Below are 144,179 nucleotides of genomic sequence, written 5' to 3' on the forward strand. Positions count from 1 at the left end.
TGGGATGTGGAACCAGTTGAAAAAAAAAATGGAGTTCCTACAAAGGATCTTCTAGAAAAGTCATAAAACTCTGCTGATAGTAGAATCCTCAAACTCACAGCTCAACAACCAAGTCAAATTTTCCGATTTTGACCGAGTGGAGATACAATGTCTCCACAATTACCACCTCATGATTTGTCCAAATATAATGCCACATGGGGCATGAGTTGGATGGAAGCCGATGACTCTCTTCCTAAGCTTTGTGCCCATCCCTTATTAATGTTGATACTTGAATTTGATTTATATTGTCTCAAGTCAATTAATGCTAAGTTGGTATGATTCACTGTTTGGGGATAGGTAAGTCAAAGAATATCCCTCATTCCTTAGATTTGATAAGTACTCGTAGATAATACATTAAATGGTGAGATCTGGCACATGAGAGAGTTTATATCACATTTAATGTCTTGTCTTATTGTAATGTGCATTTTAAGCCCGATCTGCTGTTTTTACCGACATGATAAACTATTTGTGTTTATTTGTGCACGAATTTGAAATCTAACTTACACCCTTATTCTAATTTCCTCAATTTTAGCCTAAATACCTTTGTTCGTGTTCTTTGGATAATACCGAACTAACTAGTTAAAAGTGATATCATCATACTTATTGTTCCTCACTTGGTTTAAGATGTTGAGTTGTACGTCACTAAAAGCCTTTTCCGAGAAGTGTTACCTTTGCATCCCCATTGATTTCAGATTGGTATTTTCATCTAATGCTGATTTTCAAAGACCAGATCTATCTAAACTTAGGGTCCAACTGGCACTAAAGGACATGTGTCTTCATCTCAATAATGTGGCTGAAATGGTCTCCACAGTTACATTTCACCAGAAATTGATAGACATAATGACACAACAAGCAAATAAAACACAAATTTCACAAAAGAATTCCTAGAACAGCAAACATACCGAGATTGAACAACAGATCGAAATGTTAATAAAGTAAAGTAGTCCAAACAAGTAATCATGAAAAACACTAAGATTCAAACTCTTGTCTGAGGTACCCAAATCGACCCACTTGAACTCATGTACATAGAAACAAAACACTAAGCATGGAAACACATTTAAAAGAAGAAAGAATGAAATCAAACATACCGAGATGGAGAAACGTCTTGTATGTCTGTTTGAGAAAGGTATGGTGCAAATTCTTCTGTGAGAGAAGCTGGATTTCGATGAATTCTTGGAATTTTTTAACAAAAAACTGGTGGATTTGCAATTGGGCTTAATGGGTATATTTTGATGATGAGAAGTGGTGCTGCAATGGGGAAGAACTATAGTTGAAATTCGAAGGGAAGAAGAAGAAGGAGAGTAGATTGAGAGTTCCATGGGAACGCTGAGACGAGAGTAACAGAAATTATTTCAGACTTTCATCTTCGTTTCTTCTCATCGCACCACTCGTGGTTGCAGTGGATGATAAGTATAATTCTGTACTCCAAGGAGGAAAATAGCTATCTGACTCTCGGTCTTTGCACCAACCAGGTAGCTTACTCTTTCTGAGACTCGATGGTTTTGTTTTGTCTCTCACTCTCTCACCTATGATATATGTATGGACTTGAACATCGTTATAAACTAATCTAAAACTGTCCCGTATGGTGTACTGTAGCTACCCAACTCCTAGAAGTATATGATCCAAAGTCAATTTCGGTCTAACGTCCTATCTTCATGGGTCCCAACACTCTCGTGGTAACAACTAAGAAAATGAATTGGGCTCTCGTCTCGCTCCATGGTTTCAAAACTCGGTTTGGTTTCGCTCACTATAACGAATTATCTCGAACGAGTCAACTCGCCATTAACGAGATATAGCATTTAACTCAGTTTACAATTAGTTATTCATATATTTATCTATATTAGAATTTGTCTATCTCCACGGCATGGACATTAAAAGCGAAAAAATAAAAATAAAAAAATTTGAGAGATATTATTAAAAAAATAAGTTTAAGAAGTAAAAAATGAAAAATAGTAAAGTGCGTTAAAGATGAGATATAAGTAAATTAGAGAGAGTGATAAGGAAAGATAAAAAAGTGTGGTGTAGGTCGATATGACATTTGTCCAATCACAAAATTATAGTTGAGGGAAGGTTTATTCCCAGTTCAAAAAACACAAAATTAGAGCACTCAGTTATATTTTATTATATATACTAGAATTCACGCGTGCCTATGACACATGCATCCTCTCTCGGGTTAAGGGGGGTAAAAGCAAAAAAAAAAAAAGTTAGAATAGGTGGCCGCAATTTTAACACAACCTGTGAACGCAACTCGAAAATGTGGGTTTGGGTCAAGCTTAATTGAGTTTGGGGCACTATTGAAAATTTTTAAGACTAAAAGGTAAAAGACGAAATATAATAAAGTTATAAGGGGTGAAGTATAAAAGAAATAAAATAGGTCCCACAAAACTATAATTTGATGGGGAGTCATGTTGAAGTAACATTGAAATGTACATCTATTTTGACATTCTGATGTAGTGGTGCACACATAACCGCAAATTTTTTTCATATATGATTATGTGTGCACCACATTAAAATGTACAATCGATGTACATTTTAATGTTATTTCAGCATTATCCTTTGATGGGAGGGTTAAGGGCATAAAAGTGAAAGAAAAAAAAATTGGAAGGGCATTGTTAAAGAATTTTGAGGTTAAATAGAAAAAAATAATAAAATATGTTAAAAGGGTAAAAGAAAAAATATAACAAAATTAGAAAAATGAAAATAAAGTTGATGGAATAAAAAGAAAAAATATAAAGTAACTAAAGTGGGTCCCACACAAAGGCATAAAGATTTGTGTTTTACAACTGTATCAACTTAGTTGTGTTTTATTATTATTATTATTATATATATATACGAAAATAATTATATTTTTTTTGTAAAATGAGATAGATTAGAAGATGTTTAATCATAAAATCATATTTTATTTAGTTAATAAATATTTAAATTTTAAAAAAATTAATTATTTTAATTAAATATACCAAATCCTAGTGGACTCAAACGAGTTTTATTAACTTGGTCATTATTTTCAAAAAATTGTCCGATTCATCTTGTTTGTCTCGCAAGATTTTGCACATATGAGACACCTTATCTATCTATCTCGTTCATGGACAACATTCAAAACCCTATCTCGCTCCCCCCACTCCCCCCAAATACGGTAGATTAGTCATAAGACCATATTTTTATTTAAATAATATAAGTATTAAAATTATTATTTTTTAATAATACAAAAATCGGTTACCTCGACCAAATTTCATAGACTTGGACAAGATTTTCAAAACATTGCGCAAATCATCTTAGTTATGAACAGGACAACATTAGGGACGATTCACATTGAATATCCTACTCATTCTTGAACGATTCACATCGAACGTTCAGACAAGATTTGAAACCATGGCTTAGTTACTTGACAACTCAACCCATTGATCAACATCAATTACAATAAATAATAAGGCTAATCAACTTAAAAAGACAAAATTAAATCCAAAATAGGATTAGAAAAAATCTTTCTTTCAAGATTAAAAAATAAACTACAAATAAATAAATATTAAATTAGTTAATTGATTATATATGAGATTTAAATGAGAATAAATATATTAAAAAATAATGATGAAGAGAAAAAGTTCAATTGAATTTTTTTAATTAATTAAAACGTTAAATCTACCTTAATAAGAACGTTATCCTTATGCCTCCATGCTCCCAGTTAAGTTGAATCTCTAACTAGTTTTTTAGGGTGTTTATAAAAAGAGATTATGTGTGTGTACATGAGTGGGAGAGAAGATGAAGGTCATAGAGTGAGAGAGGTGAGTTGAAAACTTGAGAAAGAAGAAATTAGACGAAAATAACAAAATTTATTTTATTATTATTTTTTTTTCCGTAGATTTTCAACATGAGTGAGGTTTCAGAGTTGTTTTTTAACTTTATTTTTATCTTTTAATGTACAAAGGTGTTGAAGTTTCAACATGGATGTCGATAGGAGATCTAAAGAATTTGATTTTTGGAAACTACCAATTGTTTATGAGATTTAATAAATCTAAAATATATTATTTTATTTTTTTAATTTTTGAAAAACTTTCAAATAAGAGGGGATGGTCATGTAAGAACCTCAATTTTTTTTAGGGTGCCTTCGCTCAACTTAGGGACTTATTAAACAATTGCCTCATAGTCACAAAGTCGGAATACATGTTTAAAACCGCAAGGAAAAAACTTCAAAAAAAAAAAAAAAAAAATCCTAATAAAAACAAGAAAAAAACGATAACATATAAGAATAAAAAAAATATTAAAGATTATCAATATTTATCATACATTATATATTTATTTTACATCATCTTTATCATTCAAGAGATTGAAGATAATTGATTTTAGAGGGAGAAAATTAAGGGGTTTTTGTTTTTCATGTAGAAATTTTTGATTAATCTATAAGACAAGATCAAAGTTGGACTCTAATCAATTTTTTTTTTTAAATGTGAAGGGGGCATTTCATAAAAAATAAAAATAAAAAGCTGATGTGGACGTTTTTTTTTTATAAGGTGATTCAAAGGTACTTCAAGTATTTTATTAAAATAGTAAAAGTTGATGTTGTCCAAATTTTTTGTAATGGTAATTTTTAATAAATATTTAAAAAAAATAAGCCTTCATGGTCATTGTCTTGTCCCTAAAAGAAACCACAAACAGAATCGTACTTTTTGTGTTATGCGTGTGGGTGTGAAAGTAGAAAAGAAAAGAAAAAAACATAAAACGTGTGGGTGTGAAAGTAAAAAAGAAAAGAAAAAAAACATAAAAAGACATTTTGAAGAAAATTTAAAAAAATCAAGATTTTCGCGATTTAAATGTTAAAATTGTGTTTTTTTTTTTTAAATGTTTTGTGACTTTTTCAAAAGTCATGTTTTTTTGACGTTTTAAACAATTACCTTATTAAACGAGTTTAAAACGCAACTTTTTCCAAGAGTCGTCGACTTTTGTTACTATGAATTGCCTAAGTAAACTTATGGTTGAGTCTACCAAAGCCAAAGTTTCATCCTTTCATATTTAAAAAAATCATAGGTTGTTTGAGATTTGAAAGTTTAAGATGAGGACTAAAATATTTACCTAAAGAGGTTGATGATGATTGGTTTTGTCGAAAAACATAAGAGATGAAAAAAGAGGTGATAGTCTTTGATTAAGATGACTTGCCTGAGACAACTCGATTTCATCCATGGACGAAATGAGATGTCAAACCAAGTTTTGAAACCATGAAACAGAATCATAAATATTCTTCAAGACCGACTGCACATGAACCTTAAAATATAACCTCTAATTTAACTTAACTACTTGCATTTCATTATCAGTAACGTTAAGATTTAGGGTTTATTTACACTCTCGAGATTTCGTTTTCTCTATTCCTGTAAATTGTAAGCATGTTTGTCGTACAATCAAGCATTTCTCAGGTTGAAGAAGAACAATAAAAAAATCAAAGGAGTGCAATATTTTTATTTTTATTTTGAGGGTAATCATCCTAATGGAGTGCAAAAGGAAATCTTTAAGTGATGGAGTGCAATTACTAGTGGGTGGTCCCTATTTTTCGCTCACTCGATAAGCATCCATGGTTTTGTACACACGTACACATCAGCTCAGTGTCCAACAGCAAGTGCAGTGGTAGAGCAATCCTAGCCCTCCGATACATGGACTTTTCTTTATAGCCGTTGGAATCTTACCAACCGTTTAAAACCACCCAATCTTTGATTCAAATTCAGATATAGCAAACCCAATGGCGGCCTTGTTTCTCTCCCCAACCCCTCACGTCCTTCAAAGCCAACATAGATTCTCTAATCTTCTCTCCAACCACTCTCAACACCAACGGCTACCTGTGTCTCTAACAGCAACGGCACCCCTTCACCAAAAAACTGACCAACGGTCACAAATCCAACACGTGGCAGCAAATGATTGGTCATTCGAACAAAGAATGCAAGAGGCTCTCAATGTCTTGGAACTCATGGAAGCTCAAGGCATGGAGCCTGAACCGAGTTTGATCTGTATTCTCCTCAAGAGCTGTGCCGAAGCGGAGAATCTCGAATTTGGTAAAATAATTCACTCTAAAATAATCGGAACCCAATTAGAAAAAGATATTTTTGTTGCCAATAATCTTATAAATGTTTATGCCAAATGTCGATGCTTTGAAACTGCTCGTCAATTGTTCGATAAAATGCCTTATAGAAATGCCGTCTCTTGGACTAGTATTATATCCATGTATAGTCAATCAAATTTCCCTGATAAAGCTCTTAGATTGTACAATTTGATGAAATCGGATTCGCAGATTAGGCCGAATGTCTTTACTTATACTATAGCTTTGAATTCTTGCGCGAAAACAAGGAATTTAAAGATGGGTATTGAAATTCACGAGGATATCTTGAAGGATCGGTGCGAAAGTGATGAGTTTATTGTAACAGCATTGATTGATATGTATTCAAAGTGTGGAAGTATTGACAATGCTCGTTTAGTGTTTGATAAGATCGATGCACCAACAATTGCCGCTTGCACCGCAATGATAGATGGCTATAACACTAATAATCGAGCTAAAGAAGCAATGGGTTTAATTCGGAGAATCTTGGGATGGGGTTTAGATATGAAAGTGGTGAAAGATTTGGGTTTTACATGTTTGATTCGATCTTGTGTTATGGAAACGGCACTTAGACAAGGGCAGGAAATCCATGGTCACTTGATTAAATTTGGGTACCAGTTAGAAACACAAACAATGAGCTTATTTATAGTGTTGTATGAGAAATGTAATAGGATGGTTCTTGCTCGTCGCCTCTTCGATGAGTTGTTAGTGAAGAATGTGAGATTATGGGGAAGAATGATTTCGGGTTATGTGAGAAATGGTTTGAATCAAGAAGCATTGGAGCTTTACCTTGAAATGGTATGTGAGGATGTTCAACTAAACCCGTTTATACTTTCTTGGGTTCTTAATGCTTGTGTGGGTGTATTGGGTCTGAGAGAAGGGAAAGAGATACATTCTCGCACAATTAAAACTGGGTTTGGGCTATATGAAGATAATGTGTTAGCTAGTCTGGCCAAGTTGTACTGTGAGTGTGGACTTGATGAAGAAGTTGACAAGGTTACAAAATTCCATAGAAATAAAAAATTAGAGCTACCTACGAAGGTACTGCGAATGTAATGTGTCTTTTCATTTTTACCCATTTTTCTTTCTTTTTTAAGGTTTGGCCTTCATTTATGTTGTATGTATCTTGGTCTGTAAAAACCCATTATGAACACTAATCGTATATAAGCCATCTTTCATGTTTTGTTTGGTGGATAAAAGAGAGAAATAGTGAACTTCAGTCACTTATTTTGCAAAATCGGTTCGCAAATTATGTGTTCTAATTGTTATGTTGTAGATCACACAGGTTTGTGTAACTCTAAATCTGCTCCATTGGATCTGCTCAACTTGAGATTCCAAAAAATCCCATCTATTACTGGCTTGAAAAGCACTTCAGGTTGCATCAATTTAACACAGAAACTTATTACTACCTCATGGAGTGGCACATTCTCTCTTTAAAGCTGGTTTGATTAAGAAAGTTTTCAATCTATATATTTTCTTAGTCGTCTCATTGGTTTGGAATCCATCGATGGACCTCCAGGATAAAAGTTAGATTAATTTTAATTAAGGTAACTTATTTGGTTTGTCCATAGTAGATTGGATTCTTATTGAATCTCAACATCAATAATATTGCAAAGCTTTTGCATATTGAATTGACTCATAAGGTTCCCTTCTTCTTTGCATAATGACAATAATCCATGGAATAAAAATGTTTGAAATATTCTTATTGGTCCAATTTGAGTTAGCTCAGTAACAAACTCAGTCGAACCAACTCGACAGGCCAACTTGGAAAATCGTCTAGACTTATTAAAACGCGGCCAGAGTTTTCAGGAAGCTCAAAGGAAATATAATTCAAATTTAAAATAATTTTAGGAAATAATAAATATAATATATATTTATTTGATTGGCTCGAGTAAACATGTGAACCATCGAGTTAACTCGACTCTGTGGTGATTGAGTGTTGATGCTGACAGACACCCAATTGCATGGTGCATCCCAATACCATTATCGTAAAGGAGATTTTAGTGACCGAGTCACACTAATTCCAAGCTTTTTAAGCTTTAAAAAATAAGAAAAATTAAGAAGAGATGAAGAAAGATGACCCTTTCAATCTACATTGGACGGCAACCATGCAGATGTATTGATTCTGATCTTTCTATATAAATGGAACTTAATGCATCCATGTTTACATCCCAAAATCATTCTCATTCTCTTGAATCAGTGATCCCATTTATTTGAATTTGGACGAAAGAACGAATGAGAAACCAATTTCGATCAATTCGGAGTATTAAAATGGCAACCCACATTTTGTTTTTGGGACTCCTTGCTCTTACTTGCTCTCTTGCCTTGGCATCTGATCATAGTCCCCTTCAAGATTTCTGTGTTGCTGATCCTAATGGCCCAGGTACAATATTTCTTTTGTAGAATTTATATTGCCACGCCAAATTTTTTTTATAACATATCAAACAACAAAATTAAATAAGACTTAATTTTCTACCTTGTCTCAAATGACATTTGAGGCATACCATCAAACATGGGACTTGGTTTCCTTGCGCTTCTTTGCATTGTTTTTAGAGTTGGATAAAGATCTTCCATTACCACACCAACTTTTACTTATAACACCTGGATTTAATTTCAAAATGATTGGTGTGTTGTAAGCAAAAGTTATTGTGTCAATAGAATCTCTATATTGGATAATGAGATGTATTTGACTTGCCTCACTTGAGATAAATTCATATGTTTGATCATTCTTTTTTTTTATTGCTTTCTTCGATAGGTTCATTAATTAATTGGGTAAAACTTGAACAATTTTTTTTTTTTTTATATTCTCAATTACATCTTAGAAGAGTGATCTTTTGATAAAAGTAATTCTTCAAAATGCTTTTCTATCTGTGACCATTTCATGTCAATTAAATGATAATGAAGAATTAGAAGTAAATATTTTGACTTTCGAAGAACGAACAGTTTTAGATTTTATAGACGAATTACCTTCGGACTAAAGAAAATAATTTATCAAAAAATACCTTTAAAAGATAAAAGGAGATTTAAAAGTCGATGGCCTGCCAAATTGTTTCTTCTTCATTTCTCAATAAGTACTTTTCATTAATTGTAGAAAACTTGATCAATATTTTATTTTTATTTACACATTTAAGTATTTATCATGTTTTCGCAGTGCTAGTGAATGGTAAAGCGTGCAAGGACCCAAAGTTGGCTCACGAAAATGATTTTTTCTTCAGTGGACTACACTTAGTAGGCAACACATCTAACAAAGTTGGCTCTAGCGTCACCCCGGTCAATGTGGCTCATATACCAGGACTCAACACTCTAGGCATCTCCATGGCTCGTATAGATTATGCACCTTGGGGCATCAATCCTCCACACACCCACCCACGAGCCTCCGAGATTCTAACAGTCTTGAAAGGAACCATCCATGTTGGTTTTGTCACTTCAAACCCTGAGAATCGTCTTATCACTAAGGTCCTTCAGAAGGGAGACATGTTTGTGTTCCCTGTGGGTCTCATTCACTTTCAACGCAATGTTGGGTATGGTAACGCTATTGCAATAGCAGCTCTTAGTAGCCAAAACCCCGGTGTCATTGTAATAGGGAATGCTATTTTTGGATCGAAACCTGACATCTCCAATGATGTTCTTGCAAAGGCTTTTCAAGTGGGTAAGAACGTAACTAATAGGATCAAGTCGCGGTTCTAGACAAACTAGTGTGTTTGCAAAGAATGACTCAATGTGCGTCTGTGTCTATGTCGTTTACGTGTGCCTGTGTGTGCGCGTGTGTGGTTAGATGTTTGCCTTCTAATATTTCTTTGATTGTTTTTGTTCCACCATGCAAATTCATTGGAGATAGTTATGGATTAATATGATTTAATTGAAAGAGTTGTTGTCAATTATCTTTAAGATTGCTTAGAAAGAATCAAATCTTTCTCTAAAAACTACGGTCAAAATCATGTTGATAACTAGTGGGATTAGAATGAAAATGCCAAAATTTTAACTTAGAGGGGAAATATTTTCCACTTTTTTTTCTTTTTCAATTACAATTTTCCGAACCCTGGCCAATCCACCAAAAAAATTTAGTTAACAAATTTCTTTCCTTGCAATCCAATGGGTGGAGTTGGATTTATTTGGAGCAATTCATTAATAAGAATATAATATGTTATGTACCCATATGTTGGGAAGAGAGTAATGTATCAAGATGCTTGAGAAGTATCATATCATAGTTTTGTAATTATGGAGTAGAGAGTAGGGGTGCACATGGTTCAAATTTGTGGCAAAATCGTAATCAAACCAAACATGATTGATTCTACAAATTTGGAATTGAACTAATCTAAACCAACCTTGGTTCAAATCGGTTCTCGATTCTTATACTTATTATTTTCAATAGTAAAATTAAAATAATTAAAATTTAAAACTAAATAAAATAAATATTAAACAAAATATCACGCATAACACATAACACACATAAACAAAATATCAACATATTTCTTATTTACACATAAACAAAGTATCACACATAACACATTAAAAATGAAAATTATGAAAAAAAATTAGAAAATAGATTAAAGAAATTAAGAAAAGTGGAGAGTGAGAGTGGCGAGGTGAGGGAGACGAACGCTTAGGTTTTCTTCAAAGAATTTAAAGAAGAGAAAATAGATGAAAGAAACTAAGAAAGGGGTTTGAAACTTTGAGTATTGTTTGAATGTTCTTACCTTTTCTATTTAAGATTATATTTTATTTTTAAATATATATATATAAATTGGTTCGATTCTATTATACCCATAATCCGGAATCGAACCAAATCAATCAGATTTTTTTTACAATCTGAACCCGAATTAAACCATGTTCAATTTGAACCAATCCAATTCAAAAGGTTTCAGATTAGTTCGGTTTTCGGATTTACCCGATCCAATGTCCACCCCTAGTAGATAGTTGCACGTGAGTAGGTCTCTAGGAGTGGAGAGTGGGTAGTTTAGAGAAATAATGGTTATAGGAGAATGATATAATGGGTGGTTGGATAGTTTTATTTTATTTTGTATTTAAATTATTTTGAAGTTTAAATAAAATTATGTAGAGAATAATTATTAAAAATCCTTTTTGAGATTTGGAGATTAACCATCTCGAATTGGTTACATGAAGGTTCGATTTCTCTTAAGGAGATCAATTTTCCTATTATTCTTAATCTTTTTTTTTTAAATTTATTTTTAGTATTTCAATCTAAGTAGGTACGTAACAAAATATAAGTTAAAAAAAGAGATGCAATTCATTAAAAGGTCAGACCATTGACCTTAGAATCAAGAGAGTAGCTTTGATGCAAGACCAAGACGTGTTCAAAGCTTATTTCTAATGTATCTCCACCTTCCAAACTTATTTCTGATTTCTTAATACATCTCTAACTACTCTATGGGTGAGATTATCTATCAGGCTTGCTGGTAATCATCTTCTGACTGTGATGTCTATCATTATAGTATCTCTCTCATTTTTTAGTCTTTTGGAGACAACAATATACTAAATCAAGTCCACCATAATTTTTTCAATAACACTTCGAATACGATTGTGCAACTAGAAAAAAAAATTAAATGAAAAGAACAGATCGCGAGCGTGATTTTGTGGATAAAAGATTTTAGAGAGGTGAAGAGGAGTCAGTTTTTTATTAAAAAAATTAAGAAAATAATAAAGGAAGACGGGGTTTTGAGAAAGCAAAATCCAAAACCATGGTTGGCCTGATTGCAGGATCAAAGCCAGCTATAGTTCTGGTTAACCATCTTAATTTGTATACCTACCCATTTAATTTTTTAGAACTTTTAATTACAAAACCATGGTGGTTGTTTTTTTTAATCAATTTGAACAATAAAACAATTTGTTTCTTCTTTTTTTCCCACCAATGTTGTGTCCTTGTGTCTCTATCAATGTGTGTTGGATGTTTTGTAAATGTTTGCCAACTGAAAAATAACAGACAAGGTTTATAATATAAAAAAAAGTATGCCAACTTCTTTGATACACAATCAAAAATATGTTGGTTCTCTTAAGTTGATAGCACATCAGCACGAACCATTACACACTTGTGCATGAGCCAATATTGAATCATGAAAATTATTGGCATTAATTCCCAATCTAATTCTGTGGGTCCTACTTAAAGTATGCGTGGTGAGTCCATAGCGAGCGTATGATGCACCCATTTCCAACCACATTGTGTTATCTGAAATGTTTTTGTTCTCCCCGAGGTAAACACAAGTTCTTGAACCAAATAACTTGAGATGAAGATATTGTCCATCCTACATACATCTAAAATATGAGTCGTGGTAGAGTGACCTCAAGCTAGGATCTCATCGTACTTCTTGACATGAAAATGTTAGTTATGATTTTTAATACCTAAATAAATTGTTCAAAATTTTTATTTTACTCCATATATTTTATATCAAACACTTTGTAAAATTATTAAAAGGGTATTTCAGATATTTTTCTTAAAAAAAATCTTTAAAAGATCTTTAATAGACTTAATATTTCATTAAGTGGGACTTAGATGACCTGACTTCTTTACTAGGAGATTGTTCGGTACATATTTTCAATAAAGAGTTATTCTCCCAATATATATATATATATATGGTCCCGTTCAGCAACAAACATTTTGGCAAAACATGGGTTAGAGGTTTTAGAATGGGCTGATTTTTGGTGAGGATGATATCCTCACCGTAGAGATCATCCTCACCAAAAATCAGCCCATTCCAAAACCTTTAACCCATGTTTTAAAAAATGTTTTTTGCTGAACATTTCCCATATATATATAAATTGAATTACAAATTAATAAAAGAGGCGCCTGTAGCTCAGTGGATAGAGCGTCTGTTTCCTAAGCAGAAAGTCGTAGGTTCGACCCCTACCTGGCGCGCTTTGTGGGCATCATTTTTTTGACATTTTTCAGGAATTTACATGATGTATTTTTCCCACCACTCAAACACTCTCAACTGAAGTGAAATGTGTGAGAACCATATTTTTCCTTTAGTATCTCGAGGAAAAAAATCTATGATTCTACTGTGCACATTCCAGGTCAGTTAAGTTATTTTTTGAGTCAGTTTAGCACGGCTCTTAATAAAAATCAATAAATGGAGCAACAGTTATTGACCCAAGGCCGACCACTAAACAATACTTTCTAGCTGCAAGCATTCAATCCAACTTGAATGTAAGTCACTTGTAGGTAGGTTTTAAAATGAGTCGGATTTTATTCGAAATCCAAATTCAAGTTTTAGCGGATTTGATTTCTTGAAATATATCCGAATTAAAATATGGATTGATGTCCCTTGACCCGAGTTGGATACGAGTCGAATACAAACCTATCCTTATATATGCTTATATTCCAATGATATATTATTTTGTATGTTGTATAATATATTTTTATATTTTTAGTCTTTCATTCATTAACAAATGAATATTAGGTATAGTGGTAAATGCTTCTTTTCAAATGGGGAAAGGATTTTAGTTCAAATCACATATAAACCACATTTTTTAATAAATTACTTTGTAATGATTTAAAATTATTTGACCCATCCGAAATCAATTAATTCAATCGGATCCGGATCTGGACCCAAATTAAAAATTCAGATATGGATATGAGTAGACACATATCTGGTTCCAACCCGACTCGTTTTAAGCCCTACTTGTAGGTTCTCAACAACTCAAACTTTGAAACCCTCCCAAGGGTTTTTAGTTACAAAAAACAAACAAGCAACCTTTATGAGTTAGGGGTTGTATTCAGAAACATGAAAAGAGATGTTTTTGGAATAATGATAAATTGACTCCCCTCCCCTCTACTATACCCCCTCCCCCCCTCCTGCTATCCTGATGTGACATGTGCACAGAATCATAAAATTTTCCTCAAGATACACAAATGCACATAAATCTCCATAAATATATGGAGTTGTGTATCTTGAGAAAAAAAAAACTATGATTTTATACACATGCCAAGTCAGAAGAGTAGAGGGGGAGTCAGAAAATCACAACTCATGTTTTTATGTCAGGAATAGAAGCAAAAGCTCATAACTCTTAGAGTCTACTCTATGACTAACAATGAATGGGATCATACCTAGCATTCGATCCGTTCCCATCTAAAAACTCAATCCAGTTGGACCTGATTTTATAATTCATCAGTCAATTTTGGATCAACGATATCCCAAGTTGATAATATGTTTGAAGATATATAAATTGTAGGCAACTAGTTTTACCTCACCCCAAACTTGTATCCCATGATGATTTACTTCCTAGTCCTTATAAAAAAAAGGTCTCAATCTGGGAGGAGTTCCCAAATCAAGAATCTCCGATGATTAAGTTAGCGTCAAATCTAGAGAGATAAATTGTAAAACGGATCAAAAGTCCCTTACCTGTGCGATGAAACTAATATTTATAGACTCCAAGAGTCCACTTTAGTTTGTAACTTCTTTTTCGAAAATCTTAATCATTTACTAATTTGATATGAGAATACAATTGGTATTATAGTCTTAGGATTGTTGGAAATATTTTGTTGGGATTCACTCTAATTCTCTTGCTATTTTCATAATCATTACTTAATAAAATGATCATTCGATTACATTCAACTAAGTGCTTTGGATTCTATCACGCATCAACTAAAGCTGAATCTTTTCAAGGATACAGTTGAGTTGACATGTATACGTCTTGGCTAAACAACTCATCTGTTGAGTGGGTTTACTTATTTTAAAGACACGACACACATCTTTTTTTTACTCAGCTTTCTTTTGTCTTAGTTTGGCCACGTGGAGGCATCTTATTGATCCACTTCTAGCGTAATTATACACCCATATAAGCTATATATTGGTCTTACAAATTTTTATTTGAAATAAGACTCGAGCCGTGACCCGTAAATATTGAATTTACAGACATATCGGACTTAAAACACCAAATTTCATATGGTATCTGGATCTAACAAAATTGTTATTGAATATTGTATACCGATTTAGCACCAATCCCACTCCAACTCAGTACCTTATGAGCTCAAGGTTCTGACCTAATGCATGCATGTAGTGTTGAAGGAGAAAGGAGAAGCTCCTAAGAATTGCAGAAGAGAAGACAGATTAATTAGTCAAAGATCAAGAAAGAGGGGTTATCTACACAAAGCTCTTCTGCTTTCCCATTTCCTCTCATTTCTTTACATGGAGACTAAAGCTGGAAAATACAGACTTAAATCACAACCTTAATTGGATAGATAAAATCTCTTACTCAAACCACAAATTCTTTAGTGGGCCAATAAATAGGTTGAATTTGTTTCCTTGGAAGAGGGATATGTTGATTTTTTCGACACATCAACACCAGCAACAGCACTAGGACTACTCTTGCCTAAGCTTTTCAAACCTCTACAATACTTCATATGTGTGTACAATTTCTCTGGCTTGAATGGCTTCCTACATTGCCTGCATTTTCAAAACATTTATAACACAATATAAACCAAACTTCATAAATTTCTATTCATGCCCATATATGTAACCATCCATGCAAATTTTCCTAATCTCAAAGAACAAATTTGTACAACATCAAACAGTACGACTGAAATGGAAGGAAATTTACATGCCTCTAGGGATCCTCTTTAGGAGTGGGATCCAATATTTTGAGAGTTGAGATTAAAGGATCATCTCATAGAGCATTGGAAAGCAGGAGCAATACTCGTTACAGAAGGATTCAATCAATAAGATAAGATTCCGAGTTTGAAAACTAAGCTTCCCCATGATATCCATTTAAATTTAGAGTTTTGACAATTATACTTTCAATTTAATAGTTTACTAGAATCAATAGAAACTGTACTAACTACGAGGAAGCTTAACATACTATAAACTTACGAGCAAATTGGCTCTGGGACTCGCCTATAAGCACTAGAAACCTTCTTCTGCTTTGGAAACTCACTCGATTTCTTCGAATTCTTTTCTCCACCGCTAAAACTTTTCCTGAAAACTCATAAAAGAGATTTGATTAAACAATCCAACATTCCAAAAGGGCAAAAAAAAAAAAGGCTTATTTGTATCGAGTTTAGAATTCTTAGATTTGATTATTCATCATTCTTCAAGATCATTAAGAAGAAAGCTCAAATCCAACAGCTAGACATCAATCAATTTAATCAAACTCGGGTGAGTCAACTCTTCCAAATTGATTCAAATGGATTTTGACATCATTATATGTAAATAAATCAAAAATGTTTTTTTGATATAATCTAGATTAATATATTCTAGGACTACAAATATTATCTTATATCAATCGTAAATATTTAAAATCCTAAAAATCTATTGTGGGGGATGAACGTCATATTCCAACTATTGTGGAGTAAGGTCCACACTACCCACTTTATTGTTTTTTCTTTTCACCAATTTCAATGTTATTCTCTTATGCACCCAAGGTGAAGGATTGAAACCCTCCTCCCACACTTCAATGCATACCATGTAAGCCCCAATCAAATGAATTAATACCTAAAATTTCTCCTTTTTCAAAATTTCTTTGAATTATGGCTTATGTGGCATGCATTGAGGTGTGAGAGGTGCATACAATCTGGAATCTTTATAATTTATATATTGACATACCTAAAAGAAACACAAAATCTGATTTAAACCAATTGACTCGGTTTGAATTTTTTCAAAAAACTTGGAAGAATTGATTCATTGCAGACGAGTCAATGTCAAATTTCAATAGAAAACTCCATACGTGGCATCTAAGTCCGTTTAAACTCTCTTGAGTTGACTCGGACACATCTGAGTTTATGAGCACATTCAAGAACTTCTATTGCCACACCAACTTTTACTAAGAGCACCCACTAATTCATTGGTGATTTATGAATGATGAATTGGGATGCTTTTAGAAAAAGTTGATGTGGCAATAGAAACTCTCTTCTTCTTTTTTATTGAATGGACATGACATCTCGGTCATGTATTTTTTATTGTAATTTATGTAGTTACGATCCATGATTAATATTCTGAAACAAAATCAGGCTAACTTGTTTCTAAGTCAATTTGCCCGCAAGAACGTGCCACGTGCGCAGCGAAGAATAGCAGAAGTTAGTTTACAAACTAACTCCTGTGAATACGGGATCTATACTCTTTCTCTTTTACCTGGAATTTTGTTTCTGTTGTTGTTGGCTCCAAGCCCCACCACCAAAGATCCTCTCGGACCCACCAAACGTACCCACTTTACAAATCTCATCTCCATCACGAACACCATCTGATTTAGAACTCTTATTGATCATCATCACTGAATCCTCCGTATCCACTGCACCACAACTCAATAGGTTGCGAAACATGCTAGAACTTCCACTCGAGTAGCTCTTGCTCTTGATCATCATCACTGAATCCTCCGTATCCACTGCACGACAACTCAATAGGTTGCGAAACATCCTAGAACTTCCACTCGAGTAGCTCTTGCTCTTAGCAAACGATTTCTTCTTATTTTCCGTACAAGAAGAATCCTCGATTTCCTCACTGAATTCCTCGATCTCTGTGGTGGTGGAACTGAACACAGGATCTGTAGTTGTCTCTGAATCCAACGGTCCTGAATCTTCGTCTGTTTGAGATGATTTCGTTGAGAAATCGATCTTCATCTTTGGTTTTTCTTCAGTTTCTTTGATCGAAGTTTGCTTGAGTTTTAAATCAAGGATCGAACCTTCTTTTTCTTCACATGAACAAGAATCTGTTCGTCGGATCAAACCAAATTATAATTAAATAGGGATTTATGGACTTATTAATTAGAAAATAAATGAATTTTACCGAATCGGAGTCCTGAGAAATCTGATCCTTTGAGGACATATTCGTTGTCTGAGATTGGACTGATGAGATCATCATCCATTAAATCTTGCCAAACATAACCAGCTTTGTATCTCCTGCAAATTCAATCTCAAACTGTTACTAACATACACCATTAAGAACAACGCACGTTAGCAAAACCATGAACAACAAGCTGAGTTTTGAAGTTTTAAGTTTGAAGTTCAAACCTCTTGTAAGACCAGGAGAATGAATCTGGCATCTCTTTTCCTCTCAAATCTGATAGCCATCTCTTTACATCTTCAGATTAGAAAGAAAGAAAAAAAAAAAACAATCAAAAACTTGGAAAAAATTTATAAAAAAAAAAGAAGAAGGAGAAATTAGAGAGGAGAAGCTGTGATATAGAAAAACAGAGAAACCTCGTAAATGGACGCCATTACGAGTCAGATGATGAACTCGGATGAGGTGAGGTTGCTCGATTCGACCCATACGACTCAGAAAATAAATGACGTGGATTCGTCTCACCTCTCCTCCTCCTTTGGTTTCCATTATTCTTCTGCAACAACACCACCAAACAAGAACAAATCTTCTCTTTTAGGGCAGCATCACCATTAAATTCTCTCCACAAATTTAATTAAAAAAATAATAATTCTAATAAGAGATGTTGGCTTGCCGGCCTGTTTGGTTCAGAAAACGCCGAAAAGAAAACAAATTCTACAAAAAGTTGATTTTAATAATAAAAAGAAACGCGAGATTCGCAGAAATCGAAAGAAGAATCGAAGATCGAGAATTACCAATTTTCTTCTTTATCGATCGAGAGAATGGATTTAAGGGTGAATGGGGACAAGATTCTAAACTATTTATAGAAGAAAGTGAGAAACAGTGAAACAGAGTGGATTTTTAAAGATTACTCGAGAGTTCTTCGTTGATTTCCCGCGATATTTTGGGCATTTTCGTCACTCTATTTGACTAATTTATTTTATCAGAAAAAGTTCATTCCGTTATAGAAGAAATTTACGATAAGAGCGAGGGTATTCTGGTCATTTCAGTTTTTTTATTCATAAAGGACACATTTGACATATTTTAATATAATTATGTTACCCTGTCCCTGGCTCTATGTGGATTATTTATTTAATTGGGTGTTTCGTTTAGGGCAACTAACTAAAACCAACCAGAATTCTATAAAATACAATAATATAATTTTATTTAAATGACCAAAATACCCTAATTCAAATTATAAAAATGCACCCAAAATAAATATACAAAAATTCCCATTTAGGTTTGTTGTTGTGAGCTTCTACTTCCTGCAATCTAAAAAAATATAAGTTAAAGTGGTATTGCAAAATTGTCATTTGATGAGAGATATTTTTGAAAAATAATTTATGTAGATAAATTGATAATTATATTAGAAATTTTTATCATTGAGATGAGATAGAATATAATTGAACGAGAATGCCAATGTCCAAGACGAAAGTTAGCATTTTCAATCACATTTTTTTTCAATAATATTCTTTTCTATTTTATCTTTTAGTGAAAAAGATAAACTCATGTTAATTTTTTATATAATAAATATATTTATTATATTTTTAATAAATGTATTAATTATGTTAGTATTGATTGACAAAACATTTACCCAAAAAAAAAAAAAAAGGCATTTAAATAAATCAAAAAATCAAAATGCCCTTAACATTATTTTGTAAACAGACATTTATTATATAAAAGACCAACACACCCTTGTCTTTTAAAGTAAAAGATAAAGTGGTGAGGGGTATTATTGAAAAATTAATTTGGTAGACAATGCAAATGTCCCCATAAGGACTTGGACGTTAGCATTCTCCATGATTGAAACAAGGGATTTGGTAACATGTGCCTTTAGGGCACGTTTAAATACATTAAATGTGCCTTGAAAATTGATTTTTCTACCAAAATAACCCTAAAAAAATATTATCAAAAATACCCTCAAATTCTTATTTTCAAACTGTATTTAATGCACCTTATCGTATTCCTAAAGGGCATATGTTAATAAGACCATTGAAACAAAGCCTTAGTACAAGTTGCCTACTAACCATCAAAGCAAGTCTTGTCATCTTGAATTTTTTAATTTAGATGAATCAAATTTCCTCGAGAAAGATTCGAACTTATGATCAATTATTTGTATTGAATTGATTCCATCAATCTTGAATTCTTAATGATTGAATATGGATGGACTATTGTCGATTTGGAATAGGTCATTATACTAAAATCAATTGACACGCTGCTCTGTGATCTTGAAACAAATATTCTAAATCCAAATAACAAATTTTGAAAAGTGAAGATTGGAAAGAACTTATTGATTTTGATGTAACTGAGACCCACTCTCTTTCTCATTCACATACAAGTAAATGAGAGAGTTAAAGCATTTATTAGGTGAGCATCATTCTTGTATTTATCTTGTGAGACTAAAATTTGAAAAAATTATCTCTACAATTCTCACAAACAAGTAAGTCAAGAAAATTTTTGACTTTCAATTTATGTATAATAATAAAAATTAATTTATTTTTCAATAATTAAAGAAATCTTTACATTTTACAGTACTCAAAAAGTCTTGAATTCAAACCTTGCTCTCAATAAAACATAAGAATAAAATACATAATAAAATTATGAATATTATAATATAATATTATAAAAATATTTTAACCCTTAAATAGATTAAAGTTGATTAGGTCATTGTATTGTAAAAATATTATTTTACCTCACATATCCATCATATTTGACACAACTGATTGAATTAAAAAGTTGGTTAGAGCCACTTTCTTCTTCCAGTTGTTTTTAGGTTCCGGTACTTTGCTAGCTTTAAACTTGAAGTTTGAAAATTGCTTCAAGAAAAAGTGCGTACCATACTTTGAAGGGTAATTTTGGAATTTTGTATAACGAATTTACCCAAAGAATTATGGACAATATTCTATCCATTGGAAGACACGTGGAAGAGTGGGTCACCTAATTTATTTAGTAATTTTAGTTAATTGTTTAATTTATGGAGAAGGCTGATACTCTACTTATTGGAGTTGTTTTGTAATGCAACTCTAGTCTCTTGACATGCCACTTGGCAGACTATTAAGTGCACTACTGACCCATAATTGCATGGTCCACACCTCCATTATTATTTTTTTATTTTATTTTATTTTTAAGGATGGAACTAACCCTATGGTTGAGAGCCCTGACCTAACAAAAGTTTCCCAATATACAGCGAAATAAGTCGTAGTCCATGCCTTGCTGAGCCACAACACTTACTATTAGTTTGATTGGTGATTTCTACTTCTTTTTTTTTATGAGATTGTAATCCTAGTAAAAAAAAAATTAAATTCAAAGATACTTTTTATTTCATATAATGATTTTTTAACGCCATCCCTCTGACACACGTCCCATTACAGAATCGTAGATCAATTGCATTGAGATACACATAATCATATATATTTTTTATTTATCTCGAGACAACTGATCCACGATTCTTTGAATATGAGAGAGGGAGGGAGACATGCATCGTGTGATTATCACGACTCTTTTATTTTTTAATTTTAAATCATTGGCTAGAAATGAAAGATAGACTGATACTTATGTTTGGTTGACTGGGAGTTTTGGGACTACACTTATGGGTAAGTGGGTCCCAAGGAGTACTCTGCTTGTCCTTCCTTCAAGATAGACTGGAGTCTGATTGCAAACCTACTCCCAAAAGCACAGAAGTACCTCTCTTTTTTCCAACTGTCCAATAACTCACGATATTTAATGGGGATTAATTTATCGTGCGAGAAAAAGATGAGAAATGGAAGGCTGTGTTTTATATTTGTTGAGCAGTCCATGAGTAAAAGAGGCATAACGGCCGAAAGGGCGAATCAGAAGGAAAAAAAAAAACTGCTAGTGTTTTTGACCCTTTCATCAAATGCTTTTCTTTATATTAATGGTGGAGTGACCTCAGTAGAAGACATATGGGGACATCTCGATGCGTAAATAGGAGTAAAATGCATCTATAGACATGCACGAGCCACCACGTCAACGTGTCCTCCATTGAAGTCACTCTAACACCACTCTTTTATATATATATAAACAAACCTCATGTATTTTTGACTTTATAAAGATGAGAAATATCTTTAAATTTGAAGGGTGAAAGTTGTGATACAAAGGAAATTGAAAGTACCAATTTCTTCAAGCAAGGATTTTTATGCTTAAATTAGTAATAATTAAGCAGGAAATGAAAAATATTTCACCCAAATCAGCATTTCTTTATCTTATTTGATCTAATTTTTGTAGACAAAAAAATCAAGTTCTTTAATAAATTTTGATTCAATTATTGTTTAGTTTTAATGATTCCATGAAATTTTGGGATGATGACAAGAAATTTAAACATAGAAATCCTTATGAGTTATAAATCATTGTGTGTACACAATCACATGTGTGATACTATGTATAAATTGTTCATAACTATATTCTTAAAAGTGATTCTTGTAATATAAAAAAAAAATTGATGGGTAAGGTAGTCCTGAATCGATGACCTGAAAATTGTTTTGCAATGTGCTACTATGAAACCAAATTGAGCTGAGTCTAAGCTTGATTCTCGTAAATGTACATATTATTATATTAAAAGGGTAAATAATATGGATAACGAATTTGAACTAATTTATTTGTAATATTATATAATAAATAATATTTTTGAAAAATAATAAAATATACAACAACAAAAAAATCCAACATTTTGAAGAGTCTTTATTCCAATAGAAAAAAAAATATTATGTTTTCTAAATAAAAACAAGATTTTATCACTTAAAGTTGGGATATCCCTAGATTTTAAAAAAAAATGCAATATATAAAGAGTCCAAATCATATGCACCCAAGGTGGAGGATTGAAACACAACCATCTTGTACTCACAATTCAAGAAAATTTAAATAAAAAAAAAAAAAGATATTTTAGGCATTAATTCTTTTAATTATGATTTAAGTGACATGTATTGAGGTGTGAGAGGAGGGTTTCAATCCTCCACCTTAGGTGCATAAGATCCAAACTCTATATAAAATACTTAGAAAGCATTATTTTTCATATCATAGAGGATCCCCACACCATGGTTTAAAAACTCGGTTTCGCTTCGCATCTCGTCTCGTCCATCCCTGATATCGAATCGTCTCGGATGAGGTTTTTTGATATATTTAAGACGTCATGTCCAAAAATTTCAAAAATGAATATAAGATATTAAATCTCATTCTAAAAATTAACTTGTGCGTCCATTTCCTTCATGTCTAATATCAAGACAACTCAGACGATACATCTCGGTCTCAGACAAGTTTTGAAACCATGCCCTATATCTTTTGAGATGAGACTCATCCAACCTCACATGATATTTTCACCGTGGAATAGAGTAAGTCGGAAGACTTCCAATTTCAAACACACATCTAAAGAGAGCAAACCCGCTAGATTAATTTTACTAACCAGTCCTCAAGGTGTAACATCAACACCTAAAGGATTAACATTAATGTCCATTGTAAGGTCAATTGTGCTGTGCTGAGGTTGTCGTTTGTATCGTTACGTACGCACTTTCCACAACCTTTTGGGAAGGATAGAGAAAGAAGAAGACGTACGACTTGTGGGATAAGAAAACCTGACGGAGAATGGTATGGTTTACCCTCTTTTTTTGGTCTTTTCTATTTTATTTTATATAGAATTGCGAGTACGCCAATCTCATTAACAACCTTTAACACTTAGAAAAGCTGCTTTCTTGTTTATTACTCAAAAATAGGGTGATCTTGACGTGCCCTCCACATTTTGGTTAATATTTGAAAGAGTATTCTCCCATGTGTTTTTTTTTCCTAATTCAAGTTTAGAATCATAATTAGGCTAAAGATCACATTAAAACAGAATGTCCAAGAGGTTGAATATGACTCGTTTTGGTCAATCACTCCATGAAGACTGAGGTCAAGGGATAATATATAATTAGTTTGAGAACAAGAGGGTGTTCGAAATATTCACAAAAACATGACGAGCATGTCCAAACCAATCCTTTTGAAATATAATCATTTACGAATGAATTGGTGTGTTATAAATAAAAGTTGGTGTGCTAAGAGCAACTTCAACGTAGTACTCTTCCCTATACCCATCAGCTCCCAACTACTGAAATGGGTGATGGACAACAAAAAATTCAACCCCAATGCATGATCCTTTTTTCGAAAAAAATTGGGTCTGGGACAGTTTCGATACCAAAAATTGGTAACCCGCTCAATTTATCCATTTTTTTAAGGGAAAAAGATTCTTGCCATTGTCTTGGTAGGTGATCGAACCTTGGTATAAGAAGAGTAGATTTCCGACTGTTGAGTCCATTTTTCTTTAAATTAAAATCCTAAAAATCAGAAATATCCATTTTTATTCTCCATTGAACTCCAACTCATCAATCAAAATCATGGATTTGGATTCTCAGATCTCTCTCTCTTGACTGGGTTTTATTTGTGAAGAAGACAAAGATCGATTAAAAACCATTGAATTTTTTCATTGACACCCCAACTTTTACTTATTTACACTCTAATTTAGTGCTACTGTTGGCACACCAAGTTTGACATGTTTTTGAGTGCTGTTGGGCACCCCAACTTCTACTTATTTACATCTTAAATTAGTGTTGCTGTTGGGCATCCCAACTTTTACTTACTTACACCCTAAATTAAATAAAAAAATGTTTAAAAATTTATAGGCAGGACTTATGGGTAGCATGGTTGGAGTTACCACCCAATAAATACCCATCATTGCAATCTATTGTATCCAAAAAGCTGGTTTATGGGTATGGATATTGAGTTGGAGTTGCTCCATAGCAGCTCTCTCTTATTTTATTATCAACCACATTTAGGTTAAACTTATTCTTAATGTTGCACACGTGGCATAAAATTTTTGCAGACAACCCTCTAATGAATTTCCTCTATTTTTTATTTGTATATTAATCTTCAATTATTCCAGCAGATGATTGTGGTTTTAGTTGCATTGTAGCAAGACTCGTGCTGGAGTGACCACAAGATAGGACCTCGTGTCGCACATCTTGATGTGAAAGGGGATAAGAATCATAAATACTATTTCACCTGTATCCCGAGGAAAAAAAATTATGATTCCCCTATTTACTTTCACATCAAGGTTGATGAGGTCCAATCTTGAGGTCACTTCAACATTACTCTTGCATAATAATATCAAATAATAATAATTGTCGAATATGATAAATCAATAAAAGGTAATTTTCCCACGATTTTCCATATGCAATCAAATCCCGGCAAATGAAATCTGGGAACTCATTTGCTTGAAAATTCGTTTTCCTAAAAAATATTTCTCCTGCAATCAAACAAGGCTACTTGCATAGACGAGAAATTTACAAACATAAGATGCCTTTAGCAATTAGATCCTTTTGAAACATCCATTACCTCCACAATTAAAAACACATGAGAGAAAGCACACACAACACAACACAACACAATACGACCACACCTTCGAAAGGTGCATGAGATGGTGATGCTGAAAGGTAAGGTCAAGCCCCAAACCTAAAAAAGATACCCAGTTGGAATAAGCCCTGTAAAAACTACTCAATAATCTTCACCTTCTTCTTCTTCTTCAACACCCTCTGCACCGACTTCCTCATAGTCTTTCTCAAGGGCGGCCAGATCTTCACGAGCTTCCGAGAATTCTCCTTCTTCCATACCTTCACCAACATACCAGTGAACGAATGCCCGCTTTGCGTACATGAGATCGAACTTGTGGTCAATGCGTGAGAACACCTCTGCCACCGCAGTATTGTTGCTGATCATGCACACAGCACGTTGCACCTTGGCCAGATCACCACCAGGCACCACTGTTGGAGGCTGATAGTTGATGCCGCACTTGAAACCAGTTGGGCACCTGCAAGTCCATCCCATCCATTCCCATTAGATTAGAGTGAAAACAACAGTCTAAATTCCCCACTCCAACAAGTAGAGGCTAGCATCCATGTTTCCATGCAACATACAAGTAAAATTTAATGGGTCCCTACCCTATGAGAGAGATCTCTTCAGATCAAATATATCTCATTGGCTGTACATCTCTACAGGCTTTGTTCCTAAATTGTTCACCATTTCCTAACTTTGAAAGAATGCAATGGATTGGATGGTGAAATGGTGACAATCAGCCCATTGAGAAAACATTATTTCTTTTGATAGATAAGACTGCTTTTACTGAGATCAGTAAATCGGTGACAGCGGAAATTGAACCTGTCTGTTATTTGGGAAAATTAGATGCATGTTTGCTCACCAGTCAACAAACTGAACTGTCCGCTTGGTCTTAATGGTTGCAACAGCGGCATTAACATCCTTGGGAACAACATCTCCACGGTACATCAAACAGCAGGCCATGTATTTTCCATGCCTTGGGTCGCACTTGGCCATCATGCTCGAGGGCTCAAACACAGCACTTGTGATCTCAGGAACTGATAGCTGCTCATGGTAAGCCTTCTCAGCAGAGATGACGGGGGCATAAGATGAGAGCATGAAATGGATACGGGGATATGGTACAAGGTTGGTCTGGAATTCTGTTATATCCACATTTATGGCTCCATCGAACCTTAAGGAAGTAGTCAAAGAAGATATGATCTGAGATATTAAGCGGTTCAAGTTGGTGTAAGTTGGCCTCTCGATATCCAGTGATCTCCGGCAGATATCGTAAATTGCCTCATTATCCAGGAGCACTGCCACATCTGTGTGTTCAAGCAGGGAATGAGTGGAGAGCACACTGTTATAAGGCTCCACAACTGCAGTAGAAACCTGCGATAAAGAAAGATTTACCATGAACAAGCCAATATTAATAATTTAAGAAATAACAAGTTCCTACAAGAGCAAAAAAATAGAAAAAAAGATGAAATGGGCCTTATTTGAAAGTACCTGAGGAGAAGGATATATGGTGAACCCAAGCTTTGATTTCTTTCCGTAATCCACGGACAAGCGCTCTAAGAGTAAGGATCCCAGACCAGAACCGGTTCCACCACCAACAGCATTAAATACTAAAAACCCTTGCAAACCAGTGCAATTGTCGGCTAGTTTCCTTACTCGATCAAGGCAGAGATCTACGATTTCCTTCCCAACTGCAGCTCATAACCCTAACCCAGTGTAAGCCAATGAAACAGACAGAACAATGGATGACTTGAAAAGTTCAAGTAGAAAGGAGAAAGTTTAACCAGTGTAATGTCCTCTGGCGAAGTTATTAGCAGCATCTTCCTTGCCAGAAATAAGTTGCTCAGGATGGAAAAGTTGTCGGTAAGTCCCGGTCCTAACTTCATCAATGACGGTGGGTTCCAGATCAACAAATATAGCTCTGGGCACGTGCTTGCCGGCTCCAGTCTCACTGAAGAAGGTGTTAAAAGCATCGTGTGCAACTCCAAAACTAGTATCACTGCAAATAAGAGAAAGCTCCTAAGGATATCTCCATGATATTTTTTTTATGCAAACTGAAAGAAATGTACGTAGATCTGTAAGCACTGAAAAATCCTTCTAGAAATCTGTCAACAATTTATTTTGAAGACCAAATGATAAATAAGATGTTTATATATTTAAAATTCTTTCAAGAATAACTTAACCAAAGAAATTCTAATCGCATCAAGGATCGCCAACACAATCACAAAATTCTTTGAAAAATAAAACCATGAAAATTCTACTAAGATAAACAAGAAATCAGACAAGAGACTAATTTTCTTTTCAAGGAAAAGGGTTTCCATTTGATGAAGGAGTATCCTCAACATAAAGCATGAACAACAAAAGCACCGCATCAACAAAAGATTGTAATATATTATCAAAGTTTGGTTCAGCATTGTTATTGTGTAATAAACTAATCCAACCAGGACTGACTTAGATGCTGCCGTTGAAGAGTTTTCATCTTCCACAAAAATGACATGTATACCCTTTTACCGATGGTAGAACAATATTTTCGTGAAACCAGAAAGGGGTCTGATCTACTTCTGCATGTCAGAGTTATTGAGATAATTGACTAACATAGGTGGTGACTGCAAAATTCCTCCGTGGACATATTGTCGTGCTCCTGCAGAATCCTTGTAAAATATGGAACTTTTGGAAGAGCCCTAAATGGGTATATTTGTGGCTTATTCTCATGCTTCATCAATAATCTAGATTTTTAAATACCTTGGGAACTGAAAAAAAATAGATTTTACATGCTAATTCGGCCAATTAAGTCAAGAGGTAAAGTAAAAGTGTTCCAAATTTCAGAAAAATGAAATCTTTATTAGTAAACTTGTGCACGAAGGATCTTGGTTAAAGCTAGGGAACCCTTTCATCTGTAAAAAGAATTTATTGTTCCTTCATATGCCTTTGCTTCTATTCCTAAGCTTCTTCTTTTTTTTTTTATTAAAAAAAAAAAAATCTGCAGGCACATTACAGGGAAATTCCTCTTTTGGCAGCCTGCCACTTTGACTGGTCCTCTACGAGCTTGATGTGAGCATTTTGCATTCCTGACAGGTAACACGATCTGCCATCCTAGAATCTTTTGAGATGGTGGACCACAGGCCAAAACTATAATCACATTAGCAAAAGACGAGAACCCAATACAAAGAAGAAGAGGTAGAGCCAGGGAATGGTTGAGTGAGTTTGCCGGTTGTGATTCATGGCTTGAATAACTAATGTGTTTATCCTCTTTAAATCACACTTCAGTGAGGTGCAACAAGTGGATGGTTTGACAAATATATGAACAAAAACATAATAAGCAAGATCTGCTTCTAATTGGGTTTGGAGAGTAGCACTGCCACTAGTGATGTCCAAATCACTAGATTTTGGAAGAATTCCAAAATAGGGAAAAGAAACAACCAAATTAAAAACCAATGGCTCTTTGAGTTGGAGATGAAAATGTGCATCCATGATTTGCCACTGATGTTATAGAGGATAAGAGCAAATGCTCAAAAAATACCAAATGATCTTTTTTACTTAATTTACAAGAAAGAACAAGTAAATTATTATAAAAAGGTAGGGAAAAAACAACGAACAATATTATAAGAATGCAGCATTTCTCTGCCAATTCTCAAATTCACATCTTAATTTCAATACTTGGCAAAAAGAAAAGAATTCAAATTTGATCTTGAATCCTTAAGGAACACATGGAATCAAATAATCTTCCGAATCACAGCAAATGCCAACAAAATCGATATCCAGTACCATCCATTTCAAAGATCCGGGCCATCCAAATTTTAGATGCCAAAAAAAAAGTTTTTTTGTTTTGTTTTGTTTTGTTTGCATATACATGGTGTAAGGCTGCAATGACCTTTTACCCCTGAAATTGCAAATCATTGAAGCATGAATCCCTCCATGTCAACATCCAATCGATCCAAATTAATCATAAAAACAAGGTTGTTCCTTCAATACGATCATCAAAAAAGAAAAATGAAAGATTAACATCACAGATCTAACAACACATTTTATAATACCTCCAAATGTGCAGATCCATCGAATTACCTTTAGGTACCACAAATCAGACAACATTGATTCAAATTCAACCAATAATCCAATTCAATGCTCAAAATTAAAAAGCAAGAAACTGGAAATTCTCTGAAGAAACATACACTAGATGATAACTTAAGAATTTAAGAAAATAAAAAACATTTCCTTCAGATTCACCATAGCAGCCCAATTCATGGACCAAAACAAGATAAAAACACAAATGATCAAGCGAATATCGTAGATCAAACAGTATCATTATTAGATCTATCTAATAAGATCCAATTCAAGCACACACAAAAAAATCCAAAAAAAAAAAACCGTAAATCAAAAACAAAATTAAGAAAGAAAAATCTATGTACCTTGGCATGGTTCCATCAGGATTAATTCCATGCTCGAGGCAATAAAGCTCCCAGCATGAATTTCCAACCTGAATTCCTGCTTGTCCAATGTGGATGCTAATGATCTCCCTCATCTCTTCCGATCTCTCAAACACTTAACAAAATTAAAAACCCTACCTTCCCTCTCTCTCTCGATTTTAGAGGAAAAATGTTTCCGTTTTCTTTCACCACTCCAAGTAGTTTAACGAATGAAATAACTACAAAGCACAAGAGGGGGAGAAAAAAGACGAATGCCGATTGACCGAAAGCCTTTGGGCCGACTATTTAATTACATCTAATAAAATTTGGAGTCCGAAAAGATTCCGAAATCTCAGAGACCCACCTCATTAGCGGGTAAATGGTCCGTAGGACCCGTGGATTTATGAAAAGACGAAACTATCCTACCAGTAATTCCATTCTTCCAAAACTTTTACTGTAGATTAAAGGTAATATCTAGAAAATTGGGGCAATAGTGGAAATAAAATGATAACTCGTTTCGTCGGCAGCGAACACGTGCTTGCAAACTGCGTTACAGTTAGAGATGATACGTTGCTGAGTTGTTCCACGTTGTTCTTTCATAACTACCCGTATTACGTCCAATATTTACAATGATACCATTCTTGGGTAAAAGTAATTTTAAGGAAATTACAATAAAAACCTTTAGACAAATATCATGTGAAGCTAGAAATGAGAGCCCGCCTAAATGATTGAGTAAAAGTACAATCCAAAAATAATTTTTTTATTTTGCCACTTTAACCTGTTACCACGTGTCACCTCAAAATTAATTGCCAGGTGGATAAGATGTGATGACACTTGTCAAGTGTAGAGAATTTATTGAAAATAGAAGTAATGTTACAGATTGGTAGGTAATATTTCTCAATATATATATAGCTAGGCTGTCAACTTCTATGAACAAAACAAAAAAGAATCTTTGATAGATCATATCTTACATTATCTTAAAGTTTATATAATAGAGTGGAACATGGGTAAGTAAAAAAAAAATATTTTTGGGAAAAACAATTTGCAGATTGTCAATAGATTTGATGAGATCCGAAATATGATCTCTTCGATATGATAACTTTGGATCTAGATTGAGGATTTGGGTTCTCGATAAAATGATTTGATAATACATTTAGATCAATTCTAGATCAACCAAATGTGTAAATAATTTGTTTAAATATATGAAATTTATTCGGATAATGATTTAATCCAATTTCGATTTGATTCTTATTTGATCAATTTTGGATGTGGGAAAATGATTTATTATTGTAATTTTTTTTTCTTCCAAAATATGATTTTTATGAGAAATAAAATGCAATCATAGCCCTTCCTCTCCAAATGAGAATGAGACAAAGAGGGGTAGGGCCTAAAATAGAAGAAAAGGTAAGCTCAACTACCAATGAACTGGTATTTGTTGTTTTTGTCTCAAGTAACCTTGCCAAGTTGGCACTTGGTTAAGTATGGAATGAGTTGTTAGCTTTGTAAGGCCACATGCTCATGCTGGTGTTTATTAATGGTTATTGTCATATTGTGTGTGGAACCAAAAAACATGTGCATATGTAGTTAGAGTGTAGGCCATAGAGTATAAATTTCTAAGAATTCCAGTTAAAAATAAAATTCTCTCTTGATTTATATGATTTAATCCAACTGAATTTTGGATTGAAAGATCCCACTTGTGCTTACCATATTAAGGAAACTCTTGAAGTGACATTTACATGGACATCGTTTCATACATTGGTGTTGACAGAATCATAGATGCATTTCATTGAGTTACGATTGAGAAGCATCTATGGTTCTGTGCACACCAATGTGTGAAACAATGTCAATTTCAGCACGACTCCACCATCAAAAGCCGTATCCCACAGATTTAAGAATTAGCTAAATGAATATGTTTCTCCATTCCACGTCGTCAATGTCACTTTCGTCCATGAATGGAACAAAACATCTGATCAAGGTTCATGTGAGGAGATTACAGGATTTTTACACCAACCACCAATCTGACATAACCAGCCTTTGTTGTTGAGGGAGACATCATACCATAACAATCTTGAAGAATATCTATGGCTGTTGTCCTTGGGCACACACTATCATTTTCAACTAAAACGTGAGGGATGTTAACAAGGAGTTATTACACTAGGCATTAAATGCCAGAGGGCAGGTAGGTAACATAGCTTAAGTAGGTAAAAGCATTGCAAATTCTTGCTTTCAAGATTTTGGAGTGAATAAAATCAAATCTTTGGGACAAAGCTTTGATGATGATGATGAAGAAGAATGTGGCTTAAGGCTTTGCCATCCAGTCAGAACACCTGTAGTGCCTGCATGACCCATACTACCAAGGGCAAACCCTTCAACGGCAAGTTTGTCAAAGGGTTTATTATATGCATGATGAAGCTGACAAGAACATACTGAAGCTATAATTTCCAGTTTGGTGTAAAATACTGCTGCCATGATGAAGGTTATTGACATCATACATGAGGAACAAATAACATAAATAACCAGTTAATGGTTCATACCACCACCCTGCCTCTTCAAACTTGATTCCCTGTACCCTATAAGTGTAAAGCCACATCCATGCCTGATCATGTCTCTATGGGGAAACATCTAAGAACCACATTTCCCCCCGCAAAAAACCACTTCACTTCTGGGATAATGGTAGGATTTTTTTTTAAGGTAGTTACAATTGCACAAATTCAGTTTCACGTTTGATCCCCACACTAGTTTATTTCTACTTTACAGCTACTTTATCCAAGCTTCTAGATGTTCATGAAGTAATTTTTTTGCCCCTCTAATTATGGTTCTTCGGCCAAGAAGTCAAGAAATCAAGGCCCTGTATGGATAACAACCTCTCTGTGCAAGAGCGTGTTTTTGGAGCTTCTCACGGAAAAGCAAAAACCTCTCCGCACAGAGTCAGGTGACGTCAAACATTGGCTAGCTCCCCGCAGGAGCAGAAGTCATGAAGGAGCTCTATCCAAACGCAATGCAAGAAACTAGCCTATCTTCTAGATAAGATTCATGAAATGTGATGAAGTGAGTTTCAATAACAATAGTCCTAATAGTTTCTTTATTCCGTCATGTATATAATTCCATTTGTGATCATCACATTCATGTGGTCCATGTGATTAAAGTGCAGAGTCCAAATGATTCTTGCGATTCTTTTTCAAATGACTGAATTTTTTCCAAATACACGCTCGGGTAACCTTGAGGATAATGTAAGTGTTAACATGGCAGTGCAACTTGCCGCTAAGACTAAGACTGCAAGTTGAACAAAGGAATGAATTATTGAATACAATCAATTTTCCCCTGATCTCTCAGCAGAAAATTGAATGGCCTGTGGGATTCCACTATGGATTTAATGTCTTTAACCAACAAGAGTACAATTTTGTTGGAAAGAAGCTTATGCATGACAGATCCTCAATAGTTACAATGTAATCTATGGTTTAAATGTAGAGCATCAACCTAAGTCACAACTACCTTTTCTTGGGACATTCTACCTTCTCTTTCTGGGACATTCTACTGGTTTCTAACAACATGGGAAAATTTTAATTTTAATTTTAACTGATGAAACCAGCTCCCAATCAAATAATTAAAGGAATATGTCAAGAGATTTCATGAAAAGATAAGCAAGTCTTGAGTTGATTTACATAGAGGATTGTTTGCACCCTCCACTAACCCATATTCCTTACCAACCCCACTGTTAAGTTGTGATACTGAATACAGTAATTGCAATCTTGTTAGATGAGCTTAGTGTGTAGTAAGGAGGCTATTAGAGAACGTTCAACAAAGCACTTACAGCTTCTAAATCCTACATCATGAGAAGAAAAGGTCCACCTCATTCATTACAGAATTAAGAGGGTTACCAGGTTACCCCTAACCTCTCAGCCAGGTGTTCCTATATGATGAGTTGTCACGGAGAGAAGCGTCATGGGCCTTGTACTCCATTACATAGCTATGAGGAAGCTTTAGTTGTCGCTTGATTGCATCTCTTAGAGTCATCACAGCCTGTGTAACAAACCAATGCACATGTTTTTTATAATTAGTCAGACATTGTTGGTAGCTTTGACCCCATCATTAGCAAGTATGCCCAACCACGAGAGTGGTTTAACCCCATCACTAGCAGGTATGATTCCATCGCTAGCAGGCACTCCATTTGCTCAGTTGGTTGGCACATTGAAATGCAACTTCGAGGACTTGGGTTCAAGCCCAACTGAGAAAGAGAGGATGAATCATTACTACCAACCTGGTGGTCAGATGCATTGCGGTTCCATACGCTCAGTATGTCCTCATTGAAACGGATGCTTAGCACTGCCCCACATATGTTGTCCCCAGAATCCAGTTGGTCACCAACTAATGCTAGAACCTGTATGATCACTCCATAACAAAGTAAATAACCAATAGTTTCATGAGCTTCAGGACAAAACAGCATTTTTTGACAATTTCATGGCTATATTTTGAGGCTCGAGTTTATTAACTGAAATTTGCAGTTTCCAGTTTAGCAAATAAAATATCGTCAAAATGAAGGGGAAAGAAAGAAAGAAAAGAAAAGAAGCATTAAAACAAATTAAGAAGGAATGGAAGGAGTTCTGATCTGGCCTTGGAATACTCAAAAGTTCCTCTTCTTCCCTCCTTAATAAAGATTGCTTCAGCTAGCAAAATTTGAAGTAATTTAACAACCATTAAGCCCCTCCTTGAAAAGTAGAGACAGAAAGGGAAGGAAGATAATGTGGTCTGAGATATATGGAAAACAGAAGGAGAATTTAAAAACTTGAAACTCCTTCAGAAAGAATTAGCCGCTGGTTGCAACTTGGCTAATTCATCTAAACCTATGTGAGGATTTGCTCAGATATCACATAGAAAAAAAGGGGTTCTCTGATTCAGAACAAAATCAGGGTGTTTTTTTTTAACTAATCCCTACAGTCGCACGCCCCTACCCCATGGAAGTTTCCCGACGTGCTACAGTGTAAATCCTCACATAGGCTGTTGATAAAATCCTTGTTTCATGGAGTTAATCGCAGAACACCCCTCTTGAGGTATAGCCCTTTTCTCCAGAATGGCAGGCAGCACTGTTTTACAGTCCACTTATTTCCTAGTCCCTAATGAAATCACCTTTTTCATAGGAAACTTATAAAACACATTTCAAGAAGTAACACGAGTTCTGATCCTTGTTAGGAATTCAGAATACAGCAAAAATTCAAGTTCTATTCGATTTTGGATTGCAAAAATCCGGTCTAAAATTTGATAAATGGAAAATATGCGGCATATGCTTCATGCGTGTATTATCCGTTTCATTTCAAAAATTCGAAAACCAAAAATTCGGCCATATGATAGTGATGTTAATAGTGATGATGATGATGATGAAATTGGTGATGGTAATAATGATGGTGGTGATAATAAGGACATTGAGGTTATTGTTCCATTGATTTTTAAAAGAAGACCAAAGTCAAGGGACAAATCATTAATTTGGAAAATGAAGAGTATAATTTCAAATAAATGTAGAGGGTCGTGTCATTATTTTTTTAAAGATAAAAGGGACATTTTTCACGTAAAAATGTGGATTCCTCCAAAATTTTGAAGTATGGCCGCTTCCAAGTCAACTTGTGTTACATGTCACAACTTACAAGTTTACACTTTGCAACATACAACAAGTTATAGTAGCATTTTTTTTTCCACCGAGTTTTATAAAAATTCGTAAAAACCGCATTTTACTCTTTTCAAACTTAAAATCTGTGAATTATTCAGAATAGTTCAATAATCCGGAGAATAATACTTTCATTGAAAATAATTAAAAAAATCGTGAATTTTTCAAAAATTAAACAAGAGATTGCTAACAAGGATTCTGGTTCAATAAAGCATTGCAACTTCTTTTGAGGACTTTTTTTATTTTTATGGGTAAGCTGAACTTCTACCCACAACCCCAATGTTGTTTTGCAATTTGTCAAACCAGAGCATAGCTATGAATAAAGTGCACCTAAAAATGTAGCCCGACTGAAAAGAGCCAAAGGACTTCAATAAATAAAAGAATCATCCAAAATCTTCATTTATTTACAGTGACTTATACTTTCCACATTCCACTGATTTCATGATGAATACAACAAAGAAAACTAGGTTCATAGAATGAGATTGCAACTATGATCCACCAATGCATTGTACAGTGTCCAATATGGATCCTTTCTACCTTTCTTCCATTTTGTTTCTAGCATTCAAATTTTCATTACTCATAACCCAATCAAGTTGACTAGGAACATGGTGATTGAATTTGCATTTATAAATATATGCTAAATTGTCAAACTCAGCAAGCTCAGAGAACAACAAGAGGAAAAGAAGACAGTCGAATCAACTCGATCCTCCTAATTATCCCTTGGAATCCGACACCCAACTCGTCGAACTCTGTCAAACCAAAAGCCCCTGGATCTCTTTGACTTCTACTTTGAGATTTGCAAAATTTTAAAGTCAACTCCTTCCTTGTACGCTTGCTCTTTGAAAAAAAATAACTCCATAAGGCAATGCCTGACTCAGGACGGGAGCACGGATCTGGGATTTATGAGGAACTTCAATGATTGGGAATTGACGGAGGTTACATCTCTTCTAAATCTCCTTAACTCTATCCAAATCAGAGAAAACGAGCAGGATAGAAGGGAGTGGATCAAGGCAAAGGATAAGAAGTTCTCTGTTAAATCCTACTACTATTGCTTGTTACCGAGGGGGGATACTTCGTTTGCTCCATCTGTCGTTTGGTCCAATCTTGTTCCTTCTAAGGTGTCTTTTTTTATTTGGCTGACTTTTTTGGGTAGAATTCTCACGGGGGATAATCTGATCTATCGAGGGTGGATTACTCCAAACTTTTGCTTTCTTTGTTCTAGGGATGGGGAGTCAGTCAATCACATTCTGATTCATTGTTCGTTTTCCAGAGTTATATGGATGTTTTTCTTATCTCGGTTCCAGATGGATTGGGTTTTTCCTCTATCTTTCTTTGAGCTTCTGGAGGGGTGGAGATTCAATATCTTTTTCTCTAGAAAGAGACTTCTTTGGGCTATCCTTCCGTTTGCTATCACTTGGGGCCTTTGGAGAGAGCGCAACAACAGAGTTTTCCAAGGCAAGGAGAGCTCGTCTCAGTCAGTGATCTTAGAGATTTTAGGATTACTCTTTTTTTGGTCCAAGTTGAAGAAAGATTTTGAGGGAGTTAGTTTCGAAGATTTTGTTTTTAATTGGGAAATCATGTGTGGCGCTTAGCCCCCCGTTGGATTTGTGTTTTTTGCTTTCTTGTTTCTTCGCTTTGTTGTTTCTCCTTTCCTGTTGTTTGGGGGCTATCTCAGCCTCCCTATCTTCTTTTAATTAATACAAGTTATATTTATAAAAAAAAAAGTCAACTCCTATTACCCAAACTCTAATTTCCTATCGACAAAACAATATGTTCATCATGTGAAAGTAGGCCCAAACCTACTTACACAGTTTGGAAGGTCAATTTGATGAAGTGACAAAAATAGAACACATTCATGCCACTTACATTTACATATGGGTCGAGGGAGCAGGTGAATGCGTGGTTTGGTAGAAAAATTTCCACCCGTATCATCCCAAGCTTCTAAAGTTTTACTAGGCCAAAAAAAAAATAGGGGTTGCGGTGGTTGAATTTTGATTAATGCAGTTCCTGTCCATAAATAAGGAAGTATTTTCATCTAATAATAAGCAATCTGTAACTAAAATCTTGTGACACAGTGTGCCTCGCAATAGACTAAATTAAGCATGGGATTGATTTACCATGGTAGACTGGCTAAAATAAGAACCTACGGAATTATCAAAAAAAGAAGACAAGCAATGCACGCACACAAACCATTATCTCGAAGCTTCAAAGAAGAAACTAAAAGCATTATTACCAATAGAGAAAATAAGAAATCGCCCATTCCACTTACCAAGTCCTCCCAAAAGCGACCTGAGACGGCCTTCTTGAACCGTATTATCCACTTTCCACCATTGCAATTGGCAGAATCCTGATCAAATTACAATTTTTCTATTAAGTCGCAACATGAAAGACATACCAATAAATTTTTGGACCACAGAGCTCATGTCATTCTTGAGATCGTCTGGGTAAATTGAATAATAATAACAGATCAGCAAAGAAAACAATTGATGGCAAAATAATGGGAGAAGAATAAAGGATTCTTACAATTTTACTTGTTAAAGAACTTATGTTCTCTGCAGTAAGTACTATTTCATTACATCGCAATTTCTATATTTTGTATTGTAAGGTAAACAGAAAGTTCCATTGTCATCAATGTAGAGTATGTAATCTTTCTCACCACGAAAGTTTAAAGATCGAATTCAACTGGACAATCATTGCAACTAAAGAGAAAAATGTTGACATTGCAGTATACGAGGGGGTTTGGGATTATGGTGGAAGATAGTGTTGAAGAAAAAGGGAGATCTATGGCTTGGGAGGGTTCTTGGCCAAGGAATCATTCAACGAAGTATCAGAACAAAGAATGCTCAGTATTGGAATAGAGAAAGGGGATCACTGTCTAGAAATTTCTTTCTTCCAAGGAATCCCCCGAAACACACCAAGAATACTGCGCATTCTGGCTGGACTTGACAACAGTAGCTGGCAAGTGGTGGGAGAACAGAGAAGGAATATTAGAGTTGCTGGAACCCTACTAAGGAGTGAGGGGGTAAATCTCCACCGCAAATCAAAAGGATCGGGTGGCATGTGGGGATCTGCAGGTTGGCTACCTTCAAGAAGTGAAAGTTTCTGCCCAACATGCAAAACGAGGGATCTCATAGACTCAAGGAGGGGTGTAGACCAAATATTGACAAGTGCAGGAAGTTGTCTTGGATAGTGAGGTAAGTTCTTTTCCTACCTTGAGTTTGGGATTGGGATTACCTCTTAGAGAAGGCTATAGGCTGAAATCGATATGGCATCCCGTTATTGAAAGAATGTGGGAGAATAGGTACATGGAAAAAGACAAGGTATTTGTCAAAGAGGAAGAGAAGGGGGCATTAACTTTAATGAAGCGTTCCTTATCGAACATTACAGTCTATTTCATGTCCCTATATTCAAGGGCCTGGAGTGTTGAATTGTATCTTAGTTGTAACTTCTTAGGGTGCATTTGAAAGTCCTTAGATGTTTAATGCATTATTTTGGGGCACTACAAGGATCCATGTCAACTCTCCAAAAGCAAAGTCGATGGGGGAAGGTGTAGTGGATGCCATGACAAAACCAAGTCATTGGGTTGTGATCATAGTGAAGAGATCTTAGAGAAAATTCCCACCATGTAAGAAGGCATATCTATCTAAAGGAGGGGTCATATTAGGGGCACTTTGGAGAGTATCCCAATTTATCATTTGTCATTGTTCTCCATTCCTAGTAGCATTGAGGTGAAATTGGAAACATGATTTGGGAATTCTTGTGGAATGACAAAAGATTGAAAGAGGAAATATCATTTGGTCAAGTGGAAGGTGGTGTCCAAAAGATGAGTGGAGGTTGGGAATCAAGGGTTTCAAATTGCCCAATGCTACATTGCTAGGAAAATGGTTGTGGCGGTTAGGGAAGGAGAAGACAAGCCTGTGAAGGAAAGTAATCAGGGAAAAATCTGGGGAGAAAGTGTATGGTTGAGAGAGTGTGGAGGTGAAGAATTCATTTGGGTGTGCCTTTGAAAGGGAATTATGAAGATGTGACAAGATTTTAAGGAAATGGATTGCTTTTAGGGTGGATAGTGGCAAACGAGTTCGATTCTAGGAAGATAAGTGGTGTAGTGAGACCAGGGTTACCCAATTTGTTTGAGAGGTACCGAACCGCAAACCAGTTTGTGGTACAATTCGCTCTTGGTATGTGAAACCTAGCGAACCAAACAAATTAAGTTATTTTGCCTTAAATTTCTTCACACCTCCTCCACATGTTGATATATTAAGACATCCTCCTAAATTTTTAAAATGATAGAATACCCATTTGACCTTGGTCTTTATTAAAAAACTGATGAAAAATGACCAAATACCTTCATCTTTTTTACCCTATTCATCCCTTCAACCTTCAAATGCCCTCATCTCTGTCTAGCCATACAAATCAGGTCCGTTCTCAAGTGGCGAACAACGTACCGCGAACTTGAATTCGAACTAAATGAACCCACAAATCAAGTAACATAGGGTGAGAAATATTTATCTTTGCAATTTTCCTTGTTTTACAAGTTGTCCTCTAAAAGGAATTTTCCTGTCTTTGCCTTCGTGAATCGAAACGAAAGTGAAACCTCTTGGGATTTGGGTTTCAGAAGGGCTTTCAACAACAATTGAGAGATTCAAGAGCTAGCACGCCCATCCATCAAGTTGGACCATGTTAGCTTTCAGCTTTCCAGGAGTGACAGTTGGGAATGGACCAACAACAAGGAAAGATGTTTCTCGGTCAATTCTTTCTGATCGGCCCTAGAGCCTCAAAGGCATGTGACTTTCCCAAGGGACCTCATTTGGGGAGCAAAGCTCCCATCAAAAGTATCCTTATTTGCTGGTTAGCTGCTTTTGGTAAACTGTTAACTCTTGATCATCTTGTGACACCAAACTACAATTGTTTGTGTTGGGCTAGTGGGGAATCGCTTGATCATATTCTAATTTATTGCCCCGTTGTGGCAAAGATTTTGTCCCACTACCTTTTTCTTTTCAAAATCAATAGTCTTTCTAAAACCCCCTCAATCTATATTTCAATGTTGGGGTCAAAATGTTTTCACTGGTCACCTGGAAGGAAAAAAAACTCTTTGGGCCCTGCTCCTCTTTGTTATTTGTTGGGGTATTTGGAGGGAGAGAAATAAGAGAATTTTCTTGGGGAAGGAGAGGCCTCATCATAAGATGCTTTTGGCTATTCTAGGATTGTTGTTTTATTGGTGTAAACTGGATGGTGCTTTTAAGTGTGTATTTTTTGAGGAGTTTGTCTTTAGATGGGAGTCCTTATGCCCCTTGTAAGGTCTTTCTCTTCTTTTTTTTACTTCTTTTATTCTTGCATTTGTGGTCACCTTGATTGCCTTTTCATCAATAACTTGTTTACTTATAAAAAAAAGTTAATTAAGATGATTTTGTTTCCAGTCTCCCCATGTGTTTCTGTTACACCTAAATTGGAGAGATTGATGAAAGAATTTCTTTGGGCAATAAGGGAAGGCTCAAAGAAGTTCAACCTCAGAAAGTTGAAAAAGGTTGTGTGAGAGAAAAAATCTAAAGGTGTTTTTGAACTTGGGCAGTCCAAAACCATGAGTTTGACACTTAGTTAAATGGCATCGGAGAATTGGAATGGAAAGCAAACATTTATGGAGGTGGTTCGTGATGAGTTAACTATGGGAGTTAAGTGTTCGGTTGAACAATGATGATAGCGATGTTAACAGGGATAACAAAAAACTATCAAACTTTCGAGGGAAGATATTGCCGTAACTCTAAAGACTTTCTATAGTTTATTTTGTTTCTTACTTGAAATGAACTGCAGTTTGAGAGTGTATGAAAAGGGAAAAGGGTCACTGGAAAAATCTCATGATTGGAAACTCAATGGATTGGCCTAACTAAAGGGTTTTATTCACTCCTCCATCTCAGCTTTCCCATCAAAGATTATTTGAAGTTTTTTTCCTCTTTTTTCAATAAAAAATGACATTCTTCATATGGAAAACAGCTTTCAACAAGATTATGATAATGATCACATAATTAGATTGGGTTTCCAAATCCAGAATAGATAAACCCATTGCAAGTCTAGTGAGGAAATCAGTTGACCATTTCATAGGCAGTGGTCATTGTCTAAGGAGTCGTGGCATTCCTTCTTTATCTTCTTTGGGGTCTGTTGGATGCTTCTTATCAGAGCTACGGCCTAAAAATGCTAACAAAACCCTCACCTAGAGGTGCCAGAACAGTTTACACAAGTTGACTCAACCAGATTTGTTCCACTCATAGCTGCCACACTCCAGCCTTTATTGACAGAAAGCCCAAACCCAAAAATCACAACAAACTACCATGCATACAAGGGGGCCATCAAAGCTAGCAAGGACGATAACCACTCCCACAAACAAGCATTTCCCAACTAGGGAAGCACCTATTCAAGTGAGTTTATTGGGTAAAAGAGATACTGGATTGAGCACAATGCTTTATCTCCATTTAAATCTTGGAACAACACTGCTTTTCTAGACCACGGTAAGATTTTAAGCTACTCTCCTTTGTGGTATGTCGGAAAAAAGAAACAAGTGGGTGTGCAAGAATATTAAATCAGCCTCCAAATATATCAATTTGGGGACCAAGGCCCATTATTCCTTGGACATCTTTCCAGGAATAATTTAATTCTAGGCAAGGTTTAAATTCTCATTTTGAGGCAGTGTTTCGATCAAGAAAAAAACCAAAATGGTCTCTCAACCGAAACATTCCAAAATATTGAATGTTTTCATGTCAATGTTTCGCTCTAATTTCAGAGATGGCATGAAATTTTTAATTAATTTTAGGCTTTAGCTTCACTCTAATATGTTGCCAGTTTTTACATATTAAAAATAATAATTAATGACAAGAAAAACATTGATTAACAAGCACATTCAAAATGACATGGTTATGCTACAAAATGCTTACCTCCCATAGAGGTCGAATACCATCTTTGAAAAGGTGCAAATCAGTTGGACTTGGCAAAGAAGAAGGACGAGCCAGATGACAATAACACATCCAAAAAAATTCTACCTATAAACACATCAAACTCAAAAGTATTTATCAAATCTATGGAAATATAGACAATTCTAACATTCATGTGAGGCATCATGGGTGTTTCAACTTTCAAAAAGACACTTACAGTACTGAACTCCACGATTTTCTTTATATTGTCCTCATATGAGGTTTGTGTCCGAACTCCGGGCGTTCGACGTGTGTACCAAAATACGAATTTGTTCTGAGAATTTGTAACCATAGGACATATCAGTAAGAAATTAAAGTTAAAAAATCATTGCCAAGGCATAAATGGAACATACAGAAATAAACATGTGAGAACAAGACAAGAGTCACTACTCTAAAGTGCAGCATTTCCTTATGAAGCTTATCATAAATATCAGCTAAATGTATCAATCAAAATAGGACCTCAAAAGCTACTGAGATATATCACTTATTCAGCTTTAGGCACTTCCAACACTTCACGATAAACCTACTCAAATGTATTAAAACTATGAAGAAATAGTAAACCCCACCATAAATATTTGTTAATATATATTCCAATTTATAATATGAAAAGCAAAATCTCTACTATTACAGAAAGACTCACCCCTGGATCTTTCAGTGGTGAGCCACTCTATGGATGTTATTTTCCAAAACCATCCCACCAAATATATCTGAAAGGCATGAATCTTTGATTCAAATTGGGGCATTTCAGTCCCTTCACTCCTTTGAGCAAAGCTGACCATCATGCTGAGCCAACTTCTTTAGCAATCAGAGTAATTTTTGGCCATCTTCCTACATTGTCCTTACAACAATTATTTTATATTACAGGCATAATTGGATAAACAGTATTTTATTAAAGGAAATATGTCTAAGGAAACAAACACTTGTTCTTCCTCTCTTTTTAACAATTTAATTGGCATCCTCTTAAGACAGATTTTTTCTCTGACATTTTTCAATTGCATAACATTTAGCCCATAATTTGGTTTTTGTATGAATAGATCCATTAGAAAGATCTAGCTAAAGTCTTTCATTCGATAATCAGCTTAATCAGTTATATTTGACTATAAATTTAAAATAGCATTATTATTTCCTAACAACCTGATGTATCACGGACAAAAATGATGTTAAAAACCTTTAAAAAGTAATATAGTTCATTTCAGGTGCCATTAGCATTTCTTAAAGGGTGATTCATTAGTTGAGTATCACAGGTATAGAAGGTGTCCCCATTAGAATACTAAAATACCCTGCTCACACAATCTTTATTTACATTGCCTCTAACAAAATGGTTTAACAACCTCAAGTTAAAAAGATCTTGCTTTTTATGCTCTCCACCACTGTCAGAAAGGGGGTTACTAGACAAATATGTATCTCAATTTTGTTGAAATAGCCAAAAGTGTGTTACACGAGAGAATTCAAGAATATAATTCTTCAAGTTCCAACCATTAAACTCATAACACTTTATGCATCTAACGTATATTTTAACAAGAGGCAAATAAAGCACTCATTATGTATAATGTTATGATACCAGAATTTCTTTCATAAAGAGATTTTTTTTTTATACATATAAAGAGGTTTAGATGAAAGATAGAGAGAAGGGTGCACAAAGCCACAAAGGCACCTTGAAAAGTAGCTCCTTTGAAATTGTATAATGAATGGTGCACGAGACAGGTCAAGTTGTCCATTTAGGAAAAATGAAAACCATTTTGTTTTATTTCAGATACGCTCGCACGCAAGGTTTAAAATCTCATCTTGAGGCAATGTTTTGGTCTGGAGAACAGTCTCAACCAAAACATTCCAAATCATTCTCAAACCATTAAATTTTTGAGTTCAATGTTTCGTTTTGGTCTTGGCCAAGACCGGGATGTTCAACTCAAGCATTCCAAAACTTTGAACCTCGCACGTCTGCCAAACAGTAGATTAACATAGCGCGGTATGAGATATAAACTTTAACCCAATTTCCTCGCAACAGAGATTTCCAAAGAAAAAGGGAGAGAGAGATTTTCTCACAATCTGCCACTCTTTCAACTAGTAGCGATCCAATCAAAATGCAAAACCATTCTATAACTCAAGCAAGCGAAATTCTCGATAACAATATAAAATTTTCACGAATTTATATCAAAATACACATCAATAAATTTCTTACAAACCAGGAAACAAAAATGTGAACACTTACATGAGCCCTAGGTTCGCTTGAGCAACATAAATGCAATAAGAAATAAAGAATCTGAGATTCAGAGATTTTCAGTCCAAGTTTGATCCAAAAAGCGCAGAGAGAGAGAGAGAACCTTTAATGGATGCAAACCCTCTTTGAGCTCGCGAGCTCGCCGATCTCTCTCCTCGATTTCCTTCTCGGAATCGGCAACTACGATGGAGTCTGGCTGAGCATTTGAGGTCTGGATTTGGATCTCGCTCCCCTCCTTGTTCTCTGTGATCTCCATCGCTAAAACCCTAAAAAACCAAAATTTGTTCTCTGCTCCTCAAGTCTCAGCTCTCAACAAAGAAGGCTTTCAGAGCTCGAGGTCGTGGGTTCGAGACGAGACTCGACACTCGAGCCTACCTGTCAAAAAAGGCGGCGTTATTTTAGATTTACACCCTCCAAGTTTTGATAAATATTTGAGATACCCTTACATTTTTAAAGTTTTAAAAAGTAGTGGCATGACCCTTGACATCGGCCTTCTCTTTTAGGCCACTAGACCTTAAAATGCCCTAGTCTTCGACATGTGACGGAAAATCTTGATGAGACAAGGCTCTTCAAATTCTATGGTAAGTGATTATACCTCACATTGCAAGGTAAAAAAAGTATATATGGCTCATATATACTCTCACGTCAAGATGTGCGATGTGAGATACAATTTTGATGTCATTCCAGTATGACTTTCGTTTTTAATCTTCGAACATTATCTTTAATCCATCTTTGAGTTTTCAATATGATTATATATGCCAGTGACTTCAATCTTCTCTTGAAAATTCAATTTGTAATAAAAAATACTTGAAAAAAATAACTTTTTTTTTTCAAGCTCTTCAACTTCAATGATAACTTATTTTTAATTAGAGTTTGTCCATGTGGATTGTACTATTCTATTTGAATTTAAAAGGATAAAAGTAAAATATAGTAAAATTAAAGGGACATTATTGAAAATATGAGAAAATTTAATAAAATTGAAAGACAATAAAGTGGGATTATGTGAATCGCACTCATGGAATATAGGGAAAATGAGGTCCATCATTGTATTTTATTATATAGGTATTTTGAACTTTATCTTTAATCCATCGTTTTGAACCTTTTAGTCCCTTATAGAAACCCTTCATTTTTATATCCAAAATTCCCTCACCTTCCACTTCAAAAATCCTATCTTGTTTTCGAGGTTTGAAGGTTGGATGGAATAGAATCTAAAGGTTGAAGAGAATGGTTAAAAAAAGCACCAAAGAAATTAAAAATATCTCATTTTGATTCGGATAGACAAAAACTAGAAGTTATTCATGATGTTTTCTACCCATCTCTCATCTTCTTTCTTTGGACTTGGGTGGATACCCATTGCTTTCTAGTTTTGAGATGGAAGGAAATTGTTAGGTGCATTGAGATGGGTTCACTTCTTCAACTTAATCCTCCAAAATCACTTCAAATATATTAGAAGAATCTAGTGCATTTTTTATGGCGTCCATGTCATCATAAATGATATGTGCCATTGGATTCCCCCCGTCCAAGGCAATCTAGAATCCCAAATTTATGAGAATGTGAATCATATTCAAAAATAGTATTTTCAAATGGAATATCCTTATTGCGTGGCGGCAATTTTTACATTTGTTTATTTTCTAGAGAATCCCATGAAATTGGAATATTTTATGCGGGTACGTAATTATGTCTGATGTTGTGGATCAATAGAAGACGATCATGTTACCATTAACGCATAAGAAAGGTGGGTTAAACTAACATGTGTAGTATATTAAAAGCTAGTGAAGCTCACTCTATAGATGAGTAATTCTAATCGAGATCGACCCCGTGCCAAATCCCTTGAGTTCAAAATAGGATTCGTCTAGAGTGACTCATGGCAATGTTAGATATCTCGGCTAAATAAGTCTGAGTGATCCCTAGAGTTAAGGAAATATGGTAGAAATAACAAAGGATTACGTGCAAATCTTAGTAAAAGAAATCTGCACATGATCAATATTTTAGCTACTATTATGATTCTTATATCAAATTTTGATTCACTTTCTAACTCACCATTGATTATTCTTGTTAACTTGATTGTTGGAGAGTCTTTGCCTAGATCAGAAAGAGAGATCATCATTGAGATTTGAGCATGGAAATTTATCTTGTTTTAAATTACAATGTTTCTCTCCACCATGTTTGGATTGACAAGAGAGAACTTGGGATAACTTAGGAATTTTAAAATATCATAAAAAAGATCTAGAGGTCTCTTTCCTATTCTCTCCACTTTTGGAGAGAAAGAAAACTCATCTTTTTTTTTTCTCTCTCCCCGCTTAACAATCCAAACAAGAGAAATGGAGAGAAACTCATATATTTTCTCCTCTCTTCTCTCCATTTGTTCTCAATCCAAACACAACATTAACGATTTACTAGAAGGGCAAATAGTTTAATTTAAAAGGCAAGGTTTGATCTGAAACACTTTCCAAAAAAAAAGATTTGGGATGACAAAAAACCAAACCAAACAATCAAGTTGGCCAATGAAATCCAAGCAACAAGAGGAAGATATTTAGCTCTAGATCATATCATGGTAGAAACTTACAAGATAGAATTGGATCTTAAATTTGTATTTAACCTAAAATGTGTCGAACAATATTCACTATTAGGATTTGGTTCATATTTTCAAAAGACTCATAATCGAACATTTTCCTAGCATTTAAATCTTATAATAAAACACAATGGCTATCTTCTTAATGTTTCTCACCTTTTCAAAAAGGGGTTTAGATTGAGGATAACTATCAACTTTATTGCTTCTGTACTCTCCAAATTACCCTCTAATTTTGTTTTTATTTTATGAATAAGGGTATCCAAACTTACGTTTGACTAGTGGGATTGGGTGAACCAAGGCTTGGATCAAGGTATATAGGTCCCTCCCTTGGGCATGTGCAACGCCCACACATCACACGTACCAAGTAAATAAGGGTACACCCTTGCGGGTGGCCTCGAGGAGCTATCTCTCATACTGTGTATGGAACACTTGACCTACAGACGTTCACGAAACTCTCATGTGTATTGGATTTAAAATTGCCATTGAGCCAACCCTTCAGGTTGAATACCCTCAAACTTTGTGATCTTTCTTAGCGTATTCTATGTTCTCTTTTCAAGAATACCCTCTTCAATTTTATATATTATTTTTCCTCTTCTTTCACTTATTGGCAAATTCTAGTTTATATAAAAAAGAGTCGTGCTGGAGTGACCTCAAATTGAAATCTTATATTGCATTTCATGACATGAAAGTAGATAGAAACCATATATACTTTTCATTGACATACAAGTGAACAAGCATTTATGATCGTTATTCACTTTCACGTCAAGAAGTTGGATATGAGGTTCATGCTTGAGGTCACTTCGGCATTATTCTAATAAATACTATCCAATTGAACCGGATGAATTTTCCTGAACTCATCAGATTTTTAAAATCCAAAACGAGTCATCTCGTATTTTGGACTAGTCAGTGCGACTCTCACCCAATCTCTTCCGAAACCGGAATAGTTATCCCGCGTCAACTCGGTCTCGGACGAATTTTGAAACCATGAGTTAAATTGTCTCGAGATGAAGGATAGTTTGGTAATTGGCGACAGAAAGACATTTTCTGATTATATCTGGCATTTTCTGATTATTTCCCAGATATGATGTCGATTTGTTCATGAAATAATGAATGAGAGTTACGAAAGCAGGTTTGGTAGGAGAGAGGTGTCTGACTTCGGTTCAGCCAATCCAGAAAGAGAGAAGAACCAATAATAAAAGACTCTCTCTCTCTCTCTCTCTCTGAGATCATCCATGGCATCGCTTCTCTTTATATGTTTAATCTTCGTCTCTTCTCTTCGATTCGTCTCATCAATTCCTTATCTATGCCCTCATCAATCTATTATCTTCCTCAACAGTATACAATCCCAATGCCCTCTCTCGGTCGCCCCACCTTCACCTATTGAGGTACTTATTTCTCACTCCATATTATCCTATTTTTTTATTATTAATTTCATGAGTTTCTATTTAGATCTTTGATTCGATTTACTTGTTTTTCTTAATGGGTTCTTTTGGAAATTATGTTTTGGTCACGAAATTTGGTCTGTATTTCTTTCATTTCGATTTTAATCAAGGTCCAATTATGGTTTTTGTTGAAATGTGATTTCCCATTTTTTGGTGGAGTCTAATTTGTGTCCAATTATTTTATTTTTTAGTTTGGAAAGTGAAAAGTTTCGATTTTTAATTCGTATTTAGTTAATAGGTTATATAGGTTGGATTTTTTGGAAATCCCTCATCCCCTTGTTAATGTTTTGAATTAGGGTTTTTATGTTTTGTGCTGGAATTCATGGTTTGATAGATAATCAGAATAAAGTGTGTTGGTTGATTGATTTTATTATGTTTTAGGGTTTTTGTTTGTGAGAGTTTTGTTAATTCATATTTCCGTAATTATTCAGATTTGTGACTCCCAGACCTTAAGAATTATTCTATTGCGTTGTCTTTAATATTAGTCAAGGTGAGAATATTGTGTTTTTCTTATTCTAGAAGGTCAGATTAGAACTCTTGTGGAGTCCCAACAGACAAAGAAATGTCAAATTGTGAATTTTTGGGTTACATGATGGCCAATTTAAATAGTCCGACAATTTTGAATTTCCATGAGCAATGTAACAAATTTCTATGGGGTTACTTGATGGCCTAGCCCTGTTAGAATATGAGTTGGTGGGTAAGAATATTTGATGGGAGGCTTATTGGAAGATTCGTAACCATAGTCACCAAGTCGGGATTTGGTAATAAGTCAGCAAGGGAAAATTTCGAAAAATTCATTAAAATTGGGAAAAGTCTTGATTTATTGAAAAAGTCATGATTAAATCAGTCAAGGAAAAAAGTCATGATTTAATCGCGACCTTTTCAAATTAGTCGGAGAATTTGGTGACTATGTTCTTAATGAGATGCTATCCTCATTTCATGTTCAGCAGGAGTAAAGGCTTAAGAGTAATTTGGACAATTAAAAGGTTTGTGATCTAATAGAATCCTGTCATGAGATTATAGAGTTCAAACTATACAGATGGTCAACCCAATAAATGATTAGTACCAAGCATTTAAATATGTATAGGCACTTGATGCTTGGGTTGGTGATTAATTACATAGATTCATATCTTGGGCTAATATTGTTAATGAATTTGAGGTGTACCTGTGGGCTGACATTACATTGTGGGGCTATAAGCTGTATGAAAATTATATTTGGGCAGATTTTGAGTTATTTCGTACTCAAAGTTTATGCTTGGTTTCCTGAGGTGATGAAATCTAGTGTAATCCTGCATGTAATATCACTGATGTGTGCATCTCAGGATAAACAATCTCGAAGATATGGATCCGAGTACTTGTTTCATCTACTTCTATATGGAAATGGGGCCTTGATATGCAGAAAAAGAAGATAATTGAGAGAGAATTCAATTTTGGTGAGCTTCATGAAGATGATCAAGATAGGAAATCAAAGACTCAATAGTTGGTTGATGACCTCTAAGTTATGTTGCAAGTTTCTTCAAATTATCTTGCAGCTTTAGTTTTTTCAAGTCTCATTATTCATTTGTTTTCTAGACTAAAACAATTTGTATTAGAAAAAATTGATCAACAAGGAGCGATTCATGCATACCCTACCATAGAAATTTCTAGAAATGCCTCATGATTGTGGGTTTAGGACAAACTTTAAGACCACTTGAAGAAAATTCTCACCCTCTGAGTGTGAAATGCAAGCTGATCAAGTTATATCATGACTTCTTCTGGTTGGTTGACACATGACTTACTTGCCAAAGAGTCATGACTTCTTCAAATTATCTTGCAACTTTAGTTTTTTCAAGTCTCATAATTCATTTGTTTCCTAGACTAAAACAATTTGTATCAGAAGAAATTGATCAGCAAGGAGCGATTCGCTCATGCTCTACCATAGAAGTTTCTACAAGTGCTTCATGATTGTGGGCTTAGGACAAAACTTTGAGACCACTTGAAGAAAATTCTCATCCTTTAAGTGTGAAATGCAAGTTGATCAAGTTAGATCATGATTTCTTTTGGTTGGTTGGCACATAACTTGCTTGCCAAAGAGTCAAGGTGGCATGGGGACTAAAAGCTTCAATGTAATGAATTTGGCTCTTTTAGCGAAATGGTTATGGAGGTTCAGTGAGGAAGACAATATGATAATAAGTTTGGCATCCAGAAGCATGGGTGGGAGAGCGGGCCGATGACGAGTGTCTATAGGTGTGGGGGTTGGAAAGGTATTCTTAGACGATTGCCTAATTTTCAGAAGAAAGTAAAGTTCAAACTGGGGAGAGAATAAAATTCGATTTTGGGAGGATAGTAGTTGTGGGGGGAGGGGTGTAATTTTAATATGATCTGCGAACATGACTTGACAACGACTCCAATTAGTGGGTTTGGGTCAAGTCAAAAATGACTCGAAGGGTATTATGAAAATTTATCAAACCCAAACTGGACTCATTTAATAATCGCGTAAGAAACTCAAACCCAAACTCGACACATTTATTAAATAGGTAACTTGACCCGATCCATGTAACCTAACCTGTTTAATAAAATTTTTATCCTAATTAGAAAAAATAAGTTCCATTTCCACTATAAAAAATAAAATGTTGTTACTAAAAGTAAAGGCACACGACTATAAACCAATATCTACCAACATAAATTAAGTATCAAAAAACATAAACTAAGTTTCATCACCAAAAATCGATCACAACCAATTAAAGGGACGAGAAAAGAAGAAAAAGAAAATGTGTCCATAGCCTGGCAAAAACTACATATCTCTACCTATAAAAACAATAATAATAATAAAAAAACATCCTGTCCTTACTTAGTAAGGAAATCATTTTTCATTATCATATGAATCATACTAGCTTTACTTAGAAAGATTTAAAACCTTACTAAGGGTCGTTTTGTGCATTTGAATCACTATGTTGGGAATCAAACACTACAAGCCTCTAGATTTCAATAAAAAACTCAGATTAAAAAAATATAAATAGATTAATTACCTAGTAAGGAAAGTGTTTTTTCTATTCCAAACTAAAAGCTTAACTATTAATTATTTGAAAAATATCTTAAAACATCCTCTATATTTTATAAAATTTGAAAAAATGTATTATGAAAAAGTTTTACGAAATTCTAGCAAAAAATGGGTAATTAAAAAAATCTTTAAATAATTGTTGATATTTGACATATTTCATGTTTCTTGATTTAAAACAACGCATTAATGACAACATAACTAAACGTATCAAAACGGGTTGACGTCCCTAACCTAGATCCGACCCATTTAATAATTGTGTTAGATGGGTCGACACTGTTATAACCCAAACCCACTAATTTCGTGTCATTTTCGAATTGTGTTAATGGGTCATAATAGTCATGACACGTCTAGTACAATTATTAAATGGGTCATGTTTAGGTTAAGGACGTCAACCCGCTTAATCCGTTTTAATTATTGTGTCATTAACGTGTCGTTTTAAATCATGAAATGTATGGAGATATCTCAAATATCAACAATTATTTAAGATTTTTAAAGTTACCCATTTTTACTAGTTTTTTTTTTTCATAATACACTTATTTTAATTTTTTTGTAAAATTTAGAGGGTGTTTTAAGATATTTTTCAAATAACTAAGGGTTAAGTTTTTAGTTTGTGAAAGAAAAACACTTTCCTTACTAAGTTAGTAAGGAAAGTTTCCTAACTTCAGTATCTTGTGGTATCCAAAAACATGACCCGATGCCATAAGGATGTAGAGGACAATTCTAAGAACGTTGGAATTTCTTTTTTGTGTGGTGGAAATGAAACTTATTTTTTTCACATAAGATTATAATTTTACTGAATAGGTTATATGGGTCAGGTCAGGTTATCTATTTAATGAATGAGTTGGGTTTGGGTTTAAGTTTTTGACACGATTATTAAATGGGTTGGGTAAATTTTCATAATACCCTTAGAAGATCGACGGCGTTTAAGAGTAGAGTAAAATGCAAAGTTGGGAGTGGACTAAGGTGAGATTCTGGGAAGACTGGTGTTGTGGGAACGGTCCACTCAATGACTCTTTTCCAGACCTCTTTGACTTATCCCTGAAAAAAGATCAAGTTGTAACTACATTCAAGAGTTTAGAAAATGACACGCTGAACTGGGACTTTGGGTTTAGAAGAAATTTTAATGATTGGGAGGTGGATAGACTAGGGAGACTGATTCTTAAGGTGGAGAATAACTATGTGCAGAATTTCTTAGAAGACAAGAGATTGTGGGTAGGAACTCGGGACGAGAAATTCATGGTTAAATCCATGTACGATAGCATTGTTCCAAGTAGTAAAGCGGTTTTCCCTCATGCTTTTGTCTGGGGTGGGAAGATACTGCCCAAGATATCGGTTTTCATCTGGTTGGTGGCGTTAGGGAGACTCGCAACTTTAGACCAGTTGATTAGAAGAGGCTTTATCTCCCCAAACCATTGTTGCTTGTGCAAAAGTCAGGCGGAATCGGCGGATCACTTATTCATTCATTGCTGAGTGGCATATCACATGTGGTCGCACTTTTTGTCTTTATTTGGGGTAGTGGGTTGTTTTCCTTACTCAGTAAAGTCGGCTTTGGAATCGTGGTTGACATAGGGAGTTTCATTTTCGGCTTCGAAACGGATTCTTTGGTTCTTGACTCTATTTGCTATTTGTTGGGGTATCTGGACAGAGCGCAATCGGTACATCTTTGAGGGGAAAGTTTCTTCAACGGAAGGATTAGTCCTTTCTATTTTGGAGCTCTTGTATTTTTGGAGCAAACTCTATAAAGAATTTAAAGGGGTTTTCTTTGAAGATTTTCTCGTGAGATGGGATAGGGTTTGTTCGTTGGCTTGAGAGTAGCTCGTCTTCCACTTGTTTGTTTGTTGTTTTTTCTTCCTTGTTGTGTTTTTCTGTTCTTGTCGTTTTGCTTTGTTTCTTGGGTTGGTCACCTCGACCCCCTCATTTCTCTTTTTTCAATAAACTTATCTTTATTGATAAAAAAAAAAATTTCATAATACCCATACCTCAATACAACACGAACATGACATGACACGACCTGTTGCCACCCCTAGGTCCGACTTCCACACTTAAGGAGCAATTTCCAAAGTTATATTTGATATCTTTGAAGGAAGGTAAGCACATTTCTTCTTCATGAACGTAAGGAATGCTAGATCATGAGACTTTGGTTTCAAAAGAGCATTTAATGATTGGGAAGTGGGGAGTTTGGGGCATTTATTAGATGCCATCGATTTGACACTATTGCCTCTCGATTCCGAAGATTGGTGGCTTTGGGAAGGGTCAAGGGATGGAAGGTTCTCAATGTGCTCTATGCACCTTGCTGAGATCCTTTGCTGAGCCAATTCTTTTCCTACTTCTTCAGTTTGGGGCGTTGAAGTGCTTTACAATGTTTCGAATTTCATTTGGGTTGTATGTTAGGAATGTTGCCTACAATGGATCATATTATTAAAAAGGAGTGTTGGCGACAATTTTTTTCCATTTGTGTAAGAGAAATAATGAATCAATTGACCACATTCGCATCCAGTGCTCATTAACCCTTCAGTTGTGGTCTCATTTCCTTGTTCTTTTCAGCTTGGTGGGCTGTTTTCCTTCATCGATGCAAGTTCTTTTTGAGTCTTGGCTGCCTTGGGGATTTGTCTTCTCAAACATTAAGCGTATCTTGTGGACTTTTTTGCCTTTGGTTTGTTGGGGTATTTGGAAAGAGAGAAATAGATAAATTTTTTAGGAGGAAGAGCTGCCTATTAAGGATCTCATCATCTCAATTCTTGGCTTGATATTTTTTGGTGTAAACTGTTTTAGGAATTTAGGGATGTCTTCTTTGAAGATTTTATTCTAAGATGGGAAAGGCTGTGTAACTTGGTTGTTTCTTAAGTGTTTTTTATCCTCTTGTACTTCAGGCTTGTCGCCTCGACCTCCCTTTTTTAATATAATTTTTCTTTCACCTATTAAAATAAAAGTTGCCCCTGGTTGTTGTAAATGTTCACTACCATGCAGCCAACATTCTAGGTGGAATACAAAGGACTGTGTGCATTGATATTATTGAGGTTGGAGTCAAGTTTATGCAAGCCCTCAAGAGATCGAGGCATCATGTGGATGGTTACATATTTTTTAAGGTGACGAAAGTGTCCTTGTCAAATTACTCATGCCACTTCTTTGTGCTCAAGATGGAGTGATCTCTTGGACATGAGTTCGAGTTTAGGATATAATAGATTATGTATCTCATGTTGCATGCATGATGCTCATGCTGAGTTGTTTCACCTTGGTGAAGGGCAATACTATGATTTAAGCAGTGGCAAAGCCCCATAGGGGAGATTAGGGGTTATAGCCTATTGAAGTTTGAAAAAAGAAGAGAGATTTACTGGCAGATCTGTTGTATTTTTATTATAAAAAAAACCCTTGAAGTTGTCAAGTTCTGACAACTCCAGGGGAACCTTACTTTATCAAAGTTTGTTACCCAACAAACCTTGAAGTAAGACCCACATTCTTTTAAAACATTAAATACCTATTATACCTCTTTCAATCAAATACCCCTAATATATCCTTTCTCTCCTCTTAACATTGATTATCTCCCCCAAAATCAGCATTGGACCCAGATGGCCATATCGGTGATCCAACGCCACAACCTTCTAGATTTCATGATAATACTCAATTTATTTATTTTTTAAAAGATAAATTTTTTTTTTTTTGAGGGTTTGATTCATATTTTTGGGAGAGAATAGATGTTAAGAGGGGAGAGAGGATATAATAGGTATTTGATTTAAAGAACTGAGAGTATTAAAAATATTTAATCTTTTAAAATGACGTCGGTCTTACTCCAAGGTTTGTAGGGTAACAAGCTATATAAAGCAAGGTTCCTTTGGAGTCGATAGAACTGCAAAGGAGTTTTTGTAATAAAAATGTAACAATGAGGTATGTTCGCTAAATCTCTCAAAAAAGAAAAATTAATTGAAGTTCCACTCTATGCAAGAAATAAGGTTTAGAGAGACGTTTTCTTCGCCTCTATATAGACCAAAATGCATAGATTTATCAAACATTAATTTTTTTAAAAATAAAATATAAGTTAGGATGATATTTTTTTTGTCACTATATACTTAAATACTAAAAAAGAGAAATTATCCAAGAAAACCCCCGTGAAAATAAATATTTATAAAAAATGTATAATTTTGTGAAAATTAGGGATAGGAACCCAAAATGCCACAAGTGGCGTTTTTAAAGAAAGGACACTTGAAGTTGCATTTTTCTCGTTTAAAGATCATACTGCCCTTTGCTATTTTTTTAATACAAAAAACGCCATTCTAATTGTCGTTTTAAAAAAAAAGGAAAAAATGCTACTCTAAATGGTTTTTTAATTGATTTCGAATTCCACGTCCTTCCTCCTTTTGAACTTACAAATCCGTTACCAAGGTAAGTCTTTGAATTTTTTTCTTTTATATTATAAGATTTTGATCATTTTTGAATTTTTTTTTCTTACAAAAAAAAAAATGACCTTTAGAATAGTGTTTTTTTTTATAAATAAAATAAAATGGTAAAAGGTAGTATGGTCATTAGACAAGAAAAAACGTCACTTCAAGTGGCGCTTCAGGTTCCTAACCTTAATTTTCACAAAATTGTTACCATTTTGATAAATATTTATTCACGTTACTTTTTTTTTTTTTTTTTTTTTGGGTGGGGGGACTAGAATCATGGGTTTTTTTTTTTTTTTTTTTGATAATTCCCCCCCCCCCCCCTCCCTCCAAAAAAAAAAATAAAATGCTACAGCAATTAGTATTAAATACCCATGTTGATAGCCAATCTACCTAAATATTGAGTAGTCTTTGAATGACGAATCGTTCTCATATTTCAAGGTTCGACTTGTTAAAAATCCATTGTTTTGCGACTAACAGTGACGAGTTTAACATTGGCATAAAAGGAAACCAAGACTATCCATCAACCATTGTTAGCATTTAGCCCCCACTGGCTGAAAATCCTGACTCCACCCTTGGACTTAAGTGCCTTCGTTCATGTTAGACATTTACTCTGTGAAATGCATTTTATTGGGTCGAGAGTACCTTGGTCTCTAGAAAATGATTCCAATGTGATAGCAAAAATATCTTAGTTATGTAGTGGGAATTGACTTGTTGGATAGGTGATGTCTATAGCTAGACAAGGTTCTGTGATGTTAATAGTAGTGAGATTATATATTTGGTGTTGTTTCTTCCATTTTTGAAAAATTGTTAAATGCTTGTTTGACAATTAAGGGTAAGGTTGAAGTGTGTTAAACGCTGTTTAAGAGGGTCTTCTAGGTCGGAGAATGGTTTTTTTGGCTTGTTATCATGAAATGTAGGGGTGTTCAAGTCCAGATTTCACCTTTACATCTGCACCTAAGGCCTGGTTTAGCATTTTGTATTGCTTTTAGAATATCAACATGTTTGTTATCATCTTTTTTGCTTTTCACAGAATTGAATGAAGGAGCAGGACTCTCTTTCAGCGAACCCAAATTTTTGGGGATGAGGCTTCAATGATGATCCGTATTTCCTTTTAGTTCAGAGATTGCATTTGCAACATATTAGCTCAAAATAATCTGTCATTTGTTTCAATATTTATTGAAAAAGAAAGCATTGGGTCTATGTTGACCTAGACATGAAGATTGACATTTTGTACATGGCTTCCTGATTATGGAGCACACAGTGAAGATTTTTAACACCACTTATTTTCCTCTTTAAAGGTGGATGGAGAATCCCTTAACAGATTTCTTAGCACTGCTCAGAGGAATGTGTATACTGCCGTGCTCTTCTATGCTTCCTGGTGTCCATTTTCGCTTGGCGCACGATCTACCTTTGACACTCTCAGTTCATTGTTTCCTCAAATCAGACACTTGGCTGTTGAACAATCTTTAGCCCTGCCAAGGTGGGAGCTTGCTTACCATCACTACTGGCCATAATCGTGGTTTTCTAGAACATACACTAGCCCTAGTAGATGATCCTAACCATCCAATCTATACTATTGGATCTTTCATAAACAATGATGCTTGTACAAAAGAATGCTATAGATTGGATCTTGGACTGTTGGGACCATCCAATTAAATCAGTTTTCGATTTAGGAGCTCTTCTGGGCTTGCAAGTTTATTTTAATCCATGCCGACGTTACTCATATTAGAGGCAAAGGGCTACTTCTTTTCCTGGCACTTAATGTTCTTATTTGCATCCTATTTATTTATTTCGATTGACGTTATGAAAAAAAATCTGTTCTTACTCGCTTGTAATTGTGTCATATTTACAGCATATTTTCAAGATATGGAATTCATTCCTTGCCCTCTATATTGATAGTGAACACGACAGAAAAGGTGCAGTATTATGGTCCAAAAGATCTTGATTCTCTTGCACACTTCTATAAAAGAATAACAGGTTGGTTGTTTTCCCTAGACCCAAAAGAGGAATAGATTTAATTTTTTATCCTACTTGGTTTAGCTATGAAATTGGATTTCTTATCTAACGTTCTCATATCAGGACTTGGGCCAGTTCAATATTTTGGCAAGGATCAACCCAGTAGTAGTAAGAAAACCCTTCTTCATCCGTTGAATGGGACTTCACCAAAGGAGGCATTAGCGAGGGAGCCCTATTTAGTCTTCTCAATATTCTTCCTATGTGTGAGGGCATTTGTGTACTTCTTCCCTGGGATGTTATCTCGCTTCAAAGCTATTTGGATCTCATATGTTCCACACCTGAACTTGGGGATATTTGGAGAGGTGAGTCTGCTGTTGGGTCGTTTATTCCACATGATCGATGTGAAGAGGATGTGGGGCAAGATGAGATTATGCAGGACGAGAAACTTCCAAAAGGGAGCCAAGAATGCTCGGGTCTGGGCATCTTCGCTCGCCTCTGTGTCCTTGGGTGAGTCATCTTTAGCAAGGCCATCCACTGCAGAGGATTCGTAACCATGTCAAAATTCCGGTTGATATCTCAAACGAGCTACAATACAGACTTGAGAGGGAAGAAGAGAGCTTCTTAAGTTGTGAATAGAATTGTAGAAGAAGACTGATGTGGTGCTGAAAAGGGTTGGTGTGGTGTCTTCTCTTTGTTTTTGTCCCACCTATGCTTAGGGGATGATGATAATTAGGACTGTCAATGGATCAGGTCTAGATTGGTTTGGAGTAGATCTGGTACCAATCCAATATGGATTGGACCGGACTTGGATCAATATGATAAAATATAGACAGGTCTCTTTTCGGATCAGGTTTTTATCATATTTCAATATAAGGATCCAAACCCGATCCAATAACAATTGGATTGACTCTGGATTGGTTAAAACCTAATATTCTATACAAAACCTAAATAGAATTCATATACTAATAAATATGTTATGTAATTTATGTACTGATCCTTCGGTCTGGGGCATGGTTGATCCAATAGATTGTTGGATTAGAACCTTATTAGATAGGATCCCTATTGGAACCTAAATATTCGATCCAGATCAAAGTTTATTTGGTTGGATTTTGGGTCTGATCCAATACGTTGACATAATAATGCCAACAATTACTCCTAGACTGGTTAGGGTATATGTCCACCTAGAACTAAGACCCATTATACACATTGGTTGTATTTTCCAATTTCAATTTCTCTGTTGAATCGGTGGTCTGAAAACTTAAATACATATTTTTTATTCTTCATGTCATATCAATTTTATTAAAATATTTATAAAAAAATCAATTATTTTAAAATTATATCATTTTCTCAAAGGCCACAGTTTATTCATCAAGGCAGAAAAATATTTGCTTCAGTTCAAATGGTTTTCTTGTAGAAAATCATTTTCATGAGATCCTATTTACTTCAAAAATTGATTTTCATGAGAAACTAATTTCGCCCCTATCATAAATAGCTCAAAACAGTTCACTGCTACCTAGGGGTGTCAATGGGTCTAATCCGGTTCGGTTTAAAAAAAATATGGAATCAGAATCAGAACTACCAAAAATCATGGGTATCCATCCATTTCGATTCTCAAGAATTGAATGACAAAAAAAAGTATTTTAAATCATTCTAAAAAAATTAACATATTATCAACAAAATTGTTAACTTAGTTATAATATGTTATACTTAAGATACATATTAATTGTTTTTTTCAAAAATAAAAATTTATCTTTGTTAAAAGTAATAATTTTTTAAAAGAATAACTCATGTTACGTTTCAATCGATAATTTATACGAAAAATTGAAGAATTTTATATAACATGTATTTATTTTTGAAATAAAAAAAAATACCTTAAATCATCAATAGTATTGAAAGAAATGACAATAAATCGGTTCTTGATACCTGTAGTTACCCATTGGATAGAACCTAATGGTTCTGGTTCCTAGAGTTTTAATGAGAACCTATAACTAACACCTTGGCCGAGGTCGGAGTAGGGGTGACTTATACCTTAAGGACAACATGGAGTTCACGAGCACCAATTTCTCGATATCATTGGAATTTCTAAAATTAGAAAATCTATTTGTCCTCCATTCTTTGATTAACTAATTTTGGATTTCTGATAATTTCTAGATCATTCCAAGTATCATCCTCAAGTAACTATATATATATATATATATATATATATATATATATATATATATATATAGGGGGGCATTCAATGGCAAACTTTTTAGCAAACTTTTTGGCAAAACATTTTTCAAAACATGAGTTAGAAGTTTTGGAATGAGCTGATTTTTGGTGAGGATGATCTCTACAGTGAGGAGATCATCCTCACCAAAAATCAGCTCATTCCAAAACTTCTAACACATAAAAAATAGTTTACAAAAAATGGACGGTCCACGATTTTTCAACTTGTAAACATGGGTTAGAAGTTTTGGAATGGGCTGATTTTTGGTGAGGATGATCTACTCACTGTAGAGATCATCCTCACCAAAAATCAGCCCATTCAAAAACCTCTAACCTATGTTTTGAAAAATGTTTTGCCAAAAAGTTTGCCCTTGAACGCTACCCATATATACATATATATATATATATATATATGGGAAATGTTCAGCACCCTAAGTTTTACCACACTTTAACAAATGTTTTTTGTCCTACATGGGTTAGAAGTTTTGGAATGGGCTGATTTTTGGTGAGGATGATCTCTATGATTAGAAGATCATCCTCTCCAAAAATCAACCCATTCCGAAATGTTTAGCTCCATGTTTACACGTTGAAAAATCGTGGACCGTCCATTTTTTGTAAATCATTTTTGATGGGGTTAGAAGTTTTGGAATGAGCTGATTTTTGGTGAGGATGATCTCCTCACCATAGAGATCATCCTCACCAAAAATCAGCTCATTCCAAAACTTCTAACTCATGTAAGACAAAACACGTTTGTTAAAGTGTGTGGTAAATCTTAGGGTGCTAAACGGGACATATATATATATATATATATATATATAGAGAGAGAGAGAGAGAGAGAGAGAGAGAGAGAGAGAGAGAATTATTAATTAAAAAGAAATATCAAACAACCTTAATAAAAATGCCTTCTCTCTTAAAAGACAGAAGCTCTCCCTCTAGAGAAGAAGGAACTTTCAAATTTTTCTTCAAAGACAAAACAAAAGTTCTTTAGAAATCTGGACTCTTATTAAAGAGAAGATCAATCATAAAGCCCTTATCCGAAAGTTAAGAAATCCTTATTAGTCAATAAAACGCGAAGCTTGAAAAGAAGAAAATCTACAAAAATCTCTACAGAAGATCAAACACAAAGTAAAGCCACCGTCCAAGCAATTTTCTCAGTTGATAAAAGCGCGAAGTCCGAAGAGAAGAAAAACTACATACGTTACTATTTTGTATTTGATTATTAATCAGATGAAAATATTGAGATTTGTACTCTCATTTTCATCAAAGTCAATAAAATTATTTGCGATCATATTTCACGAATTTCGAGGTAAATTTGTTAAAATTTATTGTCAACAATGCCAATATAACCTCTCTTTTAAAATTAAAAAAAAAAAAAAGATGAAACAAAAACAACTAAAGATTGAAGTAATAGATGTTTTCCTACCCCTAGAGACCATGTAGATGATTTCTCCTCACTAAGCACTTATGCTTTTGGGGATTAATTTGTGAAAAAGAATATCATCAAAGAAATTAAGAAAATTTCTATAGTTCGCATAGCTTCCCCTTTTAGCAATATTTATCTTAGTCACATATAAGACTCTAAAAATAAATAAAGCATCAACGATTCTATGCAAATCTCCACGTTTGCTCACTATCGAACGCAATGTCCTGTGGAGTCACTTTAGGACGACTCATAAATAAATATAGACATGACCTCAACCTTACCTTTTGATCATATCTTAAAATCCCCCGATATGATATGCTTTGAATTTTGAGCAGCCATTTTTGAATTAAAATGAGATTTTTAATCTCGAATGAGGCCCAGACAACTCAAGCAAGTCATCGAGATTGGGAGGTATCCCAATGATTTATAAGATGTTTCTTAATAATCGAAAATATTCAATGTTTTGTTCTACGTTTTGGTTGAAATCGAAATGTTTCGTTAAACATTCTGAAATGACACAAATTTTTGAACCATGATATGTGAGCCTTGGCAACTCTTGATCGACTCATGACTATTTCTTGTATAATCTTTTGATGCTATTGAGTTCCTTTAATAGCTTCTTGCATAGATTTACATATTCAAACTCTACATATAAAAACAATAAATTAAGAGCTATGGTCCATAATCTTTAGTGAGAATGTTTGATGAGGGGAACTTAAACCACATTTCCGAAGTCAAATGGGCCAATTTGAGTGAGACGGACCCAACAGTTTACCCCTCTCTCTCTCCATGGTTTTTAAATCCGATTCTGATGCTCTTGGATATTCTGTTGTCCCACTTGTCTTATTAAAGTTAATTTAAATATTTATTTTTAATTCTTTAATAAATAATCAAAAATAGATTGACTCGGCCGAGATATCCAGATAACGGACGATTCAGCCGTGATGTCCGACTAGTCAAAGCGATGAGTCATGAATGATTCACATCGACACTCTCACCTGGTGACCTGCGAGACCGAGAACTTGCCCGAGTCATCTCGGTCTTCAAACGAGTTTTAAAACCATGGTACTAATGTACTATCCTCTCCGCTCTTCGCTTTTCGCTCTCTACTCCAAGGACTTGCGAACCAGGTGGAAACTTTCGACGATTTTCATATTTTCCAGCCTTCGTGTCAGGTGAAACTCTCTCTCCAAGATTGATTCTCAAATAAGATCGATTCTTGTTACAACTTACATAACTTATTGTTTGAAAATTTTGAATTTTTATGGCTTAATTAGAAATGGGTTAGCTGAGGTATCAATAATTTTGATTCCCCCTTAATGGAACTTGTAGATGTGTCCATGTTGCTTCCATCTATTTGTAACTCTGGCCATTAATGTTTGCTACTTCGTTCTTGGCTTCAGGGTTTGAATCCAAATCCATAAATTATGGTTTTGGAGTAAAGTAAGGAACTTGTATTTGGTTTCTGTTACATCTTTCTTGTGTGTAGTTTTGTAAATTTCTGAAATTTTTTTGTTTAGATTTAAGCTTGTTGTAATCTAGACCAAAGTGTTTCTGAAAATATTTTGTGCAAATTTTATTAAAATGGTAGTGTGTTCCACCATGTCTCTTATCAAGTGTTCTTATATTTATTAATTTTATTACACTTAGTGCTCCTATCTATTGAGAATTGGTAATGTTGTAACAATCCTTGGCTATAATTCGTTTGTGGGTTATGTTGATGTTTATGTGTTACAATTCTTCATGGCTCCGGTGGCTTTTTTAAAGGGCTATGATTATGGGACAAATTACAAGCTTTTATGGTAAATAGTTGTCTTCATGACAGTCGCAACAACAGCCTATGTAATGATGGACACAATTGAATCAATGGCATTTGTAGATGGGGCATCTGTTAGGAATAGAGATGTTGAGCGATCCTTGATATTCAGAAGGGATGTATGAGGAATCCGATCAGAATTTCCATGAGATGCTACGAATGAATTGGCTTACTATCAGTAGGCTATGTACATGTTTAGAGACCAAGGGTTTGCGTGATGGTCGATTTTAGTTCGTTCTTTCCCTTCTTTATGAGCTTCTAGTCTTTGACTCCCTCAAAAAGAAACTTTCAATGTTACTTTATTTTGACCCTCTTTCTTGAAAAGAAACTTTAAATAGTACTTTGTGCGCATTTTGATGTTGAATTTTTTACAGCCTGTGTATATGAACCATGTTAATGGCTTATTTGTGATAGGTCATGAACACCAAAATTCTAGTCCTTTTTCTCCATTTAGACGGGCACTTTTTTTTTTTTTCAATCTTGTAGGTGCTCCAATGCAATAGATGCCTGTTGTGATAGTTATCTCTAATTGTTTCTAAGTATTAAATGATGGTGCATCCTTGTGCCTCCAAACCAGTCTGTTTTAAAAATTTCTCATTTCTTAGCAGGGTACTAATGTTCTCCCTAGTTTCCTTCTTGTGTTTTTTTTTCTTCCGCTAATCATTTTTTCCAATAGGTCCTCAAGAAACACTAAAAAACAACAGATTCAATTCATTGCACAGATCTTTGTAATAAAAATTAAAAAAACAAAAGCCTAGAAAACCACTCCTTGAGTAGAGAAATCATTTTTTTTTTTTTTTGCCCTTGTTTTTATTGTATTGCTTTTGTTCCTTGTTGGTCATCACTTTTTTTTTGCCAAGCAAGCAAGGGGTTAGTGGTTAATGGAGATGAAAGTGGGTTCAACGGGGTTTGAACCTAGGGTCATGGGATCAACTCACTTCATTGTGTGCTTAACCAAGGATGTATGCAGCAACTTTTTATTTATAAGAAGTTGAATACCATAGACGTTGACCATCTTTCGACCTTGCTTTCCTTCTGAGAACATTTTTAGGTAAAATGTAGATCACTTCTTCAAGTTTTTGGGGGTGTATATGACTGCTGTGATGGTAAAGTTCCACTTTTTCTTGTCTTACTTCACTTACCTGGCCTGGCTGGGATTTTGAAGTTCCGTCTTTGAAAAATGTTAACTACAATTTTCAAAGATCTCTTGAAACTCTATTTTAACTATTCTATGACTAACATCATACAAATTCTTTTTGCAGGTGTTCACCTCTTAGAAAAGACTACCACACTGATCTACAAAGGTAGAGCGTACCATCAAAATGGCACAATTACTCTCAATGTCTTGCTCTTCAAATCCTTTAACTGGCGGTAAACCTTATTCTAGACCTTTGAATCAATGTTCCACATTGTATCCTACTCTTATTTTGCAAACTTCAAAATCTCCACTGAAAAGGCTAGTTTCACATAGAGAGAGACCTCTAAGACGCTATACTGTCTTTGCAACCACACTTCCCGTAAGTCGTGATGCCGCCACTCAACCCAACTCTGGGTTTCACCCCAACCCCATCGAACCATCAAAGCCAAAAAGAGTCATGGTCATTGGTGGAGATGGCTATTGTGGATGGGCCACCGCCCTCCATCTCTCCAACAAAAATTACGAAGTTGCCATTGTTGACAGCCTTGTTCGTCGCCTTTTCGACCACCAACTTGGTCTCGACTCCCTTACCCCCATTGCCTCCATCCACGATCGCATCCGTCGATGGAAATCTCTCACTGGCAAAACAATTCAACTCTATATTGGTGACATCTGTGACTTTGAATTCCTAACTGAGACATTCAAATCCTTTGAGCCCGATTCTGTTGTCCACTTTGGTGAGCAAAGATCGGCTCCTTACTCCATGATTGATCGTTCTAGGGCTTTGTTCACACAGAAGAACAATGTACTTGGAACACTCAATGTTCTGTTTGCTATTAAGGAATTTAGAGAGGAGTGCCACTTAGTGAAGCTTGGGACGATGGGGGAATATGGAACTCCCAACATTGACATTGAGGAGGGATACATAACGATTACCCATAACGGAAGAACAGATACATTGCCGTACCCAAAGCAAGCAAGTTCGTTCTACCACCTGAGTAAGGTCCATGATTCCAATAATATAGCATTTACATGCAAAGCTTGGGGAATCAGAGCCACTGATCTGAACCAAGGAGTGGTTTATGGGGTTAGGACTGATGAGACTGAGATGCATGAAGAGCTCTGCAATAGGTTTGATTATGATGGAGTGTTTGGGACGGCATTGAATAGGTTTTGTGTTCAGGCCGCTGTTGGACACCCACTTACAGTATATGGCAAAGGAGGCCAGGTAAGATTGGAGTATCTAACCAATAATTTCTTACCTTGATTTTGCGATGTTCCTGCATCAGGATAAATGTTACTATTAGGGGTGCAACTTGGTTTGGTTTGGGGCCAAATTGGAACCAGATTGACATAGGTTGGTTCCACTAAATAAGAATCAGAACCGAATCAAAATGCCAATAGAACCAAACCAAACCAAACGAAACCGAACTAAGGTCGGTTTTTTTTATATGGGTTGCCAATATTCTATAAATTGGAAATAACATATTTTTAACGAAGAAACCTAATATATAATAAACCAAAAATTTCATACAATAAATCATTATTCTATTTATAAAAAGTCATTAGTCTACGTTGTAACTCCTAAAATAATTCATAATAAATTTATATATATATATATATATATATAATATATATATATATATATATATATATATATATATATGGGGTGGCCTTCAGCTCACAATCTTACATTCACAAAATGCTGCCAAAACGTTTATCCTATGTGGCTTAGAAATTTCGGATTGGGCTGATTTTTTGTGAGGATGATCTCTATGGTGAGGACATCATCCTCATAAAAAATCAGCCGAATCTGAAACTTCTAAGTCCATCAAAAGTGATTTTAGAATTGTGAACCGTCGATTGTTTATCGAAACTTTTAAGCCACAGAGGACAAAGCTTTTGTGAGCGTTTTGTGAACCTAAGATTGTGAGCCGAACGTCCCCATATATATAAATATAGATGTATATGAGGAATGTTAACGTCCAAGACCTCATGGGGACGTTAGCATTGTCCAACACTTTTTTTTCAATAATACCCTTATTTGTTTTGTCTTTTAGTGAAAAAGACAAGGGCATATTAGTCTTTTACACAATAAATACATTTATTATGTCATTGTTAAATGTATTTATTTTGTTGGCCTTGATTGTCTGAGCATTTACTATAAAAAAAGATATTTAATTCAAAATACTTAAATGCTCATGGTATTTATTATGTAAACAAACATTTATTGTGTAAAAAACTAACATACCCTTTTCTTTTTTACTAAAAGACAAAATGAGAAGAGGTATTATTGAAAAAAAAATGTGTTGGACAATGTTAATGTCCCTATGAAGTATTGGACGTTAGCATTCCCCTATATATATATAGTCACCAAGTTGAGATTCGGGAATAAGTCGGCAAGGGAAAAAGTTGAAAAAAATTGGAAAAAAATCAAGAGAAAATCGAAATAGTATTAAGACAATATATATATTTTTCTACTAAGTGATGTTATCATTTATATCATCAAATCTTATTTTTAACTTAAAATAAATGGTCTTTGGAAAAATCCTTTTAAAATAGCTTGCTTAGCAAAAAAGAATCATATATTTTTTGTTTAACTCACAACTTTTTCAAAAGGTCGGGATTAAATCGCGGCTTTTTTAAAAAATTGTGATTTTATCGCCAGTCTTTAAAATCACAATTTAAACATGATTTTAAAAAAAATCGGCGACTTTGGTGACTATGTATATATATTTATTACATAAGGATTTGGTTCTATAGAAGCCTTGAACTAAGAGCCAAACAAAATTGATTGCTTCTCCATTTTCTTAACCCAGAACCGAATCGCAACTTGTTCCAAACTAAAGCAAACCATCTCATTGCTTCTTCCTAGTCCGCTCATCTTGATGTTTGATCTTCCCATTGTGAAGCGATCTAACTTTATGGGAACTTGATTGAATTTTACTCTGATTTTAAATAATAAGTACATCTTCCACTATGCATATTTATTGGTTTTTAGAGGATTCAAGGTTGGTTTCTCTTCTATTATTCAAGAAAACAGTTTGCTTTACTTTCCTTTTTTGACTCCTTTGTATTTCCTTCTTACAATTCAGACGCGGGGGTATCTCGACATAAGAGACACAGTTCAGTGTGTTGAACTCGCCATTGCAAACCCAGCACGACCTGGTGAGTTCAGGGTCTTCAACCAGTTCACTGAGCAGTTCTCTGTCAACGATCTTGCTTCCATTGTCACAAAAGCAGGCAAGAAGCTCGGATTGGACGTTCATACCATATCGGTGCCCAACCCACGTGTTGAAGCGGAGGAGCACTACTACAATGCTAAGCACACTAAGCTCATCGAGTTGGGGCTCAGACCACACCTCCTTTCTGATTCTCTTCTTGACTCATTGTTAAATTTCACCATCAAGTTCAAGGATCGGGTCGACACAAAACAGATTATGCCCAGTGTTTCGTGGAGGAAAATCGGGGTGAAACCAAAGACTATTGCAGCCTAATCAGAATTAATAATAGAGTATGTATTAAGATGTCAATGAGAAAGTTGGTAATGGTTTTATTGTTGTTATTTATAAGTTTCTTGATTGTTTTTTTCCCTCTTGTATCAGTTTGAACTTTGAAGTAGTCTTTAGGTAGAGAAGAACAGTCTGTATCAAACATCTGATGGCTGTATGATAATTCAATAATTGTACTTTTTGGGTACAATTCAAGACAAGAAGATACAGATTTCAAACAGTGTGACAAATGCTTATTATAAAGTTTTAAATTGAAGTAAATATTAATTAATTTTGTAAGTAATTATTCATTGAAAAAAAACGATGAGCAAACAAGTAGGCCATTGAATATTTCAAAAATGTATCTGATTGAATCCAAATGTTCTTGGAATACATTGGCCATTGAATATTTCGTAAATGTATTTGATTGTGTCGAAATATTTTGGAATGTATATGGTATTATTTTTTTCCTTGATCGAAACATGATTCTGATACGACATTTTAAACCATGGGGGTGGTGGTAATCCTGAGATAACAACGATTAAGAGGTGGAAAAACATTTCCTAGCAGGTTGGAAAAAGATTTTTCCCTGTCAAGGTGAAAAATTGGTCTAGGTGGGAAATTGAATTCTTTTGCAATTATATGCCTAAAAATCATAATTTTCTATTGAAATCATTTTTGCAAAACCTAAGGAAAATCTCAGTCAATCTTTCTAGAAAAGATACAAACCCAAGGCACACGACATCAACTAGGTTTGAAATTCATACAAGCCAAAGCTTCATCTACCTTGGAAGCTGATGTATTTCCCAACTTTGCCTGAAATTACAAAGACCAAAACAACTCTTACCTCCTAATTCCCATGAAAATCACATTTTAAAATCACAAGTAATGCTTTTCATACCAAAAAGTGGATCCTGTGGGCTATGCTTCCTTCGGCTATCGCTTGGGGGGTTTGAAAAGAGAGGAATAACAGAGTGTTTAATAACAAGAATAATAGTTTTTATGCGACTTTATTGGAGATCTTGGGTTGTTTATACCTTTGATCCAAACAGAATATAGAGTTTGTGAGAATTTCTTTTGATGATTTTGTATTTAGATGACACTCTCTATGTCATCACTAAGATTGTATTTTCTTTTCTTTGTTTCTCGTGAGGCTTTCTCGACCTCCTTGTATATTTTGCCCTTATCAATATATTATACCTTTTCAAAAAAAAAAAAAAAAACCACAAGTTACACCCTCCCCCCTCTCTATCTCATTCAATTATCACATTTTTTTTTTAAAACTAATGCTAAAGTGACTTCAAGATTGGACCTCACATGAACACCTTGACGTGAAAGTGTATGGGAACCATAGATGATTTTCTCGATATACGAGTGAAATTTTCTACAGTTCCTATTCACTTTCACATCAAGATGTGTGATTTGAGGTCCAAGCTTGAGGTAAATATCTTGAGTCTTGAAAAAAAGTTTGTTTTGTTGAATACGTTGAAGAGTTGTGCTCCTCAATTCTAATTCTCTAGGCGGGGGGCAAGGAATAAGCCTAAAATAAATTTTCAGATTTTTTTTTATAGGGAGTAACAAGAAATTTTATTATTTATTTATTTTAAATATTTAGATCTCCATGTGCAAAATCATTAATATGATACCAACTAGGGGCGGAGCTAGGATTGTGCCCATGTGGGGACAATCAAGAGTAGAAATTTTTGTGTGGTGACAACTAAGAGTGAAAAAAAATAATTGTGGGGGCAACTAAGAGGGAATTTTTTTTTTGTGAGGGTAATAATGACATAATTTTTTATCCGTTGTTAGAATCTGTCGCAATAGCTCACTAATCCATCGACATTGAAAATTCTTGTGGGGGTAAGTGCCCTCACAACCCCCACTATAAATCCACCTTTGATACCAACCCAACTAATACTCCAAAATACCATTAATATGATTGGAGTCATGCTATAATGACTTAAATTGACATTGTGTTGACGTGGCAATGCACATAAAACTATAGATTTCTTTCTTCGAGATACGAGGAAAGAAGCCTAAGGCTTTTTGTGCAGTACCACATCAGTACAATGTTGAATACAATGTCAAACAAAGTAAATTTAGCATTTTGCATAGAATAATGATTTTCTAGCACCCCCCCCCCCTGACATGCGCCCCCATCGCCTCATGACATGGCATGTGTTAGAATCATAGATTGTTTTTCTCAAGATACACAAATACACATATTTATGGAGATGTATAGTTGTGTATCTCGAGGGAAAAATCTATGGTTTTAGCCCATGCCATGTCTGAGGGCTTGTGTCAGAAAAACACGACTCTTTTTCATATGATAGAACCCAACTAATACACCAAAAATACTTTGATGTTAGTGTAGACACCCCATTTTTGCATCCGCCTGATTAATCAACTCGTCAACCCGATCGCAATGATTCCCAATGATGGATGTGTATTCTATTGCTTTATTTTGTTACCAGATGTGTTTCAGAAATCCGGATGAGGTATCTCGAATTGACAAAACCTTAGAAACAACGCTACGCTAGGAAAATACAACCCCAGAAACATAGAAATCATCATTTTTCAGACAAAAAGAAGCTTCACGATAAAAATCACTAAAAAACTATCAAATTACCAAAATACCCCTAACATCAAAACAACCCTAGAGCCTACATTACGCTTAGGAAAACCCATTCAAACACATAAAATAATAAATCGAAATCAAATAAATCGTTTAGCCAATTTTCACAGAATTCGACAAAATTACGAAAATGCCCCTCATAAAGTTCACAACCATTTCACACAAAAAATTTCATAAATGACACAAACTAATATTTCCATTGAATTTCTTACGAAAAATCGATTCTAAAACATCCTAAAACATTAAAAAACCGACTTAAAACGTGAAAAGTCCTCTCCGGGGCAAAACAGTAATTTCACAATTTTCATAATTAAAAAATTCGAAATTAATAAATAAAACATTAAATAATTAAAGTGAAACATTAATGAAATTAATTTAAAATTTTGAACCTAAAAAAATCGATTAATCGGACTCTCAGGCAAAATTGTTGAGGGTTCGTGGGATATTTCTTTAAGGACCCCTCCATTTGGGGGTCCAAAGAATTAAAGAAATAATGGAGGGGGGTTCTCCAAAAATTAAAAGTAAATCAAGCAAGACTAAAGTCAAGGTATTAAAGTCAATCAAGTGAGACTAAAGTCAAAATTAAAGTCAATTAAGCAAGACTGAAGTCAAAATATTAAAAGTCAATCAATTAAGACTAAAGTCAAAACATTAAAAGTCAATCAAATAAGACCAAAAGTCATAATAGAATTCTAATTAAATAATAACTCTATCTAATAGAGTTCTAACTTAAAAACAATTCTACCTAAAACAATTCTAATTAAAACACAATTCTACCTAAAACAATTCTAATTAAAACACAATTCTACCTAAAACAATTTTAAGTAAAACACAACTCTAATTAAAAGATCTCTAATTGAACACTAACTCTATCTAAATCAACCCTAAAAAAATATCTATAAATAGAGGTGCTCACACCCTATTTTCGTATCAAATCATAAACCCTAGGAGAAGTAGGTCTAGAAGCTGCCCTAGCCCCCCATAAACCCTAGTTTTGGAGCCCCAACTCCTTACCTAACATCCCTCCTTCAATTTTAGTCTAGAAAACACCTAAAATCCCTCCAAAAAACACCCCCAAATCCGCAACAAACTTGAAGAGTTCAGATTCAAAAACAAGGAGATACCTTGATCTAGGAGATCCGAAGTCAAATCCGGAGACAGAACGAAGCAAGGGAGTACAGTACAAGGAGTTCTTTTTGTCAGATCTGAGGGAGCAAAATCCTTGCTATTGGAAAGGTATCAGTTTTTTTTATATTATTTTTATTTCTATCTAGGTTTTTAGCAATGTGATTTACTTGGAAAGTTAGTAGAGACCGGCTTTGGCCGGGCGGGGTTGGTGCCTAACACCTTCCAACCCCGTAACGTGATCCCCGGACTCTTTTTCTCTTTCGTAGATTAGTTTGCCTTTTTTAGAGTCAGTTTGGTTCCTAGACCTTAACAACTAGGTGGCGACTCCCAAACCTCAAGTGTCAAAAGCGGATCCGCGCACCCCGCGGATCGAGGGCGCTTTCAGTTAGTGGTGTGGAAAATCGAGGCAACATCACTATGGGGTAATAATACACCACCATGAGCCCCAGCCAATATTCATGACTGTCAATTGTGGCGGCTTTTACTACAGTACCCTTCTTTTGAGGTCGTTGGGTGGTTATTGCTTTGGGTTGCCCATTCCACTGACTCTCCAAATGCCTTTCGATGGTTGCTTTCATTTTGATATCCTTCTTTTTAAATCCTAAGTAGTTCTTCCTAAAACAATGTCTTATGTTTGAACTTGAAATGTATTATGGGCTCTCATACCACATAATACGAATCCAAACAATACACCAAAAATACTTAGGTGTTATAGTGTGAAGAGTTAAGGGTATGTTTGTTACAGATTCCAATTGCTGCTTCAAGATTTTGTGCCTAAGAGAAGCAAAGCTTAAAGTCTAGGAAGCTGCACCCAGGAGAATCTTGTTTGTTATAGAAGTTGATGAAAAAGTAGTATCTATCAAATTGATTTTATTATTTAATCGATGAGTTAAGAAGAATGAGAGGTGAAATCGTCATTTCATCCCCATACATTTTTCGGTGTTAACTTCTAATAGTGGCTCGTGAGCGACAGCAACCCCATCAAGACTTCTCAAAAACGTAATTTTTAACTTTTCGCAGAAGTTAGTAAAGTAAAAGTCATTACTAAGAAACATGCTTCTCCAACTTTTTTAGTTCAAAGTAAAAAAAATAGTAACAAACAACCCTAAGCCTGTATCTTTTTAAAGTGGTAACATGATATTTAAAAAATATTAAAAAAAAAAAAAAAAAAAAAGAGAGAGTTGTGCTAGAATTACTTTAAAATTTACATTGATTCACACTATATTGACGAGAAGGTCCAGATAACGGAAGATGCTTTTCACTTTCCGTGCACACATCCACGTCAGCAAAGTGTGAGATCTGGTGTGAATTTTAAAGTCACTCAAGTATTATTAAACAAAAAAGTGTTGACCTTGTAAAAAAAAAGAAAAATTTACATCATTTTATCTTTTCTTTTTGAAATAAAAATTTAAGCTTGCAAGTAGTTTTGACGGAGTACCATCCTACGCTGTAAATAATTTCAATTATGACAATTAGGGGGCATCCCTAATTTTAATAATCTCAGAGGCTTGGGGCCTAAGCAACCGAAAGAATCAAAGAAAGAGAGGAGACAAAGGATCATTATCTGGGACCAGCATTGTCTGAGCTGACAAACGCAACTGAGAAAGCAAAAGCACCACATATACTTTCTTTCTACTGTCCCATGTGAACAAGCTAATATAAATTATAAATCAACCACGTGTGAACGCGTGTATCCTGACCCACATGCGAGTCAGATGTTTCTTAAAAATCGATGGAACTATACCCTTAAAATCAGCCACATTCATAGTACCCTAATCAATGGCTAGAGATTATCCATAAAAATAAACGGCTAGTGCTGTGGTTGTCAATGTGACCGAATTTTAGTGTTTTGGTCCACCAATTCATTCTTGGTTGGCCCAAAAATCAATGTAACGATATAGACTTACAAATATTTTTTCGAATCAATCACATATGACCCATTAACGAGTGAGATTTTCTTTGCAAATTGTCTTTCACATTAAGTACAAAAATGATATTTTAACAAATTAATCTAGGATTTTTCATTTACATGATTAGGATTTAACGAGTGAAGATCCGTGTACTAATGAAAACGAAGGCATATCCTCATCAAAATCCCAATCATCTAAATGAAAAATCCTAAACTATCTTTGATTTTAATTGTTGGATTTTGCATTTACACGATCTCTATAAAAATATAAATTCATTTTCCACCACTATACAAATTTATAAATTTTGACCCGATAACTCTTGGAGAATGACTCACGAGTAAACACATGATTTCAACAAGAGTCGTGATAATTTGACACCCCCCTCAGACATATGCCCTTATCCCCGTACTATATCGTAAATCATTTGTCTTGGGATACATAAGAAAAATATTTATGATTTTGTGCATTCCAAGTAAATGATCTACAATTATGTTATGTATGGTGTATGTTGGGGGCATCAATGCCTTAGAAAATCATTATTCTTTAACAATATAAACATGAAATCCTCACATGTATCACATAAATCTTAGCCGTTGAATTTTATATTTATATGGTTGGACTTGATTCATGAGTAAACATTTTCTTCTCAATTGGTGAGATAGATAATTCAAATCATGTTTGTTCAACTCCCAAATCTTAGTTTAAATCTCGTTTTTGACTCGATCAAGCTAACTCGGCTGAATTTTGAGTTGACTTATAACGAGTCTTGTTTGACCCGTTCCATGTACCATTATTGGAGAGAGAGAGAGACAGAGAGCACAGCTGGCTAACGGTCTATTAAGCGCTTAATGTAGGTTTATATGTTGATTCTGTACATCCTTCACTACACATAAATAAATACATCGACAACCTTCTTGTTATCCAGTGTAGGTTACTCCACCATTTTACAGTACAACTACCATCAGATCAAGAGCAAAAAAACAAATCAGAGATAAAAAGAAAATAAAAAAAAATGAATTTTTATTACTACAAATGAAATGGATTTCAGTGAAGAAGATAATACAAATGAAGATCAACAAATATAAAAAACCCCAATGATCCCACTTTATTTCTCCAAACCCACCCACCTCACTCAAACAAATCTCCAAAATTACAAATTAAATACCAATAATTAAAATAAGAGCGACACAGAGGATAGTTGTTTATATCTAAGGCCAAGTAACAAAATCCATGGATTTTAGAAAAGCAATCCAACAACACCTGCAACCAAAGACGCGAACACAACAGGGACCAAAGCAGCTCCATCAGATGTTGGGCTCGGTGCAGGAGCCTCAGCTGCTGAAGCATTTTGTACGGTCGATACAGCCATGATGAACAAGATCATCAATGCGGCCAAGATTCTCATCTTCAATGCCTCCATTTCTGTAAGTAAATTTTTGATTATAGATGATAGAAGGAGAATAGGTGGTGATGCTCTCTGCGATTCTTCTTTAGAAATATGATGATTCAGAGAGGAATTGCAGAAGCCCTAAACAATGGAAGATGAAGTCCTGTGAGAGGTAAAGAGAGGAGATGGGGGGGGGCTTTATAAAAGGTGGGGGCGCGTGAGAGATTTACGGGCAGACTGCCCTAAAATAAAACGCTTTTTTTCTTCTTAATTTCCATTTTTAGAGTCGGGCTGCCCGTTGCTATCGGCGTGTCTGTCATTTGGTGCTGTACAGCTGTCCATTACCTACTTGTGGGCCCCGTAATTTGCTGTTTGTTTAAAAAATTTTACTGATTACCAACTAGGTTTGACACTTGATGATCACACGTACGGTTACGATGGGGGGTATTTGTAATATTTTTGAATTTTGTAGAAATGTTAATTCATCTCAGCCGTACTTTTGATCGAACGATGTTTTATTTATAATTTTTTGGTTGGGTGGGTAAACACCAGATGAGGGCCTAGGCATCAATGAGGGATCGCCATCTTCACATAAAAGTTGGCACAAATGGGTCCCACAACATACTTTTCCTTTTTAGCCTAATACCCCTACACGTTTTGGTCGTTATTAGAGATACGTTGTGTTTTTTGAAACGCCATCCTTGACCTAGGTTTTGTCTGAGAGATTAGTATAAAATGACTTAATACTCCCTACCACAAAAGATCTTTGATTATTCTCCTGAAAAATCTGCCATGGGCAAGCTCTTAAACAAAAAAACCTTATCAATTTTTACAAAATTTCACCATCTTATACTTTCCCTAAATTCGTATCTCATTCTTCAAGTTTGTGTTGAAGATAAGGGTAAAAGACTCATAAAAGAGATTGAAGATGAGTGATTTGGAAAATACCTGAGTTTGAAGTTTGAATAAGATAGAAGATGAGGTACAGTTTGGTTTTTTTTTTTTTTTTGGTGTTGGGGGGGAGAGAAAATGGGCTTGTGGGACTAGGGATTGAAGATGAGGGCATTTACATTAGGTGTCTAAAAGAAAAAACCTAGATATGAAGGGGCATGTCATTAGTTTGTAAACATATAAGGATACCTCTAGTAATAACCACCAAATTTGGAGGTGCATGTTTAAATCACCTTTAAAAATCAATTCAAATTGCATGGACCACAGAGTGGAATGAGGATTTGAGAGAAATGTATGTTAGATGCACTTATAATGGTATTCGATTTTTAAAAACAGAATTGTTAAAAGATTAGTTAATTGGCGATATTCAAATAAATATCATATTTCTTTTCTTTCCGAAACCTTGGCATAGATTTATGTGACGGTCTCACTATAAAAATCCAATGAAAAATAAAGGAAATATATATAATTTGAGTGCTAATTTTGTAATTCAACCTAATAGGGTAAATCAAAAACTCATTGACAGGATAAGTGTAAGAACCGTAGATTTTTCCTTGGGATACACAACTACACATGTTTCATGAGGATGTGTAGTTGTGTCTCCCAAAGGGGAAATTCTATGATTCTTCCAACGTCACTTGAGTTTTTGAGTTATCCTGTTAGGATGAGTTACAAAATCATAACACATAATTTTCATTTTTATTTTTTAACCGTTCGATTGGTATAGCAGTCTAGATTGTATGCACCCAGGGTGGTGGAGGATTGAAATCCTCCTCCCATACTTCAACAGTTGCCACGTAAGTAACAATCTAAGAAAATTTTAAAAATGAGATATTTTAAGTATTATTATAACTTACATGGCATGTGTTGAGGTGTGGGAGGAGGGTTTCCCTCCTCCACCCTAGGAGCATACCATCAAGACTCTTATGTCACAAATAGTACCACACCATTATACTATTAATAGTGGTTTTAGAGTGAGCTGATTTTTTGTAAAGATAATCTCTACGGTGAGGAGATCATCCTCACCAAACAATTGCCCATTCCGAAACTTCTAACCCCATCAAAACAAGTTGAAGAATTGTAAATCGTCCATTGTTTTTTTTTTTCTTTTTAAACCATATTTGATGGAGTTAGAAGTTTAGGAATGGGCTGATTTTTGGTGAGGATTATCTCTTCACCATATATAAACTCCTCACAAAAAATCAGTTCATTCCTAAATTTTTAACTCATATAAGATTAGAAAAAAATAGCTATGGTGTTGGGTGCCCTTGGTAATAATTGGGGTGCCTTCAACATTATCCTTATACAATGATTATAACTCAAACTTAGAAATGATTAAGCATCATTCAGTTACATAGCTGGTTTCAAAACTGGGTTTGACATCTCGTTCATGGACGAGACCGAGTTATCTCGGATGAGACAGTCCATTTAACTCGGTTTATAATAATTGATTTACATATATTTAAATTAAAATAATTTGAATTTTTTAATAAAATAGGATAGTCTAATCATATTTTAGTATATATATAATAAATATTTAAATTCTAAAAAATATATTTTAATCAAAATCCTGATTGACTTGGTCAAGATTTTCAAAGTATCATTTGAGACATCTCATTTATCTCACAAGATGATGTGAATGTTGAGACACATTGTATATCTGTATTGTTGTTGAAAGAGACCAAGATTTAAAACCATGATTATATAATGTGACATAGCTGGAATTGTTATTTTCAAAAAGTTATTAGATCACACCATTTGTAGGCAATTTTGAAGCATCCCTCTAAGTTTTGGTTAAATAATAATAATAATGATAACAATTTTTTTTTTTTTTTTTCAAATTGATGACATACCCCTTAATTTTGTTCTTTCATGAGAGATTGACAAAATGATTGAGATGCTCTCACGATTGATGTTTGCCAAAAATCTTTGATTTTCTTTAAAACTCTATCGTCTTCGACAATGTCTATGCTAAAATTTATTACTCTCATCTTCAACTTCAAGGTGAAGTTTCTTCTCCTTCAAACATCAAGACTAATAAACAAGGTATGATTTTGAAGGTGATTGAAGGCAACAAATTTATGGGAATTGAAGTGAGGGGTTTTTGCCTAGATAAGGATGGTAACGAGGCGGGTTTGGGCTGGGTTTAGCTTAACTCGTCTCCGGCCTCGATTGCTATTGTTCACCTTGAACCCAACTCAGGTCTGATATTGTTGTCTAAATTTACGCACGCAAGTATACGTATCGAAACAAGTAATAAAGTGATAAGAAAGTATCGTTCCCACAGAGACTAAATACCAATCTATTATTAATTACCAATTTATCTCAATCTAATTTTATCCAAACAAAAGTAAAAATAGGATTTAAGACTAAACAAGAAAAGTAACGGAGAAAATAAATTTGTAAATTAAAATCAATGAGTGATGAAATCTAGGTTTATAATTTTCCCCAAACAATCCACTTAATTAGATTATCTTCCCTTCTATGATAAATTAATCCACTATAATTGTCACCCAAGAACACTAAATTCTCTACAAGCCTCTATCGATGGTCATGTAAAAATACCCTTCTAAACTAACTCCCTATATGTCTATGAGAATTAAATCAAGAAGAATTCATTAAGAATAAGCTCTCATAAGGGATGCACATGCAACTTGAGTATATGTCTATCTCAAATTAGCATATGTTACTCTATCTAGGTCATGAACACAAAATAACTCTGTCGATATTATTAAGGTTCACCGAATCAATTCAATTAATGGCCAGTTAATTAAATCGCATTAAACATATGATAGAATAAACAATCACATGTGGAATCAGAGAAGAAAGAAATAAAACTAATCAAATATCATGAATGGGTTCCATTATAACCCTAGAATAGAAATTAGTTCATCCTTGAAAAAAAAACAAAATCACAAAAGTATTCAGCCATTCTTAGAGATTACAAATATCAAGAGAAGAGATAAAGTTTAAAAAGATAAAACTCAAAAGTCGAATCTCCAGCTCTCGTCCTCCTTCTCGATCTTGTGCCTCCAAGAAAAACCCCAAAACTTCTGTTTCCAAATAAGGGTTAAACTTTCCTATTTATAGATATGGAGTCATTAGGGTTTAAGAGTCTCAAAATCCGTCTCTAATTCGATCACCACAAATTAACGTGTAAAGCTGAAAACGTAAGCAGGCCATGGCCTCCCAATATATCATGCCGCGGCTTGCATTTTCATATTTCTGTTATGCCTTTTTTGAATTCCCGCCGCGGCCTCGTTTTCTATCAAGCAGCGGCTTGAAGACTTTTTAGCTTGTATGCTTAGCTTCCTTCTTCCGAGAGTGAACCAATTTGGAGTCAGAATTTCTCCTAAACGTATGCACCTATCCCAATGTTCCATATTGTTCCTAATCTGTAAAATAAGCATAAAAATCAAATAAAAACATATAAACACATAAAAAGTATAAAACTAACTAAACTTAAATAAAAACAACTAAAAGACTCTAAAATTAACAAAATATTCCTATTTCAAAGTGGTATAATAAGTAAAAGTTGGGGTGTCGACAACAACTCTCAAATATATATAGCGTTCGGTAGATAATGTTTGTCTCATATGGCTTAAAAGTTTCAGATTGAACTGATTTTTTGTGAGAATGATCTCCATGGTAAGAATATCACCTTCAAAGGAGGGGGTTTAGCTTCACTCATCCCCGGCCTTAATTGCTGTTGTTCACCTCAAACCCGACACAGGTCTAATTTTTTTACCCATCCCCTCACCTAATAATTTTTTTAATTGGAATGATTTTTTCAAGGATCCATAGAGATTATCCTTTAAAAAAAAAAAAAATCAGCCTATTCTGAAATTTCTAACCCATATAGGAAAAATGTTGTCTACCGAACAGGACCATATATATGGGTGGGGCAGGTTAATGGGGCCAGGTGTATCAAAACTGTCCCCGTCCTAAAACTGAATCAGTATTTCATCTTTAATACCAAAATTGCCCCAAAACCGTTTTAAAATGTGAAAAACCCTATCGGGACGGGGCAAAATTGCCCTCTCTATGCCCAGAGGTTGAAGAAATGCTTCTATAGGTTTAATTGGTAAAAACGATTATCTTAGAGATAGAATATAATGGGTATTTAGGGTAAAAAATCAAGGGTTTTTGTCATGAGGTTGAAGATGGATATATAATTTTATTTTAGTCCTCATGCAAGATCCAAGTCAAGGGAAGTGTCATCAGTTTGAAAGCACATCGAGGTATCGATAATTTTCATTTATACCCAGAGGTTACCTCAAAAATATCCTTTAGTGATGTGGTTTTAGTTTTTTTTCTTCCTCAAAAGTATCTTTTCCTTTTTAAAATTTTTGGAGTGGTGAATAATGTAAAGGCCCTAAAAATATTTCAGGTCAAAAAATTTCTCACCATTTCGACTTGGTTTTATAATGGTGAAATGAATGTTTTAAAATTATTTTCTTGGGACAAACAAAGAAAATATTTTTTAAGAAGAATATTACCTAAAAAATAAGAATGTTTCTTAAAAACTAATTTCTTAAGAATAATTCATTATGAAATGGTATTTCACACATGATTTCAAAACTTGTCCGAGACCGAGATGTATCGCCCAAGATATAACATCCCACATTCAAAATTTTTATTTTTTTGAACGAGACGTCTCAAACATATCAGAAAACTCGTTTGAGATTACTTGGTATCTGGCATCAACAAGACAAGACGCGAAACCAAGTTTTCTAGCCATGGTCTCACATGATAACTTAGGGGAATATCAATGAAAATGAGAAAAATTAATATCTTATTTGCTAAATATAAAATGCAAATGAACAAGACCATGAAAATTGATGGATACAACATTTAGTATAAATAGGTTAAAAATTGGAAATGATGTAGCTATATATAGCAGATAAAGATCTAAATGATAAAATTAGGGATCGACTAGTTGCACACCACTAGTGGCTGGTTGCACCTCAATCTTAAAAAAATACCCCTTTTTATTTTGTGTGTATATTTTTTATAATCTTTCCTAACCTACAAGTTGCACTTCATTAGAATAACCTGTTTGTTCATCTTTTTTACTCTTCTACTTGTGTCTTTGTTTTAAGATATTCAAATATTTATTGGAAGATTTTTGAAAATAAATCCACAAGTTTGGTTTCTCAAGCGAGCGACCTCGTTTTCAACTTAATATACCAAATAAGACATTTTACTATACTAACCGATAGTTTTTCAAAAATAACCCTAGCCTTTATCCAGCTCAACTTTTACCTCGGGATATGCATAATCATAAATCTTTTTCTTGTGTATCTTGAGGCAAATGATTTACGGTTCTGTGATGGGGGCGTATGTTAGAGGGGGGCGTCAGGTAGGTTATCACGACTCATAACATAATTAATGCGTATACATTCCAAGTTGGATTAGAAGAAAATATAAAATACATGGATAAATCATAAATTCATCTAAATAATTATTGATAAAGAAAAAATATTTATAGGAAGAGACTTAAATGATCACACAGGAAAATAATGTAGAAGTTATGAGAGAGTTCATGAGAGGGACTATGGTTTGGATAAAGAAATGAAATTTGAAGTTCAATACTGGTATATGACTTAACATTAACGGATACATATTTTTAAAAAGAGTCGTGCTGGAGTGATCCCAAGACTGTACCTCATATCGCACATCACGACGTGAAAATAAAACAATTTCTTTCAAAAAAATTTAATTCCCTATATTAATCATCTTCTATCATAACCAACCAAAAATGAATAAAAATATCACTTTCTGTCTCATTATATTGGCAGGCCACTTATACATAATTAATATAAAAATATTCAATAAAACACTAACTTGCAATAGATTGAATGATCTAGATCACCTCCTCAATTTGATTTTGAACCCAGACCATCGATGCTTTTCCTCGAAAAGATCTTGAGTTGTTGTAGGAAAATGGTAAAATTTAGGGATTTTATGGATTTGACCTGAAATTTCAAAGTGCCCCGAGTCCATATTTAATGGGCTTCGATCTTTCCATAGTAGTTGGAAAGGTTCTATACAAATCAGATTCGGATTGGGTATGATTCGCTAGATCCAATATAATTTGAACTTATAATTCATTTCATATATGAGTTGTGTTTTACATAAATAAACATAGAGAGCTACTATTGCGACACCAATTCCTTTATAAATCATCACAAAATTGCACACAATTGGCATGTCATTAGTAAAAGTTGGTGTGGCAATAGCAACTCTCTAAAAATCCTTCACTTCACCAACTCGTATCTGTTGTATGAAATGGAACAAGGGACGGATCTAACTGGCAGAATCAAGTATGAGGTTGGATATATGATGTGGGCTTTCATGAGATGGTTTGGACTTGGGAGTTGGCACTTACAAATCAAGTTTAAAAGAATAATATGCAATACTAGTATGTAGAATACAAAATGGGCCTGGCCCAGCCCTTAAAATTGGCTCAAGTACAGGTGGATGAGGAATAAGGCTGACAGCCTTAGACATGTTGACTTTTTTTTATACAGCCCTGACATAGATGGGCCTGGATTTGACTAGGGTTTTAGGTCCAATTGACGCTAGCCCGTTTAAGGTCTAACCCATTAGCAACCCTACTTACACCATAAATTAACCTATAATGCAAACAAAATTAAGAATATTTTATTCTAATTGAATATAATAAATTATTTATTAGGTGGAAAGGAATTTAAATCAAAATGTATCTTATCGGACAAAACAGAGGCAACACCATAGTTCAAAATTGAACTTCTAGATTGAATGAAATAGTTGTCAAATTCAGACTTTAATTTGTTTAAAACCATGTTCTTGTTGTAGTTAAAAAAATATTATATATATATATATATAATCAGACTTTTTTTTTTGTGAAACCTAAGTATATTGGGCCTCTTTTAATTACCCGACCAATCCTCAAAGTACGTGCAATCCCTCTCACCACACATACCTGGTGATTTCTAGGGTAAATCCCCGAGGGTGGGTAACGAGGGAGTTTGAAAAAAAAAGTTTTTTGGGTCCATTTTCCTTCCCCTCTATCTAACCATACATGGTATAGACACTTTCTCATATGGTTTCATGCAATAACAATGGTGATCCTCTTCGAGAAGAAATTTATTGAACTCCTTGAACCACACCATCTTGTCCTCAATACCCCTCTCAAATCAAATATATTAGTGATAATCAATAAAAAGAATGGTGGAAATATTGATCCATTATTCATTAATTGGAGGGTTCCCACCACAAAGGCTTGATATCTGTAAAGAGTTGCAATGGGGTCTAAGTCTAAGTCTAACTCCACTAGTGTCTACGAGGAACATGTGACAACATGCCCCTCATAAGGACTATGTTGATCTAGATGAGATATGTATATATATATACATATAGTATAACGGTTAAATAACAGTAAAAAAACGATTAAAAAACGACTACGTAACAATTGAATTTGAGAAAAAGGAGAGAGAAACTTATTTTTTCATAATTCTCACTATTTTAATCCTCTCATAATTCTTACTATTTTGATTCTCTAATAATTCTTCTTATTTTTATTCTCTCACAATTTACATCAAATATGAATTCAAGAGCAATTATTTGTTGATATGATGATTCTATTGAAGGTATCACGTATATTGGTGGAAATACACGACTTTTATCAATTTCATCAGAAATTACATATGCAGAGTTAAGAGCTCTTATTTATCTCTAGCAACTCGAATATAGCATACTCGCTAAAACTTTTGTTAAAACTTCTCCTTATTAATCATTAAGATAAATGATTCATATTTGCCGCCACAACAATTTCCTTAACACTTCAATTAATGTAATTAGAGAGATTCTATTGTCACGCTAACTTTTGCGAACACATGCCTTATTTCATTAATAAATCATCAAAGAATTAGCACACATCTTGCGATGGGATTAGCAAAAGTTGGTGTGACAGATAAGCTCTCTAAAATTATCTAAAAGAAGATTGAGATCATAATTTTGGTACTCATACCCATACCCAATAAGATCAAGATCTTTTGATCTTGATCTTATCATGAGATCAATATCTTGAGATGTAAAATATAAAAAAAAAATTTGATTTACCTTAGTGCGTGAAGAAGTTGAAGAAGAAGATGAAGTAAAAAAAAATTCATTCTTTTGGAGAGAAGAGAAGAGAGAGAAATGAAGAGTAAAAGGTGGATCCGAGAGTAAATTTGCGTTGTTGAAATTGAGTAAATTGCGTTGTTGAAATCAATGAGGAAGAAAGAAGTGAAGAGAGAGAAGAAATCGGTATTTCAATGACCGGATTTTTATCTTTTTTCTAATTTTTCAAAAATTAGATTCTTTTTAATAAATAATTTTTTTTTTGTTGATTTTTTTCATAATTTTCCCTATTTTGACACCATCAACTACCATGATTGCTCAATTGATCATCCTTACAACCAAGATGGTTAATGAAATCGCCAAGGTTTTCCACAACATTGTGGCTAAATTTCTTCGAAAAAGCCAAGGTTTTACACAATTCTTCTCTTATTCTCTCCATTGTAAATGGGTTTGTTATAGTTTTTTTGTGCATTTAGGTACACTCAGCAAGAACATGAGATCAGGACACCATGAGCCCACTATTGGCTTGAACAAACTAGCAATTGCGACAAGGAAGGATGCAATGAGTGTGTGCCTTTCTACAACATTGTACCACAAGATATGTGCATATGGAGATACCAATAGACACGATGCTCATTGATATTATAAATCGATTCTTATAAATTATTGTGGAACACCTATGATGTCATTTTGACATGGAGATTCAGTCCAACTTGATCACCACAACAATACATATAGATTTCTACGAGATGATGGTCCTAGATGCCAAAGTTTCCCCTTAATGATTTTCATAACGCGATAGATGAGTATGCCACCTTAGTCACGCAAATTTGTTGTGTCTTGACATAAATACCATTATCGATAGCAAACAGGATCCACAATACCAATACTGTGTAGAATTCATAAAGATTCTCCTCTCCTACCAATAAAATGTACCTTATTAGTCCTAAGAGTGATGGACTGTGGACTTGACCTAATTAATCGATCTATTAGCTTTTGTGGTGCTTTTTTAGTATATTTTGATGCATATGTGACAATTGCTCGTCACTTCGATCGTGCCTTTACATTAAGTATAGATTAATCTTTGATCTAATCATTGAGATCGAACTTGACGTTTGAACATTAATCATTGAGATCAATGATTCAAATTGTCAAGATCGACAATTTGAATGGCTTGATCTCTATCACTCCTATGTTTCAGAAATGAAAAATTATTGGATTTGAATGGGAATAGAGTGCACACTTATGTCTGATGGTTGGACTGATTTGAAAGGACGATCTTTTATAAATATGATTGTATACTTCCAAAAGGGGTTATCTTTTAAAAATCATTTAAAGAGTCAAATGAGACAAATACATATGTGTATCTTAGAGACTTATTTTGTAATATCATAGAAGAGATTGGAGCGAAGAACATTGTGCAAATTATCACGAATAATGCATCGAACTATGAAAATGTCTGTCAAATGATTATGGAATTGTATCCACATATAAAACACGATGTGCTGCACATAGAGTACAATTGCTTCTTAAAGATATATACAATGAAGCTAATTGGGTATAAAAGCTTTTTGATGATGCAAAAGAAATAGTGGATTATATGTACAAGTATACTACAGTCTTGGCATTGATGAGAAAGATGACAAATGAAAGGGAGTTGAAAAAATCTTGTAAGACTAGATTTGCATATCATTTTCTGATACTTCAATCGATTTTAGAAGTTGAAGATGGGTTGCGTCAAATGATTGTATCACTTGAGTGGAGAAGCATGGAATATTCTACTTCTAAGATGGCAAAGAAGATAATAAATACAATTCAAGAAAATATATTTTGGAACGATGGAAATGAAGTGATTTCAGCATTAGAGCCTATAATTATAGTACTTCGTTTAGTTGATGGTGAAGGATGAAGTACGGGGTACTTGTATAAAGCGATGGAAAGGGCAAAGGAGTCATTAAAACGTCAATGTGTTAATAATCAATCAAGATAGATCAAACTGTGGGAATTATTTAATTTAAGAAAAGATACAAATATTCTTTATAATGTTCATGTGGTTACTGCATTTCTGAATCTGTTGTTTATGTCAAGTGGAAAGATTAGATATGATAGTCCAGAAGTTAGAAAATGATTATTTTTTGTTGTTGAGAAAATGTTTGACACAAGTGATAAGCGTAGAGAATTTAGTACACAAATAACAAAGTATAATACTCAAAGTTCAGATATTTTTACTACTCTTGCAAGAGATCAGATGGAAACAAGTTACCCTTATAAGTATTTTATTATATTATTTTTAAGTTATTTATTAATTATTATTACAAAATAATGTGTTTTTCATTTTTTTTTCTTACATATAGGTATATGGTGGTTTCAAAATGGTGGACCGATTCCTATAGTTCAAAAGATTGCAATTTGTATCTTAAGTCGGCCATGTAGTTCTTCATCATGTGAGCGAACTTGGAGTGTATTTGAAACTGCATAAACGAAGAAGAGAAATAGATTGACACCTTCTATGCTAGAAGATTTGATTTACATAAGAATGAATTCAAAGATGAAGACTAATTTTGGTGATCTTGAAAAACATGATACAAAAATAATTGATCTTGAACAACTTGGGGAGTTTCCAGAATACGTTGATGATGGCCGTGAAAAATTTGAAAAGGAAGACGAAATTACACCTAATCATGAAGATATTCTTTTTTACGAGCTATTTGGTCCATCTATTTCGCACTAATACGATAATAAATTTATTTTTGAATTTAATTAGGTTATAAGATATGATAATTTTGGCATTAATTAGTATATCATGTTCTATACTTTTCATTTACATTTTTTATTAGATGGATTAAAACTAAATATTTAGTTGCGAATACATATTTTATTGGATGAATGTGATTGTGGATTGTTTACTTAAGATAATTTTAATTTAAGTATTGATAATTTGATTAGTAGATTAGAATTGTTAGGTCATATCATATGTTATATATCTATATAAACCAATCGAAATGGAAAGAGCTGAGGTCGAAGGACATGAATAAATATAAGAATGGCTTTGTTTCATTCTTCTAGAGGGTGGGGCCAAGAAAATGATTCTCCTTTTATGAGATTCTCAAGACCACTACTATATTATAACGATTGGGCAGACAGAGATTTTCTTTATTGGAACTCAATGCCTCCCAACCACATCTTATCCCAGCCCATAAACAAGATAAGAGATGTTGGGTGAATGAAGCAGTTCCAGTAAGCGGAGTGTTGTATCTTAACTAATTGCCCCGGGAAGCTTCTTCCTCTTGATGCTCTACTCGAAACTGTGGAACAGGAACTTGGGCTTCCACAGCTTCCGCGACCCCCCTCCTTCTGATGCTCCGTTTGATTCTTCAAAAGAGGAAGAGCTCTCCTCCTCTGATTCCGAATCATCCGACGGTTCCAGATCCGCGTGGGGAACTTCGGCCGGAGCATCCGCCTGCGGCGGCGCGGCCCCTTCCCCAGGGATGTTTTGATTTATGGCGTTCTGGCTTAAGAACGGCTCCACAGCAGCCATAAGCTCAGCTGCCCAACCCCATCCCAATTTTTGAAAATTTTAAAAATTGGTATATCCGAATCATTCTCGAACTATTTCCGTATCATATTTTTACTGTCCTGCGTTTTTTTCACCGAATTTTTGAATGAACCTATGCACCACTATTCCGAATGGTACCTAATTTATTTTCGTACCATTTTTTTCTCATTCACCGAATTGCTAACTATGGGTGGGGGTGTTGAGAAAGAAAGATTTTACTAAGAAATTGCCCCCTAAACTAAGTGTGCATTTAGAAAGACATGGATTTCTCGAGTGGTTTTACCTATTTCTTTAGAAATTGAAATTATTTTGTACTTGATCGCTTAACATCAAATCTCCATCAAAGATTCTTTACCAATCTCCAAATCTCTAACGTGATCTTTATCATGTGGCCCACAGATCGAATTGGCCCAAAAAGGGAATAGTTGGTGGGCCCACCTGTAGTTAATGATATGGTGGTGGGGTAGAAGATGATGTACCTAGTCCCATCATATGGTGATTTAGATATACCCACGCATTGGTGAATATTTGACACTCCCTAGTTTTTCAAAGTGATGACACGTTCCTTGATCTCAGTCTACTCTAATATACTAATTAAAATGATTAAAATGCCCTCACTTCAACTCTATGTTAACTTCAACTCTATGTTACCTGGTTCGACCGTTTGCTCCGTTTGAGTTTGGGTTCGTGGTTTGCTACTCTAGAATGAACCCAGTTAGTAAGGATAATTCGTTTCTTCGTTCGTTTTGGTTCCCTAGATTAGTTCACTAGCTTGGTTTAGTTGTGCATATGTATATAATTCAAGTATACAAGTTATTAGTTCAATAATAATGTTAAAAAAAATTCTAAATTAAATAAAAATAAATTAATATAATAATTCTAATTCAAATATAAACAATGAAAAAAATATATAATAAATTGGTTTGATTCAATGAATCGACTAAAAATTTATTTGGTTTATCGAACCAAATGCTTTGGTTCACTGAACCCAATCAAAAAATTCAGTGGGTTTGTTTGATTTTACGAACTTAATATAAATCATACTGAGAACTAGTTTGGTTCATACCAATCATGATTCAGACTACTACCAATGAATTAAGTAACATAACTTCAACTTGTAGGTATGAAAATCCCTTTCTTCTCAAATTCTCTCATTCTTAACCTCTTGGGTAAGTTTCTTTTACCTTCATCTTTAACCTTTAAAATTTATCTTCTTCAACCTTCAAACATCAAGAACAAGATATGATTTTTTGAGAAGCAGATGATGATGATGGAATTTTGGGTTGATAGATTAACGATTTTCTACAAAAGATTAGGGGGAGGTTGAAAATGTTAGGAACCCTATTATGTATTAGATATTTATTTATTTTAGTCATTGAGTTGTTTTAGAAATCTTTTAGATTAATTATAATTTAGTAAGTCCTTGGTTATTTAAAAGTCTTTCTCTATAAATATTTGAATGTAAATTACTATTTTTTTATCAAACTAAATTAAAATTTTAGAATAGAATTGAAGTAACGATTTCCGTAGTATCAAGGATCCTATAAAAAAAATGATGAATTGAAAATGATGTTGAATATATTAAAAATAATTTATCAAAGGATTAAGAGCTTGAAGGGACATACTTTTAGAAGAAAAATCAAAAATTTTATTGGGTTAGAATTTGAAAGATGAGGGTTTCTAGGTTTTAATTAAGCTATAAAAGAAGATCGATGTCAAAAGACGGAACTGGTTTAAAAATGAGTACAAAAAAACATTCACCAAAACATAAAGGGTTATGCCTAAATCACCCTTTAGTTTTTGGGTGATTTTAGATACCCCCTACTTTTTGATGAATATTAGAACCCCCGCCCATTTCAAATTGATGATTTAAATGCCTTGATTGTTCTCCTTAACGAGGGACCAACAATAGATCACGCCTTGAGAGAATAACTACTTCTCAAAAGATTGAGATACCCATCTAGTTAAGCCATGCCATGTTTGGGAGGATAAGGAATTGTCAAAAGACTAAAATACACTCGCAATTAAGATCCAGTAAAATAATCAAGATCTCTAATATCAAAATTAGTATGGGACGTCGAATTTAAGGTGTAATTTTAAAAGTCTTGAGTTATCATCTTCAACCCCCTCTTTTGATAAATACTAAAACCTTAGAGAAAATTGATCATCATCCATTCATTCTTTGCATGAATCACACAATATAGAATAGGTAAGATCGTTTTACTCTTTCATTCCAAGCAAAGGTAATCTCAAAATCATGATCATGATCATGATTGTAAATCTTAAGTTTCTATTCGAGATGAGTAAATGCCTATATGAGACGTCCCTTTTTGGGACGGAAGCGCGCTTAATATTTCAAGAGTCTAGGATCGGAGAGCCTTTCTTTATAGAAATGCGATTGAGTTCTATTAGGATATGTTTAGCTTACCAAGCCTAGATATAGGACCAAAGATCCCTATACTATCCTACTTTTTGAGGATGGTATGGCGCAAGCCGTGCAAACTCCAGTTCCCAAATTTGATGAGTTAGGCATTTCACATATTTTTTTTGAAGAAAAAAGAAGTTATTATTCACTTTGGATTGTAATTTAAAATTTGAAAGTTCATTACCCATTCATTTTTTAAATTATTTATTAAATCTGATGCAGCCATAAAATTGTAGCTTACAAAGGACGTTAACTTTAAAATAAAAAAAAAAGATTGGAGAAGATGAATGTGTTATGAAAAACACTTCTTTACTAATTAGTAAGAAAATTTTCTTACCCTATCATCTTGTGGCATCCAAAAACAGGATTGTACATAACAGAATTCTAAGAACTTTGAAAAGAAAATTTTCTAAAAAAAAACTTATTTTTCACTATAAATTTTAATTTTAAATTTGGAAGGTTGGTAACAATTTATTTTCAACACAATTGATCAACTCAAAAAGATTAATTTTTTTTTTAAATCAAAGTTTTCCCATGAAATCTAAAGTGTTGTGATGTTGGAATGCCAATGTGGTGATTCGCGTGGGCCTAACAACCCTTGGTAAGATTTGAAATCTTACTAAATAGTCATGTTAGCCTATACTACCGTATATGTGTTTATGTTCATACAAAAACTTAGTATATATTAAAAAAATAATGTTATGATGGTTATATGGCATAAGATGGTTGCATGCCTACTAACTTAGTTGAAAAGACAATTATAAAAGCACCCCACAAATTAATATGGGCAACCCACATCATAACTGAATTATTTTATCTTATATAGGTTAAAAATTTCAGAACAAGTTGATTTTTGGTAAGGATAATCTCCAAACCATAAAGATCATCCTCATAAAAAATCAGCTCATTTCGAAACTTTTAACCCATATAAGACAAAAATAATTGGACTATGGTGTGGGTTACCCTTATTAATTCATGTGGTGCTTTTATAATTACCCTAGTTGAAAAGAATTATTATTTCATTTTATGTTTCACATTCTTTTAGATGCACTAGGTGATGTTTCAATTATCCAGTTTCTTCTAAATGTTTTTATTTACTATAATTGACATATTTTCAATTAGGGTATTTCAATAATTTTAAAAGGCATTGATTCACGGATGAATTTAGGGTGAGGTATTTCAAAGTGTGAGGGTATTTAAGTCTTTTGACAAGTACTTATTCATCTAAATGCTATCTTTTGTTGGTCCCTCATTAATGACAACGGTCAAGGGATCTATGTCATCAATTTGAACATGTGGGGGTATCTCTAATATTCATCAAAATGTAGGGGGGTTATGTCTAAATCACTCTTAGTTTTTCGCCCTAATTGGGTGAAAACGGAATTCTTAACGGCGTTGGTACCTATTTTGTTAGATTTAGTGTCACGTGACATTGAAGCCTAGCACGGACGCCAAATCCTTCGGATTTAGGTTGTCAGTGGGTTGGATTGTCCCGATTCGGAACTATATCGATAAGTCTAGGTTGGATCCGGATTATATTTGGATCGGGTCAAATCCAACCTAATCATATATTTATGTAAATATATAATAAAATTATACATTTTATATCAATATATAAGATATGGTATAAGTTCTTTATTGGATCCAGTGTCCAAACTCCAATCTGATAAGTATTTAGATCGGATACTTATCAGAACCCAAATCCTACTTCCAGACTCTCAGTTATCATATCAGAATGGATCAAATATTTTACCTGATCCGATCCACTAACGGCCCTACTCTGGTATTCAAGCAACGAGGTATCTCCAATTGATCCCCCATTTAAATCCAACGATTCTAATTGTTTTCAGTTATTTTATTTATTTACGTCATAATAAATAGGAAGAAAAGTGGGTAATATAGAAGGAGAAACCCAAAGAAGATGAGAGAACCAGAACAGAGAAAAGAAGTGAGAGAAAGAGAGAGAGATTTTGATCTTTAGTTGCTAGACAAAGAGAGAAAAATAAGAAAATTAATCTGGGTTTTCTTCAGTTTGAAGATATCTTCTCATTTTCTTCGGCAAGAATCTTATTTCTGGACGTTTTTGCTGTTCTGCAATGGAGTTCGCTCTTTGTAAGTTTTTTTTTCTCTCTCTTTTTTTATTTATTTTTATTATTTATTGTTATGTATTTTCTCTAAAATCTATTGTTTTGCAGGTTAATCCAAAAGGGTTTTTGATTTTTTTTTTTTTCGATTTGGGTTTCTCTGCAACAAGCATAGATCTTGAGGTAAGCAATGTTTTTCTCCCCTCAGAGAAAGATTCCTTTAAGTTTTCGATTTTTTTTCTCCTTGGTTTTGGATTCTTAGAAGAAACTCCAAATGGGTATCTAAAAATCTTGGTTTTTTTTTCTAAAGGTCAGAGATGGAGAAGGAAGAAGGGAAAAACCAAATAGCAGCAACGAGTACAAGAGTTACAGAACCAGATTTTCTATTACAGTGGGGAAATCGAAAAAGGCTTCGATGTATGAAGGTGAGATACGAAGATGTTTCAGACAAATCCGATGGCAGTGGTGTAATCAGGAAGAAAATCACCTCTCGAATCGATCGCCGTGTCATAATATCCGACAAAGAAACACCTTCTTCTCTCTCACCCAATCGCCTCATCAACAAGTAAGGGAAAAAAAATCAGAAACCCCATGAAAGAAATTTCAAGTTTTCAATATAAAAAGTCAAAATTTTATTTCTTTCTGTTTGGTTCTCAGGAACACTGATTCGGCAACGCTTCGATCGATTGTTGCGAGTGAGAATCGGAAATCTGAGTCGTGTTCTCCAGAGAAAGATCGGTACTACACGACGAGAGGATCGTTAATGGGTTTCCAAGAAAATGAGAAGATTTTGATGGAGGCTGGAGGGGAAGATAAAGGGATTGTTTGGCCAAGACTTTTTATTTCGTTATCAAGTAAAGAGAAAGAAGAGGATTTCATGGCCATGAAAGGGTGTAAACTTCCTCAGAGACCCAAGAAAAGGGCTAAGTTCATCCAAAGGAGCTTACTTGTAAGTCTCGACATCATACCCAGATTCCAGAACCCCTTTTTCTCCTTATATAAACCAGAAAAAAATCATCTTTAAAACACAAATTCCCCCCTTATTTGTTTTTTTTTTTTTTCTTCTTTCTTGCTGGGTTTCTTTAGATTTATCTTTTTTTTAACAAATGAAAATTGGTGGGGGATTTGTGCAGTTAGTGAGTCCTGGTGCATGGCTGTCTGATCTTTGCCAAGAAAGGTATGAAGTGAGGGAGAAGAAGGCTTCAAAGAAGGTATATATTGTTATATATGGATTTAATCTCTGTTTGTTTTTGTTTTTATTTTTCTGGTTCGATTTTGTTTTTGGATTTATGAGGATTACAGATTTGTTAAAGAATGGGTCTCCTCTGATTTGTTTCTATGATGCAGAGTCAGAGACCAAGAGGATTGAAAGCTATGGGAAGTATGGAAAGTGATTCTGAATGAGTAGAGAATAGAGACACAAAGGGGGCATTTGTTTTGATGTTTTTGATTTTTAATTTTTTTATTTCAAAGGAGAGAAATTGTTAGATTACTGAAGAGGAGAAGAAGATGAAAAAAAATTGGAAAGAAGGGCTAGAAAATTTTAGTTTTTTGTGCTTATGGGCTTGTCTTTCCTTGGGTTTAAAGGAAATAAAATTCTCTTTTTTATGTCTTAAATTCAAAAAAAAAATTTCCTCTATTTGAAGTTTTCTTTCTATTCTAACGTGCACCAGATCACAATATCGAGTTAAACTGGGGTTTTGAACTTTGGATCAATTTTGGGTTTATTATTTATTTAGTTTTTGTATAAACGATGTAGAAAATTTTAATTATGATCGATGTAAAGTGAGCTTTTGTGATTATTAGGGTTATTAATCTAAGTTCATATGGAATTTGTTTCAACAGAAAAAGATCCATGGCTTGTTTGATAAATTGTAAGTCCGATTAGTCCATCAATTCGATTTCTCATTCAATTTGATAAATTGTAAGTCCGATTAGTCCATCAATTCGATTTCTCATTCAATTTTAACTTTTAACAATCAAACCAATGTTATTTTTTTCAGGTTAGTATTCATATCTGTTTTTTCTAAGTACATTCACATTCTTTTAGGTCAATTTTGGTACTTTTAGAATCACTAACTTAAAATTTTCCTCTAATTGGTTAATAGAAAGATCAACGTCAAGGAATTCTTAGGTCTTCCTCATTCTTTTAATCGTCATTTCGTTTCACTGTTGCTGATGACTTCCCAATTGGAGTTCTTGCATTTGGAAGAGATGTTGCTCGCATCCGACATCAAGTAATCTAGACTCTAAACCTAATAACTTATTCTATTGAGGATTATAGCTCTCATTATCATCATATATTTAGTTATCAAAGAAATAGAAATTAAGTAATGATCTCCATTTATGGAAACAATGTGCAAAATAGCACCATTTACAGTGGGATAAAATTAAGAGTTGTGATAATATGACACTCTGTCTGACACACAACCCCCTACACCCTCCCATCAGAAATTGTAAATCAATTACCTCGAGATACACAAGAAAATGATTTATGATTCTATATATCCTGAGGGAAATTATTTACGGTCCAGTGATGGAGAGTAAAAAGAAGGTAGACATAAACAATTGTGGCATAACTAATTTGACTTTACACAGGAAAGATCAATTATCAAGGTTAATTTTTTTTTTTTTAACTCAATAAAATTACCCATGAATTTTACAACTTCAAAAATGAATAAGATTGAATCTATAGCAAGTTAATTCGATTAGTAATAAAATGAGGTCACGAGCCAACACATTATTTGGAATATGTATGCCAAGGTTGTAACTAGCCTTACAACATCTGGTGGTAGAAGATCGAGGGAATCCAATTACAATTTTAGATATAAAGCAGTAGATAAAATTGAAGAGCAAACAATATCTAAAGGACAGCACTTTTGATATTTGGGTTCAATTATATATTGATATATTGGTAAGGACGTGAGAGACATAAAAGTATGTGAGCTTCTGACATGTGTTTCTTTTTTTGGATAGGTACTGCTTCTGGAGTGTTATCTTGTGATGGGGTAAAAAAATTGCACTACACAGTCATACTCTATCAAACTAAATGTTTAGGTTATAAAGAAAAATGTTCATAGAAGGAATGTTGCAAAGATGAGGTTGTTAAGGTTAATGATATCTCCAATAGGAGATTAAGGAAGATAACATCATTCAAAATGGTTTGGGTGTGTGTAGAGAACACCCAACAATATCCGTGAGGAAATTGTTGAGACTCAAACCAATGCTCCAAAAATACCTAAGCCTCAATGGAATGAAAAGTTTAATTTTTAACCTAAGAATTGTAACATACCCCCACACTTCAAGGCCAGCTCCCTCATTAGCCTACTTTATGACGATCCCCCCGCAGCACAGCCCCTTGGTCTACTTTCCAAGTACCAAGTACCCCTTTCTTTGTTTTCATAAGTCGTCATTTCCCAGACTAATCACGGTGGCCTACTATGGCGGACCCTTCCATATCCCATATACTACGGCGAGCTCATTTTTCCCATTTTTTTAAAAACCCCTTCCATATCCTACAAAGGAGTCTTTTTTTTTTTCCCCTCCGTAATCACCTCCCCATGACTCAAACCCTAGACGTGAGGTTGGCTCTTATACCAAATGTTAAGACCCAAACCAATGCTCCAAAAATACCTAGACATCAACGGAACGAAAAGTTTAAGTCTTAACCTAAGGATTGTAATAGACGTGAGGAGTGTTGTTAACCAAGTCAAGGGTTTCAAAACGGTAGATGAGGACTATGGTTGCAACCTAGGCGGGTTGAAGGGTATAGACCAGATTCAAGTGGCAGAGCCCTCGACCTAGCTCAACTCAACCCGAGCATCGAGCCTGAACTCATTAACCTAAACTCAGGTTGACCTCAGGCTAGGTAGTTTTAGGCGGGTTGGGGTGCATTGAAAAAGTCTAATGTAGTAATAGCAATAGAGTCATAGGCAACAAATAGATAGAAAAGATCTGTTAAAAAAGGATTTTTTTTTCCTTAACACCAAATATATGTAGCAAGAAATAATTAAAATATCTTCTTAAAATAAATAAAAATGTATAATTAATATAAAAATATTTATATATTATATTATAAAAATATATCTTTTAAGGCTGGGTTGAGTTATTCTAACCCAGGCTCAACTCATGTTCTTCATAGATGGGCAAGTGAACATCATTTTGTGTTGTGCATGCAGCTAAGGATACAAACAAACATCTTTCTGTTCATCTCTGGCATTCAGAAAACCATTGGATCTGTTGTATACAATTTTAACGTCAAAAGACCAAATTCTCAGTATTTGTTACAGAGATAGTTATAATCACAAAGCAAGTAGAAGAAGAACTAAAACCTTTTTATCCTTGTAATGAGAAACAGAGTAGGACATCGGCATTACAAGTATCGCCACTGAGTATACTAGGGTCATTCAAGAAAAGGGGTTCAGCCAAATAGAGATGTCGATTTCACAAGTATATTAAAGTAGGCACGTATTATGTGTAAACCTGCATCATATTCGGAATTAAATAAGAATCAAATTGCATAAAGATAGATAATCAATCAACAATTATGACTAGCAGAGACTCTAAAAGAAAGATGCATGCTACGAATCTTCTGTTATATGAAGTGCTGTATGATGCACTTGTATTCCTATCATATTCAATAGTAACCCCACAGCATCCACACATTAATCATTTACAGTCATTCTGAGAAAACTAAGCTCGTGCAACCAATAACACTACAAGATGGACGTGAATAAAAAATGCTAAATGCAGTGCAGGTAGTGTTAATATTCTCCATACTCTAGCCTCAAAACTTGACGTTGTGATATAGAAGGGAAAACATCAAAAGTATGACCACACAAACATTGAGAGTTCAACCAGTTTTGTAATTTGAGTCCCACAAGGTATCTTAATGAATCCTTTTGAACAGCTTCTCAGGAGACACGCTCCTAGAACGATGGGTAGTCTATTAATCATGCATACTGCCGAAATATGGATATTAGATTTACTTGGCTTGTCTGTTTCACAAAGATCTTAATGCTTTTATGCTTATTACGTTCTGGATAGTCTGTTAATCACGCATATTGCCAACAAATGGATATTAGATTTACTTGATCTTAACGCTTTTATGCTTATTATGTTCTGTGGATGTAGTTTTCATTTTCTACAAATGCTTGTAATACATGCATTGCCTGTGTACTAGGATAAGTTATTATATCATCATTGCTTGCTGGCATGCTACAAAATGCTGATAATTTAAAAATAGGGGGATTTAGGAAAATCTGGTTGGGCGTTAAGTTAAGAATTTGGGCGACAATAGGAGAGATAAGAAAATAAAATTTGATTTAGGAAAAATAGGAGATTTAGAGTATTTGGGTATAGGGTAGATTTGGTTTAAGAAATTAATGAAGTAAGGGTTAAAGAAAGTGGGGAAAGATTGAAAGGTAAAACAAAATAGGATTTGTTGATTTCAAGAATCAAGAATCAAGAAAGAAATTTCAAGAACCAAGATTTAAGAATCCAAGACTTCAAGAAATCAATAACCAAGAAAGAGATTTCTTGAAAAAAATCAAGAAAACAAAATTTATGGGTTGGGTTCTTGAAAGGATTAAAGGGTTCTTGATGGTTTCTTGATTTCTCACAAATAAAAAAAGAAGATAGATGGTAAGAAGATTAAAGAAAAGAAAAAAAAATGATATTTACTTTGGAATCACGCCAATGATTTTCATGGCATCAACCACGTTGAATGCACTAACATTCAAAAGAAAATAGAAACTTCTTGTTTATTCCATTCATTCTCCATAAATAAACCCTAATATAATGTATAAATAAATAAAATCAACCAAAAATCCTAATAAAATTAAAATACCTAATTTTCATAACTTTCTCTCTCCTAATTTTCAAACCTTAATAAACTTAAATAAAAGATAAATTAAAATTACTAAACTGCCCCTAAATATTATACTAAGACCATGGGCCAATAAAACATCAAAATAAGTCCAAAAAATATGAAAATAAAGCCCTAAAACAAAAATCTAAATAAAAACTAAAATCTACTCTTTAAGATTTGATGTCTCCATTAATTCTCCTCAACTAGAAAGATTTCGCCACTGACGAACTAAAATTGTAGTAATTCTTATCATTGGTTGCATTCCGCATTAGATGATCTCCTTGTCATTGATATCATCCTCACAAAATCAGCCCTTTCTCAAATTCTACACCTATTAAATGTGGAGTTCAACTTAACAGCAAATGAAACAGTCGATAATTTTCTAAACTTTTAATCCACTTCCAGAAAGCCCATAAATGTTTGGAATGGGTAGATTTTTTGTGAGTATGATCTCCATCTTTAGTAGATCATTATTCCCAAAAGATCATCTTTAATCATCTCCACGTGAGCCTTAAGATCGTGTTTCATTTATTGTGTCAAAAATGTGTAGACCTACCATGGAACCTACCAGAATACGTTCCAGTAAAGAGTGTTCAATGCCATTATCCAATTGGTTTGAGTCATATGGACCAACATAGGTGTCTAGGATGATGCCAACAAAACTAGAGCAAAGACTACATCAGTAATGGGAAATTGTAGTAAAAAATAGCAAGAATTATGGGAGAAAAAAACATAACCTTACAACAAATGTTACCTACAATTAGGTAAAATTTATGCACATCTCGTCGTGGTTCAGTCACTGAGTAGACTAACTTGAGACTTTAGCAGCTTGAAGCATTTCCACTATTAGAGTCTTCACATCCCTACCGAAAGAAAAGCAAGAACAAGAATAAGCAAGTCATATGAAAAGAATAATATCCAGTCAGATAATACTAACATAAAAATTTGATATTCCCTTTACAAAATTTGATATTCCCTTTACAAAGAGCTAAAACTGTTTACTTTCGATCTTCTGCGCGTCTAGGGAAAGGGATTCGAAGCTTAAACGTACTCCCTTGATAACCAGCCTAAAAAACATAACTCAAAGGTCAAAACTTCATTAGAAAAATTCATTTTTGAGTATTAAATGCATCTAAAAAATACCTCCAACTTCTTTGCTTAAAAGAAACATATAAAAAAGTAACCTATGATGCCTAAATACTTCAATGCAAGCGATGCAACAATGTCCACATGATGAGATACTAATACCAACACCAACACCAACATTGGATACTTCAAAGTTACAATATTATAGTTTTTCATTATACTCTTAGTTGTTTTTCATAGCTCCTCACACTTGTCTTTTTTTCTTAAGAGGAGGTGTGGGGAAGGTCAATGTAGCAAAATTTACCTGGAATTTGGACGGTCATTATTTTGGTGATTCTCCTCTCCAAACACAGTTCCTGACCTGGATTCAACGTCTTCCAAAATAAGGATGCTAGTTACCAATTTTATGATTCATGTTAAGGAGGTAGTGTCTTTGGATTTCAATTTTAGCAAATATTTCAATGATCGGGAGATTCAATGTCGCAAATCAAACCAATTTTATCTTTAGAGGTTTGTTGATCTCCTGTTAGTGATGATAGAAGGGTGTGGGCCTGCAATCAGGATGGAAAATTCTTGGTAAATCCTTTTATCATTCCCTTGTGTCGGTTTTCACGTTAGATTTTCCTACCTTTGGTTTGGTTTGCAAAGGTTCCTACCAAGGTTGTAGTTTTCATTTGGTCAACAGCTTTGTAATTGTCGCAAGGGATATCGTTATTGTCACAAAGTGTATCATCTTTGATGATTTTTTCTATCTTTGCAAAGCTAGTGGTGAATGTCAATCAACTGTTAATTCATTGTTCTTTTGTTCAAGAGGATCTCATTTCCTTTCCCTTCCTCATACCCCCTCGAGTTTCCCTAAATCAGTTTAATCATGGTCCCATCGTTAGAGAACCAAGCTTTAGTTTCTAGAGAAAGGATCATTTGGTATTTGAACCCCTTTGTTCTTTGTTGGGGGCTTATGTAAGGAAAGAAATAGTTTTGATTCCCTTCACTTGGTTCAGGATGTCATCATTAGTATTATTGGCTGCTGTATTTTTTTTGTCTAAAGCTTTCTAGGATTTTAAAGGCTGTTTTTAGCAGATTTTTTTTAGATGGGATTTTGTTTGTATGGGTAACAAGTAGGACCTACTAGTTTAATTTGTTTCCTTTCTCATTTTTCTGGGAGGTCTTCTTGACCACCTTTCATATTAACAAAATTCTGTTTATCAACCAATCCAAAAAAAAGGTGTTATAATAAGTTTCTTTTCTTTATAGGTATATAACATATATTTATACTATAACAATTCTTACTATAAAAACTTTGCAATAGAGAGATTTCATTATAATCAACATGATGCAAATACTGCCCCCACCCCCTGAAAAAATAAAATAATAATAAATAAATAAAATAAAAAATACTTACCATAAAAAGAAAACTAAAAAAAAATTAAAGCATTGGAATCAAGATATTATTATAGAGGACATGTGTATCCTGAATTTTGGAAAACGAGTTGTACCATAGTTTTCCATTCTAGTATCCTACCAGTATTCCTATATGGTCATCTTTGGCTTCAATCATTCATAAAAAAACTTGAAAAATAACATTAATTTCAAATGAAGTAAGTAAATTGTGGATAATGAGAAAACTGGGTCATTTCCCCAATTAGTTGTAGAAAAAATGCAAGAAGACATATGGAGTAAGCATCAAAATTACCTTAACATTGAAACCAAAACTGTCCAAGTCCAGCATGTAAGCAGAGTCCACCTGAAATTTTTGAAAGAAAGGAAGCAAAAAAGAAAGAGAAAAAAAAAAAAAAACTCTAAAAAAAATACGTTCAATTTTATGTACTTTACTAGGTCAAACATTTAATTATGCACATCACCAGTGGGAAAAATGATGGATAGAAATTTTAATGTGTAGGAAGTTTTAAATGATTCCATCCACTACCAAGATTTCTAACAGAAACTTACGACCAACCTTCTTGTTGAAGGTGATAGTGGCAAGTATCAAATCCTTAGGCATGTTACCAAAGGGATTTCACATTCTCCAAATGTCACAAATCTGCATACCTAGTTCTCAAGTTCAAATTACCTGAATGCACGTTGAATGCTGCACAATTGCTTTTGTGTCCTCTGCATGATCTCTATTCATGTGAGACTGATAACAGATAAAATGTTAGTGAAAAAAAAAACGAAAGAAAACACAATATACAGTTCAAGCTAAAGTGCAAGAGGGGACAAAAAAAAGGGAAGTCGCTGAATAAGATATGATACCGTAACAGGATTTGAAAACTGAGATATTGGATCCACTTTTGCAGCTTTGAATTCCTCTTTATCAAATTCTAAAAGGGAAATAAAGCTAACATGAGCAAACTGAATCAAAAGAATCAATATTGATGGGTAGGCATGCTGAACTGCATAGTTGAAAACTGAGATATTCTAGCACTGAGCTACCTCTCCTTATGTACTCTAAGTGTATCTATTAAATAGTTGAAGAAAACTTGAATCAAGGTAAAGATTTGCTAAAAATAATTCTTGAAATGGCACCCATACCTCCTGATCCTAATAAAGTTGTCGCAACTCCAGATACATAACGCACAACTTTTGGTTCGATACGCATAAATTGGAAGTCACCAAAGTCAACCTTTCATTGGAAAGTTCTCATTCAGTAGTCCACCTAAAATACCAGATAAAAAACACACAATGCAAATTATGAAATCTATTACAGGAGAGCAGTACATTACCCAGAAAGCGTTGGGATGCCTTCTCAAGTATGCAGTACGAACAACTTCCCTATCCTTTTTGTGAACCTAGAGAAGAATCCATATCAGAAAAGGTGAAGCATAATTTTGAAGTCCAAAAGTCTCAAAAAGTATATAAAGGGGGTCAGGTCAAGTCTGTCAGCTATGAAAATCTCTACAAAAGACAAGAAAAAGGAATAGAGGCAAATTGACAGAATCCACATTGTTTATGGATCAATGAAAACAGCCAAGAGAAGAACATACCAAAACAGCATCACCATGTACCGTGATCACTAGATCGGTCCTATCCTCAGGATCCCTCGCCACGAGTAATGAACATTTAGGATTAGCTAGGAGGTCCTACACACACCATCAAGTCTTAGACAACATTCAGGAAATAAAATAAAATAAATATATATAAAATCCAGCTGAAAGGGATTTGACGAGAAGGTTCCCAAGAAATTACAAAAATCCTTAAACCAACTAGTATACAGAAAACAAACATCATCATCATTGAAGCCTTATCCCAAAAGTTAGTGGCATATGTTGAAGTATTTGCACACATCTGAATGCCTAACAAACCTACCTATGATGTAGATATTTCATGCATGCAAAAGGTTGGATGCAGCATTCAATGGGCCCTGCCTAAAAGATCTCCTCTGGCTAAAAATTTAATCTCCAAGAAATCTTCCAATCTACAGGCATCTTTTCGGCCTACCATTAGGGCTTAATATTGTTGTGGCCATAAAAAGGTTTGAGAAAAATAGCATGTTAGGGTAGGGTCATCCATTGCAATCAAATTTTAACCATGGAGATATCCTAATGAAACCCATTGAATTTTGTCTCCCAACCCTTATCCATGTGGCTTAGGAGGTTGACACGTGTATGTGTTATGGAGGTGGGACATTTAGATCACTTATAAGTATTTCTCCAATCTAAATACCAATGCTTGAATAGTTTCAACATCATGATACAAACCTTTGTATGAACTGCCAAGCTACTAACAGCTAATATTGGAGATCCATTGGGATCACATGCAAAGTCAACCATTGACCCTGACGGATAGCCCTCATACTTCTGCGCATGAAAAGGAACAACGGATTAAGTCAAGCCTATATATATATATGTAACCATTGGTCATCACATTTAATCATTTCATCAGTGAAATGTCATGGAGAAAATGCTTATATGATCAAAAAGTGTACTCGTGCTGTTATATTATCATAGCCTCCAATGAAAATAAATTTACCATCTCCATTCCAAAGCTTCAGTTTTGAGTCTAGTAGAAGTTGTTATAAAAGCAGTGTCAGGAACTAACATCAAAACAGGTGAGGACGATTTTATGTTGGAAATAGTAATATGACCTGGCGTTAATGAACTTTTCTTGTGTTAACAGATGAGAAGAGAGCAGATGTACAGATAGTTGAGCTCTCATAACTTGGTTAAAAGGATATTCACACAATATCATCAGAGTGATTATATAAATTTCATAAACATTGGGTCCCAAGCCATGTGTGCAATGAGGGCTTTCTATGACCAAATGACGTTAAAATTTCCCCCAGTTTGCAATGAAAATTATCAGTTGCAGAACAAATGTAATATTAAGGTCTATACTAGGAAATTGTGGTTCCTTACATGGGTGTGGGTAAGATATTGATTTTGGGTTTCCTTCTCTGTGCACTCACACAAGCTTTTAGCATTCTCCAAACAGATAGAGTAACCCCATTTTATAAAAAAAAAATGGATCCTCGAAAAAAAAAGGTACAATGCAACTCTTCACTACCCTCAAATGTCTTCATGAGATGGATAAACCCAGGAACTAATCAAAGATTCCAACACTCTCTCAAAAGACTAAACTTTGATCATAATCAAAGATCATCTCCTAATGTCTCCCCCCCTCTACTTCCACACACAAACTCAATAAACCAAAATACTGGGCTTAGACCCATAGCTCAGTTGGTTTGACACATTGCAAAGAAACTTTGAAGTCGTGGGTTCAAGTTCAGCTTACCTATAATCATAACAATAATAATAATAATAATAAAATACCTGTGAAGTTTATGCCATAGTTGGGGTACGTTCATTCTGAATACTTTAGTTACTTTTAGGTACACAATATAGAAAGAAAAAAAAAAGAATAAAGATAAATCGACGCGGCAAAACATACACGGTTGTATGAGGCTGACATGTCAAGGGCACAGAACCGTTGATCTTTTCCAGGTGTATCCCGAAGAAAAAGATCTATGGTGCCGTGCCCTTGCCACATCAACCCCGTATAGACCACGTATGTTTTGCCACATCGATTTATCACGACTAAAAAAATTTGCTTATATAAGTCAATATGCATCAAAATCATGCAAATAATTTCTAACTTTGACCAGATTAGAGATTTCATTCTTAAGGTATGTCAGCATGTGTTTGACACTGAAAACTCTTAGAAAAATGGAGTGTCCTTGTTTCACATCTTGCAATGTATCTTTAGTTCATAACTAGTCACATAAACTTGAAAGACCTGAAACAAATTGGATACCTGGGAGAAAGTAGACAGCGCACCTCGAACACTATGATCTAGTACTGTCCGAATTTCTTCAATTGGACTAAGCCGAGCGGCCACCTCCTATAGTAAAAGTATAAATAAATTCACTGAATTCTGGCCTGATCACCTAATTTTAAATACTTTAATTTCAATTATAAGAACTCATTTGATGATCAAGTTTATATCTTTAATTAATTCAAACTAAAATCATAAGTACCTGATGAGCTTGAATCAGTTGATGGACGTTGGTATCACCACTAACATCTCCAGGTGAAACAGCCTATATGAAATTAAAAAGCGAAAAAATAAATCAAAATTAAACGAACAAATTCACGAATTTCATCTTTATTTTTTCTAATTCGATCAATCAAATAATACTGTAACAAAAATTAGATTAATTTACCATAGATAACGAAAAATCGAATAGAAAAAAATGAAATTAAACAAAAGTAGAGATATCTGAGACGCGAACACAAGTTCTCTGGTCACCTGATTCGATTGAGATGCAGAGGCCATGATTAGAGGTGAACGAGAAGAGAAGGGTTTGGAGATGCGAAAGCGAGCAATTGATGATCTAGTAATGGAAACGCCATTAATGCCACGTGTCAAAGGAGCAATCGAACAGCGTAGAGAGCAGGAAATTCCCATAGTCTTCATCTCCCCTCCCCCTTTTTTCTCTTTTTTATTTATTTAATTCAACAATAGTGAAGTAAAGATGCGTTGTTTCAGAAAATCAACCGATTCCGGTTTGACTCCAACGAGGCGTAACGGGTTTGGTAGCGTTAGGCGTGGTTTTTAACTCGGTATTATATTTAACTAATATATTTTCTTTAATAATTGGATAAAGAAACAATTATTAAAAGAGGGTCAAAAATTTTAATATTTAAAAAAAAAAATATTTTTTCAAAAATGATCATAAATGAATTAAATCGTTGTATAGTGCAGCATTTTAACATGTTAAAATACATTATTTTATCAAAAATGCCCTTCAAATGATTAAAACTGTTGAATTGTACAGTGAGTAACTAAATTGCTGTCCATTGACTTAATTTTGATAAATTTAAAAAAAAAAAATATTTTTTTTAAATATTAAAATATTTGACCCTCTTTTAATATTTTACCCTTGAATAAATATCAGCAACCCACCCATGGGTTGTCTAAGTGGTAAGAGCGATCACGTGAAGTGTTTATTAGGCGCACGTCACGGGTTCGATTCTCTTCTTGGGTTTTCTCATGATTTAATTGGGAGACCATGGCGGCGGATTGCTGTGATAGTACTCCCCGAGATTAGTTGTGTGCGCGCAAACTAGCCGGACACTCGGTTAACACAAAAAAAAAAAATGTCTGCCACCACAAAAGTATCAAAATATTATTTGAAAATCAACCAATATCTTACCTAGATGAGTCTAATCTCAGACAAGACAATTAGATGGACACTTTATAGTCTTGCTTGAATATCCCCAAGATCGAAATTACTCGCATGAGTCATTGCAATCTCATCCGAATTATAAAATCATAATGAGCGATAACCCTTTTGACTCAAAACATTTGTTTGAATCAAACAAATCTAGAATCTAAAATTTAAGTTTTTGCCTGAGTTGATTTTACAATCAATTTGAATTGGTTTGAGACAAATTGCAACTTTAAATGAAAAATGAGTAATTGTCAATCCCATCTCGAAGGATACAATCATACCAACACTAATGCACCAAATCGCATCAGAACTCTGCAATTAGATAGGTAATCTCTAAGGAAATGTGCTCATTGCACCCCTCCCTCTTTAACCATCCAAGGGTTGATGAGATGACCAAGACCACGTCTTAGAAACCAAAGTCTCTCGACTTCAAATCCCACCTTAGAGGCCACTCTCAAGGACTTATCGTAGAAATTATTGGTTACGTGTGCGTGGGGGGAGATTGCACGTGCCCCCACAATCAGTTCTTGCAACTTCAAAAGTGGACCTTATTTATGTTGAAAAAAATGTACGGAGACATGTATATTATGACATTGGGCTATCAATCAACCGTAAATGGTTCCCTACCCAAACCCATCCCTTCTAATGATCGGGTCAGGCCGAGCTGAATAAAAAACACCCATGTCCATAAAAGAGGAGACGGAAAAATTTTCTAAAAAATTAACAATGGATATTATTAATATTATTACTTATTAGTGTAAAGATTGTTCCAAAATGTATATTCCTGTTGTTGTACATGTTAGCACATATGAAGACTCCTTTACGTTACTAAATAGATCGTTTTGAACGCATCAATGAATTTATTGAAATATATTTTTATAGTTTTAAAAAATAATTTAATCATTCTCTCGTTTATAATTATTTTAGTAGGTGAACCCCAAGGGGTTCACTCAATGGAAATTTTTGGATCGATAAGCGATTAATACCCATAGGTTGTAAGTTCGATACCCAGTACGAACATTAATTCCTCAAGTGTCACTCGTGAAGGTGCACCCTAACTCAACTGGTCTGGTACTATTCTTGGACAAGACCATGGTATATGGACTGGGAAAAGCCCAGATTCAGGCCCGGTCCACTGTCTACAGAGATACCCAATTATTATATATATATATTATATAGGGTAGCGATCAAGGGCAAACTTTTTGGCAAAACATTTTTCAAAACATGGGTTAGAGGTCTTGGAATGGGCTGATTTTTGGTGAGGATGATCTCTACAGTGAGGAGATCATCCTCACCAAAAATCAGCCCATTCCAAAACCTCTAACTCATGTTTTGAAAAATGTTTTGTCAAAAAGTTTGCCAAAAAGTTGGCCATTGAACGCCCCCATATATATATATGGGTCCCTATCCGTGGCCAACAGTTTGGCAAACACTTTTTCAAAACATGGGTTAGAGGTCTTGGAATGGGCTGATTTTTGGTGAGGATGATCTCTACGGTGAGGAGATCATCCTCACCAAAAATCAGCTCATTCCAAAACTTCTAGCCCCATTTTACAAGTTGAAAAATCGTGAACCGTCCATTTTTTGTAAACCATTTTTGATGAGGTTAGAAGTTTTGGAATGGGCTGATTTTTGGTGATGATGATCTCCTCACCATAGAGATCATCCTCACCAAAAATCAGCCCATTCCAAGACCTCTAACCCATGTTTGAAAATGTGTTTGCCAAAATGTTTGCCAAACTGTTGGCCATTGAACGCTACTCTATATATATATATAGGGCCAGGTTCAAACGGCAACCATTTCAACACACATATAGACAACGTGTTTTGTCTTATATGGGCAAAAATGTTTGGAATGGACTGATTTTTTGTGAGGATGATCTCTGTGGTGAGGAGATCATCCTTGCCAAAAATCTGCTCATTATGAAACTTCTAGACCGTCCAATTTTTGTTGAAAAATTATAGACCGTCCAATTTTTGTAAATCAATTTTGATGGGGTTACAAGTATTGGAATGGGATGATTTTTTGCCAGGATGATCCCCTCGTCATAGAGATCATCCTCACAAAAAATCAGCCCATTCCAAACATTTTTGCCTATATAAGACAAACACGTTGTCTATATGTGTGTCGCAGGAACCCGACCCATATATATATATATATATTATATATTAGTTCGTGGCATGTCCTTTTACACATGAGATGCAAAATTAGTATTTATGTGTAAGTTAAAAATTTAGAGCTTGTCTTTATAATTAAATTAAGAAATCCTTTTTTATCAGAAAATTAAGATGGAGATAACCTATAGGCTAAGGCCACCATTTTCCCTTAAGAGAAATGTTATCTTTTTTAATTTGTTTGATCTACAGATAAAAATGATTGGAAATGGGGATAATTGAGAAATGTTAGCATATTCTCACATTAGGATTGGTCGGTGGGAATAATTGCAAGGGGATCGCATTAGGAGGCAGGCAAATCATTTTTAGGGCGAAAAATCACCGAAGGTGGAAAATTAAATTCTAGATAAGATAGGTAATCAAATGCCTAAAAATCACATTTTTCAAAGAAAATCATTTTTCTACCTACTTTTAATGGTCAATCAAACAGCCCCAAAGTTCCTTCTATCTTAGTTTAACAAATGTGTCAATGAGATTGAGAGAGAATCTAACTCTATCTAAAACCACATCTCCTGTTATTGTAAGTGTGCATATATAATCAATCACATTCAACTTTGAACCTTCTTTATAGTTAAAAAAGCTAACTTTTAAAGACAAATAAATGAAGCAAGATTTAGAGCCAAACACATGACCAACTTAAATGCCTCCAAAGTTAGGTGGGTTTGAATGTTTCTAAAGGTTGGTGGACAGCACACTTGCAGCTTAAAACAGACCCCACATATTCAAAAGGAAATATCATCCACTCACATGTGCAAAGGTCCTCATCAATCTTCTTTTTTCTTTCTTTCTTTATTTCTAGGTGGTTTCCTCCCTAATCTTTTCAAATAGTGCTAGTCCACCAGATTTAAACAACCACCCACTAAAACCCAAATCGATACATGTAAAATACTTTAAAAAATTTCCTCCATTATATGATTTAGAGGCACAAACCTTATTTGACTTGAATGTGGATCAATCTCTCTCACACACCCAACATACAACCCTCATTCATTCTTCAATTGATAGCTGAACAAACCACTCCAAAAGATGGACAAAACAAACAAATATAAAAGGATGGTTAAACAATAACAAAGGCCACTTTGACTTGGCCCCATACACTCCCATCACATACCGGTAGTTCATTTGCCCTGATATACACAAGAAAAAGATTTTTGATTATGCATATCCCAAGGCAAATGATTGCAGTTCTACGATGTGATGGGGGCATCAGAGAATCATTATTCATCTTTTTATGCCGAGAGTATGTCAAAACAAAGAATCAAAATTTCTATAGACAAACTATTTTTTTACCCCTTAAAAGGGCATAAAGGAGAGAGAGAGAGAGAACCAGTAGACTACATTGAAAACCCTCATTCATCAATTGATAGCTGAACAAACCACTCCTAAGATGGGAGCAAACAAACAAATACACATATAAAGGGGGGCTAACAATAACAAGGGCCAGTTTCACTTGGCTTAAGAAACTTGACCTCCTCTCCAATCTTTTCATGTAGAGAGTCCGTCGAAAACAAAGAGTCAAAACTTCTAAACACAAACTATTTTAACCCTTAAAAGGGTGTAAAGAAGTAGAGAGAGAGAGAGAGAGAGAGAACCATTAGACTACATTGAATGTTACATAGGGAAAGAGAAAGGAAATTAGGCTTTTTTACTATGGGCAATTTTCGTTTTTACCAGGACCACCATAGTAAAAGTAGTTGCCCCAATCACCATTATTGCCATTTTGAACATCATAACAGTTGGATTGCTCAGTGAAGGTGCCAATACCTTTAGGTGCCCTTAGATTATTGGACCCATCAACAACCTGAATATTTCTGAAGTAACTTGACTTACCAAACCCTTCTTCAGGAAAATGGCCACTACCCATTTGAGTTGAGGTGTGCTCTCCATCTGGTTGTGAGTTCACCACCTCTCCTCCCCACTCAATCATAGAAGCACTATCAGCCAAGTATGAGAAGAGGAAAGCAGGCCAGTACCCTAGCACATAATCATTCCCAAATTGCATCCACCAGTGCCCCTCTTTTGGATCCTGTAGTTTTTAAAAAAAAAAAAAAAATTACACAATTAAATAATCAAACAATAAGTGATAAAATAATACAAATTAATCCTGAATATACAAGAGATCTACCATTGGCACCCCAAATTTTACTTATAACACCCCAATTTCTTAATTATTTATCACCCCACAATTCAAGATTAAGACAAACTCTTCAAAAAAAAAAAAAGGTTTGGCTGAAATTAAATTCTCAACATTATGACACCCATTCAAATAACTTTAGTAGTTGTTTACAATTATGATTAGGCTCATATAAAATCCTAAACACAAAAAAAAAAAAAAAAAAAAAAAAATCTAGGAAAGATAAATAAATAACAAGAGAGCTGCTATTGACACCCCAACTCTTACTTATTCTCAACCATTCACTTATTTTCTTTATTTTAATTGGGGTGTAATAAGTAAAGATGGGTACCAATAGCAGCTCTCTAAATAAATAAACCAATCAATTAGTAATATAATAGTACAAATTAGTCTTGATTCCTGAAAAAATGAACTAGTGTTGAGAAACTCTGCATTTTTTATTTTTATTTTAAAATATCTGTTCATGTGAGGTCCTATTTTTTATTTATTTTTATATAAAAAAAAACTATCTTTGTAAGATGTGTGGCAGATGGTACTTTGGTTCTTTACCTTCCAGACAAGTATACTAATATCATATTGGGAACCATGATAGCCAGAGACAGGGTAGATGCTTGCACCCATTGCTATTTGACTGTTGATTTGAATGAATCCTGAGCAAAGAAGGTTGTAGCAACCTGTTGCTTGGTATGCATCACTCTGAAAAATATTTTTTTAAAACAGTTAAACCCATTATAGGATTGATTCAGACAGAGATATAATAGTAGAAAGAGAACCACAAATAAAAAAAACATGGAGACTGACTTACAGTCCAATAGGTGAATAGTCTTGTGTTGTTATCTCCATAAAGATCTGGGCTCACCTGTAATAAGAGGAAAATTTAAATAAAAAATGGGTTTTTCATAATTTTGAGATTTTTTTCAAGTTTTTTTTTTTTTTTGGTTAGATTTGAAGGAAATAGTAATACCTGCCAACCAGCTTCAATGCTATTGAGATCTTGACCAAAAGAACCACCCAAGATCCAGAGTTGTGACAAACTGAACTCATTAGACTGTTGGATTTTGGGTTCCCAAACATTAATTGTTGCTTTTGCTCCATAGTACTTGTCTCCTTCCACATAAGCTATTGCATGCTATATCCACTCCAAAAGAGAGGAGAAAAAAACAAAGATGAATTAAGAAAAAAAAAAGAGAGAGAGAACAAAAGCAAGAAAAGTAGATGAAAAAGAAGATTTTTTTTTTCCTTTTTTTCTTGGGGGGGAGTGGGGGGTTTGCTTTACCTGATGACCACTTTCATTAATGAGGTCTGGATCAGCAGACCTTGGCTTAGGGATGGTACTGTGCTTCTTCCTTCCATATCTTTTGACTGAACTTGCTCTTAGAACATCTTCTCTCTTTGTTCTTCTGACTGGTATGGTGTTTTCTGGACATCTACCATTTAAGTGCCACAGCTGAGTAATAGAGTTTGAAGAGATCTTGTTCCCACCATATAGCCCTTCGGGGTGATAACTGGGTCTCATCTAAAATACCCAGAAAAAGAAAAATAAAACATCAATTATCAGGAAAAATAGAGCTAAAAAAGAAGAAAGGAGGGGTTGAAACAAGAAAACAAACCTGAATTGTGTGGTTTTTGAGAAATGGGTGATCAAAGGCTGCTTGATGAGAGACATGAACACAGTCGATTATATCCCCATCTGGGCTCTGTTTTTAGTTCCAGAAAAAAAAAAAAAAAACAGAGAAGAAAACAAATATCTTACTCATTACCCCAATATAACAAGAAATAATTACTTTTTAAACATTAAAAAATAAATAAAAAGAGCAAAAAATTAGATCATAGAAAAAATAAAGAAAGAAAATGAACTTGTAAATTTATAATGAAGAAATATCAAAATGAAGTAGTAAACATAGAAAAAACAAAATTCTCTAGATAAAAAGGAGAACCCAGTGAGAAATATTACCCTTAATTAGAAAAAAAAAATTGAAAGCTTCATTTCTTCAAAAAAAAAAAAAAAATCAATAAAAAAGAAATCCAAACAAACCCATATTTGATAATGCAAACAACTCTTCGGAAAAAAAAAAATTTTAAAATTAAAAATCACTCTCAATCACTCGAGAAAAAGAAATGAAAAACGCCCTAAAAAATCAAGAGAGAGAGAGAGAGAAAGAACAGTAACCTTGATGGTCTTCACAGCAGGTTTGTTCAAACGCTTCAAGTGCTTCTGAACTTCGAGTCTCTGCCGCGAAATACCCATCCGACCGGCGCACGATAACGGGAACAAGGCAAAGAAAAACACCACAACCATCACCACAACCCTCTCACTTCTACTAACCTGCGCTGCCATGGTTAAAAATAACCCAATATCTTACGAGGCAAACACGAGATTGGGCTTTAATTGGTTTGTAGATTAAAGCCTAAGAAACTCCTCCACCATGGAAAGCCGATCTTTGCACCCACTTCTTCAATGTACCCCCTCTTCCTCTGCTTATCGTACGCACCTCTCTCTCTCTCTCTTGATATTTTTGAAGAAGGGTTTTTGTTACACAAAAATCCAGTGAAACCGCCGACGCAGTATTGAGTCTCTCTATTTCACTGTTTCACACGAGAGATGGGTAAAAGTGGAAAATGAGAAGTGTGGGAAATGCGACGATTGACGTACACAGAAGTCTGTTTGTCGTTTTTTAAGAGCTGTTGAAGTCTGCATTCGACTCTCAGACTTCCTTCATCTTCTTTTACTCTTTTGCCCTTTTTTTCTCCCATTCAAAATCGAAGAAGATGCAGAGTATTACGTAATTACCCCTATTTGCACGTGAGTCCCTCGTTCGTCACTTTTTAGGTACCGGATTTTGGAATGATTTATTAAGTAGGGGTGGAAAGTTAATTCGGTTCAAATCGATAATCAAACCAAATCATGTATTTTAGATTGATTTGGTTTGGTTTAGACTAGGTACAATTTAATTTCGAATTAAAAAAATAAAAAACTGATGGGTTTGGATCGATTCTCGATTCAGACTTGATAAAAAAATCGAACCAAATTGAAAATTGAACTAATAATTATTTTTAAATAAAATATAATTTTTTTTCTTTTCTTTTTTAAAACCCTAATTCTACTCTCTTTAAAGTCTCTTGCATCTGAGATTACGGGCTACCTCTCAACTCTGAAGATCAAAGTCTATCTCTCTCTCTTCCTTGCAACTGCGAGCATGTGGCTAGTGACTAGCAATTGCGGGCAACCTCTCAATTCTGACGGTCAACGGGTTATATCTCCATCTCTCTTTCTCTCTTTTAATCACATTGGATAGGGGATAGGTAACGATGAAGATGGTCATCCGAACATTCTCCACTGCAACTGGTCTCATCTTCCATCCTTCTTCTTCTCTCCTTCCTCTGATCTTCTCCACTAGTAATGGAGGCTTTAATGGCAATGGCGATGATTGGAATGGTGGTGGTGGTGGTAATAATAATAGTAACGATAATGGTGATTTCTGATCAAAATTTGTTCTTCCCATCTACAGTCGCTAAAGAAGGTATTTGTTTCCATCATTTTATTGATAAATTTGTGTAAATTTTTTTTCAACCCATGGAACCGAACCGAATTAAGGTTGATTTGGGTTGGTTTGATTCTAGATCAAATCGGTTCGATTCTGATTCTCATATAATAGAACCGATCTTGGTAGGTTCGATTATGATTTTGCTCTAAACTGAACCAACCCGAACCAAGTTGCACCCCCATTTATTAGTTCCCTGCACACCAAACCCAATTTGACTCAATCATTTCGACTCAACCCGGATGTTCAGTATTGATTGTGGTAAAACATTGATCAACTATAAGCATAAGTATAAATGAGATTTCAAGTGTAAGTCAAAGATAAAGTATCAATCAAGCAAATCAAGTTTTATATGTTGAATGATTACAGTATACCTCCCAAATATTTATGTGAGCTGACACTGAATAAACTTATTTGATTGATTGTGACAACTATTATACGGTCTAACCCCAAGTGATTAGTTCAATGATAATTTTGAACAGATAAGTGGTTAATCGTGAGTTCGATACCTTAGTATGAGCATTAATTCCTCGAGTGACATTTGCAAGGACGCACCCTCACTTACTTGGTGCATGTGTTGTGTTGGTGTTGCACGTGCCTCAAGAGTAGTCCTTATACAAGACCATGGTCTATGGATTGAGCAAAGTCCAAATATAGACTTGGTCCGCTGTTTACAAGGATATCCGATTATCTAAAAAAAATGTGACCTCCATTTGGAATGGACTGGGAAGTACACAAAAGAGTGATGCTAAATGCACGTTGTTTTTTACCAACGCCCTTTTCTCTCTCTTGTCCATAGTAAAAAAAAAAAAAACAGACTTTCTTATTTGATAATCATGTGACATTCAAAAATATGATCTGATGCAATGGAGTTGTAGATGACAAAATTATGTGAACTTAAAAAAAAAAATAAATAAATAGTTATCTTTCACCGTTGAATTCTTTTTTTTTTTTTTTTTAATTTGGGGTGCACAGTGGTCGTCCATTTTCAACACCTTAGATCAAACTTGAAAAATAATATATTTTTTTTAATTTCTTTTTTTGAATATGAATATTTTCATGAAATCTAAAAGGTCGTGATGTTAGATTGTTAATGTGATAATCAATATGGGCCCAACGACCCTTTTTAAGATTTAAAATCTAAAAAAATAAATATGTGGGTAGCTCTCTCTATCGCTGATGTCATTGCGCCACATGTCAAATGTTTTTTTGGTTGTGAACCAACACGTCATAGGGGGTTGGCCAAAAACGACGTCAATTTATCATTTTTCTACATAAAATTTAGAGATTGTTACTTGTTGACATCTCCAAACGTGATATAGGTTAGGAACTGTAATCAGAAATTAAAATTAGAAAGTTTTACAAATAGAAAAAGAGAAGACAAGATGGTTAATCTTAACTGAATCACTATTATACTTTATTGAATCTCAAAAACTTGATATTAACTTGATCATGGAAATGTAACGTGATCCAACATTTCAATCAACATCACTCACTACCTTTGGAGTCGCAATATTAATCACAAAAATATATAAAATACCCAAAATCGTTGAGAGGACATACTCATTGAGTCATTCCCAATATAATCCAACTCGTTTGAGTTGACTCAGATCAGTCGAGTTTTAAAAAAAGGTAATTTTATTTCTACATTTTAAAATTTGAAATTGAAATTATGGTAGCCTCAGAAGTTTTGTTCCCATACAAATGCACATGTACCTACACCCATAGTCCCACCATTGCGAAAGATCTTAAACGTACAAAAGCTTGTTCACCACTTGATTCATGCTTATGTAGGGACCTTTTTTCTGATTTTTATTCTTTTAATATTGAGGAAATATGGCATTTATGGTCAGTCTCAAGTCTGAACAACATACTTTTGAGGGTCAGGGAATCCAAGGAAAATGGCCCATCAACCACATATAGTAAAATAAATTCCTCCCAAGAGTATTGGATTTCTTTTGATACCTATACCTGACTCAAAAGTTTGATGTCAAAACACCACAAAAGTGCCATTTAACTTGCTAAATATTTGAGTCTTAGTAAAGGTCATTTTGCTCAAATGGAGTACCACCTCAGCAATCCAATATCACATCTCTCTAAGTTGCTTCAAAAAACTTAGATAAATAATAATAATAATAATAATTTAAAAAATAATTTTTTATTTAACTTGACATAGAGGTTTTGAAAATTGACGGCTTTCGAACTTTCACATAACTCTTAAACTTAAAAAATGAAAGACCCATGATAAATCGATTGTGGCAAAACATACATGACTGACATGACAAGGGCACATAATCATAGATCTTTCTTCGAGATAAATACGAAAAAGATAGACGAATTTTTGCCCCTTGTCACGTCAATTGTGTACAAGCCACGTATATTTGGCCATGTTGATTGATCATTATATATATAATGATCCTAAAGTTTGTTAAACATTGTGTCAAATATTTTTCAAAACATGGGTTAGAAGTTTTGGAATGAGCTGATTTTTTGTGAGGATGATCTCTACAGTAAAGAGATCATCCTCTCCAAAAATCAGCTCATTTTAAAATTTCTAACCCTAATTTACAAATTGAAGAATCATGGACTGTCCAATTTTTATAAATCACTTTTGATGAGGTTAGAAGTTTTGATTTTTGGTGAAGATGATCTCCTTATCATAGAGATCATCCTCACAAAAATTCAATTCATTTCAAAACTTTTAACCCATGTTTTGAAAAATGTTTGGAAAACTTTAGGAATGTTGAACCGTTCCTTATATATATAAAATTCATAGAATTTTATCCTCTACGATCCACAAGCAATGGATCATGTTTTTGGATTTCACAAGTTAAGCCCAAAGGATCCTTAGTGAGGCTAATCGTGACTCTAGTATATTGGTGAGCCCACCATTGGCGGAAGAGCTTGCAATTTGCATCCTAGTGGTTGTCCGCATCAAACTTTGATACTGATTTATAATTAGATTCTCTCCCTGGTATAGCGTAGCGTGTAATCCACACTGATGTATGTTTTAATATATTTTAGACAAAGATTCTTCCCATAAACCTCTGTCTTTAAACTCACACGCACACACACACGTAAAATAATACCAATTAAATAATTAAATGGGTAAAAGTTTTGCATTATTTAATGGGGCCTACCTGAATATGAATTGCGGGTTGTTTCATGGAGATGATCTCTTTCCTCTTATCCCATCCCTAGCTTTTATTTTATTTTATTTTTATTAAAATTGAATTTTTATTTCTTTGATATATATTACGTTTTTTCAGAGTCAAATTTTAGAATTTAATTCCTACAATAAGAGAACATATATGAACATGGTCGTAATAATGGAATATTAGATAATAAAGTAGAAGAATATTTTCGTTAATCCATCGATACCAAATTTTTTGAATAAGACTTTGATGATGATGATAGATTTCTAGGATAGGAAGACCATCTTTTTCAAAAATCAATTCGAGACTGACAAACCATATATGTGACATGTAGACTATCTTACTCGTGGAAAAAATTTTGTATAAAAAAACAATGCTCAAGTCAATGTGTGTAACATGTCAAGCGGACATGATTGGATTTCGAGGTGACTCTTTTCTGAAAATTATTTTGAATAATTATAGTCTATTCATATAATCATTGTCAGATTATGAACTCGATCAAGTTATCTGTAACATTTAATATATTTTTTAAAAAATTAATAAATATAAAAATAACAATTTAAAGGATATATTTAAAAAAAAAATTATTTATATTTAGTTGACCAATCTAAATTGACTCATGAATTATAGAGTTGAATCGACTCTAAACATCCGAGTTATTCATTTTTTTTAGGGTCAATTTTCTTTTGGCATGTTTGAAAAGTCAAAGAGTTAACTCAAATCTCAGTAGAGTCCACTTGATTCAATTGAATTTTGGGGTGACCTTACTAAAACTCGATCGAACCAGTTCACAGATTCAACTCTGAGTTATGTTTTGAATTTGACGTTTATTTATTATATAAATAAAATTAACAATATAAGAAATTTCAATTTTATCTTTACTATTATAATGTGAGAAGGCGTCAGGGTACAAGTGGTTGACAACAAATTTTGGATCTCACATATGCCCACACCCTTACATTTAAATTTAAGGGCACACGTTAAAGTGCAATAAATAAACTTTGAAATTGGAATATGAGGGTATTTTGATATAAAAAATTGATAGAATTTTTGATAAAAATTCAATTTTCAAAGTGTAGTTATTACACTTTAATGTGTGCCCTTAGGAAACATGTTAAAAAAATCCTAAATTTATTGGTTATTTTAGTAAAAAATTTAGAAAATCATGGAATAACCTATTATCATTGATTAGTTTTCAAAATTACATAAGTATCCTTTTTTTTTTTTCTATGTAATATTAAGAAAATCTTTAATTAAAGTTTAAATGACAGATGAGCCCTTTTGAGACGTGCGTTTGCCTATGCCACCTTCCACTAATAATTAATCCATTTAACTATATTGAAGGGCCTTTTCGTCATTTCATAGGAAATTAAGGAAGGGCACGCATGTCCTCTCTCTTCCCCAAATACAAGCCAAGTCGTCAGCTAAACTTAGCTCGTCGTGGATACCAAAGTGGAGTAGAATCTTAACGGCCACCGTTTGTTAAACCAACCGTTAGTTAACGCCGTTAGCTTAAACACGGAACAGTGGTTAAATATAGAATAACAGCGACCATGGATAAAGAACCCGATGAGTAGAAACTGAAAATTTTACCGTTTGATTTAAAAATGGGTAATATTCTGTCAGAGCACATGTGAGGGAATCTCTGGAGCATAAGCTGATTGGTCCCAACCATTTATAGAAATTTTGTCTTTGAGCATACAAACAACTTGTTTATATAAGACTTGCACCATATCATGAGTCAAGACACTAGACTTGGGACCCATAGTCCAGTTATTAAAAAGAATAGAAGATGATGGTCCACTTGTCGTTTATGTAAGAGATTGGAATCTGTCGATTTGTGGTAGATGAGATCGTAATTGATGTAGATCATTAACTCGACGTTCCCAAATTAGGAACGTCGATTGACATGATTTGGACATGCTCAACAAAGAGTGGTCTCAGTTAAAAGAAATATTTTAATTTAATTGTCTCAAAAGAATGAAAGAAATATTCAAAATAATATGAATGAAGATAATAATAATATGACTTAAAATGAGATGGATTTTATCCGAAATCCAAGTACATCGAATCTGAATTTAGTGGGTTTGATTTCATCAAGTATATTCGAATTAAAATATAATTTGGATATAGGTTGATCTCCCTTGATCCGAGTTAGATACGGATCCATTCTTATATCCGTCAAGATCCAAATGATATATTATCTTATAAATTGTATTTTTATATATTTCAAATTACATTTTATTAACCAACAATAGTTGGGTGTAGTAGTGAAGATCTCTTTTCAAAATGGAGATGTCTTGAGTTCAAATCATTTTTTGATCACATTTTAATAATTTTATTTTAAATAATATTGACTAATTTGACATTACTGGATCCAACTGACCCGAATCAATTAATTTGATCGGATCCGGATATGGATTTGATCAAAGTAAAATGATTCGGATATGATTTTAACTATTCAAATCCGTTGTTAGATTCAAAATTCAGATATGAACCCGAATAAAAAAATCGGATATGGATATGGACATACTCATATCCGAATTGCATCCAACTCATTTTAAGCCCTAAGTAATAATAGCTATGAACTAGAATTTTGTAACAATAGATTAACTTAGAACAAAGTGGAATGAATGAACAAGATTTGTATATCCAATCCCAAGATATTTAGGTTAAGGTTTTGAAGATGATGACCGACTTGGGGTTTTTATATAAATTTGAGTTTTTTTTTTTCTCATTCAAATTCTCATATGGAGAATTTGATACCTTGCTCCAACTTATATTTTATTATGTTCTTATTTTTTCAATCCACTTCATCTCTAATTTTTCTTTCACCAATTTTGAGTACTCTACTTGCATTAAAATGCTTCTTACTAGTAGAGTGGGAAATTCATAATAGAAGTATGTTCCAATCAAGATATAGAAAGTATCATAATATAAAAATACTAATTATTTATAATTCTTAGAATATAAAGTCCTAATTGATACCACTAAATATATTTTTCTTCATCACAACCTTCCTTTAGTGCTTAGATACATTAATAACGATTCAATGTATCTCATGTATCATAATACGGTGCATCTTATTCTCTATCAAAGGGTGAATCAAGGAAACACAATTAAAGGAGGCATGTTGTCAAATAAAAATGATATAGGCACACGTGCCAAAGGTAGGCAAAAAGTTGCACTCATCTTTTGTTGGAGGTTGTGGGTTCAAATTCAGCATTGGGTGGTACATTTATTCCATGAACACATATATATATTTTTTTCCATCATTTTTGTAAGGGTAAAAAGATATATAATCTACATTTTACAAGACTCTTTCCAACGATCGATAGATAGGCTAAATCTCAAATGATGGTTCAATCTTAATTATGTGAAAGGACATCTCAAATATCGTAGTAATTGTCAAAGTTGTCGATAACCACGCAATTTCCTAACAATCAAGTCCGCTCTTCCCCTCCCCTTTATAGAGGTGTGATTGACGGAGATACCTCATGACATGATCAAAAGGAGGCCATTATTAGATAGTGTCCATTGTGACCTTATGACATGACAAGGAAATGTGATAACTAGCCACAACATTCAATAAAGTTTTTTTTTTTTTTAAATAATAAAAGTAAAAGTATGCAATTTTCTTTAAAAATTGACATGAATTTGAATGAAATCTGCAATCTTGTCGAAATTAAGAGAGTGTCCAGATAAAAATATCAAAAGGACCTCATTTCTTCTACCTATGGTTCAAAATATCAGAATATATTAGCTGATGTGTATCGGTACCAGTTAAGACCAATATTAAATATTAACCCCGAAATGTTTTTTTAAAGGTAATCGTGAAGTTGGGTTCTAAAGGAGTCGAACCTAAGACGTGGGAACACTTTCCACACTTCTTACCAATTTGCTAAGTTGGCATTTTCTTGATCCTGAAGCATTGAATGTTTTAAAAATGTATATATCATAATGTATCTCGATACAATATCATTTTTTTTCATTGATCGGAACATTCCTTTTAAACCTTGCTCCGACATATATCTCAAGGTATCGAAGGATTTTTACCCTCCCCCCAACCCCACAATTCTATTTCCTTACATGTATATCTTATACATTGCTTGGACTATGGAATAATATCATACTTACAATACTATGTTTAATATGAAAATCAAAATACAGACATAATAAGGTCTTTTGTGCTTTCTATGAACTTTAAAATGTCTCATAACCATTGGGAAATTCAATTGTTTTAAGAATTATGATCCACTATGGTGCTTTTGGCCATGGAACATTATCTATGCTTTAGTGCTTTTGGTCATCAATTCTTTCTAAAAAAGAAGCTCAATTTTCTCCAATTCTAAAAGATATCACCACCTCCTCCATAAATGTCTCCTTTTTCCCTTTCTCTGCTTTTCAAAATTTTCTATCAATCATACATTCTCAATCAAAAGGGACATTCTCACCCCCGTTTCTACTGCGGTTTTAGCTCCCATTGGGTCATGATCTCACTCAACCTTCACACGCGTGATTTTAAATTTGGACTTATACATACTTGAATGATGCCGAAATCACCTCAAGATCGAATCTCACATGGCACACCCTGACATGAAAATGTATGAGAACCATAGATGCTTTCCCTGAGATATGAGTGAAAAAGCATCTATGATTCCTATTCACTTTCACATCAAGATGTGCAATATGAGGTCCAATCTTGAGGTCACTCCAACACTACTCTACACTCTTATATGTCTGTATCCTAATCGTGCCAAATGAAACATGTGGCAATAGTGGTTGTTTTTTTCCCCCCCTAATAAGGCTTCTAATCCACCAAAGTCATGGTTAAATTGCCTTACCCTTGGACATATCTTGAGTTCCAAACAAAATTAGTTACAAATAGTACATTTTATATGCATTATGGAGGTTGGCAAGAGTCATAATTGAACAAAAGAAAACCCTAGCTAGTGGATCAAATATCACTTTATTGGTGTCTACAAAGAGCCAAACCAAGGTGGGGGGGCCTTGTTCTTGTGATTGGAAAGGCAACATGGGTTGTGTTCCAATGCTCCAGAGACTAGACGAAAGGTACCCATTCTCTCTAGAAAGGGAATAAAAATGGAATCATAATTATTTTTCTTATAAGAATATGATCCAATGGTAGTGTCTTCGACCGCCTAGGGCATCTTGTTGTAGCACGAATCTTCTACCCAATATGCCGCTTTTGTTCTAAAAACTAGTTATTCGTCTTATTTTCGGTCATAAAATAGTTTAATTTACAATTTTTAACGATTCTCCCGGTCCCAACATAAAATCTTTTTCTGGCTCTTTCGATAACTATGAGTAATTAATCTTCATCAAGTGGTCCAATTCTCATGTGAGTTTTGGTGGTCCACTTGAACAGTGTTATAAGATTGACATTGTTCCTCCACTTCACATGGTTTGAGTCAGACATGTATGCTACAAAGATTTTTAGACTTTTCTCAATATATATATATATAGAGAAGTCCAACTATACAAGTCACCCCACCACAAGTAAAAGTTAACAAAAAAAAGTCCTGTAAAATATTTTATTTAATTACTTATGAAAAAAGTGATCACTCTATACCTTAGGGGATGGAAATTAATATTTTAGGGTTATTTAGGCAGACACCTCCACTATTTGTTGAATATTTGAGATACCCTTGTCTTTTCAAACTGATGACATGTACCTTGACTTTGGTCTTCTCTTATAGACTAATAAAAATTGACTTAAATACCCTCAACTTCAATTTGGAAGTTGAAAAATCAAAACTCTTGATTTTTCTTTCCAAAATCAGTCGTCTTTAAATTCTTGGATATAAAAAAAAAAAATTACCTTACTCTTCAACTTTAAGATTCTATATAATTTAATCTTCAAAAATAAATTTACCATCTTATTCAACCTTAAGATCTATCTACTTCAACCTTTAAACCCTCAAGAATGAGATAGGAATTTTGAAGTAGAAGATGATGGAATTTTGGATTGAAAAATTAAGTGTTTTTTACAAGACATCAATGTGAGGTTGAAATAAGGGATTGAAGATGAAGTTCAATAGATAAAAAATAAAAAATAAAAATTTACCATAGAGATTGAAGAGCTTGAAGTTGACTGATTTTGGAAAGAAAAATCAAATATTTTAAATTACAAAACTTGAAGACAAGTGCATTAAGATAATTTTCCATCGATCTATGAGAGAAGACCGAGGTTAAGGACAAAAATCATCCATTCGAAAGTATAAGGTTGGAGGGGTTTGTCTAGATGAGCCATTAATTTATTGAAAAGATATGAGTGGAACTTTTTCCTCCCTTTAGCCATGATTGTGCCTATCCAAATCTTCCACCACAATCTATTTTAAATCAGTTATTCCATCCACCCAAAGATGTGTGGATTTCTAAAAATTGTTCATCACTAGCCAAAAGAGCGTCACCTTTTATTTTATTTTATTTTTAATTTGTTCTTTGTTAAATGAATAATGATAAAATGACTCCTCCTGATAAATTCTCCTGACGTGATTGTGCATTGAACCATAGATTTTTTTCTCGAGATACACAATTGCACACATTTATGGGGATGTGTAGTTGTGTATCTTGAGGGAAAAAAAATCTATTATTCTATGTATTGTCACGCCAGGAGAGTTTGGGGGGAGTTTGTCAGAGGATAGCTAGAAAATCACGACTCTTGTTAAATAAACGAGTCACGATTTTCTAACACCCCCCCTAGACATGAGACTCTCCTGATGTGGCATGTACTAGAACCATAGTTGTTTTCCTTGGGATACAAAACTGCGCATCACCATAAATATGAATGAGATTGTCATTATTGGGGTACCAGAGCATAATGAAAGATTGGGGTATCAGAATATTATCTCTTCTACTATGATTAATTTGAATGATAAGTACAGATCAATTAAAATTTAATTATGGTTGAGAACCAGTTTGGTATCATTATTCATCTTAATATTACATCTCCATAATCTTGGCAGACTTTTTAAATATTGAATTAGTCATTAGTTGGAATTATGAATTTAAGAATTGGATTTTAAGATCGGATCAATACATGTCGAGTTGGCTTAATTTGAATCGACCAATTAAATACAACTTGAAAGAATCCAATCCTCTCAAACTGATTTAAATGATTTGACACTAATCTCTACGTATGTACAAGTTATTTTTGCGCTTTTTTTTTTTTTTTTTGAAATTTAAAGAAACACCATTGCACAAACTTGTTTTATGTGTTAAAAGACCAAATAACAAATACTTTTTAAAATTATTTTTTACAAATCCAAGGTGTGGAGGTTGATAACGTCCAATACAAACATTGGATGACTATTGAATTATAAGAAAAAAAAAAAAAAAAAATCAACCAATTTTTGACTTAATAGTTACAGGTAGAATTAGAGTTACATAACGCGTTTAAAATGAGATTATTTTTTATAAGAAGAAAAAAAAAAACACATTTTTATTTTTTTTGTTACTATACTTTAGGGAATTAGGGTTTGAAAATGTGTACAAAAGTATTTTGGAATTGTTAATTAAGAGCTTGTGGACACACCCTTTAATCCCTATTGCCTCACAGGCATACATTCTGATTTTGATTTTGATTTTGATTTTTGTTGTTATCGATGAGGTTGATATTCATGTGAGTTCTTTTACGTGTGACGACTCATTGCAATTTTCCAAGATTCAACTATCCACTTGATTGATGTGTTCATGTATATAGACATAGTTTAGGTTGGCATTTTGTTGACTTTCCAACCTTTTGAAGCTACAAAGCACAATTCTTGACTTTTTTTTTTTTTTGTTTTTTTGTTTAAAGGTTATATTATAAAGCCTTTTAAGCAGATTATATATATTTCAATCTTGTAAGAGCATTTAAGCTGAATTTGTACTTCAAAATTCAACTGCATTTGAAATTGAACTAGGGTTCAATGATTGTAGAGAAACCGTTCTCATGGAAAAATGATTTCTTTAGAAAAATAAATCCCAATATTTAAGAGAGAAGATATTGACACCTCAACTTTTACTTATTTCATCCCAATTAAAAATAAACGAACCGCAGAGAATAAGTAAAAGTTGAGGTGCTAATAGAAGTTCTCTCATTTTTTATTTGTGAATCTCCATTTCGTGCGTTGAATATGAAGACATTTCAAGTTTGGTACACTGTTTGTTTTAATTCTCAAAGCATGCATTCGGTGTTTTTATCACCTACAAAACTCGTGAGTTCATCACTTTTAATATTTACAATTTAATAAATATACCATCAAATTCATTGATTATAAAAATGACAAATTCACTCAAAATGCATGTTTTGGGAATTAAAATGAACAAATAGTGTACTAATACCAGAATTGGACATAAGTCACGCATGTATTGGGAAAAATCACCCCCCCCCTCCTATGCGCATTTTTTTGTTAGATTTCTATTTTTTAAGTTTAATATTTTATACGAACCTAATCATAATTTTAAATAACTATTGAAATTTTTTGAACGAGTGCTTTAATGTTTTATAATGCTGAGATTATAATTTGAGCCTAACCTTTCTAATGTTTGAAGAAAGTGTTTTAATATTTAATTAGGGTGTAATAAGTAAAATTTAGGGTGTCAATAGCAGCTCTCTTATTTAATTGCACTTGGGAAATATAAAAAAGAGTTAGTTATTGGTCCATGCCAAAATTAATTTATTTTTGGTTGTTATTTGATTTTAAATCGCCCATTTTCTTATATTATATATGCATTTTATGTGAAATTAAAATTTGTAAAAATCTGTAAATGATTCATGAAAATCCATTTCATTTGAAATGTCTGGGGACTATATTTCCATCTCTGTGTTTCATTTGATAGAGAGCCCTCTAAGTTATTTCTAAATTTATAGTTTTAATTTAAAAGGAGTATTTGCTCACAAATTTTAGTGTGGGGGAGCACTAACTAACAGATAATGTCGCTACAAATGTACTTTTGTTTTGTCTAAGGATTTTGTTGTAATATATGGGGTGTAATTATATTTGATGACGTGGACCAATAAGAAGTCTCCATGTGGCTACTAAAAATAAGGTAAAGTTGAGTTGAAGTCGGTAACTTTAATAAGACCACTCGACGGGTGAGTGATTTAGTCAAGACATCCATGTGTCAATTCAGTTGAATCCTTAAAAAAATTCAACTAAAGTGCCGCGTGACAGGATCCAAATCACTCGACTAAACGAGGTCGAGTGATTAACTTGTTAAAGAAAATTTACGAAAATATCAAGAAAATTATAATGAATGTCAACAAAAGATGTTCTAGTGTCATTAGGAAGAATTTTAATTCAACACGGAATCGATTAGATGGAGATAAAAAGATCTTAGTCCAAGTCGGATTCTGAAAGACAAACAAGATTTCCAAGAAAGAAGTTGCCAATAAGAGAAGGATTCTTGAAATTTATAAATAACAAAAACACACAAATAAATGACTTTTGACTCGTACTCTAATTAAGTATTTATAGATTTCATATTAACTTAATCATCGAAAGGTTTTAATCTAAAAATTTCTCCCACTAACAAGAGGGTGATCATTCTTGAGATACGTGAATATGAGTGAGATAATTTCTTTTTACCTGTAAATTATCAAAACGCACCCCACTTTCAGGAAGAAAAAAACCCTAATGGATTCGTTTGATGTGTTCTTATTGAACTCATTCAAAAGTAATTGACAATAGGTACTTTTTCAAAAGTAATTGACAATAGGTTCTTTTTCCTTGATGGGAGGGGGGTGAAGTAATGTGAAGCTCTGTAAATATGACAAAGTCACAAACATATTATTTACAAAATTAACATTGTGTAATGACAATAAAGTTTTTTTTTAAATATTATCATTTGAATTAAAAGGCATCAAAAATACTCTTGAAAAGACATTTTGGATAAATATTTGTAAAGAATGCTAACATCCTAACAAAATCTGGGATATTAGCATTTTCTCTTCTAATTTGTTTTTTCAGGGAAAATTACTTAAAAAACCTCCTGTGGAAGGTTTTTTTTTCTTTTTAAATAGTCCCTAAATTTCGTGTATTAACTTGATAGGACATTTAGTAAACATTTTCTTTCTTAATGGTCTATTGTATTATCGAGTTCATAAATTTTACTGTCGAACTCGATGTTTTTTTATTTAGTGTTGAGTTTACATTTTTTATTGTTGAACTCTCCATTATTTACTGTTGAGTTCACCATTTTTTATTTACGGTTGAATTTGATGCTTTTTTAATTATTGTTAAGTTCACTATTTTCTAAAATAAAAAATGGTGAACTCGACACTGGTAAATTCAACCCATTTTTTATTTTTAAGTTTTTTCGACAAAAATACATGGAAAGATTGACTAAAAACTTGAGATAACGACTTGTTTAAATGATTTCAACCCAAAAGAATCATTATTGATCGATTTTCATTCAAAAATTAAGAAATAAAAGTGACCCCCCTTCCCTTTATTTTATTTTACATATATCTTTAAAATATTTGAAAAAATTATTGAAAATGACTTCTTCTTCTTTCTTAAATCTTCTTTGATGGAATAAAGTCTTCAAAACTCGATTGAGATGTCAAAAATTCAATTGTTAGATGAAAACAATGAGTTCTAACGACTTGGACATTCAATCAAGAAAAATGTGGGAGATGAGATCCACTATCCAGGGACCATTTAGAAAGAAAAAATTTACTAAATATTCTGCCAAGCAATTATTAAAAACTTAGGAACTATTTAGTAAGAAATCTCTCTATGAGGGTCTTTTAAGTAATTTTTTTATTTCATATACATTATTTTGTAGTATATGATCCTATAAAATATGACCCCTTCTTATTATAACCACTAACCCACCAAGCAAAATATATATATATATATATATATATATAGGGTGGCGTTCTAAGGGCCAACTTTTTAGCAAACTTTTTGGCAAAACATTTTTCAAAACATAGGTTAGAGGTTTTGGAATGGGCTGATTTTTGGTGAGGATGATCTCTATGGTGAGGAGATCATCCTCACCAAAAATCAGCCCATTCCAAAACTTCTAACCCATGTTTACAAGTTGAAAAATCGTGGACCGTCCATTTTTTATAAACTGTTTTTGATGGGGTTAGAAGTTTTGAAATGAGCTGATTTTTGGTGATGATGATCTCCTCACCGTAGAGATCATCCTCACCAAAAATCAGCCCATTCCAAAACCTCTAACCTATGTTTTGAAAAATGTTTTGCCAAAAAGTTTGCTAAAAAGTTGGCCCTTGAACGCCCCCCATATATATATATATATATATATATATATATATATATATATATGGGAAATGTTCAGCACCCAAAGTTTTACCACACACTTTAACAAACGTTTTTTGTCCTACATGGGTTAGAAGTTTTGGAATGAGCTGATTTTTTGGTGAGGATGATCTCTATGATTAGAAGATCATCCTCCCCAAAAATCAGCCCATTCCGAAATGTTTAGCCCCATGTTTACACGTTGAAAAATCGTGGACCGTCCATTTTTTGTAAATCAATTTTGATGGGGTTAGAAGTTTTGGAATGAGCTGATTTTTGGTGAGGATGATCTCCTCACCATATATATAGGGTCCCGTTCGCCACCCTTAGTTTTACCACACACTTTAACAAACGCGTTTTGTCTTACATGGGTTAGAAGTTTCGGAATGAGCTGATTTTTGGTGAGGATGATCTCTATGGTGAGGAGATCATCCTCACCAAAAATCAGCTCATTCCAAAACTTCTAACCCCATCAAAATTGATTTACAAAAAATGGACGGTCCACGATTTTTCAACGTGTAAACATGGGGCTAAACATTTCGGAATGGGCTGATTTTTGGGGAGGATGATCTTCTAATCATAGAGATCATCCTCACCAAAAAATCAGCTCATTCCAAAACTTCTAACCCATGTAGGACAAAAAACGTTTGTTAAAGTGTGTGGTAAAACTTTGGGTGCTGAACATTTCCCATATATATATATATATATATATAGAGTCCCGTTCAGCACCAAACATTTTGGCCAATATTTTAGCCAACCATTTTTGTCTTACATGAGTTAGAAGTTTTGGAATGGACTGATTTTTTGTGAGGATGATCTCTACGGTGAGGAGATCATCCTCATCAAAAATCAACTCATTCCAAAACTTCTAGCCCCATGTTTACAAGTTGAAAAATCATGGACCGTCTATCTTTTGTAAATCATTTTTGATGGGCTTAGAAGTTTTGGAATGGGCTGATTTTTAGTGTTGATGATCTCCTCACTGTAGAGATCATCCTCACCAAAAATCAGCCAATTCCAAAATTTTTAACCCATGTTTTGTAAAATGAGATCATCCTCACCAAAAATCAGCCAATTCCAAAAATTTTAACCCATGTTTTGTAAAATGTTTTGTCAAAATATTTGGTGTCGAATATTTCCCATATATATATAAGTTTTACCACACACTTTAACAAACATTTTTTGTCTTACATGGGTTAGAAGTTTTGGAATGGGCTGATTTTTAGTGAGGATGATCTCTATGGTGAGGAGATCATCATCACCGAAAATCAGCTCATTCCAAAACTTCTAACCCCATCAAAAATGGCTTATAAAAAATGGACGGTCCACGATTTTTCAACGTGTAAACATGGGGCTAAACATTTCAGAATGGGCTGATTTTTGGGGAGGATGATCTTCTAATCATAGAGATCGTCCTCACCAAAAATCAGCCCATTCCAAAACTTCTAACCCATGTAAGACAAAACGTTTGTTAAAGTGTGTGGTAAAACTTAGGGTGCTGAACATTTCCCATGTATATATATATATCATCGTAGAAGCTCGAGAGTATAATTAATATTCTTTGATCAGGATGAGCTCCAAATATAGGTTTGGTGGGTGCAGCCTGCACTGACACCACGTTTGAGACTTTTAGAGTACGTAGTTCCTGTGATGTTGACAGAATTAAACAAAGGGTAAATTACACTTTGATCCCCTATAGTTTGACATAATTCTATTTTGACACTCTAATGTTTTGATAATTACACTTACCTCCATTTTCACTAACGGGATTAAAATTCTAATATTATTTTACTATTTTATCCTTTTGTTTTTATCTTTTAATTTAAAATATAAAATTTAAAACAAAAAATAAAATACCCCGTTTAAACATATTTTTTCACAGGCATATTTTTATTTATAAAAAGAAATTATATTTTCAAAAGGGCAAAATAATCTTTATAGAAGAAATCTAATAGTTTGGTTGACGGCAATACGATGGAAGGGGTAAGTTTACCCCTTAGATAATTATAAGAGACGTAAGTGCAATTATCAAAATATTAGGAGGTTAAAATGAAATTACACTGAATTAAAGGGGGGTAAAGTGTAATTTACCCTTACACAAACTGGTCGACTCGACCCATGGTTTTTAATTTATAATTATAACATGATTTTGTTTTGGAAATCACATTGGTCCCACTGACCGAGTTGAGTTTAGCTTGGCTTGTCCTATCTTTACTTAGATGAGTCAAACCTTTCCACATCGGTTACATCAAGTGATTTTATACCTAGCGAGGGAAAATGGATTCCAACTCCATCTCCTAGTGTTATTCTCTTACAATTACTTCAAACATCATATAATTTTAAATTTTACAACTTGCAAATCTAACCCGATGAATTCATTCTTCCATGGTATTCATTTTTCTTGAAAACAAAACTTGGCCAAGTCTACTTGAAAAATCGAATTTGAGTCAATTAAGCTGTAAAACTCATTTGAACCAAGTTGGTTTAGGAACTTGACCGAGTTAGATGATTATATTTAATTTCATAACATGAAAAATCAATATTATTTATATATTAAAAAAAAAAATTTACTTGACTAATCCCAAGTAGACCAACGAGTCATAAGTTGACTTGACTTGATGGACATTCACTGAATCTATCACGAAACTATACTGACACCCTCATCTTGATCTTGTACATCTTACCAAAATCCCTTTATTTTCCTCCAAAACCTTTTTCTCCACACGCTTTGGTTAAGTACATAACTTACTGTGGGACAGAGCTTGCTATTTATAATGGCTGTTTTTAATTTCTGAAACGTATTTTATCATATATTATTCAAAATAAGGGTTGCAGTTATTAAATAATGGCATTTAAAAAAACATAAACAGCCCTCCTAAAAGCATTTTTATTTTTAAATTTCAAAATTAAATTTTTTTTTTACACATTAATTGAACAATGAAACTTTTTAAAACATGAACTGCAGGCAAAACCTCCATAAAGTAACAGTTGTGACAGAAGGGTCCCCTTTTAGCAGATACCTGTTTCCTTAAGGCGCATAAGAGAGGGCCCAATGGTTGGCCTACACCTCTAAAGGCTGTTTTCGCAATGAGCACTTTTTTGAACATGCAATTTTCACATTCTTGATTTATTTTTAGATCATTAAACCTGTCTTTAATTTAATGAGATCAATAACTCCCTACAAAAGAGAATTGAACACAAATCTAGTGTATCACCAATGGATTTTACCAAATAAGTTAAGCTAGGGGGGAGGGGGAGGGGGAGGGGGAGGGGGGGTGAGTTTGACAATAAATAGTGGTGAGTTTGACACTAAATAAAAAATAAAAAAAATCGAGTTAAACAATAATAAAAAGTGGTGAGCTCAACAATAAATAAAAAAGCGGTGAGTTCACTAGCAACGAGGGACCTTTACGAAAAAATAAGTTTACTAAATGTCCTATCAAGCTACCATGCAAAACTTAGGGAATATTTAGAAAGAAGTCCCTCCGCAAGGGTCCTTTAAGTAATCTTCCCTTTTTTTGGTGTGTGGTGTGGGCGGGCGTCAGCCCACTCTAAGTAAGTTCTCATTGAGAAATGTGAATGATGATGGAGCATGAAAGTGTTTCAAATCACATAGTAATTAATTTCATTTTTGTCAAGTGGATTATACACAATCATAATAGAAGCCAAACCCTAAGTGATTAAGAGAAGACTTGTATGATAATGAGAATAAACAAATGGATAGGTGTAAGAGAAATAAAGGGTATCATGATATGAAACTTTAACACATTCAATATAAACATGGTCACCACCAACACCACCGTGCTCGTCCAAATAAAGGTTTATGCAGCCCAACTCCTATCAAGTATTATCCATTCTTGTAGTCTAATTGCATATACTTGACAAAATCATAAGCACTGGACATTCCTGGAATTCAAATGATCCTTTTAGCACTCATGTTCAGAATTTTATTCCAAGTAAAATTAACAAATATTTAGTGGATTCTTCAGTAGCCAAACTTTTTCAAAATGGAATAAAACAAAAAGCAATATCTATCATCATTGTCCCAAGAAAAGATTATAAAGATTTTGCAAGAATCACAACTGAGACACAATGATTTATTTTTGACACCTAATGATGTGCAATGTACACGGTATTTGCTCCATAAAGCCATATAGTTTAAACAAAAAAATATATTAAAAAGCAAACACAATTTTTTTACTTAAAAGTTCAGGGAAATATTTAGGCTTCCATTACGAAAATACTTATAGGTTAAGAGAACTGTTCAAAACCATGACACCTAGATACTCCAAAATGTTCCGCATACCAATAGGACTAAATCTACAGTACAATGTTTCTCCTTTCATAATTGTGTTACTGGTCATTTTGTCAACTATTACCAATTTCATTATCAATTTTATCAAAGGATGTGCATAAATAGAATCTTGGAACATATATAAAGGCATGAGGGAAATCGTTGAAATGATTTTCACGTTAACAAAAAATTAAACCTCAATGCAAATCATCCTCACGAGTCATCCCAAATACTGGAGTTGGCAATATGATTCTTATTTTGCCATTTAACTCTTTATAGATCCATATCTTTAGTCAAGGCATGTACTTTTATCTCTTTTCTAACTATCTCCATCCATGTCATTTCGGCCTTCCCCTTGCCATTTTAGAGCCTTCAACTAGAACTAAAGCACTCCTCGTTGATGCCTTTGTTTTACATGCCCATGACAAACCTATACCCGTAAATCTGTCCTAGTACCCGTATCTATGTCCTAGATTATGGGAAATGAGGACTCGTATTCCCATTTCCCATACCATGTTTGTACCAGTATCTGTACACAAGCATCATATACTACAAATCTTTGATTACAGAAAGAAATTTATAGAACCATCAAAAGTTGTGGGGCCTGAGGCACATTGTCATTTGGCTTTACCAAGATACAAGAATAAAGCACAAGCCAAACAGACGAAGATTTTAAATAAAAGTAGACTAATAAGAAGTTAACAACAATTTCTAAATGATGTTCTTAGAGAATTTCAAGATAATTTGTAGCATAATGTGTTGAATGCTGCAGCCAATACCCACTTGACTCTTTTTAATAGATGCCTATCCTCTTCATCAAAAGCTCTTTCCAGCCAATACCCATTACCATACTCATCATTATCATCAAGCCTAATCCAAAAAAATTGGGGTCAACTGTATCCATATCTTCGTCTTATATAGTTTCCATAAAGCTCACCCACTCCCCCCACCCCACAACTCTCCTGATCTCATCCTCATCAATTAACCCCTGATTTCAATCTAAAAATAATATTGCAAATACTTCTAGCATTCTCCACCCAAAGGAAATACTTTGTGGTGTTGTTCCCTTCCTTCAATCGTCTCACCCTCAACCTCTCCTTCCAACTTCACCAACTTTCAAGCTCACCCTTTTACTTCTCATTTCCAAAGAAATTCTCCCTCCTCCTTCCTGCCGGTGAGTGTTATGTTCTCCAAGATAGTTTTAAGCTTTAAGTCCACCCTCACAAATTACTCTTTATTCTATACCTTAATCTTCTCCTTATGTGCCTTGAGTTTCGGACACAACACCAACCCAATTATACCATCACAAGAAAATGATTGCCACTATTCCTTGACTTTATCCATAAAATTAGGAATCTTAAGCCACATATTTCCAAAATGAAAAAGTCATGGCCTAGGAGCAAGCTCTCCACAATCCAACATTAATTAAACATGATCCAAAGCTTATCTAGGGATTGCAACCCGCCCCAGCTACCATGACCATGAATCTATCTAGTCCACATAGAGTTGGGTCAACCTAATTATTCGACCAAGAACATTTACCTCCTTCCAAAGAATTATCAACATGGTAGTTCTTGTTCACGAGTTCTTCAAAATCCCTCGTGCTCCTGGTAATCAGACTTTCTCCTACTATCATAAAGAAAACATGAGAATATTAAAATCTTCACTGCCTTCCTTTCGTAGGAAAATCTACAAACATCAGAATCTCCGCCCATACAAGGAAAATCCCAAAGGCTAAAAAAATAATCCTATTCCTCCCAAATTGATCTCGTTCGCCACTATCTCTAGGACCATAAACACCATTGAGAAGTCAAGCACTGATTTTTTTTTTTTTTTTTGTGAGCATGATGTCCATAGTGAAGGGACCATCCTCAAGAAGGATGTCCAAAGCAGGACTAGAACACCTTTTTCATCAAATGAATCATTACTGGACAAATGTCACATGCAATCCCCTAAAATCCAGTGAGGTGTTAGGGCCAGATAATTTGGTGGGAATAGATCCAGACTGACAAGAAGCTAAGAGAAAAATAGTTGATCAAAACTAGGGAGAAGATGAAGATCGGTTTGACATTGTAAGTTATTGCTGTCTGATTATGCACAAAACTTATTCTGAAGACTGCAAAACTCACGACAGGAGGACAAAAGTATAAATGAGTACATTGAAAAGTTTCTTCAATTGACCACTCAAAACTCTCAGAGAGAGACAGGCACAAAAGGTTGCCAAATATGTTAATAGGTTGAGATCGACAATTTGTTTTGATGGCTAAGCTGGACTTGAACCCACAACCTCAAAGTTGCTTTGCAACGTGTCAAACCAACTGAGCTATGGGTCAAAGTTGCTTTGCAATGTTAATGGGTTGAGATCGACAATTGAAGATGAGTTTTCATTACATTGGATCTACGATGTTGACTTTGCCTATCAAATGGTGCTAAAAGGCAAAGAAAAAGTTATTTCAGTACATTAATAGGTAAGTAACTTCAAGAAGGGTGATCAACGGTAGAACGTACACCCTTGAAAAACTGGAATGGGGTTTTTTTTTTTCCAACCCCAACAAACTCCATCAGCTATTTTAGCTGTGGATAGCAGGGGAACCAATCTTATGGGTGTCCTATATGTCAGATAAATGCCTCAATCTATTTGGTGGAAGTTTTTAAAAAAGAGAATTCAATAGAAACCAATAAAGGTTAGACTCTGGTTGAAGGAGATGGTAAGGAAGCATTGATCTTTTCTTGATAGTTGAGAAAGCATCAGTTTCTCCACCACTGATCAACGAGGATGATTGGTTTAGGACCAATGCACTTCTAGAGAAAAAGTTTGCAAAGTTACATATATAAGGAGATGTTAACATCCAACACTTCAATGGGTTGTTAGCAACCTCCACAAACACAAACATTTATTTTCCCTGAAAAGAATATACTTTACTACAAAAAAGCAAGAGTTCGGTGGTAATTATGTAATATAATTTTTGTAAATAACTTTTTGAGGCTTTGTGATATTTACAAAATTACATTAATGCATTGCAATATTACCATAGAATCATTTTTGCACTAAATGACAAAATAGTGGGAAAAAAAATCGGGCAAATAAGGAAAACACGTGATTGTGGAGGTTGCTAATGTCCTGTTGAAGTCTTAAATGTTAGCATTCCCCGAGTGTGTGTGTGTGTGTGTGTTGTTCACACGCGTGTGTGTTTGTGATAGGATAAGAGCCATTTTTCTTCTCTCTTTTGTATTCTTTCATCACAACTGTGTATCTAACACCTGGTTGGAACCAAAGCAAATTATCCCAGTTCTAGGTCCACCTTTTAAAGTATAGGAATTAGAACTGATACGAACCGAAACTGTTGTACACACAGGTCTCGGTTCTAAATACATTGGTACCCAAACCAGAACTGATCCATCGTCCATCCACTTCCATCTCTCTTGACCCATCAAAAATCATCTCCGTACCCTGGATTGCCAGCAAATAGCCACTATTGTCTATCACATTGGCATTGCCAATGTCAACCAGAAATGCATCTTTTCTTTTTTGCTGTGGTCTACATTACCTTGTTCTCAGTTAATATAGATTATGTTATGTCATAGTGTTGATCATCTCACCTTCGACTTTACCAATAAATCCCCATGGACTACACTTAGAGTTGAATTGATTTGGGAAATTATCCTATTCTTATAAATCGGCAACTATGTCTAGTACTTGATTTTGCTTGAGAGACATAACTTTTCACAGAGATTCTCTTAAGTAAAAGCAACAGAATGGAAGGTCACAACTCACAAATGTCTAGTTAGTAGCAATTTCATTTAGTAAACAAAGAAAAGATTCCTAACATCGAGGTGGCATGAGAATGAACTAGTCTTGGAAAAATGGTGCATGTACTTTTAGTGACTGCCTTTAGCTATAGAGGTTGGGAAGTCATCAAAAGAAACCCAAAGCACATAATGCAATGCAAAAGGATGGGAATCTATCACAAAACTAGCTACGACTAGATCAATGATAACCAAATCCAATGCTAGCCACCCAGCTTTGCATACTATAGTCATCATCATAATTGAAGCCTTATCCCAAAGTTTGTGGTCATGACTTCGCATGATGTGGTACCTGTTCACTTTGATGATGGCTAGTGAAAACATGTCAGATTTAAACCAGCAAAAAAGTGCTCCTTAGATAGGATGGAAAAATTGCATGGTAACTAAAGGAACATGCCAGACCATTCAGCCAATATGCTCTTTAAAGAGATGAAACAATTTACTGGATTAAAATGAAAATTTAAACTAGTAAACTACCTATAGGACTAGAGTTTCATCAAAGCCTTATCCCAACTACTTGGGTTCAAACAAGATTCAACATATTTAGATATTTATTACTCTAGAGAATTTGTTCCTACATGAATGCATGCATATGATAAATGAGACTGAAGAGAAGTAGTCAGGAATTAGGTGCAAAAGTAAGAAAGAAAAAAGTAAAATATACAAGTCATTTTAGCCGTTTGGATACACTTAAAAAGTAAGTTCTTTTACAAATAAATAAATAAAGATTGAAAGTTGAAAAGTTAACCGGCTTTGTTTGGGTTAACTTTTATAAAGTAAAAATCTAAAATTTATAAAAAGGAAAAGGAAAATACTTTCTACTTTCTAAAAATTACTTTCTCCCATAGTTACTTTCTACTTTCTTCTTTGTATCCAAACAGAGCCTAACAAAGATTTTACTAAATACACACATTTACTGTTCTACAATGCCTCACAAAGATTTTCAAATAGGTGAAGGAGGTTCTTAGAAGGCATAAAAATACTTGACAAGAAAACCCCCATCCCAGCTTCAATCCTATATTTGATGGTCATCAACTCTAGTGAAGATCAAAATAGAAGAAATAAAAGATGAAAATCTGGCCACCACCTCCTTCACTTCCAATCTTTGAAAACCCTTCTAAAACCCAAGTCCCTTGCTACTTCCTCACCCGATTGGTTACATAAGGATGGAGAGATTGAGGAAGATGTTGTATGTAGAATTAGATTTGGATAATTAAAGTAGAAGTGTTTTTCTAGAGTTTAATGTGACCAACAAATCACAATCAAATTAAAGGAGAATTTTATGAGACGGTTTAAGATCGGCTACGCAGAATGTTGGGGATCGAAAAACAATATGTTCATAGATTGAGAGTAACAATATGAGGATGTTGAGATGGATGGATGGATGGAAAGACTAAGAAAAATAATATTAGAAATGAAAATATTTGCCATGAAAGCTAACCCCAATTAAAAAGAATGTGTAAGTTGAAGGTTCTAATAGAATGAGAGAAGACCAAAATGAATGGGGATTGAGGTAGTTACATAATATATAAGCACATTTGATTTAACCAAATACATGAATTTAGGTAAAATTGAATGAATGAACCTGATTCATTAAGTGAACCCCAATTTTGAGATAAGGCTTTGATGATGATGATAACCATTAATATAAAAAATCACCCATTATTGTTTTTCTTGCAATCAATCTTGATACCATTTGGTACTAGAGGAAAATGGCTATGGCTTGATTAAAGTCACTAATTCTTTAAATTTCATCACTGAAGGAACACATTTCCATCATAAAAAGGGGTGGATGGTCAAATCCTAATATGATTGATTAATCTTGTTTGTTTTCTGAGAAGTTAATAATGGGCTGACCGTACAACCTAGTCTAGTTCCTTATGAGCTGGATGAATGACTTACTTCAACAAAAGCGTGGCAGGCATCATAGTTTTAAGACCATAAGAAACTGTTGACCCATTTGCAGAGTGCCTTGACATTGCAAGTGCATATTGCAGACTTCACGTAAATATTTGGAAAACTAATTCTTTTTTTCCCCCTATAATCCATAGAGTTGGGGTCAATAAAAGTTGGGATCACAATGGACCATTTCTTCAGGTGCAGTTTGCATTATTGAGTTGAGATTGGTTGATAAGCATTATTTTTATGCACCTTGATGTTTCACCTGAGGGACATGATCATGTGAAAAAGAGAATGGCCACAGTTTTAAATCCCTCAGCCTTAATCCATTTTCATGTGGGATTGATGCAGAGCCACCTATTTATTTATTTCCAATAGCTCAAGTTCTTCTACTTTATTGATTTGGACACCCAATTCAAACAACACGACTCCTACTGGATTTTGGAACATCAAATACTAAACAACAAAATTTCATTCTGTCTTCACCTACAACTAAATTGATCTCTATAACTACCATAAAGCTAAACATCAAAACCTCCAACCAAATAAATAACCAATCTAACATCACAAGATTGACCAAGTTTAAATTTATATAAAAACAAAAAACCAAAATATAATATCAAAACAAAAAAAAAATCCGAAAATCATTCTAACCAATGAAACCAATTCCTCGGATTTATCATAAAAACGCAAACAGGTCTACAAAATCAACAACACAAGTCCCAATAGTTCAAGTTCTTTTGCTTTCTTGATTTGGACTCCAAATACACAACTTCTACTAGCACTTGAGTTTCTCATTACTAAACAACAAAATTCCATTTCGTCTTTGCTTACAACTAAATGTTATCTATAACTACCATCAACCTAAAGATCAAAAGCTCCCTATAACTACCATCAACCTTAAGATCAAAACCTCCAACCAAACAACTAACCAATCTAAAGTCAACGGATTGACCAAGCTTACAAGAAAAGCAATCGAAAATAAATTTCAACACAAACAAATCCAACAAGTACTCAAATCACAGAAACAGATTCATCGATTTCATCATAACAACACAAACAACGTCACCATCAACATAATCAACAACAACAGAAATAAAGATCTATTAAGAATCAAATCCAAGCGAGAGATTTTTTTATTATGTAAAAGATAGAAATACGTACAGAAGAATCAATCTGAATGCGAATCGTAAGGATCGTAATAAGAACTTGAAGAATCAGACGAGTTGGATGCGTAGATGTAGTAATAGTCATCAGGTGGGGGAAAACAAAAGAAATTCCATAAACAGAGAGCGAGACGCCCTAACTGCTGTAATGGCAAACAACATATGAGATTCAGTACTTGTTGGCTGCTTAATCTCTCCGGATTGAAAGCTAAATATTGCCACAAATTCGCTGATATGTTCGCCACATTCACCACAAGAACACCATTGAACACCATCTCTCTCTCTCTACCCCCCTTTCTTTCTCTCTCTACTGTAATTTTTTTAATCTGCCGAGAGAGAAATGAAGAGAAGTGTATTTGTTTTTCATTGGAATTGGAATTTGGATTAGGTTGGTTTGTGGATGGAAGTAGGAATTGTATTCTATTTGGAGTTTGGACTACATTCCTAATTTCTAATCGGAGAAATAATAGTGACAGGTTCATTTTTCTATGAACAGGGATTAAGAAAACTTGACTCGACTCATATGCAACTCGATGACTCACAAATTAACTGGGGAGACTAGAATAAATCTTATTATATTTATTTAAAGTATTTTAATATTTAAAATTTTGGGATTATAATTAATTTATATTAAATTCATTAAAATACTTTAATATTTAAAATTTTGAATAGTAATTACTGTTATTTTCGAGGAAAAAAATGTAAGTATAACACAACTCCATTGTATCAATAAATTAGAGGTCATCCAATTTCAAACACATTTCTAGAGAGAATAAACCCAACCCTGAGGGGTTGGTTCGATGGCAATTTCAAATCTAATAAGCGATGAAAGTCCGTAGGTAGTATGTTCGATAACTCATAATATTTTGTGCAAATTTCTAATATTTGCATGTCCTCGTATGAAAAAAATTTTGAATCCACAAAATGGTTCATTTTTCATGTAAGGTTACTAAAATGAATGATCAGAATGGATGCATATACAACAAGGGTTTGGCTTAATGGCAATTTTGGACCGATAAACAGTAAATGCCCGTAGGTTGTTCTCAGGGGGTCACCTATCAGGGTGTCTCCTTACTTTTCTGGTGCATGTGATGTGCAAGCATTGCCCAAGACTAGTCCTTTAACAAGACCATGGTTTATGGACTAGACAAAGCCTAGATATGTACCCGGTCCTGTTTATAGGGATACCCGATTATCACAATGGAAAATAATAATTATTATTATTATTATTATTGTTGAATATATCATATTATGTTTCTTATTATAAATACTTTGATAAGTTGTCAGCATACACAAATAGGTACATAGATATGCAAATATATATGGGTCAAGATCTGTAGACAGCGTTTTGTCTTATATGGCAAAACAGTTTTGAATTGGGCTGATTTTTTTTTTGCAATGATGATCCCTTCACCATAAAGATCATCCTCGCAAAAAATCAGCCCATTCTGAATCTTTTTGCCCATATAAGATAAAACATGTTATCTACGGATCCTAACCCTATGTATATAATAAATATTTCATTGGATTTAAGATTTTATATTTTGTGAGGTACTCCGACAAGGAAATGAAATAGGGTGCAATAAAAACAAAAGAATGTTACAATAATCACACAAAAGTAAAGGTTGGTTGGGGGTATCTCATTCATATATATTTAAAAAATGAAAAATAATTTTTATCGGACCCCACCTTGAAAGAGTAATTATAAAAACACCCCATGAATAAATAAGGGCAACGCAGCCACAGTCGAATTATTTTGTCTTATATGGGTTAAAAATTTCGGATCCTCGTCTAAAATCAACCCATTCTAAAATTTCTAAGCCCATAAAAATTAGTTTATAAAATAATAATAATAAATAAATGGACGATTTACGATTCTTGAACTTGTTTTGATTGGATTAGAAGTTTTGGAATAGACTGATTTTTTGTGTTGTGAGGATGATCTCTTCATAGATATCATCTTAACTAAAAATTAACTCATTCCAAAACTTTTAAATCATATAAAACAAAACAATTTAGCTATGATTTGGGTTGTCCTGATTAATTTGTGAGGTGCTTTTATAATTACCCTCCTTGAAATTTATCCCTCTTTGCAACATCTACATCAGTGTATAGGGGTCCCAAGTACTCAATACTCATCTTCACATTTTTTTAATTTTCAATGGCTTGTAATGTGAAGATATTGTTAGAACTTTGCTTTCCTAAAATTTGACTCTTTATTTGTGGGTAATTGGTCAACCAATGACTTTTCTTGTCATTAAATTCTTGAACCTTCCCTCTTATTTCTAAATCCACCAAAATTTTTGATTAAATGTCTTGGATTTATCCTTGAGAGTCATACATTGATACTATTAAGTTCACATACATCAACTCCAACAAGTCATCTAATCACTCACTTTGAATTTGAAATATGAAATAAATTTTAGTAACCCCACCCCCACCCCCACCATGAAATTGGTGATAATAGGTTTATTTCCTTGCAAGAGGTAATATTAAGTTTATTGACTTAATTATTAGTTAAATTTATTTTTTGTTGACGAATTAATCATGAAATTTTATTTTTATTCAAAATACCACTCAAAAACTTAAATTACTAAATCAAAATTTCACCATTAAATTATCAACAAAAAGGAAGGTTGGTTAATGATCAAGGGGTAAACTTAATATCATTATCACCAAATTCACATGGGGTATATTACCAAAATACTCAAATATGAATTAATATTGATAGTAGTTATAAGGTATTTTTTTTTTTTGAGTCGTGATAATATGGTGCTCTCCTCTGATGCATGCTCCCTTACACCCCCATCACAGAATTGTAGATCAGTTACCTCGAGATACATAAGGAAATATTTATGATTGTGCATATCTCAAAGCAATTGATCTACGATTCTGTGATGGGGGCGTGTGTCAGAGGGGAGGCATCAGAAAATCATTACAATTCTTTTTTTAATAATAGGAGTGTTTGGACCCCTAGGTCCAACTAGCCGCGACGAGGAAACTTACCTTTTAGAGCACCATATCTCGTCCATATCCCCCGAATAATGCAATACCCACCAACCACACATACCAGGAAAGATGTGATAAATCCATGCGGGTGGTCAACGAGGGGGCTTGAACTACTAAGTAAGGTATTATTCATTTATTCTAATTGACAGAAATGAAGGTTTAAATCCCTAAAAAGTCAGAGCTTTTTGTAAGTCGAAGTTAACTTTATTTTGTTTCAAAACCCCTGATGGTGAGACTGTAAGTATCTTGCATGGAGTGATAATTTAGAAATAATATTCTTATTTACTAGATGTCCTTAATTTTCATTGCATTCTTTTGAAATCTCAACAAGTACAAAGCACAAAAATAATTAATATGCTTCCAAAGGCCCACCATTGACCTACCCATCCATGAGAAAACAAAACTAACAAAATATTAAGTTTTTCTTTCAGTTTATTTTCAAAATCAGGCTCTAAAACCACACAAACAAACAAAAAACTACAATAATAATAATAATAATTTGATATTTTTGAGTGTTACATTTCCGAAAATACTTTCTTAATGGTCTTCAAAAATTAAAATCAGATGACACATAACCTAGCCACCATGGGTTCAAAACTCGTTCGAGACCGATATGTATCGTCCGAGTCATCTCGGTATCAGGCATGAACGACACAGACGCACAAGTCAATCTTTAGAACGAGATTTAATACCTCACGTTCATTTTTAAAATTTTTGGACGAGACGTCTCAAACGTATTGAAAAACTCGTTCGAGATGACTCGATATTAGGCATGGACGAGACGAGATGCGAAATCAAGTTTTAAAACCATGCTAACTACCCCTTTTAGTTTTTTTTTTGAAGAAAATCATTTTGTGGTCCAAGGATAAATCCTTGGCATATATGTTGGGGGCATCAATTAGGTTTTGACATCTCCTCAAGTTATTCAAATGATTAGGTTTGGTATCCATCTTACTTATTACAATTGAATTCGATGGCCTAGAAACTTGGATGACATTTGTTTGACAAGGACTTGATATCTTTTACATATTATGAAATATATTTTCGAAATGCAATGTTTAGAGAAGTCAAATTTTATTTTTTGTGATTTTGATTTGTTTATATTATTTTAAGATTTGATTGGTGATGTAGGACAAGCCAATTAGGATTTCAAGAAATTTTTGGATCTCCAAAAGTCCAAGCACGAGAAGGCCTAGACCCAAGTAGAAATTTTGGACCCTAGAGTCAAAATCATGTGAAAGGAATCATTCTTGGATGGAACCATCGATAGCTTCAAGATCCTTTTTGTACCGTAGACTTTTCACCTGTAATCTCAATCTCTTACACATTTTCTTGGTAATTGTGCTATTTTATGAAAGTTTTGTTATGTTAATAACTTCAGTTATAAAAGTTAAAATTAAACATTGTTGATTCTGTCTTACTTCTAAGGTTAATTAGTTTCTATTTGTATATTTAGTTCATTTCTATTATTTTTTAATAATTTTTTTTTTTATTTTCATATTTTTATAGTAATAAAATTATTTCTTCATAAATAATATCATAACTCCAATACAAAAACATTTTTAATTCAATAAAATTTCTTGAGAATTCTCTATGAAACTTTTCACAAATTTCAGGTTTTCAATGGCACATTCTTACTCATATTTGTCATTTTTTGTCCAACACTATCGAATGCTATAATATCTTTGTAATATCCTTTTGTATTTTATATACAAAGCAAGTTAACACCACCCCTCACCTAATTGTAAGTGAGAGGTGATTGTATCTTTCAAAAATAAATGAATAATTTAAGCCGTGTTGAATGCATTGCGTCCTTTCAATTCATGCCCAACCAATAAGGATGGGGCACTTCTATCAACATCATCATTTAAAAATGGAAAACCTAATAAACTCCCTTGCAGGGACGTTTCTCAATGCACTCTCAATTCTGGGGAGGAATCTCAATAATTTGGTTGGTAAGGCTGTC

General features: G+C 34.1%; 11 protein-coding genes and 1 non-coding gene across 19 annotated transcripts in view; 5 read left to right on the plus strand and 7 right to left on the minus strand.

Annotated features, from left to right (window-relative positions):
* LOC147397029 (homogentisate prenyltransferase) overlaps positions 1-1,548 on the minus strand; it is a 13,062-nt gene extending 11,514 nt beyond the window's left edge. Inside the window, exon 1 of the mRNA XM_086452420.1 lies at positions 1,128-1,548. Coding sequence (XP_086308546.1) covers positions 1,128-1,358 — 231 coding nt within the window. The 5' untranslated portion in view covers positions 1,359-1,548. The remainder of the gene's footprint in view (positions 1-1,127) is intronic.
* Positions 1,549-4,879: 3,331 nt separating this feature from the next.
* On the plus strand, positions 4,880-9,941 carry LOC147397030 (putative germin-like protein 2-1). 2 transcript variants are annotated; one of them, XM_086452421.1, is made up of 2 exons: positions 4,880-6,071; positions 9,264-9,941. In XM_086452421.1, exons 1-2 carry the CDS (start codon positions 5,762-5,764, stop codon positions 9,797-9,799), a joined length of 846 nt encoding a protein of 281 aa, XP_086308547.1. In that variant the 5' UTR covers positions 4,880-5,761; the 3' UTR covers positions 9,800-9,941. The 2 variants fall into 2 exon arrangements, with proteins under 2 accessions (XP_086308547.1, XP_086308548.1); XM_086452422.1 differs by having other exon boundaries at positions 5,929-8,495.
* Positions 9,942-12,910: 2,969 nt separating this feature from the next.
* TRNAR-CCU (transfer RNA arginine (anticodon CCU)) lies at positions 12,911-12,983 on the plus strand. The gene has a single exon. It is a non-coding gene; the product is annotated as a tRNA-Arg (tRNA).
* Positions 12,984-15,181: 2,198 nt separating this feature from the next.
* LOC147397032 (UPSTREAM OF FLC protein (DUF966)) lies at positions 15,182-18,762 on the minus strand. Of its 2 annotated transcripts, none has more exons than XM_086452425.1 (7): positions 18,633-18,762; positions 18,258-18,394; positions 18,069-18,138; positions 17,845-17,957; positions 17,194-17,767; positions 15,937-16,041; positions 15,182-15,513 (listed from the first exon to the last, which is right to left on the minus strand). In XM_086452425.1, the coding sequence occupies exons 2-7, from the start codon at positions 18,385-18,387 to the stop codon at positions 15,339-15,341; spliced, it is 1,167 nt and encodes a 388-aa protein (XP_086308551.1). In that variant the 5' UTR covers positions 18,388-18,394; positions 18,633-18,762; the 3' UTR covers positions 15,182-15,338. The 2 variants fall into 2 exon arrangements, with proteins under 2 accessions (XP_086308551.1, XP_086308552.1); XM_086452426.1 differs by having other exon boundaries at positions 15,379-15,513; positions 15,926-16,041.
* A 6,439-nt stretch (positions 18,763-25,201) lies between these two features.
* LOC147397033 (tubulin alpha-3 chain) lies at positions 25,202-29,920 on the minus strand. Its single transcript, XM_086452424.1, has 5 exons — positions 29,655-29,920; positions 27,033-27,247; positions 26,740-26,939; positions 26,114-26,622; positions 25,202-25,726 (listed from the first exon to the last, which is right to left on the minus strand). The coding sequence occupies exons 1-5, from the start codon at positions 29,765-29,767 to the stop codon at positions 25,414-25,416; spliced, it is 1,350 nt and encodes a 449-aa protein (XP_086308550.1). The 5' UTR covers positions 29,768-29,920; the 3' UTR covers positions 25,202-25,413.
* A 3,335-nt stretch (positions 29,921-33,255) lies between these two features.
* On the minus strand, positions 33,256-44,837 carry NCBP (Putative cap-binding protein). Of its 2 annotated transcripts, XM_086452427.1 has the most exons (6): positions 44,588-44,836; positions 42,445-42,540; positions 42,231-42,335; positions 37,577-37,654; positions 33,910-34,029; positions 33,256-33,671 (listed from the first exon to the last, which is right to left on the minus strand). In XM_086452427.1, exons 1-6 carry the CDS (start codon positions 44,738-44,740, stop codon positions 33,540-33,542), a joined length of 684 nt encoding a protein of 227 aa, XP_086308553.1. In that variant the 5' UTR covers positions 44,741-44,836; the 3' UTR covers positions 33,256-33,539. The 2 variants fall into 2 exon arrangements, with proteins under 2 accessions (XP_086308553.1, XP_086308554.1); XM_086452428.1 differs by lacking the exon at positions 37,577-37,654 and having other exon boundaries at positions 44,588-44,837.
* Positions 44,838-48,132: 3,295 nt separating this feature from the next.
* LOC147397035 (5'-adenylylsulfate reductase-like 5) lies at positions 48,133-58,867 on the plus strand. The gene is made up of 4 exons (XM_086452429.1): positions 48,133-48,441; positions 57,216-57,397; positions 57,770-57,894; positions 57,997-58,867. The coding sequence occupies exons 1-4, from the start codon at positions 48,289-48,291 to the stop codon at positions 58,422-58,424; spliced, it is 888 nt and encodes a 295-aa protein (XP_086308555.1). The 5' UTR covers positions 48,133-48,288; the 3' UTR covers positions 58,425-58,867.
* Positions 58,868-62,520: 3,653 nt separating this feature from the next.
* On the plus strand, positions 62,521-68,190 carry SQD1 (sulfoquinovosyldiacylglycerol 1). Its single transcript, XM_086452430.1, has 3 exons — positions 62,521-62,679; positions 64,583-65,686; positions 67,554-68,190. Exons 2-3 carry the CDS (start codon positions 64,643-64,645, stop codon positions 67,953-67,955), a joined length of 1,446 nt encoding a protein of 481 aa, XP_086308556.1. The 5' UTR covers positions 62,521-62,679; positions 64,583-64,642; the 3' UTR covers positions 67,956-68,190.
* A 23,745-nt stretch (positions 68,191-91,935) lies between these two features.
* On the plus strand, positions 91,936-93,770 carry LOC147397037 (uncharacterized). Its single transcript, XM_086452437.1, has 6 exons — positions 91,936-92,159; positions 92,243-92,314; positions 92,442-92,696; positions 92,789-93,080; positions 93,265-93,342; positions 93,479-93,770. The coding sequence occupies exons 3-6, from the start codon at positions 92,449-92,451 to the stop codon at positions 93,533-93,535; spliced, it is 675 nt and encodes a 224-aa protein (XP_086308563.1). The 5' UTR covers positions 91,936-92,159; positions 92,243-92,314; positions 92,442-92,448; the 3' UTR covers positions 93,536-93,770.
* A 2,546-nt stretch (positions 93,771-96,316) lies between these two features.
* On the minus strand, positions 96,317-105,039 carry LOC147397038 (FMN binding protein). 5 transcript variants are annotated; one of them, XM_086452434.1, is made up of 14 exons: positions 104,832-105,038; positions 104,560-104,622; positions 104,337-104,423; positions 102,785-102,883; positions 102,071-102,166; positions 101,810-101,875; positions 101,619-101,709; positions 101,340-101,407; positions 101,158-101,223; positions 100,780-100,830; positions 99,003-99,067; positions 98,759-98,863; positions 96,463-96,613; positions 96,317-96,367 (listed from the first exon to the last, which is right to left on the minus strand). In XM_086452434.1, exons 1-12 carry the CDS (start codon positions 104,997-104,999, stop codon positions 98,809-98,811), a joined length of 975 nt encoding a protein of 324 aa, XP_086308560.1. In that variant the 5' UTR covers positions 105,000-105,038; the 3' UTR covers positions 96,317-96,367; positions 96,463-96,613; positions 98,759-98,808. The 5 variants fall into 5 exon arrangements, with proteins under 5 accessions (XP_086308560.1, XP_086308558.1, XP_086308561.1 ...); XM_086452432.1 differs by having other exon boundaries at positions 96,317-96,613; XM_086452435.1 differs by having other exon boundaries at positions 96,317-96,613; positions 98,755-98,863.
* Positions 105,040-109,266: 4,227 nt separating this feature from the next.
* Positions 109,267-112,776, minus strand: LOC147397039 (protein neprosin-like). Its single transcript, XM_086452438.1, has 7 exons — positions 112,236-112,776; positions 111,676-111,762; positions 111,342-111,581; positions 111,030-111,194; positions 110,871-110,924; positions 110,615-110,761; positions 109,267-109,957 (listed from the first exon to the last, which is right to left on the minus strand). Exons 1-7 carry the CDS (start codon positions 112,401-112,403, stop codon positions 109,580-109,582), a joined length of 1,239 nt encoding a protein of 412 aa, XP_086308564.1. The 5' UTR covers positions 112,404-112,776; the 3' UTR covers positions 109,267-109,579.
* An 18,861-nt stretch (positions 112,777-131,637) lies between these two features.
* LOC147397040 (uncharacterized) lies at positions 131,638-139,649 on the minus strand. The gene is made up of 2 exons (XM_086452440.1): positions 139,203-139,649; positions 131,638-131,944 (listed from the first exon to the last, which is right to left on the minus strand). Exon 1 carries the CDS (start codon positions 139,477-139,479, stop codon positions 139,210-139,212), a length of 270 nt encoding a protein of 89 aa, XP_086308566.1. The 5' UTR covers positions 139,480-139,649; the 3' UTR covers positions 131,638-131,944; positions 139,203-139,209.
* Between the last annotated feature and the right edge of the window lie 4,530 nt (positions 139,650-144,179).

Source organism: Akebia trifoliata, chromosome 8, assembly GCF_017979445.1.
Source record: "Akebia trifoliata isolate Shusen 1 chromosome 8, ASM1797944v1, whole genome shotgun sequence".
Classification (NCBI taxonomy): domain Eukaryota; kingdom Viridiplantae; phylum Streptophyta; class Magnoliopsida; order Ranunculales; family Lardizabalaceae; genus Akebia; species Akebia trifoliata.

Coding starts and splice junctions, on each gene's coding strand:
- LOC147397040 (XM_086452440.1), bottom strand. CDS start 139,479: ATGGTGTTCAATGGTGTTCTTGTGGTGAATGTGGCGAACATATCAGCG.
- NCBP (XM_086452427.1), bottom strand. CDS start 44,740: ATGGAGATCACAGAGAACAAGGAGGGGAGCGAGATCCAAATCCAGACC. Junction 42,541..44,587: donor AGGGTTTGCATCCATTAAAG/GTTCTCTCTCTC, acceptor ACAAATTCTCAG/AACAAATTCGTATTTTGGTA. Junction 34,030..37,576: donor GTCGCTTTTGGGAGGACTTG/GTAAGTGGAATG, acceptor GTGATCATACAG/GTTCTAGCATTAGTTGGTGA.
- LOC147397030 (XM_086452421.1), top strand. CDS start 5,762: ATGGCGGCCTTGTTTCTCTCCCCAACCCCTCACGTCCTTCAAAGCCAA. Junction 6,072..9,263: donor AGCGGAGAATCTCGAATTTG/GTAAAATAATTC, acceptor ATGTTTTCGCAG/TGCTAGTGAATGGTAAAGCG.
- LOC147397033 (XM_086452424.1), bottom strand. CDS start 29,767: ATGAGGGAGATCATTAGCATCCACATTGGACAAGCAGGAATTCAGGTT. Junction 27,248..29,654: donor CCTGATGGAACCATGCCAAG/GTACATAGATTT, acceptor TCTTATTTGCAG/TGATACTAGTTTTGGAGTTG. Junction 25,727..26,113: donor ACAGTTCAGTTTGTTGACTG/GTGAGCAAACAT, acceptor ATGGACTTGCAG/GTGCCCAACTGGTTTCAAGT.
- LOC147397038 (XM_086452434.1), bottom strand. CDS start 104,999: ATGAAGACTATGGGAATTTCCTGCTCTCTACGCTGTTCGATTGCTCCT. Junction 101,710..101,809: donor GGCATCCCAACGCTTTCTGG/GTAATGTACTGC, acceptor TTCCAATGAAAG/GTTGACTTTGGTGACTTCCA. Junction 98,864..99,002: donor AGACGCGCAGAAGATCGAAA/GTAAACAGTTTT, acceptor TTCTTTCGGTAG/GGATGTGAAGACTCTAATAG.
- LOC147397037 (XM_086452437.1), top strand. CDS start 92,449: ATGGAGAAGGAAGAAGGGAAAAACCAAATAGCAGCAACGAGTACAAGA. Junction 92,697..92,788: donor CCCAATCGCCTCATCAACAA/GTAAGGGAAAAA, acceptor TTTGGTTCTCAG/GAACACTGATTCGGCAACGC. Junction 93,081..93,264: donor TCATCCAAAGGAGCTTACTT/GTAAGTCTCGAC, acceptor GGATTTGTGCAG/TTAGTGAGTCCTGGTGCATG.
- LOC147397039 (XM_086452438.1), bottom strand. CDS start 112,403: ATGGCAGCGCAGGTTAGTAGAAGTGAGAGGGTTGTGGTGATGGTTGTG. Junction 111,763..112,235: donor CTGCTGTGAAGACCATCAAG/GTTACTGTTCTT, acceptor AACTAAAAACAG/AGCCCAGATGGGGATATAAT. Junction 111,582..111,675: donor TCAAAAACCACACAATTCAG/GTTTGTTTTCTT, acceptor TGGGTATTTTAG/ATGAGACCCAGTTATCACCC.
- LOC147397035 (XM_086452429.1), top strand. CDS start 48,289: ATGGCATCGCTTCTCTTTATATGTTTAATCTTCGTCTCTTCTCTTCGA. Junction 48,442..57,215: donor CCCCACCTTCACCTATTGAG/GTACTTATTTCT, acceptor TCCTCTTTAAAG/GTGGATGGAGAATCCCTTAA. Junction 57,895..57,996: donor CTTCTATAAAAGAATAACAG/GTTGGTTGTTTT, acceptor TTCTCATATCAG/GACTTGGGCCAGTTCAATAT.
- SQD1 (XM_086452430.1), top strand. CDS start 64,643: ATGGCACAATTACTCTCAATGTCTTGCTCTTCAAATCCTTTAACTGGC. Junction 65,687..67,553: donor TATATGGCAAAGGAGGCCAG/GTAAGATTGGAG, acceptor CTTACAATTCAG/ACGCGGGGGTATCTCGACAT.
- LOC147397032 (XM_086452425.1), bottom strand. CDS start 18,387: ATGGAAACCAAAGGAGGAGGAGAGGTGAGACGAATCCACGTCATTTAT. Junction 18,139..18,257: donor TAATGGCGTCCATTTACGAG/GTTTCTCTGTTT, acceptor TCTAATCTGAAG/ATGTAAAGAGATGGCTATCA. Junction 15,514..15,936: donor GTCCCAGAGCCAATTTGCTC/GTAAGTTTATAG, acceptor TTGAAAATGCAG/GCAATGTAGGAAGCCATTCA.